We start from the raw sequence: 144,179 nt of genomic DNA, 5'->3' as shown, positions 1-144,179 counted from the left end.
CTCTTAAAGGACAAGTCCACCTTCATATACATGTGGATTGGGTGAAGGCAACAATATTAGTAGAACACATCAGTGAAAGTTTGGGGATAATCGGACAATCCGTTCAAACGTTATGATTTTTTTGTTAAGTATCTGTGCAGTCACTGCTACATGAGAAGTCTACTACAATTTATGATGTCACATGCGTACAACAATAAAAGGAAAATATACAGGGAATTTCACAAAATTTTATTTTTTTGAAAAGAGTGCACATTTCTGCAACTTGTCACTGATGTATGTTAAGGTTTATATTATTCCCCTTGCCTTCTGAAAGTGTTTTTTATTATGCGAGAAAAGTGAAAATATGTTGAATTTTCTTTGTATTCCTTAAACCGTTGTACACATGTGACATCACAAACTGTAGTAGTCTTCTCATCCAGCAATGACTAAGCTGAAACTTCAAAAATTCATAACTTTTGAACTGATTGTCCAATTTTCCCCAAACTTTCACTGATGTGTTCCATTGAAATTGCTGCATTCACTAACTCCACATGTCTATGAAGGTGGACTTGTCCTTTAAATTTTCATTTCTGCATCAAGGTCCTCTTGCTGAGCTTGGGCATATATTATATCCATGTATATTTCAGGGCTCCATGAAGTGAAAGAAGTTGGTCTATGTATATAGATATGAGAAACTACAGATGTATGAACACTGATTCATTTCTTGCATTTTACTTTTGTTGATTCTGTATTTCCAGAGAGGTCATAATCATACATGCCTTTTCTCTTTTTTTTTCAGTCGCTTCCCTGGCTATGTACGTGGGAATGCGTATAACACGCGGGTCTAGCTTGAATGCATGTCCATGCCAATATCCATTGGAAAAAGTTTCGCAATGGATATTGCATTGCCTACAGAAAGTAAATTTGACTTGGCTAATGACTTTGGCAATGACCCACTAATTGGTGCTTCTCTTTGTTCGTAAGTTTTCTCCTTTGTAAAGAGTGAAACTGTATTTTCGTCAGGACATCTTAATGGAATTTGAGCAGACATGAGCTACATTATTATTTTTTTTTGTACTGTATACGCCAGGTTGTATACTGCATATACGGCCTAATACCAATGTGTGTGCATGTTTTTTATGTTGTTGTTGTTGTTGTTTTTGGTTTTTTTTTTTTGCTTTTGTAAAAGCGTATGCATATTTGCTTGTAATGCGTAGAATCACAAACTGGTTTTGCAAGGTATAGGGCCTATCTACATAACTGAGACTGATCGCAGCCCATACACTCTGGTGCGTCACATTTTGATTTTATGTTTATTAGTCATCTCTATAAATCGTATAAACTTCAACTTATATAATTCTATAGATGTAACATTTTTTTTTTAAATCAAGGAATACTATCACGACTATGTCTTGATGCTACATTGTAAATGCATGTGTGTCTGTCCCGCATTATATACAAAGTTTCTCACGTATCACAATAGGCCTACAAGCGAAAACTAAAATAATATCTACCTACAAAAACTGTTGCTGCTTAAACCACATGCAGGTGTTATGCACAGCAGGTGAAATTCAATGTTACTACTCTATGGCTGAAATACGACCCTGTTAAAGCGTTAATGAATACAGATCATAAGTTTCAGCGCAATTTTCTGGTGCCACTAAAGCCCCCTTTATTTTGTTTCTTTCTATTTCTTGCATCTATTTTTTCTTTACATGTATATACAAACGAATCTTTAAAGGCATAATTTGCCATTTGCAGATAAAACAAAAACCCAGCAGTAATGCTAATACTTAATGCGAGTTAGGAGTTAGGGATAGAAACAAACACTTTAAAAATTTGAATCCGTATAATCGATGTTAAATATGGTCAAATACACAAAATGTGAACAATAGTTATGATAAAAATGTTCCCGGATTAATTCATCTAAAGTTAGGGTTTATTGAGAAAAATACTGATATCTTCTTATATTTTAGGCTTTATTGCACAAAAAAAAAAAGATTATATGGTAGGATGTTTTGTGATAACAGACCTACACATATCCATCAAATGTGATATCTGGAACATTTTTTTTTTTAATCACTGCTCCCAAAGGTAAACAGGACTGTAAGAAGTGAGCGCGCAAAACTCAACGATGAATGCATACTCGTATCGGGAATGTCAAGAGAACGATGCGCTAGTGCAAATGTGGAGCTATTCATATTTCAGTTACCTTTTCTTGAACAAGACTATAAAGCTGTCCAAATCCACCAGACCACTTCTTGGAGAGTTGTAGTTTCGACCTATGTTTCGTTAGAGGTCAGTTGCAGAGGCACAAACTAGTGAACATTTCGAGTCGAAACCACGTCATGAATTATATACCCATCAAGTTTCAAAATAGCTATCGATGCCCTCTCAGTTCCGCGACAGCGGATTGTCTGTTGGCTCTTCGCGTTCTACATGACATGTACACCCGTGTATACATACACTTATGTCTCAGGAAAGTCTGACGAGGAAGTATTGTACTGATTACCCAGTTCTCATTTCTTGGCTTCCACACAGTCCCTCGAATTATAGGACATAAACCGGAGGTCCCGTGTGAGAAGGGGTCACTACTCATGCACTTGAAAGATCCCTCTTCGCTCATTCATACTTCGTAAAGAGGATAGTGCATAACCGGACACCCGGTCAAGTGGTCCCGCCTCACATCCAACTAGACCCCATGGAAGACCAGCTAGTGCAGCTGAATATAGGCTCTAAAGCCATCTAGTTCTCAGATGGAAAATGAAACCAACCAACTGACAAACAAACACAGAGCGGAAATTCCCACGTTTGGTTTCTACTAGTGTTAAATTTCTCTATATAGAAAGCATCCAGGCGAACACCCATCTTCACTTATCAAGTTTATAAGAACTGTAGAAGATTTTAAACGGTTGTCATGCCGGCAGTGACTGACAAGTTTCATGAAAGACTGCCCACGATGTCTCTCACGCATGTTTTACTCTTCTATGTCCTCTCTAGATACATTCTTACGCTAAACCAAAGAAAAGATAAGTTTTAATTGTCTACGACAGCATAAACCCCTCTGCAGGAATTCAGACGGTTTCCCTCTATGGACAGATGGATATGGCATCCAATCAGCTTTGAAGATTTTCCCGGTTACTGTACTGGTACTTTGGCCGCTAAAATTTGGGCAACAGACAATATCGCAGGTCCCTTCACGAAACTGATTACAGATACAGCTGTATATATAAACTCTTCAGCACACTCGATATCATCATTAAAATTAAGTCATCATTAAAATTAAGTCATCATCATCCAAAAGTCAGTATGTATCAACCCACACGCATAATACGTGCACACACACATATACACACGTGACGCACACAAAGACAAACACACACACAAAATACATTTAACATAAACACGCGCATGTCCACAACCATGTAATATATTCTCACATGTTTTAATTGATTTATAGTAATAATAAAAGCACATTTCACTGCACTTGATGTACTTTATTCACTACTCTGCACATTTTGCTTTTGCTTTTTCTTTTTTTCCCCCACCTGGCAACCCCTTGCGAACGTCACAAAATTAGCACAAAACATTTCAATGGGAAAGTGCCCATTTTGTATATGTATTGTGTTTCTTATTTCCTTTTTGAGATTCTGAGGCTGCCATCACTATCAAGCATATGCTTTAAGACGGCAGGCTCCTGCGTGTTTTTTTTTTTCTTCCTCTTATTTCTGAAACAAGTGTATCCTCGATTTATTTGATCTCATTATGTTTATACCTTAAAGATTGTCATTATGATGCTATGAATGTGCTTTTTTTTTTCTTATTCTGTTGTCAGATACACGTGCTATGTTGTCGTTTTTTCAATATAGGATTTCCTTTTAAAAAAATGGAGAAATAAAATCGAACTGAACTGAACTGAACTGAAAAGAAATGGGCTGATTGAGAAAACTAACGGTGTAGGCCTACTGCAGAAAAGAAATTCAACGTTGCAAGCATTTATTATGTTTGTTATTCAAGCAAACATCAACAATTGATGATCAAATAACCTATACAGCGATCGAAACAGAAACATTAAAGACAAACAGACATCATAAACTCGTATATACACACATATTATACAAATATATATTACATCTTTATACATGTTTGTACTGTTTGTGGATATGGGTGTGTCATTATGTGTGTGTGTGAGGGGGGGGGGGGAGATGAATATGTTTACGTACAGCCGAAAAGAGCAATATGTGGACAGTACTATGAAACTACACGCATAAACATTGTATATTGTAGATCGCAGATAGTTTCCTGCCTACCTTTCCACATCAATAATCCATGGCTTGTCAGACTCTTTTCATGTCTTCGTGTAAATGACTTACATACAGTATAGACCTATTCGGTTTCCCAACACTGTAATTTATGTCGGCCATATAACTAAAAAAAGAAGAAGAAGATAGATGATTCAGTATTATAGTCTACGCAATGAGTCAGGTGCAGTGATATATGTCAGTGCATAAATAAACTACCACTACTGAAGCCCCTCCCCATTATATACAATGCAAATGCATACATATAGGCCCTACATGCATTCATGTGGCCTATATCATATAAAATTCCTTATTAGTCTGTCATGCTTGTTTACCATGACGGCAAACTCAAAGAGGAAATACAGAAATAGATGCAAAAACTGAGAGTGACGAGTTAACGACACAATTAAGGGATACTCATGTTCCAAAGCTTGACTGGTTTTCTATAACAAAGAATAATCACAAATCAGAATGCACATTACATGTATATGTCATTTATGAAAAAAGACTAGAGATGTACTAAGCATTCATTGCGTAACTCGCAAAAGACATTCAAACTTATCCAATATTCTCCTCATTCCAGTGACCTTTTAAGCTTTATTACGCAAAAGAATTCCACTCAAGCAATACTAAGTACACACATCATTGAACAGACATTTCATACTAGAACACAGTGGAAATTATATTTTGCAAACTTATTTGACGATAGAGAAACACATAGTTATAAAGATATGTATATAGGTTGAAGAGCGGTTGTATAACTATTACAGTCTTGTGCAACTTCAGTTGATCAGTTCAAACCGGTGTGTAAATGCAAGGCTAAAATCTATTGTTCACAGCAAAATAAAGCCAGCAGGTGAACAAGTAATTATCATCTCACATGTTACTTCGCATCATTCAGGAGAGGCTATTATGGACACTTTTTTAAAGATAAAAACATTCATCTGAAATGAATCTCAATTATCTCATTTACAGCGTGGCTCAAACCTAAAATGACACAGAGTAAAAGAAATGTAACCTACTAGTATATACATACCTGCACAGAGGCTTTCAACGCTGAGGGTTGATTACATCATTACAAATGATTTTTTTTTTTAATTGTTCAATACCAGTCTGAATACAGTACAATTCCTTTTAGCTTGAACCTTGTGCGTTGCAAGATAAATCTATAGAGCAATTAAACTGCTGTTCAAGATCGACTGGGATACCTCATACAATCACGTGATCACTATGATTATTATCTGCCACACCGTGCGACACTGTCATTACCCATTTAACAATTCTCAGGTCAGAAAATGACGAAGTTACAGAGTTGGACAAGTAACTTGTGCACGTCTTTAAGACATCGGTCAGAGTGTAAATCACCCCACCCTATGTCGTATCTTATACTCACTACATCATCCAAGCCTCCATGTCCATGGCATGTGTCAATTAATTCTCAGATTTGATGAAGAAAAAATGCAAGAAGCTACAGTATATCTAGCTCAGAAAACTAGACAATGAGCAGCGGTGTAAACGTGCCTTTCCCTCAACATACCCTAATTCAATTCAATTCAATTCAAAATGATTTCCTTTCCATATAAAGTAATACAAAGTCATACACATAACGCTTACATGAGTACATAACATCAAAAGGAACTTTGAATCACGTAATTTCAACAAAACATGAATACAATTATTATAATGTTATTAACTATGGTTTGTATAAATAAACAAGTAAGCAATACAATCTTCATTTAATAACTATACATGGAAAAGAGGAATTCACAAGAAAAGCATAGCTTGTAAAATTTGTGAATTACTCTAGAAGGTGAGGGCAAAGACATGTACGACTAATTCGTTCACATTGCTATTCAGCTTCTTCATCAAAACACGATGAATATCAGTCTGCCGTGCGCTACAATAATCATAAAGGGAACCATGAGCAGACATGTCCCATGTCATTGGAAAGCTTAAGATACTTTCAATTGTATATGACAATACCATTTAGAGCATACTGGCCTACGTGTCGTGCAGTGATTGGCTTTTCATCAATCGCTTATGATCTTCGAAAGAAGCAGCACCTCTCTACACGAATCAAGATATAAATTGGCACGAAAATAATTCTACAAACTCGCCCAAGATCGACTGGTAATGCCCCAAGCAGCTGGACTAACTGGTCGGATTCTCAGGCGTAAGCATTTCACTCATTTGATATTTCTAAATCACTTGACTAAAAGAATGCGATATTGTTAAAGTAACTATCAGAAGCATTGATCATTATTTCCATTCTCATGTATTTATTGACCTCTACTGCACACTGTTCCACTTTAAACCATATCAGTCATAGACTTGTCTGTAAATCAATGACAAATGACAAGTACGAACCCAATAATTTACTGCATGTGTTTAATATTCTATTACGTAACGTTATCATATTTGAACTTCAACCCACTCAAACGTATGGGGCAAGTGTGGGGTATATGCCTGACAACATGTTAGGATTTTTTGTGTCATTTATATTCTACTTTCAATTGGCCAAGCTCCTCGGCATTTGCTCATATTCGCTGAGCAGTGGAATTTTCCAGTGTATAGGAATTCGTGTTGAATGAATGCCGAAAAAAAATACCCTTGAAAATCTACGTGTTTATAATATGAATGACCCTGTACTGCACGTGTTATCTTATTATTTATCGCTATCATATTTGAACTTCAACCCATCTAAAAGTATGGGGCAAGTGTGGGGTATATGCCTGACGTTAATGATATCATGTTAGTACTTTTTTTGTGTTATTTATATTCCACTTTCAATTGGCCTAGCTCCTTAGGCATTCTGTTCATCCTCGCTGGGCAATGGAATTTTCTAGTGTAGTGGGGACTCATATTGAATGAAGGCAAAAAAAAATAAAAAATACCCGTGAAAATCAATCGTGTCTATATGAATGATCCGATACTGCATGTGTTATCCCATTAGCATTAATATCGCTATTACTGGAACTTAAACCCATTCAAAAGTCGGGGCCAAACCTGGGACATATGCCTGACAATCATGATATCATGTTGGTATTTTTGTGTGTGTGTGTGTGTCCTTTAAACTCCACTTTTAATTGGCCTAGTCCCTGGGCATTTTGCTCATCCACGCTGGGCAGTTGAATTTTTTAGTCTAGTAGGGATTCGTGTTGCATGAATGCCGTAAAAATACCCTAGATTATCAGTCTTGCTTTTATATACTATACTGCATGTGTTATCGTTTATTACTTTTCGCTATCATACTGGAATTTCAACCCATCCAAAAGTCTGGAGCAAGCCTGGGGTATATGCCTGACGATAATGATATCATATTAGTATTTTGTGTCACAAATGTTCCACATTCGATTGGCCTAGCCCCTAGGCATCTTGCTCATCCTAGCAGGGCAATGGAATTTTCCAGCATGTCTAGTGTATAGTAGGGATATACGTGCCGAATGAATGCCGAACAAAAAAAAAAAAAAAAACTTCGAAAATCTATCGTGTTTCTATGAATGACCCTATACTGCTTGTGTTACCCGAGTACTTATCTCTATCATATTGGAACTCCAACCCATTCAAAAGTCTAGAGAAAGCCTGGGGTAAATGCCTTACAATCATCATGTTAGTATTTTCTGTGTCATTTATATTCTACTTTCAATTGGCCAAGCCCCTTGGCAATTTGCTCATCCTCGCTGGGCAGTGGAATTTTCCAGTGAAGTAGGGATTCGTGTTGAATGAAAGTCGGAAAAATACCCTTGAAAATCCACCGTGTTTATAATATGAATGACCCTATAATACTGCATGTGTTATTCTATTACTTATCGCTGTCATATTGGATCTTCAACCCATCCAAAAGTATGGGGCAAGTGTGGGGTATATGACTGACAATTGCCATGTCAGTATTTTTTGTGTGTCACATATTATGTTCAACTTTAAATTGGCCTAGCCCCTAGACATTTTGCTCATCCTCGCTGGACAGCGGAATTTTCCAGTGTAGTTATAGTAGGGATACGACTTGAATGAATGTCAAAAAAAAAAACAAACTTGAAAATCCATCGTGTTTATATGAATGACCCTACATTGCATGTGTTTTCCGATTACTGATCGCAATGTCGGAACCTCAACCCGTCCAAAAGTTCGGCGCAAGCCTGATGTATATGCCTGACAATATTGTCATGTTAGTATTTTTGTGTCATTTATATTCCTATTTCAATTGGCCTAGCCCCCCTGGCATTTTGCTCATCCACGCTGGGCAATAGAATTTTCCAGTGTAGAGATAAAGATTAGTATTTAATGAATTACAAAAAAAAATACCCTTGAAAATCCATGTGTTTGTAATATGAATGACCCTAAACTTCATGTGTTATCCTATTAGTAACTGATCGCTATCATTATTGGAACTTCAACCCATTCAAAAGTATGGGGCAAGCGTGGGGTATATGCCTGACGATAATGATATCATCTTAGAATTTTTTCTGTCACAAATGTTCCACTTTCTATTGGCCTAGCCCCTAGGCATCTCGCTCATCCTCGTAGAGCAATGGAATTGTCCAGTGTAGTTACGATACGTCTTGAATGGATGCCGAAAAAAAAAATACCCTTGAAAATCCATCCTGTCAGTTTGAATGACCTATACTGTATGTGTTATCCTATCGCTTATCGCTATCATACTGGAACTTCAACCCATCCAAAACTATGGGCCAAGCCTGGGGTATTTGCCTAATAATGCGGATATCAAAGGGCCCTAGTAGTATTTAGTGTCATTTATATAATACTTTCAATTGGCCTAGCCCCTAGGCATATTACTTTTTTAAAGCGCTCTCTAATGATGCCACCTTATGCTGTAGCTTTGATCACCTTTTTTCTTCTTTCAAACACTTTAAAAATAATCGCTGTTCAGGACCTTACCTGCCACGGATCTAATCTCACAAATAACTTTGACCAGAGACCGGTGAACCAGCCCCTCAACTCACTAAGAATCAGACTTTTCTTCTCTTTTTTTTTGTGAGAATATTGTCGCTTTTCCCGTTTTGTTCTCTCGGTACGTTGACATGGTATCTCATTAATTAATATACAATTTATTATTGTATACGATCAAGTACAGTATACAATACTTAGGCACTTGAGTGTAATGGATTGCTTTAAATTATAATGATTAGCTAAATTTATAACTTTGCTTTTTTCTATTTTTCTTTTGTTGACGATAACAAATATGAACATAGTACAAAATGACTGAAAATTTTATATTCTCTTTTGAGCAAGTTAACTTCGTATAGTGTTAGCAATTCATTGACACAGTATGATCCAAGTTGTTTATGATGTTTATGAACGTTGAATATTTAATTTTATTTTGAATTATTTGGACGAATATGAGTATCCATGAATCTATGCTGGTGGTTTATCAAAGTAGGCCTATTCCATAATATGACTATTATGATTTAATACGTAAACCTGTATAAATTTTAGCGTGTCGGCATGTACTACTAGTATATCAGTACGTATGCCAGTGTTGTCAATACGAGCATACAATATGCATCATATGCATATACAGATGTATGTGTTAACGTGTACGGTACTTTATAGTGCTTTTGCATTCTTCGCAGCTAAACACTAAGATTCAGAGCGTTATGTACGAGCAACAGTGTGAAGCTCTATGTTTTGTATAAGTGTAATTTAAGATCAGCTGTTGCCTGTGAATTTGGTCAGGGTACTTGGCTCCGTTCATGCTACCGATTTTATTCGGTGTAGTTTAATGTCATTACGGATTCCAACAGCTCTCTTTGCGACCAATTATTTTCAGAATGTTGAGCTGTCTCGGATGTAAATTAATGTATTCTCCATTTGTTTTTAAACATTGCTCTGGTTTCCCTTACGGGATTCTTATCATTGATTTGTTATTTTGGTGGTGAGCCAATCCCTAAGTATTTGTCGTCCCCTCGTCTCTTTGTTGGTTGCTGATATAGTTTTTTTTTTTTTTTTCTCGTTCGAAATAGGCTCGTTACTAGCATATGATTACGTCTATGTAATTCAAAAATCATACGTCATATGGTAATTTCTGTGAAATTCCACACAGATTTATAACACATGAGGGATCTCGTGAGCCAAACTTGTTTATCAGCATGTACCCTGTTAAGTCCGACATAGTTTGGATTTTCTACATTTGTTGTTGTTATTATTTCGGAAGCCCACTGAGTCCTTCGATGTATCTTTGTGCGCTCGTTGTATGTGTTCCATGTTTGTCTTCTTCAACGTTACTGTGTTTTCTTGTCTCCCTTCTCTTTTCCGTTTTCCGTTCTACTCCGCAGCGTTACTCTGCTAGTTCTGATTCTGACGCCATTCATGTTCGTCAATTATTACCGTACTATGCCACATTCCGTTGGCTGGTCTTGTTATCTTGTGTATTGATTCATGCTATTCTAGTTTTATACGCAAAGCTGATTCTCATTGATACACATACATCCCATATTTCCAATGGCTGAGAACATGAATGCGCCGTTTCATTCCGTTTCAAATGATGACTTCTTTGAACTATTTAGACATATGTCAGAAATTGATACATTGAATGGGACAGATAGTGCACGAATTACCCCATATGATAGTCTTGTTGTTGATAATTTGAATTCATCCACAAATGAATTGCCTCATGATTTCAGTCCTGACTTAACTCAGAATGTTTTGTGTAATTATATCACTGTGAACCATTGTAAAGACATGTGTAATAATTTTCCTAAAGATACCTTTTCTTTGTTGCATCTGAACATAAGGACCATAAACAAACATTTTGAGGACTTTAAATTTCTGCTGGAATCTGATACAAATCAACCATTTTTAGTTATGGGATTATGTGAAACCTGGTTAACTTCTTATTCTGGAAATTCTTTTGCAATAGATGGGTATAACATGTTTTTCAACAACAGGCCAGATAATAGGAGTGATGGAGGTGTAGCGTTGTATGTATCACGTACTTTTGAATGTACTGTTCTTGATGATATTTCTAGAATGAATAGTTTTGTTGAATCTCTTTTTCTTGAAATTTGTATTCCAGGAAATAGAAATATCGTGGTCGGCATATTGTACAGACCACCAAATTCAAGCTTCAAAGATTTTTGTATTTATCTTTCAGACTTGACACAATCCCCGGTTTTTCAAAATAAGGACTGTCTTTTACTTAGTGACTTTAATATTGATCTGTTGAAATTGGACAATGATAATATCTCAAGCGAGTTTCTTCAAACATGTTTGTCTTCTTCCTTTCTTCCGCTTATTTCAAAACCCACACGTGTTACAGATCACTCTGCTACCCTTATTGACAACTTCTTTTGTAATGTTTTACCCCTCCCAGATTCTTTTATAATTCTGTCAGATATGACTGATCATTTTCCAATTATGACTCATTTTCCTCTTAAGACAATAGCTAATATTGTCAAACCTTCTGTATTTCCCTTATTTAGTCGCAGAGTGTCGCCTGAAAAGCTTGCTAGTCTGGACGCGGCCCTGGATAATACTGACTGGTCGAGAGTTTTAGAAAGTGATGATATTAATTTGTCTTTTAACAATTTTACGGAAATTTTTAATCACCATTTGGATGAAATAATTCCAAAAACAAAAGAATAAATCAGATTATAAAAAGACACCCAGATTACCGTGGATCTCAAAATCCATTCTCCCTTCTATTAACAGGAAAAATCGGTTATACTATAAATACAAAATGGAAAGGAATTAATTATCTAAGAATAAATATACATCTTATGAAAATACTTTAACAATGATTCTACGATCTGAAAAGAAAAGATATTATTCAAAGTTATTATTGAAATATAAGTTTGATATAAAAAGTACTTGGAAGGTTTTAAAACAGGCCATGAATGTTGCAAGTAAAAATTCAGATATTGATAACATTAAGATGAATGATGAAATAATTCATGATTCTGTTCACATTGCAAATGCTTTTAACTCCTTCTTTTCAGAAATTGGTGAAACAATTGCCCAAAATATTCCTGCTACTCAGAACCATTTCACCGAATTCTTAGGTCAGTTTAATCCCAACTCTATATTTTTTTACTCCTACTAATGGATATGAATTAATCGACATGGCATTTTCTTTAAAGAAGAAGTTCTGGTTATGATGAGATTGATAATGTTATTTTAAAAGGTGTTATATCTTCGATCGCTGATCCTCTTGCTCATATATTTAATTTGTCAATATCCCAGGGTGTATTCCCTGAAAAAATGAAATTGGCAAAAGTAAATCCAATATTAAAAAAAAGGTGATAAACTTGATACCAGTAATTATCGTCCAATTTCATTATTATCTTCTTTGTCTAAAGTTCTGGAAAAACTTATTTTATAAGAGAGTGACTAATTTTCTGAAACAATATAATATATTTTCAAATTCTCAGTTTGGTTTTCGTGAGAAGCACAGTACCAGTCATGCTCTCTTAAGTTTTGTTGAACGAGTGGCTCGTGCAATTGATGACCACTCTCATTTGATTAGCATTTTCTTGGACTTCTCCAAGGCCTTCGATACAATTAATCATGATATATTGCTTTACAAGTTATCACATTATGGAATACGTGGGAAGGCCTTGGAGTGGTTCAAGAGCTATTTATCCAATAGAAGACAGTTTGTTACAATAAAAAATGATAACTCGGTGATCAGAGAAGTTAAATGTGGGGTTCCTCAGGGAAGTCCGTTAGGGCCATTGTTATTCATTATTTATATCAATGATTTTTGTCAAGTATCTGAAGCTCTTTCTTTTATTCATTTTGCTGACGATACTAATGTATTTCTAGTTCATAGTGATATTGATGTTCTTGTACGAAAAGTTAATAGCGAGTTGAAGAAAGTAACAAATTGGGTCAGAGCTAATAAGCTCTCCTTGAATGTTCAGAAAACGAAATATATGCTTTTTAGTAATACTGTTGGCACTTTAAGTACTGACATAGTTTTGGATGACACTCCTTTGGAAAGAATTTCACATTTTAAATTCCTTGGGGTTATTTTAGATGAGAAACTTTCTTGGAAATTGCATATCGATTATATTTGTTATATAATTTCACGTAATATAGGCGTTATTAATAGACTAAAATTGTGTTTACCTAAAAAATCATTACTTATGTTCTACTCCTCACTGATATTGCCTTACCTAATTATGGACTTTTAGTCTGGGGCAACACGCACCAAAATCTGTTGGATAGAGTGTTCCTTTTGCAAAAGAAAGCTCTTCGTGTCATTTGTTATTCTCCCATACGTTCTCATACAGATGCACCGTTTGCCTCTAATAAGTTGTTAAAATTTAGAGATTTGTTTTTATTCAATTTATGTCAATTTATGTATATGTACAACAACAACCTTCTTCCTGATGTTTTCCATTCCATGTTCCTAAAAAATCAGTCATTTCATGAATATCCAACTCGACGCTCTAACGAATATCATTTACCTCTTTTCCGTACGATTTTAGCAAAGAACACATTTGTTTATACTGCCCGAGCTATTGGAATTCCATGCATCGCGGTCTCTGTAGAACATTTTTGTCTGTTCTGTTCTTTTCTATTATGTTAGCTTTGCCTCATTTTGTCTCGTCTCATAGTCAATTCTTTATTGTATTGTTACTCCTACTCCAGTCTCATTTCATGTTTATTTGTTTGTATATCTGTCTGCTTTTGTTGATCTTTCTGGTGGGCTTCCAGACTATTACTTTTTTTCTCAACTGATATTTTTCCTCTGAGGGGACCACAATCTACAAGCTTTGTCTTCTTAGTGGGTCCCTCCATTTTTCGAATTTTGCATACTGTATAATTACTTCTAATCACTTGAGTTATATGATAGTGTATAATCATTATAAGGTGGTACAATCATTGTATATACATTCTTTCATGTTATACTTTACGCACCTTAATTTCTGTTATCAAAAAAGTGATGTTCATATTTCTTTTGGGCGAAAAATGAAATTAAACATTGAATTGAATTGAATCGAATAAAGTTCACTCGTGTAATCATGCTTTGTTTTGCGAAGTTTTGCAGACACATATCGGTACGTGATCTACTGAGTGAAGGGTTGATTATCACACGTGACCCACCATTTCTTCGAAACACAGGTAGCAGTTTGACCAGCAAAACGGTAAAGTGATGGTACCTGAAGCAGAAGCTGACAAAATACCTTTAAAATGGTCGCAGAGTGCAGACAATCAATAGGAAGTGGTAAAATTGGTCGGGGGTGTCACAAAATTTAGGATATAACTTGGAACAGCACAAAAATTCGTGATTTATGGTCATGTTGATCAACAATGTAAAGGAAACAACAAACATATTAAACCAAACAAATACAACAACATCAACGAAGTGGCGAACCCACTGAAGAATTTACAAAGCTTGTCTTCGAACGTGCACATAATACCATTGCACCCACACATAAGATCATCAAAGACCAGTAGTTTTTGATGTTCGGATGTGTTGTGAGTGTGTAGTACTGAAATACATGTACTACTCTACCCGCAAACACACTAGTATCTGGCTACCTAGATTACCATCAATCTTAACAGCCATACATGGCATTGAAAATATGCGGAAATATGCAACAAAAACGACCTACACGTTCATTGACCATCATCCCCTTTCCTCTGTGTAGGGGAAATCCCTGCCATAAACTTCGCCAGCTGATCGTCGCTCCCTTCGAAGAGCTCGAGATGGTCAGCCGTTAGTCGGCCTGCCATCATCACCAGAGAGGTGTCTTCGAAGATTGTGGGATGAAGTGGTTTCAAGTCCTCTATCTCCTTTTTGTATCCTTTGCTCGTCTCCAACTCCTTCATGTCCTCGTAGGGCATATCATGCACTATCAAACCAATGTTGCTCTTGCCTTGTAAAAGAAGAAATAATAAAACATAGTTCCGACAAATTCCCAAGGGAGCAAAACAGCAACACGCAATTCTGCCCGAGTATTGGGAGTTCAACTCAAAGGACATGTTCGCTCCCATAAACATGTGGGTTGAGTGAATTCAACAATATATACCAATTCAATGGGAGTTTGAGGAAAATCGGACAATCCGTTCAAAAGTTATGAATTTTTTGAAGTTTCTGCCCAGTCACGGCCGGATGAGAAGTCTATAGCTTGTGATGTCACATTTGTACAACGATATAAGGAAAGAATAAAGAAAATTCAACACTTTTTCACTTTTCTCACATAACAAAAGAACACTTTACTTCTCTCCTTCAGAAAGCAGGGGGGATTAATATTACCCCTAACATATATGTCAGTAACAAGTTGAAGAAATGTGCACCTTATTCAAAAAGTAAAGTTCAGTGAAATTCTCTTCATTTTCCTTATCTCGTTGTACTCATGTCACATCATACACTGTAGTAGTCTTCTCATCCAGCAGTGAATGCGCAGATACACTGTAATTTAAAAATTCACAATTTTTGAACGGATTGTTGGATTTTCACCGAGCTTCCACTGGTGTTTTCTACTAATATTGCTGCATTCACTCAATCTACATGTGTATGAAGGTGGACTTGTCCTTTTTATGAGGTTCCAAAGGAACTGTTATTGAATTATTACAATGATCAGTCATTCACTTTTACTTTGAAGTTCCGTAAACTTGCAAACACGATCGGATAAAGAGGCAGTAAGTCAGGAGTGTACAAACCCCTTATTTACGATCTGGGAAAGTAGCGTTCGCATGAAGTAATGTCTTCAAGAGAATCCTCAAAAATTCATATGATGGTCCACACTCCTGAGGCATCTCGAAATCCCAGGATTGTGTAGACTAATCATACTTCTCTCCTGACAAAGGTATATTGAAGACATACATAGATTGTGAACCCCAGTGGGTCTAAATTACGAAGGCAGATCATCTTTCTTTGTTTTGATGTTTCCACTAGAAAAAAAAAAAGGAATGGAGATTTCTGTTAGACATATTCAACAAACCATCCATATTTAAGAACTTATGGTTCCACAGGATGACACGTTACATCACATTCTGTATTCATTATGGCGGAGGCCTACTTTTACGCAACATTGACATGGCTTTCTGTTGGTGATAGCCCATAAAGAACACCATACTCATCATGCGCTATGACAGATTTTCATCGGTTGTCTCCCTCTGTACAATATGTATTCGTAAGTTCGCAACTGTTGACTGACGTTTTTAACATAAATCATATGATCATAAATCATAGATCAACAGTAACTATCTTACAGATACATTTGTACAGAGGGAGACGACTTATCAAAATCTGTCATAGCACATCTTGGTCCCTTCTGCTTTGATAATCTGCTTTCATCATGTGATACTACTGGACCTTTTTGCCTGAAACTGATGGTATCCATGCAGTAGTATCCATCCAACCGATACTCCATGAACGATAAAAAGCAATACAGGCACATTAGATTAAAAGAGAGGGGGAAAAGGAATATAACTTACCAAGAACCTGTTTGGCATTTGAGAGAAACTTTTCATAGAGGACCTTTGTCTCGTCGCTGACTGTCATTCCACCGTCTTTAACGGAGTGGCACAGGATCACCGCGTCCACGGGGCGATCTCGGAAGGAAAACTTGCTCACGTCGTTACTTTCCACTTGACAGAATTCAACGGTGCTGGCGAGGGGGCCGAACTTTTTTTTAAAATGGTCAAAGAATCCTTGCAGGTTTCTCTCTTCGCCGGACGTGCAGATAAAAATCCTGGGCTTCCCGTCCTAGAGATCGGCACGGACAAAAGAGAGTAGAATTTATACTGGCAGTATATCGTCATAGACAGGTTAGATGAAGTTGACATTCTTGTGAAACAAGAATGTATACGTCACAGCTTAAGGGTAAGAAAAAAAAATCCATGATCGTCTGGCCATAGGGGAAGGAGCTGCGCAGCACATGAATACTATGTTGCCATATGCACATCGATATTGTATACATGTTCCGAATTCTCTCTCCTGCATATTTACACAGCAGCAGCACAATTTGTTGTCAAGGAGATCTTGTCGTTGGAACATTACACAAAGGAATGAACAATGTATCATCCAAAAAAGAGCAGTCTTGTTCATGATTTTCCACACTCTAAATTGTTGTCAAAACAGTACGGATTCACCACTTAAATACAACTTTTGTTTACATCCCCTTGAAAATTTTCGTTACGTTACAGTCATTACATTCGTGTTTTTTTTTTTCTCTACATCGCGACGAGTTTGATACAGTGTACATGGTGTATACCATACTCTCATTTACGAGCAGAAATCTAGCATGGGCCATATTAGAATAATTTAACACATGATCAATTCGTACTTAGCATGCTTAGTATAGCAAGGGACTTCAGAAAGATCTCAATTTTCTTTGAGAGAGTATACGATGCAGAATTGTGCATGAAAAGAGGTCGTTGTGCCCTCACCTCTTATTTGCGTGCGACCCAAAGTCTTAAAATCTAATCGCTTTCACACGATACCATCACTCAGCACTAAAACTTAACTGTTTATGTGCATTGGTATTACTTTATATGGCCATCCCATGATTCTCTGCTACTATCTTATCATGAACGCAAGATGTTTGATTTCGGTTGATATCAATATACATTGCCTGTTGTTTTCTTCCTCTTACATAAATATTCATAATCATGACGATCATCTTCGGAAGTTACTAGACGGCAATGGCAATCTTGTCGCTCGACACCTCAGTAATAGTGCTGACCAATACGGGCATTGCAACAAGGGGGATACTGCCAAATGCCTCCTTGTTGGACACTTATATAAGCACCCCATCTGTCAATTGGTATAGATACCACATGACAAGAATTTGCAACCAAGAAGCAGAATAGTATATAAGCCTTTTATTTTATGGGAAGTGTGTACATTCCTCTCATCATGGGGATAATTCCGTACCGGTCTTTGGACGGAAGTTCCTTTCATGAATTTCTCCAGTTGGATGGTGGTGTCTCCGAAGAGCTCGGGACGGCTGGGGGCTAGTTGACCTGCCATCGCCACGAGAGAGGCGCAGTCGAAAGTTGTCGGTTGAGTGATCTTCAAAAACTCGATTTGTTGTTTGTATTTTTCGTTCGTGTCCAACTTCTTCGAGGGCATATCGTGCACTATCACAGCGATGTTGTTCTTGCCTTGAAAAAAACAAATCATGATTAGACATTTTATAATGACATGTCTCTGGGGACTAATTTGGAGCTGTCATTGTTGCCTTGATAGATCACTGTTTTACTTTTATTTCAATTCCACTTAAGATATGAAGTCAAACATTAGCATTTCTGAATATTTAACACTTTTAAAAGCCGGATTCATCACGCTTAACAGTCTCTATTTTGCCAATCAGTGAAACTGCATGTTATAGGATCGACATTTCTGTGCTAAAATACGTATGGCCTTTGTGCTAACTGGAGAATCGATTGATAGATGAATGAATAAATAAACAAGGAGCGTGAGACTCACCAAGAAACTGTGCAGCATTTGACAAAAATCTGTCGTAAAGGGCGTCTGTCACATCGGTGATGGCCATTCTCCTGTTGTGTATGGAGTGACACAGGATCACGGCATCCACTGGGCGATCTCGGAACGAAAAATCGCTCACATCGTTATAAGGCAGTTGGTAGAACTTAAAGTTTCTGGCGAGGTGGCCGAACTCTCGAGTGATATAGTCGATAAATCCTTGCACGTTGCTTTGCAGGCTGGATGTGCAGACTAAGACCCTGGGCTTCTTATTCTCCTGTAAATCGACAGTAACACGTACCCGTAGAAGGTTGAAGAAAGATATTGTGAATAAAAAGCGCAATCATGGCTGAGAACAAAAATCAAGTCTACGTAACACCAATATTACACATGTTCCCATACATCAGTCGCTTTTGCGCATTAGACCGTGTCATTGTGGTACCCTTCCTTGGGCGAATCGTGTAAAATCACACGTCGAAAATTTTTCAAATCCAAAAACGGACTATTCGTACAGTCAACCTAGCTGTTTTTATCCCCATACTACCGATTTTATTTTTTTTTCGCCTCACAAGCCTTACATATTAGTCAATGTATGTAGGTCCTAGCCTACATCAATTCAAAGTGCATACAATATGTGAACTGATGACCACTTCAATGAAGTAATGCCTTGTGCTGTATTGTATTACTATTCCTCATAACAGATAATATACAAATAAATATTGTGTTTACTTGATATATACCGGAGGGATGATCCTATACTCACTTCTAGTTAATATCAAAACAGCGCTGCGTAATAGAGGGGTCTTTTAGATGAAAGATATAAACAAAAATGTATATATTTACCAGAAAAAAAAATGCTAATTGGTTTAACCATTCCCCCCCCCCCCCCCCCCAACCTTCGCACGCCATAAACAATACGCCACTGGCGATGCATATCTCACAATACAGTGCAGGCCTATATCCCAGAATTGCTAGTGTCTGTCCCATCATACTTTGTCTCCACTCGTATAAAACGATTACCACACGTGCATTCACTGAGGAAACGAAAATTGAAGCTAGAATACTCCCGTAGCAGCTACAGCCTAGGCCTCTTGCATTTACCTAACACACACTAAGACGTAATTTCTGGCGTGTATGCCCTATCAGGTTATGGCTCCATCATGTATTCTTATAATTCGTTAAGATTTCAAGTGAAAATTAGAATCATCGCGTCCAAACATGGCTTTTGTTGTTGTTGTTGTTGTTGTTGTTGTTGTTGTTGTTGTTGTTGTTGCTGTTGTTGTTGTTGTTGCTTTGGCATCATAACAGTCAGTCATGCATAGTAACTTTATTTTTTTTCTACCGTAACCAACAATCCATAAATCATAGAGTGCTACTTTCAGTCAATTAGTACTTGCAAAAAGGTACAACTAACTACAACCTATAGGCCTAATCAACTTGAAGTCCCCGCAGTCATTATAGTACTTACAAATTATAGAACTGTCAACATACATAATCATGATCATTGCAATAAACACACACTAATTCGTTGAAGCAAAAATTAAATTGATGGTCTGAATATAGTATACAAAACTGTGTATTTTGTATTCCATTTAAGATAAAACGAACTTTACCATACGTATATGTGTCAAGAAGTGTCTAAATAAAAGAAAGACAAACCTGACGTTGGAAAAGTGGGAAAACATATCGATGTATGATACATTGCATTGCATTATATCATATCATATTATATATTATGTTATCATTGTTATCATTAGTAGTAGTAGTAGTAGTAGTAGTACAATGTAGTAGTAATTTCTTTCATAAGTTATCTATTTATTCATTTATTCTCTATTTTTTAAATCTAAATCTTCAATAAGGAGTGGATGTTGTGGGGACCACAGAGAATTGGTAGGGCCTACGGTACCGTGGGTTGCTGACGACCGGAGGGTATCAGATGTAATATCTGGGAGGTCATTTATTCTGGTAATCGCATTTCACTCCATGAACACACTTTTGTATTTACCTCAGTGTTGGTACCTGGCACTTCACTGAGGGATGCCCTATTAGTACCGTTCGACATTGTGCTCTTAACGGCAGAGTAGAAACTTCACGGTGACTCCGGGTGGCAGTGCGTGTATCAACTCTTTCGGGTTTTTTTTTCGGCAGAAACATGTTTTCCAAATGGCTTCCAGGGATTTTTTTTTTCTTTTTTTTTTTTAGATGATAAACGCAAAGCTGTTATGAATTTGGGGTTCGGAAAGCCTTTTTGAAAACCGCAAATTTGTGCTTTCCGAAACAGGTTTCAGCCAGAAACGTGTTTCTAATGAAACAACTTTGTACTGCGCGCACCGTATATGACCCCTTTTCATCGGGTCAAACGGCGCAATGCAGCTGCGCAGTGAGAAGGCCAGTTTTCGTGTAGGCGATGTGTTGATAAACGTATCTTATTTTTGGAAGACGTTTGTAAAGGAATTTGGAAGCAGATTTTGATAGTGGGTATGGAAAGCCGTTTCAAACTGGGGAAAGGTGATAAACGCAGCCTGCACAGTATCTGCAAGGAAATAGCAACGTATGAGTAGGGAGGTTTAGAGAGGAATAGGCCTACATTACTGAAAGTGTCGGTGGCACCATAGCAAGCAGGCCTATGAATGCCTATGGGTCAAGTACCCATGACGTGTGACCATCAGCTGTCTGCTCATAGGGGGGGGGGGGTACAAACTCACCGATTTCTCTGGCTCCGCCATTTAACTGCGTGGGGTGAGCCCAGTTTAATACTCGCGCGTAGGTCCAACCTCACAGCCAGTCAACGATGCATACTACAGGTCATGACAAAAACGGTTTATAAATGTCGGCTACTGGCGGGGATTCCCCGTCGCACATAGCCGTAGCGGGCGTGTTTTATAGCCTCTCTCCTGTGTTTAATACGTCTATCGGGCCCTGGCCAGGGCCAGGGAGGTGGAAGAGTGTCAACTGTCTCTCTCCCACCTCCCTGATTATTCTCATGTGTTATTCTCTTGTGTGTGAGCACAGAACGCCATGTGTTGCAAAATTCGGGGGGGGGGGGGGGAGGGGACAGTAATCAGAGGTTTTTAGTCAATACGTAAGTGACCGAAAATGCTAATAAACTCCGTACAAAACAGCCCCAAACTAAGTGTTATGTTTTCACCTAATGATCAGTTCTTTGTAGTTATACAAGCACAGCGCGAACCCTCAACCACTGTCAGGATTGTAGTTGTTTTTGGTTGTTTGTTTGCCGACTTGATTTATTTGTTCTTTTTTATTTTGTTGTTATTATTATTATCATTATTGTTATTAGTAGTAGTAGTAGTAGTATGAGTGTTTTTTTTTTTCAATGTAAGATGTAGTTACATGTTTTTTTCTGTATTGTCCTTTGTCTTTGCCTTGTGCGTCCTGTACAATCCAGGTGACATCCTAGGCCTTTCATGTTACATTAGCCGGGTTCACACGTACAAAATTAATAGCGGGATGACGATCGCGATCCACATCTCGAGTTTTTTTGCGAGCGTCCACACGTACAAAATTAGCGGGATAGCGATCGCGATCGGTATCCCGCTAATTTGGCGAGCGTCCACACGTACCGAATTATTCCGCGAATTGCCGATAGAGATAACAGCAAAGCCTGCAAACTGGGTCACACAGCGCCCTTCTCTATCACTACCTGCGCGCACTTCCCTTTGTCCTTCGCAGAGGCCTCGCTGTTGTGATGTGCGCATTGCATGATGGGATATAAAAACTCGAGATTCTAATCCCGACCGTTCACACGTACCAGCGCGGGGCCAATTATCCCGCTAATTGATGAACCAGCGCAAGATTTCTTAGGATTAGCATCGCGATGCTTATCCCGCTAATTTTCGGTTTTTTTCTGTCCACACGTGCAAAAAACTCGGGATGACGATCGCGATGCAAATCTCGAGATTTGTATCCCGCTATTGGTGTACGTGTGAACCCGGCTATTGTTTATTGATACAAAAGAATACTGAACAACAATTGTTTTGCTATATAACAAATTACTATGTATACTCTTACCGCGCTATTATGCACTACGTGTTATTCCGTTACACTATTTATCCGTATCTAGATTCACAGAATTTTATGTCGATTCCTTCCGATTACGACCTTGTGTATACTTTTGAGGGAGTATGGATAAGTAGTTCAACTTGATTTCATCTAATTTTTCACGCTCCGTGTTTTATGTTATTGCAGGTTGATCTTTCTTCTCTTTTTTTTTTCGCGTTCAGCGTGTTATCTACCTATGATACCATACACGTGTGCATATGCCATCTGTTGATAGGATAAGGAGGCGTTTGTTCCTATGTAGGAAAGAGATCATCACTTCAATGACGTTGACGTTGGGCACTGCTCATACAATCAGATCTCCATTTACTGACCTATCCCCGCACTCTGATACGGAAGCCCGAATGACGGTACTGTATCTCTGTGGTATAGTACAGTCTACACTTTTATAACAATGCATCAATTTCAATACCTTGTCTTTTGGGGCTTTTTAAAACTGTATCAGGCATATTATTATGCAATAAAACGTCGGAATCAGCTCTGAGGACATTATTTATTGAGAAACTGAAATCATTGCAACTGCCTATTCAGCAAACCTTCCCCCACCAACTCTCTAATACAGTCTTTTTCTTTTCTTTTTTTAAAGAAAAGACATAATCCGAAAGGAATGATAATAGCTAGGCAAGTGAAAAAAAAAAATCCAGCATACTTACGGTGCACGGTATAACCATTTGATACTAACTAGAAGTATCACTAAAGGTGATTAATACCCCAGCTCCCGCAGCCCAGATTCCTATGAAAAAGAATTGCCCAGACTTTGATAAAAGGTGTGTGTGTGTGTGTGTGTGTGTGTGTGTGTGTGTGTGTGTATTTGTGTGTGTGTGTACGTGTACCTTGTGAGCATCTTGTGAGTTGAGTCTGCTTCACAATTGTGGAAGTAGTTCACTCGGCAAGATTTTCAAGAAAATATGCAGTTACCATGGCAACACACAAAGAGTATCTTGCAAAACTACACCTATAGATCATTATATGACCTAGATACCAAATTTGAAATAGATTGCTTAAACACTGTGGAAGTAGTTCGCTCCACAAGGTTTCAGGGAAACCAGAAGCGGATCTAGAGGGGGGGGGGGGGTTGCAACCCCCCCCCCCCCAAAAAAAAAAAAAAAAAATCCGAGGACCAATTTTTTTTTAAAATCTTATCTTTTTTTTTAAACTTGTAATTTTATTTTTTTCTATTTATGTATTGCACATGACAATGACCTCTATACCAAAACTAGTGGTGTTTTAGATGCAAGAAAACGCCATTTTCACACACAGATTTTCACAAATTCTCCCTACTGTAAGAAGTTTTGCAAGTTAGAGGACTATGCATCGATTTAATATATTACACGCCTTTGACGTACACACTGTTTTAAACATGACTTTGATCATTCATGATACATTATCAAGTTTATTCCATATGAAGGTTACAAAATACAATGATCAATGATGAAGAAAGAGGTTACTGACATACAAAATTCTCTCTCTAATCCTTCATTAATATTTTGAACATATTAAATCGCAATTCATGCAGAATATTGTACGCAAAAGGATACAAATATGAATAATTATCATCACAAGCATTTTGACGACATAGAAATTTAGTGTTGTACATGCAGATGTAAAATGATAGTCATTACTTTTATGTGGTATTGATAGGAAGGTATGCTCTACTATGGATCTACACTTTATAGACAAGTGGTTAGACTCAACGGGCGTTTTTACAGCAGACCCATTCGTAATATCCGTAACTATTTAGAGTTTAGTGCAAGGGTACTGGGTATGGGGTGCTATTCGTTATTCCGAAGGTTCGTTATTCCGGAGATTCATTAATCCAAAAACGAAATTCGGAATAACGAACCTTCGGAATAACTAATCTTCGGACAAAAGAGCCTTCGGAATAACGAACCTTCGGAAAAACGAGCTGTAACCACAGCAGGGTAACACACGCATGACATTTATGTAGTTTGTTCGTTCCTTGGCGTCGGTGAGGCTAGACTATAATAAGGACTGGTGTTTTGTTGTTGTTTATTCATCACAACATCATTGCTTTGAAATAGACGTTATGTATAGTTAAAAAAAAATCAAGTGACAAATCAGAAATAGTAAAAACTTTTTTGAATATAATATACAATAATTTCTTCATGTAACTTACTATATAGTCATACATACCAGCTGTGAAACAGACGTCAAAAAGTGGCATAATGTGTGTATATATAATATGCTTTAGTTTACATCCCCCCCAAAAAAAGAAAAAAAGAAAAAAAGTAAACACTTCGATGACTAGGGCTTTATGTCAGTTGTAATCGCAACAATACAGTCACGGACTTAAAACAAAATAGAATAAAACAAGATACTGTCACTCGTTTGATAACACTCAGTAGAATTGCAGATCAGGTCATTCCAAGCATTTTTTTTTTTCACTCTCCCCATTGCCTTCCTATCACTGCAATCAAATCATTGGGTCCATGATTCTGCCTCGGAATAAAACAACACTCTCACTATAAAAGAGTGTGATCCTCCCATAGAAGCCTTCGATCATCATTAATATAATACTGGGCCGCTAATATAGTGTGTCTATATAACACAGTAATTGTAACTCTGGGGGACGGACTTCTACCACATGTTGAAACATCTTTGGAATTGACTACCTGCCTTCACAGATAAGAGTACATAATTTGAGCATTCAAATGAAGTTTGAAATCATGTGAACTTTGTTATGATTACCTTACAATCAAGTAAACTATTTTTGTTCCACCTTTTTGTCTTCGCTTATATACACTTTTTTATACAGTTAAACTCGCATAAGTCGATCTTCTCGGGACTGAGCAAAACACATCGACTTGGGCGAGTTTCGACTTGTACGTAAGTCGAAAAAAAAATCGACTTAAAGTTACACCACACGTACATATGTATAATGTACATGTATGTTGTCTACTCTGAAGCCGAGAGCTGGAGCGGTGTGCCCGATATTTGCCCTTCAGCAAGACACTTTATCCACATTGATGCAGGCCAGGGCTCCACACTAACTTTTATTTTGGTGGCCCCAAAATGATTGATTTTTATTTTTTGGTGGCCCGAACAAAAAAAAACAAAAAAAAAAAAAAAAAAAAACAAGCAAAACTAAATCGGTCCTACGTTCGGTCCGAAAGTTACCGTTATTTATTTCTGATTGTAAAAGCAATCATCCACCATTTACAAGTATTTTAACACCTTCCGGAGCCGAATGTTGCCGTTAATCATTTTCAAATGTAAAAACAAGCAACCGACATTCATTCTAGGATCTTACGGAGCTGAATATCATCCTTATTCATTTCCGAACGTGAAAGCAAACATCCGCTTTTTATTTCATCATCTAAATGAGCCGATTGATACCGTTAATCATTTCCAAATGTAAAAGAAACAATCTGTTACTTATTTTAGCATCGTACGGAGCAGAATATTACCGTTATTCGATCTCCAAATTCAAAAGCAAACACCCGACATTTATTTTATGATCGTAAGGAGCCGAATGTTACTGCTGTCCACTTCCGAAAGTGAAATGAATCATCTGACATTTATTTTGGTATCTTCAGGAGTCGAATGTTACATGCTATTTACTTTCGAACGTAAAAGCGAACTTTCGGCAATTATTTCATCATCGCACTGAGTTGAATACTATAGTTATTCATTTCCGAACGCCAAAGCAAACATTCAACATTTATTTTAGCATCTTCCGGAGCTGAATGTTACTGCTATTTACTTTCGAACATAAAAGCAAACATAAGACATTCATTTTATCATCGGACGGAGTTGAATATTATTGTTATTCATTTCCGAACGTTAAAGCAAATATCAAACATTAACTTTACCATCAAACGCAGCTAAATGTTACTGTTATTCATTTCGAAATTTAAAAGCACACATCCGACAGTTATTTAGCATCGTATGGAGAAGAATATTACTGCTATTCACTTACGAACGTAAAAACAATCATCTGACATTTATTTTAGCATCTTCTGGAGCCGAATGTTATTGCTATTTACTTTCGAAAGTAAAAGCAAACACCCGACATTTTATCTCATCGTCGTACAAAGTTGATTATTATTGTTATTCATTTCCGAACGTCAAAGGGATAATTCGACATTTACTTTAGCATCTTCCGGAGCTGAATGTAATTGTTATTTACTTTCGAACGTAAAAGTAAACATCCGGCATTTATTTTATCATCGTATGGAGTTGAATATCATTATTTTTCATATCCGAACGTCAAAGCAAACATTCGACATTTATTTCAGCATCTTCCGGATACTTTTTTTTTTTACCCTTATTCATTTCCGAACGCAAAATCAAATCTCTGACATTCCAAAAGTATAAGCAAACATCCGACATTTATTTTAGTATTATACGGAATCGAATATTACCGTTATTCATTTCCAAAATTAAAAGAGCAAACATCTGACATTTATTCAGCATCTTATGGAACCGATGGTTACCGCTTCATTTCCAAAACTGAAGGCAAACATTCGGCTTTTTTGGTGGCCCGGCGTGCGTTTTTGGTGACCCCGGTCGCAAATTAACCATTCGCGAAATCGTGATTCGATTCGTGAAAAGACTCCGCTAAATATAAGGCATGGATCGCTACACTCGGCAGGGGCTACGTCGTCCTTTCACCAGGTCTCGTTACAAAACCAAAATCTCACTTGAGTTCTTGCGTTACCTATCGTTAATGTTAACGAAACATCGTTAATTTGCGCTAGGGATCGTTACTCATCGTTGCTACAAACGTTAATTTTCCCGATCGTTAGTTTGCGTTACTAACGATTCAGGTGAAACCGCTTGCGTTAATGAACGTTAATGTTTATTTACGCAGTTTCTTTTGGTATATACTGTATGTAAACAAAAACTGGCGTCTCGTGATTTTGACAGTGATTTATTACACAATAAAATCTTATTCGACTTAGGCACAGTGAATTCAATGGTTTTTCCGTGAAAGTGTTCTTGGAATTTCATCGACTTAAGCGAGTATTCGACTTAAAAAATTCGACTTATGAGTGAATTAATACACGTAAGTCAATGGGGAAAAATCGGGACTTTTTAAAATTATCGACTTGCGCGATTATTCGACATATGCGATGTCGACTTAGGCGAGTTTAACTGTATTAGGTTTTTTGCACTCTTAATTGACACTGCGCTTTGAGCACTTTGTCAAGGTTTATACAACGCTTAACAAAACGTTAATTGTGTTCATTGATACAACACTTGCTCCGCCAAAAAAAAAAAAAATGACATACGCATGATAATATTGTCTTGTAGCTGCAATGTATCACAATGAGACATTATATATAGCTATACATTGTACAAAGGTACATACTGAGCTAAAATGTAAAACATGATTCTCGGTACATAAGTTCGGCAATACACTTCAAATGCGTTATACAGTTGAATATACAACGATGCAAAGAAAACCAATATCAAAAATACACATGAAAATGAGAGAAATTTAAAATCAAGTCTCCACCATAACCAGGCCATCTTTTTGACACATGCAGGAGAGAATGAGGGACTGAAAAGCCAGTTTGATCCTTACAAAAAAGAACCCCGCCCACTACACGCAATGACAGGCATAAAGTTGGATTTAACACATTTACCACATACACACAATAAAGTTTTGCCCCTTTAATGTTTAAGTATTGATCAAAAGCGGTAATTTTTGCTTTGTGGAAATGATTACAATATGCTTACGGAACATTCTGCAATAATCTATGTGCTCAAAAACAAACGCGGGTGTTGGAGAGCTGTGAATACTAGTACTTTGATCACTCCCCCTCTCCCCTCCCCTTGCCATATCCCTCCTGGAAAGGACACAATATCCCAAAGTGTGAAACACAATATGAAACACAGTGCAAGCAATTTGTAAATACAGTGTGAAATACAATTTTATCTAAATTCATACTGTTAAATTCGAGCGTTTAAACATTAATCCAGATTGCATTAACTGATAATCCCGTGGATACATACATCTCATGGATCTCCTCAGGCTCAGGATTAAATCCTTTGAATGGCCCTCTACAAGTTTTCAACTTACTGGGCGTCATCGTAGGTAATTCAGGTAATGAATACAATGTGAATCATCCATTCACAGTGTGAAACAGAACTTTATTAAGCTAATTCTCTGTGAAAAACCACACCAGTGTTATCATCTTCACACTCTTTAATTCGAGCGCTTCAACATATCACCAACTATGTGAACGCATTGTAAACATACTATTACTACTATGGAATGCACCAAAGGGGGCGGAACAGCAAAATTTCAGAACTGGCTCATTCCCATTTCTCTCACACTAATAAACCAGGTATCAATGACTATACATGTATCCTGTTATTTCTGAAGACAGTAACATATACGCAATGAAGTGTATAAAAATTTTTCATGCTACCGCACAGTGTTAATCATTTATACAAAGGGTGTAGTTCCATGTACAGGTATAGAGCACAATAGGCCTACACTGTAAAGGCATCTGCTGTAAACTGTAACCACCACACACAAAGGATTTTTTGTCCATGCCACGGCTACATAGTAGGCTCTAGCTTCGCAAGACTTTCAATGCTTTACAAGACTTGTAATTTAAAGACGTTTCGGTAGATCAACTGTATATTCAATGAAAATTGCCCAGCCATCCAGCTTTAGATTGTATAGATTACCATTGCTTAATTCAAATGATTTTATTTTCATATAATTATAAAGAAATTCAAAGCAATATACCTAACGCTTACATGAATCCATAATATTGTAAGGAACTTTGAATCACATAAGTTTCAACAAAACTTGCTCGATAAAGGGACTGTATACTTTACTCTAATATCAATATGTTGATAGATAGGCCTGCATGCGCATCATGGTGAAAGTGTCCCAAAATTTCCTAACACACTATATCAAACCATATCTTAATGCTCAAAGGCCTTTGTCCAAGTACAGCGATTTCGATAACGTTTTTCTCCTGATATCATTGAATAGACAGTATGTACGTATTTACCATTAGCGTGATTAATGAGTATTAGGGTTTATATCTTCATGTGAAAATGTTTGATTTTGTCATACTAATTTCTTTCATACATGTGGAGAAATAAAACAAATTGCAAAAAAGAAGTGAACTGAATGTCCAATACCGCTTTGGCTCCCATATACGCCAGACGTGATTGGCAGCACCAAAGAAGCTAGAAGTCTGAACTTTCTCACCTATTTCCAACCTGATACACGTATTTGATTGATTGAACAGGCTTTATTGAAATCATTTCTGGCAGACAAAGACTTAATTGCACATGTTTACCATCATGATCATAAAAATAGATATTACAGTACTCTTAATTAACAACGATAAAAAGAAAATACAAGTGCTTCAAACAAATTTAACTTTCTTATTGGTAAAGCTAAAAAGTAAAAACAAAGAAATAATATACACACACAATTGGCATAACTAAAACTATCAAAGTGATTAATACCCCCACCCTCATCTGTGAAAATTACCTCAATCCTCAATATTTTAGACAAAGATGGTGATGAGTATACCATGGCAGTGCATCCTTCAACGCCGATGCGAGATTCGTTTTGGTCATGTACACACGTGCCAAATTTCAGGCCAACTACTCAAACATTATAGAGGGAACCAGCCCAATCCACAACATTCCTGCATGCTTTGTTTAAAAAAAAATAAAAAAGATAGAATAATGATACACTTGAGAAGGCCCGTTAGAAGGAATAGTTATTCTAAAATGTTACAGTTTTAGTGGAGGTTTGGGCCTATGGGTTCCGAAGGGGCAGAACTATGCCCACATGGGGGGGGGGGGGGGTACGATCTGTTTTCAGAATGGGAGTGAGTGAGGGAGGGGGTTTCCATTTTCAGAATTGAAATTTTGATTCAAAATTTCCTTCAAAATTTTGAAAGAAGCAAAACAACTTAAACAAACTTTCCATTTTTTGGCTGACTCCCACCCCCCTCCCCGCCCCCCCCCCCCCCCGTATCCGTCCTAATCACATCAAACAAATAGATGGGTTAAATAGACCCGTAAATACGCAGGAGGCCCTAAATGTCCTATGAATTTACTAAAGAATAGCTAAGCTCCATGATAATTTCAAAAGGCAGGAAGAACCTGGTCCAAAATGTGATCGTGAACCATAGGCTTATACGATGGAATTGAAAGCAAATTTTAAAAAAGCTATATAAAAAAGAGGTGATGTAAATGGGCTGGGAAAATCCACATAAGCCTAAAGTATGAATAGCAGGTTTTATGGTCAAATTGCGAGTTTAATTTTCATCATTTTCTTGAGGATGTACACATATTCTCAAGATTTGAAATTGGATGAAAACATTTTGTGGCATATTAAGCTGCCTTTCCGGTTTATGTGATAAAGGCGTTTCATAATAACAGAAAAATGGCAGAGTCACTTCGATATTCGTAATCTTCCATTAAGTTAGTAACAAGCCTACGATCCCATCTGCTGTATGATCATGGTATTTTTACCCAGCATGCGCAGGGCCTCTCCTCCTCTCTCCTCTTTTCTCTTCTCTTCTCTTATCCCCCTCCCCCTCTTCCTCCCCTTCCCACTTTTCATTTTCAATTCTCTTTTCTTCTCCCTCCCTCTCTCCCTCCTGTTTCTCCTTCTCCCCTTCCCACTCCACCTTTTCATTTCTCTTTTCTTCTATCTCCTCTCTCTCCTCTGCCCCTCTCTCTACGCTGGAATCAGGTGGTATGGTCAATTTCATAATCATACCTTCCATATTAGCAGCTCTGTCTGACCTGCTCTGAGGAACATGAGACCCGACTTCAACTGCCGTCGAGTTGGAGTTGGGATTTGTTTCTTCTACAATCACAGCCACTATTGCAGCAATGATTAACATCAGGCAAACGGCGCCCACAATACCAAGGATGACCGTCTTGTTATTCACCGTCCAAGTTGGCGTGGCAACACCAGAGTCTCTTGCAGCCACTCTTCTTGGAGAAGTTCCTCTAAGAAATTGCTCTATCTGGACGAGACTGTCGCCGAAGAGCTCGGGAGAGTTGGGCCCCAGTTTCCCTGCCATCGCCACCAGAGAGGCGCAGGCGAAAGTTGTCGGTTGAGTGGTCTTCAAAAACCCGATTTGTTGTTCGTATTTGTCGCTCGTGTCCATCTTCTCTGATGGCATATCGTGCACAATCACACCAATGTTGTTCTTGCCTTTAAGAAATGAAAACAGTTAATTCCAAGTAAACAAAATATGTATTAAAATCAGGAGATATTACGGTTTCGACTCGTTGATATGAATGCAACATTATGGCTGATAACGGGAAGGGGCGTATCTAACAAGAGTATTTAACTATTCTCCAATATTCATAATCATGTACACAATTATTTTTTTATCTATTTATTGCAAGTGTTGCGACTAACGTTACATTTAATGGAACGATACGAACATAAAATGTTCAGTCCGTGTTTCCTACACATATCCATCTACTGTTTCTGAATTTTTTTCACATTTGATAGAAAAAGCAATTTCCGACGTCGGATAACAAGAATCGAAGCATGAAAGTTGACTTCAAAAGAAAGCCATGCCATTTTGCTTCTGCTTTTTTAACGGCGGACCGTTTTATCCCTCACCAAGAAGATGCGCAACCCTTGGCAGAAATTTGTCGTAGAGGGCGTCTGTGACATTGGTGATGGCCATTCTCCTGTTGTGAATGGAGTGACACAGGATCACGGCATCCACTGGGCGATCTCGGAACGAAAACTCGCTCACATCGTTATAAGGCAGTTGGCAGAACTGAATGTCTCTGCTGAGGTGGCCGAACTCTCGAGTGATATAGTCAATGAATCCTTGGACACTGCTCTGCAGGCTGGATGTGCAGACTAAGACCCTGGGCTTCCGGTCCATCTACAAAGTGACATTGACACGTCTAAAGTTGAAGGATTTGTGAAAGTACACTCAGGTGGACGCAAATACCTTAGAAGTGAAGCTCTCTTGCGTAACCATCCCCACCCCCCCCCTTTTTTTTTATTAACTGCAAAGTGTTTATGTCTTGTAGGTTGATCCCATTAAGTGTAGGATATCACGGAAGAATCGGATACGAATGGACAGAGTTAAAAAAAAAGAATAATAAATAGCAAAAACAAACAGTCATAGGCCGCGGTCACACTGGCAAAAAATCGCAAAGTTAAAGATAGTATATTTTGCCACTTTGACCACGGTTATTGTGACATAAACTAAAATCACGTCAAAATGTCAGTATGAATAAGAGGAACAAAAAAAAATATATTTGCAGATACAACACAATATGCTAAATAATAGAACAGCCACACGTAAGATTCAGAACACACTGCCCACAGAAGTATGAATATTAAGGTTAGGCAAATAAAACACGTACATCGTATATGATTATGAACATTTACTGGCAGAAATTTTGGATTTAATCGGTAAACTTAAGGAGTCTATGAACCTCGTGAACCAAATATCTTCTTAATTCAACAAAATAAACTTTGAATTGCAAATTCTAAACACACATACACACATGCACAAACATACATTTCAAGGTGCAACACATTTCTCAATATGCTTGAATTGACTTTAAAGGAATAAAACAAAATCAACCAAATAGTGTAAAAATGCGTCAAAATTGCAAAAAAAAAATCGTCAAAAAGAAAGCTTCCTAATTCATTGTTTCTGATACGGTTTGTTACACATTCACATTCCCTTAATTCTTGCTAAAAACTGACGTGGATATCTAGAAGGAACTGCAAAGTCAAGAATAGAGTTGTGTTTTGTTTTGTTTGTTTGTTTGTTTGCGTGGTCCGACACGGCTTCTTTGGCATACTCCGGAACTTTTTGGGAATACGTACAACCAGAGAGGCCCTGCATGCTGTGTCAAGAATAATGTTTTATTCCCCTGCTTTCTGAAAGAGGTAAGTTATGTGCTCTTTCAGTAATAGTTATTGGAATGTTAACTTTTTTAGTTGAATTCTCTTATATCTATGATATCACTATTTACATTTTTCTTATCGTTGTCCATGCTTGACAGTACATGAGTGTGACAAACACTTAACAAATAATTTATAACCTGTAAACGAATTTTTCTATTTTCCTCAAACTTTTGCTAATGTAACTGTATATCAAATTTCTGAATTCACTGAATCATTTAGAATAATTTTCAAGATGCTCCACGCCCTTTCAATAATTAATACGTCGGGTCTACGATGGAGCTATTAATATGGGCTGTTTGTTTGCTTGTTTGTTTTTTATTTGCAGAGAAAAAACAAATCAAATTGCACCTAACTTCTAATAAACTCTAGTAATTACCTTGATGAAGGTCTTTTACATGACTGTTAGTTTCTAATATTGTCAGATGTGAAAATTCCAAGAAAGATTTTCAAATGGAGCAGATAAGGTGAGGATGTATGCCTATTAATGCTCATAAGAACCTCTCTCTCTCTCTCTCTCTCTCTCGCTTTCTCTCTTGTGTGCAACTGCATTCGGTATAAAACAGAAAAATAATCATTGGATCGGTGTTGTTGTTGTCGTTCCTATAATTAACATTGCTGCTGTTGCTGTGGCTGTGCAATATTGTGTTGCATATAGCACGCAGACACACAGTAAGTGCGCAGGAACATGCGGACACAAGGAATTAAAGGTACCGTTTACCACTGGGAGCCGTGATTTAAAAAATGTTCCAGTTATCACATTTTGACGCATAGGTATGTATAGGTCAGTTGTATGTAGGCCTACAAAACATCAACATAAAAAAATCGCAATAAAGGGGAGTAAAGCCTAAGTAAATCTTATCATAACTGTTGTTCACATTTTTGTATACTAAACAATACTTAACATTGATTATATTGATTAACATTTTTACACTGGCTGTATCTATCCCTAACTCACATTTTAGAACTATTTTGAAGCACTAAAGCTGTTTTTTTTTTTAATCTGCAAATGGTAACTAAACGCTACAAGACGTGCGCATAATAGTGTTGCCCGAACGTTTTGAAAACCATATACCATCCAGGGGCGAATCCAGGAATTCAGTAAAGGGGAGCACCTTAACAAATTCAAAGGGGGAGCACGCACCCCTCCCCCATTTTTTTCCTTTTTATTTCTTTTGTTTCAAATAAAGATAAAGAGGGGGACGCGCGCCCGGTGCGCCCCCTCTGGATCCGCCACTGCCATCAAAACAAAGATTGCTTCCGTTGCTAGCGCAACAAATTAGACGCTATGTCAAATGCATGGCAGAATGCGCAGAACAATGCTTGCGGATGTCAGTGCATTGTGTAATGTACAACACCATGAATGTATGACTTGGAATATTTCCTGCACACAAATAATTTATAGTCAGGCCCTGACCACGTACGGTTGTCATGTGCTTGTCTGAGAACACGAAACATCCATTATACCGACATGGTAGCAGTCAGAAAAAAAAAAACCAACAACAGCCCTTGTGCCCTCTCATCTATTTTGTAGGCCTACGTGGTACAAAGCTTCATGCAAAATGGTTGCAGCTGTCAAAGTTCTAATATACTCTTGCGCCGTGCGCAATCGTCAACATTGTCGTGTACATACCTCACTACCTTGAAATCGCTGGTAGAAGCTAGTCATGATTTCTACAAATCAATTTTTTCCCGTAGCTCTTCTCTTCAAACCTCAGCTCATGTGTTGATCACTGACTAAAATTCTTGATTCGAAGAAAATGCTTGTGTCACTTCCATTGGACATAAGTCAATGGCGATAACTCAAACTTAGCAATCTCATTGTCTTCAACCAAACATAGGCTAAGCTCCGCGGGGAAATCCCCTTAGTGCGCGCGCACGACAAGCGGACGTTTAGAGGGAAAAGCCTGTTCTGCGCACGCCCGAAATAACTTATCAAAATCGATGTCGTGTGGTTTGAGTCCTTAATAACGTCAGTTCTGGACCATTTTTTGCAGCCACTCAAATTCACAACGAAGATCATGAAAATTAGGGCGCCATTTTCCTTTTTATATGCTGTGTCTCCGCGAAATCTAAAGCTACTTCGAAATTTAAACGACACAGGGAGAGAGAGAGCAGAAAGGCCAACGAAATCGTCCCCGTCGCTAATCTGAAGCTCCCTAATGGTGGAAAGCCTCAACATTTGGTGACAAAGGGAGAAAGGAAATCATTATTGACAAAATTAATGATCAAAAGATATGGTGCCTACAGGGGACGCAGAACCGGGGTTGCAGCTATACAAAACGGAGGACGGGAGTATTGACCCTTGGCCCGACCACCCCCCCCCCCCCACCCCCTACACACGTACACGCGCGCACGCACACACACACGCGCGCGCACGCACACACACACACACACACACGCACACACGCACAAACACATACGGATACACACACATACACACGTACGGAGACATACAGGCACACGAACACTAATATTGGCACCCATTACACACACACAAAAAAAACTTGTCTAGCCCTGTAAATATGCATACTTTATAACAGATCGGTAGAAATGCATTCGTGATTATCACATCTTTACAACAGTATTTTATTTTGAACACCAATTCCAAAAATATTGGTACGTCGGGCAAGCTTATGTATCACGCTGCTCTGAAAAACGAGTAAAGTGGCAAACGAACTATTCTCGAACGGAAAGAAAGGTCATTACATGATTCTATGTACTATCTAGGTGTTTCAAAAAAAATCCCACTTTTGATTCTTAATCATTCAAAAACTATATATCAGATAACGCTGTCATTGATACAAGTGATAGCTGAATAGTGTACAATTTTGTTGGAGGTGGTTTAAATATGAAAGCATAACTGGATGAACGTTCGATTTATCACAATAAGTAGATACAGCTGTATTAACTTTGCTTTGTAAGACTTTCGCCAGCTGGATCTGCATGCTTCCTCAGATGGGGCGCTGTGAGAAGGACTTCCCACTAGCCGACATAGTACAGTATACTAGTATCACACAGAGATGGTTTAATTTTCTTTAAATTTAATGATACCATATTTGTTATGATTACCATTTTCATTAGGTGCAGTGCTTACAAGTCAGAATTTAAAAGCTGCGTTATGAGTGAGTTTCCCACTGTTTCTTTGGTATTCATTTACTGTAACATCAGCATTCTTATGGAGTGAAACATGAATGTGTTCAACCAGATAGATAAACAAACACACACACACACACACACACACACACACACACACACACACACATACAAACGATCATGACTCAAACCATTTTATCTCAGGAACCTCGCCACATTAATCACAAAAAAGACATAAAGAAGTGAAATGGCATGGACTTGGTTTTATTGGAGTTTCATCTTTATTTTGTATTGATTTTGAGATATATTTTGTCTTTACTTTATGTTTTCTTTGTCTTTATAATTGTCAATGAACATAATCGGGGGTCAGTATCTGGTGGACTATCCAAGTGCTTGCACCACCGCCTGACACCGTGTCCTCATGCTGTTGACTAGCTTCGTGATTCGCTGCTGAGGAATGGCGTTCCACTCGTCAACAAGTATCTGACGGAGTCCTGCCAATGTCGTTGGATTTATGACCCTCTTCCCCACAGCTCGGCCAAGTTGATCCCAAAGATGTTCTATGGGGTTGAGGACGGGGCTGCATGCAGGCCAGTCCATTCTAGTGATGCCCTCTTTCTCGAGAAAGCTGCGCACAAGTCTCGCTCTATGTGGTCTTGTGTTGTCATCTTTTTGAAGCATCTCAGCTTCAATTTGCCCTATATGGCGCGGGCTTTTTTGAACATTGCTTACACGTGGCATGATGTACAACGATAAAACTTGTTGAACTATCAAAATTGCCTAGCATGGCACCACTGCAACCTTGAATGTAAGGTTAAGATGTCTATTGAAATTTGCCTTCATGGCTGACCAGTTGAGAACAAAAGACATAACACAAAAGAGCATGTTCTCTATTTACTCGTCACGACCATTGTCATTCATAAGGACCGTTCTTAATTGTTCATTTTGCAGCTTTTCAATGCACACCTTATCAGACACTTTTGAGTACAGCCCTCTACTTGACAGCATAATCATAATGAGTAGGATATCATTTCAAAGAGAATTTAATAATCTTTTCATTGATATCACGCATGTATATTGAATAGAGCTAACAAACTGGAGAAATTTACAACTGAAGTCAGATTTCCAAACTGTTTTTTGAGGGGCTTATATATATATATATATATATATATATATATATATATATATATATATATATATATATATATACAGTATATTATACAAATATCGACTGCTGCAGAGGGAGATGGTAAAACTATTTGCACCGAGGTGATTTCTCAACAGTGCTATGTCCCGAGACGAAGTCGAGGGACATGGCACTGTTGAGAAATCACCGAGGTCCAATAGTTTTACCATGGCTAGTAAAACTACACCATGTTCGTGCTCTGTACAATCCTAGGGCAAGAAGCTTTACATGAGGGATATAAATATAATATATATATATATATATATATATATATATATATATATATATATACATACATACATATACAGTATCATACCATACAGATTTGCTATTCACTACGTAACTTTTTTCCTTTGTAACCTCCGTCTTTTGAATAGGAACAATGATGCTAATGCATTTCCTTAATTAATATATTTTTGGACCCCCCCCCCTAATTTCCAAAGCAAAAGAATATAGCTACAAACGGCAGTTTTTTTATGTAAAATGTCAAAATTTTCAAGGTCGCTCTCTTCGCTCGCTCGCATTTAATTGTTATGCATTTCTCCTGATGTTGTTACCAGTAATTTGTCGTTTCACACCGTCATTCCATAATCAATGTGAGAAAATCTGTTAACATGTAAACAAAATTGCGCCGACAAGAAAGATAGGATTTTTTGCACCTGGAACTTAATTTCTTTCGCGAAGATGTTCATTGGGTAAAAATGATTTGTATTCAAGACGCATGAAAAGAGCATGTTTCTTCAGGCGCTGGCTCGCTTTCGCTCGCTCGTACACACAAATAAGTGAAGTAAATGTTGATTCTGGATATGACTTTAGAGGGTATTGTTATAAGGTATTCGCCCCTCCCCCCCCCCCTTATTAATTTCCAAGGCGAAAAAATATCCAGCGTAGGCGAAAGCTCGCCCCCCCCCCCCCCACGATTTCGTAGAAAGCAGAATACATGTATAAAAGAGACCAGAAGTTGAGGACGAAGAGTTCGTGTAGGTTGGTATCGACGGAACAAACGTACAATGTAATCAGGAGCTGTTACCTCAATGACATGATAAACCAGAAGTACCGGTACCTTAAACGTAAAACAGCAGCCAACCAATGAAGACTCTTTTAGGATAGGAGTGATTATGACAGCATTTGCTTGACAAAGCAACGATGCGTGCAGCGGCGTTTTGTAGTTTTTGGAATGGGCAACTTGTTAGTTTAATTTTCAATTATTGAAAAGCAGACCATTACCGAAATCAAGGAGTGAAGAAATAAGTGAATGAATAACTTTTTCTGTTGCGGAGCGAGTCAAAAAATTTCGAATAAAACCAGTCTTGCGCAATTTGATAACGGACTAATTTAGAAATGTTGGTGATTTAATCAGACATAACCATGTGAAAGTCCAACATAACACCCAGATTGCGACTTGACAGAGGGATATCGTTACCTACAATGGGAATGGAATTGATATCCAACTTGTAGAAGTAAGATTTCTAGAACCAAAGAGAATAAATTCACGCTTGCCGTTATGGTTTAAAAGCAATGAGTTAGACCTCATCAAGCATCAAAATGGCAAATTCCTTTGTAAAATGCTCGTTACGTCTTCATATTCAGGACATCTTTTCCCGCCAATTCTGCAATATATTCCTTTATATGTATCTTTTTAAGCATAATCCGAAAGGAATATAGCTGGGCACGTGCCCCCCCCCCCCCCCCCAAAAAAAAAAAAAAAAAAAACAAAACAAACGCACACATGTAGCATATGGTGTACTGCATAATGATTTACTACTAACGAATTAAGTACGTATCTACTACAATTCATTTATCTTTTCACTGATCTGTTTATTTGGGGGTTCATGTTTTCATTCATCTTCAGGGAACATTAAATTAGTCATGTAAGTTCGGAGACTATGTATAGATTAGAGCCTTTGTACACACTGTTTCAAACCCGACTATGATCTTTCGTGATACAATATTGCTGATGAAGGTTACAAATAATCAATAATAAGGAAAGACGGTTACTGACACAAAAGTTCCTTCTCTGCAACGGAATCCTTTATTGATTTTTGAACATTAAGTTTTGAACAGATTAAATTGTTATTCATGCAAAATACTGTATGCGAAAGGATACAAATAGAAATAATTATTATCACAAGTTTTTTGACGACATGAAAATTTAGTGTTGTACATGCAGATGTAAAATGATAGTCATTACTATTATGCTGTATTGATAGGAAGCTGTGCTCTACTATGGATCTACATTTTATAGACAAGTAGTTGGTAGTAGTCTCAACGGGCGGTTTTACAGCAGACCCATTCGTAATAGCCAAAGATAACTACAATATAAGTAGAGTTCAGTCAACGTTTTAGTGCAAGGGTAACTGGGAAACACACGCATGACATTTATGTCGTTTGTCCGACATGTTCCTTGGCGTCGGTGAGGCTAGACTATAAGGACTGGTGTGGGGTTGTTTTGTTTTGTTTTGTTTTTTCATCACAACATCATTACTTTGAAATAGACGTTATGTATATTGAAAAACAAGTGACAAATCAGAAATAGTAAAAACTTTATTGAATATAATGCACAATAAATTTTTCATGTAACTTACTATATAGTCATACATACCAGCTGTGAAACAGACGTCAAAAAGTGGCATACTGTGTGTATATATAATATGCTTTAGTTTACATCCCCCCCCCCAAAAAAAAAAAGTCAACACTTCGATGACTAGGACTTCATGTCAGTTGTAATCGCAACGATACAGTCGAGGACTTAAAAAAAAATAAAATAGAATAAACAAAGATACCGTCACTCGTTTGATAACACTCAGTAGACGTGCAGATCAGGTCATTCCATGCAGTTTTTCACTCTCCCCATTGCCTACCTATCATAAATTATTCATTTAAATCATTGTTGTAGGTCGTTCATTGTGTCATGATTCTGCCTCGGAATAAAATAACACTTAAAAGAGTGTGATTATCCTATAAAAGCCTTCGATCACCACTAATATAATACTGGGCCGCTAATATAGTGTATCCATATAACAGAGTAATTGCAACTCTGGGGGACGGACATGTTGAAACATCTTTGGAATTGACTACCTGCCTTCACAGGTAAAAGTACGTAATTATTTGGAGCATTCAAATGAAGTTTGACATCACGTGGACATTGTTAGAATTATCTTTCAATCAAGCAGACTATCTCTGTTCTACCTTTTTGTCTTCGCTTAGTTTTATATAACGTTGTACACTTTTTTTATATTAGGGGGGGGTTTTTTTACACTCTTAATTGACACTGCGCTTTGAGCACTTTGTCAAGGTTTATACAACGCTTAACAAAATGTTAATTGTGTTCATTATTATAATACAACACTTGCTCCGCAAAAAAAAAAAAAAAAATGACATACGCGTGATAATATTGTCTTGTAGCTGCAATGCAGCATCACTGCAATGAGACATTATATAGCTACCTTGTAAAAGGTATATACTGAGCTAAAATGTAAAACATGATTCTCCGTATGCGAACAATCCAGCAATACACTTCAAATGCGTTATACAATACGATGAACAGCTATACAGCGATGCAAAGTAAACCAATACTGAATATACACACGAAAAATGAGAGAAATTTAGAAACAATTAACACTCCAGCATAGCCAGACCAACTTTTTTACACGTCATGCAGGAGAGAATGAGGGACTGAAAAGCCAGTTTGATCCTTGCAAAAATGAACCCCGCTCGCTACACGCAATGGCAGGCATAAAGTCCGATTTAACACATTATATACATAACTTTTTTTCCTTTAATATTTAAGTATTGATCACAAACTGTAATTTTTGCTTTGTGTAAATGTTTACACCAAGTTTACAAAACCTCCTTCAATAATCTATGTGCTCAAAGACAAACGCGGGTATTGGAGAGCTGTGAATACTAGTATTTTATAATCCCCACCCCCCTCCCTTTGCCATATCCCTCCTGGAAAGAACATAGTATCCCAAAGTGTGAAACACAATGTGAAACACAGTGTGAGCATATTGTAAATACAGTGTGAAATATTTTCATACTGTTAAATTCGAGCGTTATAACATTATGAATACATTGTGAATCATCCATTTACAGTGTGAAAAAGAACGTTACTATGTAAACTCTGTGAAAAAAAAAAACACACCACAGTGCAGTGAAATCATCTTTACACTTTTTGATTCGATCGTTTTCATATAACCAACTATGTGAACTCGTTGTAACTGTGGAATACATCAACGGACAGACATAATGCAACACAGGTATTCTAACTCCCTTTTGTAAAGGCGGAACAGTACAATTTCAGAACTGGCTCATTCCCGTTTCTCTCGCACTACGAAACCAGGTATCAATGACTATAGTATCCTATTATTTCTGAAGACAGTAACATATACGCAATGACGTGCATGCACATTTTTCACGCTACCGTACAATGTAATCATAGTTCCATGTATAGAGCACAATACAATGTACACTGTATAGGCATCTGATTACATGTCCATGCATGCCACAGCTACCTATAGTACGCTCTCGTCTCGCAAGACTTTCAATACTTCACAGGACGTAATTTAAAGACTTCTTGATAGATCAACACTGTAATAATAATTATAACAAAAATTGCCTAGCTATCCAGCTTTAGATTGTACAGATTATTACTGTTGCTCGATAAAGGGACTCTATACTATACTCCTATATCAATGTTTATAGTTAGGCCTGCCAATCATGATGAATGTATCCCCAAATGTCCTTTCGGCATACACTATTGATTACAAACCATAATGCCCAGAGGCCGTTATCCAAGTCAAGCGAATTTGACAAGGTCTTCTCCTTCCATATACATGTACTTTAAGAAATAGCATGGAATATATAGTATGTACATTTACCATTCGAGTGATTAATGAATACTATAGGGTTTATATTTCCATGTGAAAATGTTTGATTTCGTCATACTGACTTCTTTACAAGTGGAGAAATAAAACAAACTGCACAAACTGGATGAACTAAACGTCCAACACCGCTTTGGCTCCCATATACACCAGATGTGATTGGCAACACCAAAGAAGCTATATGTCATTCTGGCGACTTTCTCACCTATTTCCAACCTGACACACATATTGAACAGGCTTTATTGAAATCATTTCTGACAGACAAAGCCTAAATTGCACATTTTTACCATCATAATCATAAAAATAGATATTATAGTACTCTGAATTAACAATCATGCAAAGATATAACAACCGTTTCAAACAAATTTACCTTTCTTATTGGTAAAGCTAAAAAGTAAAAACAAAAGAAATATACATATACACAATTGACATAACTAAAACTATCACTGAATGTGACCAATACCGCCACCCTCATCTGTGAAAATTACCTCAATCCTCAATTTCTTAGACAAAGATGGTGATGAGTATACCATGGTAGTGCATCCTTCAACACCGATGAAAAGATGCATTTGGTCATGTGAACACGTGCCAAATTTCAGGCCAAACTAATGCTCAAACTTCAGAGGGAACCAGTCCAATCCACAACACTCCTCCATGCTTTCTTAAAAAATAATAATGATACACTTGAGAAGGCCCGTTAGAAGGAATAGTTATTCTAAAGTGTTACAGTTTCAGTGCTGGAGGTTTGGACCTATGGGGATCGAAGGGGCAGAACTATACGCCCACGTGGGGGTGGAGGTACGATCTGTTTTCAGAACGGGAGTGAGGAGGGGGTTTCCATTTCCATAACTGAAATCTTTATTTCAAAATTTCCTTCAACATTTTGAGAGAAGCAAAACAACTTAAACAAACTTTCAATTTTTTTTGGCTGCCCCCCCCCCCCCCGTATCCGTCTTAAACACATCAAACAAATAGATGGGTTAAATAGATCCGTAAAAATGCCGGAGGGCCTATTTGTCCTATGAATTAACGACAGAATAGCTAAGCTCCATGAGAATTTCAAAAGGCGGGAAGAACCTTGTCCAAAATGTGATCGTGAACCATACTACAAAGGCTTATACGATGGGATTAAAAGCAAATGATATGGGAAATGTATATAAGAGGTGATGCAAATGGGCTGGAAAAATCCACATTATAAGCCTACACTATGAATAACAGGTTTTATGGTCAGATTACGAGTTACATTTTCATCACTTTCTTGAGGAGGTACACATACACTTAAGATTTGAAATTGGACGAAAACATTTTGTGGCATATTAAGCTGCTTTTTCGGTTTATGTGATAAAGGCGTTTCACAATAACGGAAAAATGGCAGAGTTACTTCGATATTCAATATTCGTGTTCTTCTATTAAGTTTAGTGGCAATCCTACGATCTACCTCTGATCATGATATTTTTACCCAGGGCCTCTCTTCCTCTCTCCCGTTTTCTCTGCTCTTCTCTTATCTCCTTCCCCCTCTTCCGCTCTCTCACTCTCCCCCTGTTCAATTCTCTTTTCTTCTCCCTCTCTCTCTCCCTCCTGTCTCTCCCTCTCCCCTTCCCACTCGATCTTTTCAATTATCTTTTCTTCTCCCTCATCTCTCTTCTCTCCCCCTCTCTCTACGCTAGAATCAGGTGGTATGGTAAATTTCATACCATCCATATTAACAGCTCTGTCTGACCTGTTTTGTGGAGCATGAGACCCGACTTCAACTGCTGTAGAGTTGGAGTTGGGATTTGTTTCTTCTACAGTGACAACCACAATGATAATAATAAGTGCCAGTGCACAAACAGCAATCACAGAACCAAAGATGACTGTCTTGTTCTTGATTGACGTTGGCATAGCAACACCAGAGTTTCTGGCTGCTACTCTTCTTGGAGAAGCTCCTTTGAGAAATTGCTCTATCTGGATGAGAGTGTCGCCGAAGAGCTCGGGAGAGTTGGGCTCCAGTTTCCCTGCCATCTCCACCAGAGAGGCGCAGGCGAAAGTCGTCGGTTGAGTGGTCCTCAAAAACCCGATTTGTTGTTTGTATTTGTCGCTCGTGTCCATCTTCTCTGATGGCATATCGTGCACTATCACACCAATGTTGTTCTTGCCTTTAAGAAATGAAACAATCTGAAAACAGTTAATACCAAATAAACAAAATATGTATTAAAACCAGGAGATAATACGCTTTCGACTCGTTGATATGAATGCAACTTTCTGGGGATAACGGGGAGGGGAGTATTGAACAATAGTACTCGACTACTCTCCAATATTTATAATCATATACAAGATCATTTATTCATTTATTTGTAAGTTTTGCGACTACAGTTAATGGAAAATACGAACATGAATTGTTCAGTCCCTGATTCCTACATTATATCTATCTACTGTTTCTTGAATTTTCCACATTTGACGTAAAAAACAATTTCCGACGTCGAATAACAAGAATCGAAGCATATAAGTGGACTTCTGAAGAAAGCCATGTCATTTTTTTTTTCTTTTTTTAACGGGGACTCCTCCCTCACCAAGAAGATGCTCAGCCCTTGGCAGAAATTTGTCGTAGAGGGCGTCTGTGACATCGGTGATGGCCATTCTCCTGTTATGTATGGAGTGACACAGGATCACGGCATCCACTGGCCGATCTCGGAACGAAAAATCGCTCACATCGTTATAAGGCAGTTGGCAGAACTGAATGTCTCTGGTGAGGTGGCCAAACTCTCGACTGATACAGTCAATGAATCCTTGCACGTTGCTCTGCAGGCTGGATGTGCAGACTAAGACCCTGGGTTTCCAGTCCATCTGCAAAGCGACATTGACACGTTTAGAGTTGAAGGATTTGTGAAAGTACAGATGGATAACAATACCTTAGGAGCGAAGTGAAGCTCTAATCGTGTGTAACCCCTTCCCCCTTTATTAACTTAAGAGTGTTGCAAATTTGTGTCTTGTAGGTTGATCCCAGTAAGTGTTGGATATCACGGAAGAATCGGATACGCATGGAAAAAGTACAAAAAAAAAGAAGAAGAAATAGAAAAAGAAACAGTCATAAGCCGCGGTCACACCGGCAAAAGATCGCGAAGTTAAAGATTGCATATTTTGCCAGTTTGACCACAGTTATGGTGACATAAACTAAAATCACGTCAAAGTGCCAGTATAAATAACAGGAACAAAAAAAAATATTTGCAGACACAACACAATATGTTTAATAATAGAACAGCCACACGTAAGATTCAGAAACTGTGAAGCTTGTAAGCCTTGTGCCTGTTGTGTGTGTGTGTGTGTGTGTGTGTTTGTCTTTTCACTTGTCATCCTATTAACCCCGAAGGTGGCAAAAGAATAATATTAAGCCCTGTGCGGTTTTTTTGTTGTAGTTGTTTTGTTTTGTTTGCTTTTTTGTTGGTGTGGTTTGGTTTTAGTTTGTTTGATTGTTTGATTGTTTTATTTTGTTTTGTTTTTTGCTTGTCTGCCGATTGATCCCGGAAGTGACACCACAAAATGTTAAGCCAGCCTATTTTAGGACACAATATAACTGTCATCAAAGTGTCTTCTTCTCTCAATCCTCAAAATGTATCGACGTCCCCTTCTCCCATAAAAATTACTATTTACATCTTTCTTTTTATCGTAGTCCATGCTTGACATTACATGAATTTAACAAAATAATTTTCACATCATTTATAACCTTTAAACGAATTGTATTTTCCTCAAACTTTTGCTAATGTAACTGTATTAAATTTCTGTATTCGCTGAATCATTTAGGACAATTTCCAAGGGGCTCCATGCCATTTCAATGATGAATGCGTCGGGTCTACGACGGAGTTGTTAATGTGGGCTGTCTGTTTGTTTGCTTGTTTGTTTGTTTTTTATTTGCAGAGAAAAAAAAATCAAATTGCACTTAACTTTTGATAAACTCTATTAATTACCTTCATGAAGGTCTTTTACAGGACTGTTGGCTTCTAATATTGTCAGGTGTGAAAATTCCAAGAAAGATTTCCATATGGAGCAGATGAGGTGAGGATATATGCCTATTTAATGCTCATAAGAATCTCTCTCTCTCTCTCTCTCTCTCTTTCTCTCTTGTGCGCTACTGCATTCGGTGTAAAACAGAAAAATAATAATTGGATCGTTGTTGTTGTTGTCGTTCCTATAGTTGTTGCTGCTGTTGCTGTGGCTGTGCAATAATTACGTTGCATATAGCACGCAGACACACAGTCAGCGCACAGGAACATGCAGACACAAGGAATTAAAGGTACCGTCGGTTTACCACTGGGAGCAGTGATTTTAAAAATGTTCCAGTTATCACATTTTGACGCATATATGTGTAGGTCAGTTGTTTGTAGGCCAACAAAACATCCTACCACATAAAAAATCGCAATAAAGGGGAATAAAGCCTAAAATACATGGAGATGTCACTATATTTTCAACAGACCAACTGTAGATGGTGTTTTCTAGAGGCAAATCGACTTATTATAACTGTTGTTCACATTTTTACACTGGTTGTTTCTATCCTTAACTCACATTTTAGAACTTTTTTGAAGCACTAAAGCTGGGTTTTTGTTTCATCTGCAAATGGTAACTAATGCATGGCTACAAGACGTGCGCATAATTAGTGTTGCCCGAGCGTTTTGAAAACCATATACCATCCAGGGGCGGATCCAGGAATTCAGTAAAGGGGAGCGCCTTTGCAAAATTAAAGGGGGGGGGGGCACATGCACCACTCAACCAATTTTTTTCCTTTTATTTCTTTTGTTTCAAATAAAAATAAAGAGGGGGACGCGCGCCCGGTGCGCCCCCTCTGGATCCGCCACTGCCATCAAAACAAAGATTGCTACCGTTGCTAGCGCAACAAATTAAACGCTATGTCAAATGCATGGCAGAATGCCCAGAACAGTGCTTGCGGATGTCAGTGCAATGTGTAACACAACTTTGACAACACCATGAATGTATAACTTGGAATATTTCCTGCACACAAATAATTTATAATCAGGCCCTGACCACATACGATGGCCATGTGCTTGTCTGAGAACACGAAACATCCATATAATACCGACATTGTAGCAGTCACAAAAAAAAAAAACAGCTCTCATCTATTCTGTACCTGATACAAAGTTTCATGCAAAATGGTCGCAACTGCCAAAATACTACTCTTGCGCTGTGCACAATGCGTCACTTTTCGTGTACATACCTCACTACCTTGAAATCGCTCGTAGGAGCTAGTCATGATTTCTGAGGGATTAATTTTCCCGCAGCTCTTCTCTTCAAACCTCAGCTCATGTGTTGATCACTGACTAAAATTCTTGATTAGAAGAAAATGCTTGTTCCACCGGACATTAGTCAATGACGATAACTCAATCTTAGCGATCTCTGTTGTCTAAACACCAATCATAATATCATTAAGGTTTCGCTCAGCGGGGAATCCCCTTATTGCGCGCGCACGACAAGCGGAACATGTAGAGGAAAAAGTCTGTTCTGGGCCATTTTTGCAGCCGCTCAAATTCACAACGTAGAGAGCTACTTGATGCGCTGATCATAAAATGGGGCGCCATTTTACTTTTTATATGCTGCGTCTTCGCGAAATCTAAAGCTACTTCGAAATTTAAACGACACAGGGAGAGACAGGAGAACAGCCAACGCAATCGTCATCTTAACGTCCGCGTCACAAATCTAAAGCATCCTAATGGTGGAAAGCCACAACATTTGGTGACAAAGGGAGAAAGGAAATCATTATTGACAAAATTAATGATCACAAGATATGGTGCCTACAGGGGACGCAGAACCGGGGTTGCAGCTCCAAAAGGGAGGAAGGGAGTATATAATTATATTGACCCTTGGCCCGACCAATAACCATCCCGCCCCCCATACACACACACACATACAATGTACACACACGCACGCACACACATACGGACACACACACATGCGTCACGCACGCTCACATACGGAGAGATACAGGCACACGAACATTATTATTGGCACCGTCTTCAAAAACTTGTCTAGCCCTGCAAGTATGCATACTTTATAACAAATCGGTAGAAAAGCAATTGTGATTATTACATCTTTACAGTGTTTTATTTTGAACATGAACCCCAAAATTATTGGTACGTTCGGCAAGCTTATGTATCACGCTGCTCTGAAAACGAGTAAAGTGGCAAACGAACTGAAAGGAAAGGAAGGTCATTACATGGCTTACGCCTCCATCACACACATAAGACCCGTTTACAACACTGCGACTCAGTATAACATTCAGGATTGAATTGACCGTGTATCAGCGCTATCCGAGGGTACCAGAAAGAACGAATTCAAAAGAAACAGGTCGTCTCATGTTAGTAACTCAGTACCACTGTGAACGAAGTATGAATACGCATTGTCATCATGTAGTTTGATATCAACATGCTCGTATAGATAGGATCTGTGTCTGGCTTTCGCACATGAACTACGTGTACTGTATGATTCGTCTTCATTTATGCGCTGGCTCCCTCACACAAGAACAATGACTCACAATAGAGTCCAGAAGTGGTGATGTCACAGTCTTTTGTTATAGCTTGGGTTGGAACCTGGGCCCTGTTTTACGAAGAGTCAAACTTGATTATAAAGTTGATTTCAACTGTAGGTCTATGGAAGACTGTGTAGTAAGAAAATTTTAAATCGATTTTATCTTTTGATAAAAAGGGGAGCATGGTCAGTGACGATAGTGTTCACAGATACAATGTATTCGGTCAAGGTGGGGCTGCTTAGATCGCCAGTTTCCAAGACGATGAATAAGTATGACGTCACACATGACATGACACATGACATAAGGGCTTTTTACACTTGTAAATTTTTGCTTAGTCCCGTACCAACGGTGGGGCTAAGGGGGGGGGGGCCTTAGCCCCACCGTTGGTACGGGACTATCCTTAGCCCACTTTCTGTTTACACTCGTTTTTGCCAAAGTGGGCTAGCCCCACCGATAATCCCGTACTATCTGGCCCTGCAAAATAGCAGGGTTAGCACCGCAATTGCGGTGCCAAGCAAGTGAGTGTAAACAGAACCAAGAATCCGGGGCTAAGCGGCGGAGACGAAGTCCGACCCCCACTGACCAATCAGAAACGAGGTAATCAAGTGCTGCCGGTGCGTGCGTGTACGTGTACAGTGCACAGCGTAATCATGAATATTCATCTGGTTTGGAAAGTCCGGGGCTAAGAAATACGAGTGTAAAAAGGTCACTTTTCTCCTTAGCCCCGGACAAGAGATAGTACGGGACTAATTGGCCAGTGTAAAAAGCTGAAAAAAATTGGTACGGGACTAACGATAGTCCTGGGTCAGAGAAAGTCCGGGGTTAAGAAACACAAGTGTAAAAAGGGCTATAGGAAATATTCGACTGGTTAAGCTATATATTTTGCGTGTAATGCGTATTTGTTCCATCAGTAAAAATAGAGATAACTGTAACAAGACCCAGTCATAATCTCCAGAGGCCGTTATCCACAGTCAAGCTATTTGCTTATCGATAACGGTCTCCTATCCAGACATGTTTATTTTAAAATATACCATGGAACTATGTACGTATTCTTATAATTTAATATTTGAAATGAGCACTCATGTGTAGGATTATTTTCATGTGAACATTGTCTGTTCTGTCACATCGATTTCCTTTATACAAGCATGACAAGTGGAGAAATAAAACTTACTGAAACTGTAACATATAATCAAATTCATGCACACCTTTTAAAGAGAGGTTGTTCCTGACAACTTGAAAGCTTGTCTTAGGCTTGTCTGACATAGCAACAATACACACGTATGCAAACTGGATTCCAGCTATAGAATAAAGCTCGTCTTAATGTTCCCGGGAATGAAACATCCATAAATTTGAATTTATTACGAAAATGGCGTTATTGGTGGGATTTATGCTCCAAATTTGCGAAACAGACATAAACTGAAGTACAGTTGTATTTTGTAAAACTGATAGGCATAGAAACAGCTCTGTTTCGTTTCTTTTAGGCTCTTGAAGTCAACAGTGCAATTATTGATTGACTTTCTAAAATGAGGCACGCGAATGTTTAACTAAATAATTTCAATCTTTTCTTTTAATATTTGGTAAGTTCAAGTTAGAAATATGACATTTTTTGTTTGCCCTGGTTTTATGCATGCAAGTATGCATGACATATACACGTAATTATGATTCGTATTGCTTCAAAATGTTTATTCATTGCAACTGCATGATTGACAAGTTGCCCTCATCAACGTAAAATATAACAACCTTTATTCTGTACTGGAGTAATAGCCATATACATGATGAATAATCATGGGCATTCATACTTGGGTGGCACTCCAACCCACGGCCTCCCGAGTCCTGAGTACTAGACCGGGGTGTCAAACCATATCGAGCTTTCGCTGATATAGTTGATGGTATAATTCTTATCCCTGTGCCTGTAGGTGTATAGTCGCAGCGGGTAGACCTACTGATATTCATGCAAATTAATGATTCCTTAATTGCACTGAGTTTCTTTTTTTTCTTCTTCTTAATTGCAGGTGACTGACAAATTGTCCTCATCTACTTTCATATTTTCAACTTCGGGTATTTATGTATTAATTTTGTTACCTCGTAAATATGAAGTGTACACTAACAAAAACCAAGTAGATATTCGTATCATTGGTTGGAAGTAATAAATCAAAATTCAGAATCATACATTCAATCTCAGATCCAAAATCCACCGTGTAAATTACACTCTGATTTTCTGATTAGTCTCCGCACTGGATTCTTAATTAGCATTTGAGTAAATGTCAAGAATTTCTTCATCGTTTTAAACCTGCTAATCACGTTACCACTTCATTAATCTATAGACCGTGTGGTCACTTGGTCTGTGAAGGTTCATTATTTGTTTGAATATGAATTCCATGTTATGTTGGGTAATCATGTGTACTATGCCGCTTTGAAAACCTCAGTCAAAAACAAAAAACAAAACAAAACAAAACAAAACAAAAAAGTTCCATCGTTTGGGAGATGTGCACATGAGCAAATTACGAACTGGCTTGTATGGCAACTTCGTAGTTCCACTTTGCACATGAGCAGAAATAAGTGTCATTAATTTGATCACAGGCATGTTGGCTTTAAATTAATGGAGATAAGCACTGTGGGGGTAATTCTAATTCATGTAATCATTATATAAAAGTTGCATGCCAGCGCATCCACCTGACAGAATAAAAGTATTCATTAAAGCTTATAGTATATTCATCAATGATAATGATAAAAATGCTAACATACTCAATGAAAATCAATGAAATGAATGGTTTCATTTCTGGTCTGGGTCTGAAGCGCAAATTCATTTTTTGTTTCGACATAATTCTATAAATTTGCTACGTCGGCCTTGCAAAACGAGTGAAGTGCCTACAAGTAAAGGAGGTTCAAGGGATGGAGTTCCAACTTGTTTTGATTATTCAAACAGCTATCAATTATTTTCAGTAGAGTTCCAAAAGAATTCCACAGATCCACGCATGTGTGTGCATTGATGATGGGGTTCGATGCCGTCCATGTTTCTGAGCAATCTGAAGTTTCATTTTGAACTCTTAAGATAATTTCGGGTGTATTCTGATTTTTTATTTGACAAAAATGAAATGAAACTTCACCTGATGATAACGTATGTAAAATGATAGTCAATTCCGTCCGGAAATAATGTGCGAAAGTGAATCTGAGGTGTATGTTGTGGAAGTGTATGAAATTGTACCCATTGGGAAGCCGACTTTATCACTTCTCGATCCGCGTAATTCTGACTATTAAAGGACAAGTTCACCTTCATGAACATAAGGATTGAGAAAATGCAACAATATTAGTAGAACACATCAGTGAAAGTTTGAGGAAAATTGGACAATCGATGCAAAAGTTATGATTTTTTTTTTTTAATTTTTGTGTTGGAACCGCTGGATGAGGAGACTACTACAGCTTGTGAGTCATATGCGTACAACAGTATAAAGAAAATGTTAAAGAAAATTCAACGTATTTTCACTTTTTTTCGCATAATAAAAGAGCACTTGACTTGCCTCTTTCTAAAGGCAGGGAGAATAATATTACCCATAACATGTGTCGGTAACGAGTCAGGGGAATGTGTATTTTTTTCAAAAGATGGAATTTTGTGAAATTCTCTTTATATTTTCCTTATATTGTTGTACGCATGTGACATCTAAGTTATTCATACACTGCAGTAGTCTTCTCATCCAGCGGGTACTGCACAAAAACTTCAAAAATTCATAACTTTTGAACGGATTGTCTGATTTTCCTCAAACTTTCAATGATGTGTTCTACTAATATTGCTACATTCTCTCAATCCTTATGTTTATGAAGGTGAACTTGTCCTTTAAATGAAGCTGATTCGGTGTAGCCATGGTATAGTGCTTTACAAAGTGATATGCCATTAGTGTCCAATATGTCCACTCGGTTTAAGTTGATGTTTATTTCAGCAATTTTTGCGCAAATTTCTATTCGCGCGTCCCCGCGTCTTTACTCCCATGTATCGCTCGTATACCCCCGTCACACTAATTCGGAATCAGCCCGAATCAAGCAGAACCAGCCGGAATTAAGGATTTTCAAAATTCGTGCCACATTCGGGAGAAAAATTCAAATTCCAACAGCTTGGTAGGCAATGCTGTTCGAATACTTGGAATGCACTTCGAACCCTTCTCGAATCATTCTTTCACATTCCAAATGAATCAGCTCTCGAATGCTGCTCGAATGTACTTGGAACGCTAATATTCAGAATGATGTTAGAATGCTGTCAGAATTGTTAAAGGCACTTCGAATGCCGCACAAGCGCGGTTCGATTATGCCCGAAGTCTGATGGTCGGAAAGCGCCTCGAATGCAGTACAAACTCATTTCGAATGCGGTCAGAACGTTCCCGGAATGGCTACCAATATACTTTGAATGTTCACGAATTCACACACAATGCAGCCCGAAAAATTAGAATACACTTAGAATGTACTTAGAATGCAACAAGAATGTCCCGTTTGTGAATGCCGCCGGAATGGTCTCTGATAGCATAATAATAGCGATTTTCACCAGTCTCAACCCGATCATCCTTGGACCATGTTGCTTTGCTACAGATTGCTTTCCTCCAGCAAAACCTCTTTGAAAGAGAATGTCAAGGCCAATTATCCCTGGGCAATTACCCCAGACCCTTCCCATGACCCTATTAAACCCTAACTCCTAATCCTGAACTTAATCCTAACACTAACCCAAACTCTAACTCCAAACCTAACCCTAACTCTAACTTTTACTCTAACCTTTTCACTAACCAATATTCAACTGCTATGGGAGTAATTGTATGAGAATTTCAGCATTTGAGATATTTTGGCAGAAATTGAGGTGCAACACCATTCCGATACTCCCTCAAATGAGTTCAGATTGTTTCAAATGCTGTTAGAATGCTGTAGGAATAATTTAATGCCGTAGGAATATTAGAATACAATCAGAGTCCAATTTACAGAATTACCCTTCGAATGCAGATCGATATTTCTCCACTTCAAATGCTCCTCGAATGTTTTAAGCATGGGTAAGACATTCGGACTGGCCACGGCACAAGAATGGGCCCGAATGTCTGGAACGCACTCAGAATATTGTCAGAATTTTTAGAGTTCACCTCGAATATGCAGGAATGTAGGAAGGATTTTCATTCCAACGGCATTCCGGCTCATTCCGCCTCTAGTGTGACGGGGGTGTCATCTTTTATAAGTAGGGATGGCGAAAAGTAAATACCAGGGCCGGCGCAGCCGTGGGGGCCATGGGGGCTCGGGCCCCCACACTTTTTGTGCACCATACATAGAAATACATAAGGTGTCATCACTTTGGGCTCCCACACTTTTTTCAACCTGGAAGTACGTAAGTGGCACTAAAATAGAAATAGAGATCTTGAAGTATGGCGGCGGTAAGGTTATGTGTTTTAAGAGAATGAGCTGAGGCCCTTTTTATTTTTTGCTTGTTAGCTCATGGAACCCGGAAGTGGGCCCCCACACTTTTGAAACACTGCGCCGGCCCTGAATACCATCATAAAGACATATCTTCCATGGAGATTGGCTTCGTGCAATGAAACATGCATCTATTGTCTTCCTATCTGAGGGGCATATTATGCTTGGCACAATACTTCAAATTATTTAGTGACGTCATCTAACAGCAAAGAGAATAGAACTGCTGTGACTCCATCTCTTGAACCTTCTTGCTACAAGGAGGTTCAAGAGATGGTGACGTTACGGACCTGCATGCTCTTCAATTTATCTCGTTGCATAACAATAATTATTGGTGTTCTCACTGCATTATTATTGCCTGTGCTAATATTTCTAGTCGATGCTTTCATGCATTTGTATAAAACAACTCATGCGTTAGGTTGAAAGGTCTTACCAAAGAAAATGACAAATTGTCATGATTCATTTGAATGTGTTTACCTGTCCGGCACCTGCAGCGTCACTGCTCGATTGGCTGGGGAGAGAGCCGTATGACATTGTGCACCTGGCAGGGGAGAAACCTCTTTCTGCGCAAGATATGCCACTAGCGAATGCAAAATCTGCGAAGTAAAAGCACCGTGTACATGTAATGAAAAGGGAAGTACACTGTGTATAAGGCAAATTAATGACTTGATGTTTCCATGATAATGGGCATGCATGCATGTAAAGTACCCTGTCATAAATCTCCCGCACTATCACTATTTTCATTAATGGGAAAAATGTTTAGTTGTAGTCTTACCGATTTCACTGGTGTAAATGCGGTGGCGGTATAATAGAGTGGCAGAAGGTAATTCGTGCTGTCACAGTATTGAGTCTTGCCTGCACTCGCCCAAGCACGGTAAGTATTATTGTACTACACAGTCTCTGCCATGTCTGCTGTACAATGTGTCGGCTAGACATACTGGCGGGGATTCCCCACTGAGGAGACTACATGCACACTCTGGGTAGACGAACATGCAATGCATGACCTTCGCACTGGTCGTATCACGTGCTCGAGTCAGACTACAGTAATGCACTGCTATCATATAAATAGACTAAGCTACCGAGCAATGTAAAATAATAATAATAATAATTAATTAAAAAGAAGACAACGAAGTGGCAATTATCATGCACAAGTATATATACTATGCAATTAGCTATAAATAATTGACAAAAATAACTAGTACAGTGCATCGGAAGAAAGAAAAATAAAAAGTTTCAAACTATAATAACTTATGCAAATCAAAGACTATTGATCAGGTAATCATTTGTAATAGACTATCTGTTCACCACTTGTATATAATTTAGTAATTGCAATGTTATTTAATTTGCCATAGTGTCCATAATGCAATGGGGTTGAATAATTCTGCTGCCAACTGTAAGTGATAAGAATAAGTTGGTTGGTGACTGTTGTTTCAAATTTGATATTGGCAGATTGGGGGATGGGCGGGGGAGGGGCTTAAACTGGGATCATTACTTTTCACATTTTCATCTTCTTGAAAACGCATAGTCTGATTTTCATCAGACGGGATTATCGCTAGGGTGATAGAACATGGCAGATTAGGGGATGAGATGGGGTACCAAATTGGGACCAATTTTCAAATTTTCATTTTCTTGAAAACGCATAGTCTGATTTTCCCGACGCAAAATTGGCAGGGATTATAGCTAAGGCGATATCTGTGCAAATGCTGGGCATCATTCTTCACTATGAGACCCCCAGTTATTGCAAGGGTCACAATGCGGGGGAGGGGAGGCCATGAATTTATGGAATCTTTGGAAGTCTTCTTCTATAGAATCAGGACAGATAGGCTCAGTTAGTGCAATGAGTATGTATATTAGTGACTGTATAGTTTCCAAGTTTGTTCATGGCAGATCCAGGAATTGGGGGGGGGGAGTCAAGTTGGGGCCCAATTTCTCATATTTCCATCTCCTTGAAAGTACAAGAATAAAAGGTAAGATTTTCAACAAACTTGACAGGTTATTTAAATTCATGAAAATTCTTCCGTCGAGATGTTTTCATTGCAACTGATTGACAAATTGCCCTACATCAACGTAAATTTTTTATCATGGCTACTATTAAAACACTGATCAATTCAGTGCATATTTACGTCGATGTAGGGCAATTTGTCAATCAGTTGCAAACTTGACAGGTGTTATAGCCAAAGATTGTAGGAAATTATATAAGTACAAATGGGAACAATTTTCCACATGTGGGGTAGCCTCGGAGGCACAATGCCACATGGAGTGGGGGGAGGGGAGAAAATAATCCCCCAAATAAGGAAGTGTTTATAAATCTTCTTCTCTAGAACGAGGAGTTAATGCTATGAGTAAATATAATGGTGACTGCAGTTTTAATTAAATATATCAATTGCAGTTCCAGGGATAGGCTCTCTGTGTGAGAGTGGGGGGCCTATGGCCATATGTACTGTGCCCTAATTTTCACATTTCCCTCCTTTTCTCGCAAAATTACACAAGGTCAAATTTGCCACAGAGCTCGACAGGCATTATCACTGTATGGAGTCACAGTGTACATCAAAAAGGTCCAGTTTACATCTGAAAGCAGCCTTTCAAAAATGTTGAAATTGAGATATCACATTTGATGCATTTGTGTAGGTCTGTTATACGACAAAACATCCTACCATATAAAACTTCTGCAATAAAACCTAAAATATTAGGCGATATCAGTGTTTTCCCCAATAAACCGTAACTGTAGACGGTTTAGGCTGGAAACATTTATATCATTGTGTTATTATTTTACATTTTGTGTATTTATTAACACTTAACATCGATTATACGGCTTCAAGTTTTTACAGTGGTCGTTTCTATCCCTAACTCACATTTTAGAACTCTTTTGAAGCACTAATGCTGGGTTTTTGTTTCATCTGCAAAATGGTAAATTAGGCCTTTTATACACGAACCCCAGAACTCCCAATAAGGGAATCTATACTTAATATACAATCAAAAAAAGAAAATCTTGCTTAGATGAAAAATACTCTCTTAGTTCATTGCCGCATGTACTTCCAAGGATTAGTTACGGTAGATCCAGGCGGGGACTGAAAGAGGACCAGTTTTTATATTTTGATCTTTATTTTTCTTTAAACTGCATAATCAAGTTTTCTAGGTACAATGTTCTTTGCAGGTCTCTTTACCAATGTAATAGAATAAATGGATACCATACCCCATGTGAGCGGGAGACTCCCAGGCCTTTTTTTCCCCCTTCTTTTTTTCTGTTTTTTTTTAACTAGGTCATCATCAAATTGACAAAGAAAATGAAAAGAAAAAAAAAAGAAAAGTGCACTTCGTCTGTTGAGAATGAGAAGGGCGTTAAGTTGTCTTGAACACTATGGGTTTAGTGACAACTAAACGCCCTTATCATTCTCAACGGACGACTTATTATACAAGAAATTTAAGATATCAAAATCATCACGTGTACATATTTCATGTAATAATTTTCTTTATTTTTCATCAGATTCAATCTCCCATACCGCAATTGATGAAATGTCAGGGAAATTACCCCCCCCCCCCCCGCTATATACTGGTACATGTAAGTGATAAGGGTTAGAGTAAAGATTAGATTTAAGGTTAGGTCTAGGTTCAGGATGAGGATTATGGTTAGGGTCAGGGAAAGACATATAAAACTCATGTTGAGAAATTATATATGTTACAAAAGCGTGCAATAAGATTGATTTCTAAGAGCAATTCTCGCAGTTCAAGTTTACCAATCTTTGTCAAGTTTAAAATTCTACCCATTCATGAACTTGTTCGATTTAATATACTAGTGTTTATGTTCATGTATCATAAAGGTATTCTCCCAATTTTATTTCATGATATGTTTAAATGTAATTTGTGTTTTCATGATTATTCTACTCGGGAAAGATATAGCCTGAGAATGCCATTAGCCCGTTTAACAGTTAGAACCCATTCAATTCGTTTTACAGGTGTAAATGAATGGAATTCAATTAGTCCAGATCTCAAGTCCAGCACTACACTTTCTCGCTTCAGAACATTATTCAAACAACATACTTTTAGGAAACTGTTATCCATGTCTGAGTAGACTACTTGCTACCGAATTTCTTCTATTCTTCACTTCTTTGATCTTGACATTGCTACTGAATGAGTGTGTTGGGTGTGCGCGGCATGTGTGTGTGATAAGAATGTGGTGTGTGTGTATGCATAGTGTAGGGCTAATAATTTTGTGTGTGTGTGTGTATGTGTTTTCCTCATTTTCATTTTTGCACAATATGCTATTTAGCAACTGTATTTTGTATAATTTGTTTTGGGCCCCAACAACAAGCACCAGATTCTTCAAAGGGGTCCCGGCATCAATTTCCATCATATGTGCATGTATGTTTATACACATTGCTTTTGTTTTTATTGTGTACATGATGCATTTTGAGTTATTTTGTGCCGAATAAATTGAATTGAATTGAATTGAATTGAATTGAATTGAATTGAAAGGGTCTGGGGTAATTGGCCAGGGGGTAATTGCCCTAGACTGATTTTTTAAATTAATTTATTTATCTATTTATTTATTCACTTTTTGCATTTACACTCTTCATATGTGTATATATATTTTCAATTCAATTCAATTCAAAGTTTATTTCATTTTTCGACAAAACATATAAGTTACACTTCTTTTGACAACAGAGAATAAGGTAAACAAAACATTATGTATCGAAAAGAATATGAAACAGTTGAGGAGGACCTTATAGTAATTATACATTGTAGTAAAAAAAACCAGAAGTGATCGAAATAAGGTACATGTATAACTTTGCTTAAAGTGCGAAAAATGGAGAGACCCACTAAAAAGACAGAGCTTGTAGAATGTGGGCCCCTCTAACTTGTAGAATGTGGGGCCCTCTAGCTTGTAGAATGTGGGCCCCTCTAGCTTGTAGAATGTGGGCCCCTCTGAGTGGGCCCCTCTGAGTGTATATATGTGTATACACTCAGCAAAAAAAGAAAGTAAATACTTTTTCAAGTTCATCTTTCTCATGGATTATTTGGCTAATAATGGTGTTTTATATATCATATTAAAGGTAATTTAATTGGCTATAAACCCAGTAGGTCAATAAAAAGGGAAACTTTACGCATGAGTGAACACATCCGTTTTTCTCTTCCCAGTCAAAAATGTAGAAATTGTAAAAATGGACAAGTTGTTATTCAAACGTGTATGCTGTTCCATATAACAATGAAAACAAGACAAATTCAACACAATAAGAATGCAAATCAATTTGCAAAACTCAACCGATGATCTCTACAATGTCTCTGTAACCCTCCAAAGATAAAGAAAGACAAAAAATGATGGAAGAAATTGAAGAATCTTCTGTCAAATCCATAGTCAAAAGACATAAGAGAAAAAGTAATGGCAACAAAGTTTAAATTTGAAGCGTTATTCCAAATTAAGAAAATTTGAAATAATATTTGGTTCCAAAATTTGTTTCATGCATTCTTAAATTCCTTAAGTAACAGGTGAAAAGAAGAAATTCTGTCGATTTTATCACCTTTGCAGCTTACTCCCTATATCATTTAAAGCTTGAATTGATAGAAAATTCTTATGTTCCACCTTTAGTTTCCCCACTATACTTTCGTTTTAGAATATAAAGAGAAACGAGGGAATGGAAACGTATTTCTGCTATTTCATTCATGTCTCTCATTGCGTGAAATTGGTATTTTGTTACTATTCCTATCTTGGAGGGCATTTGCAAGTGAATTTCAATATGTCAGTTTTTGCAATTTTACTTTTCTGCCTTGGAGGACAAAAATGAATGTGTTTACTCATGCGTAAAGTTTCCCTTTGTATAGACCTACTGGCTCGATAGCCAATCAAATAATCTTTAATATGATATATAACACAATGGTTATCATCAGATCTTCTATGGAAAATATTAATTGGAAAAAGCGTTTACTTTCTTTTTTTTTGCTGAGTGTGTATATATATATATATATATATATATATATATATTCCAAAATGGAGGAACAGTAAGAGGAATAATGATGTCAAAAGCTACATACTGATCTCTCCTTCCTTTCTCATATCTAGTATATATATATACATTGTGTATATAATATACATATATTATATATATATATATATATATACTGTATATATATATATATATATATATATATATATATATATATATATCATAAATATATATATAAAGATAGATATCTCATACCAGACACATTTGCTATTCACTACGTTCAAAGTTTTCAATACAATTATACAGTATATCATTTGTTTCTGGTCAGTTTTCCCTTTCTTTGTTTCAATATATATTACAAAAATTGAAAAAGGCTGGATTGCTTCGGCAATCCCTCACATTGACAACTATCCCAAAGTTGATTTACATCCTTTGGGTTTATGTCAGGTTAATGTGTGTGTGGCACACATACACACATTATAGCTTCTGACCACACGAGCAAAGAGAATTAAGGGTTCTGGGACGACAGCACTAGGGCTTTCAATAGCTCAGTCCGTAGAGCATCAGTCTAGTAATCCGGAGGTCTCGGGGTCGAATCCCGATGAAACCCATTTTCTTTGCTCAAAGTTTTCACTATAGATATATATACAATCAAAACAAAAAGGATTGTTGAACAAATCCACACTTGACAAGGGGTAGATATTATTTACACAAGAGGGGACTGTTTTTATTAAAATATACGCCACGTACACATGTTAAACGGGTTAAAAACAGTGCTATGTTATATAGTTTTGCATAGTGAATATAGAAAAAATGGTGACAAGATAGAACAATTGCCACATGTAGACATGAAAGCCCAGACTAGATTTCTGCCATTGTAACGGATGGCAGACACATGATCCCTTCGACTAAAATGATGGTATATATCCTCATTAACTCAGGTATATATAAATAAAATCATTGGGACAGTGTTTGTAAGTGTTCACTGGACATAATAGCTTTGCCAAATGTGGCAGCACAGTATATTTGAAATGATCTGATCACACACAATGCGAGCTGCACTGTGTGTTTTCCTTTTCAAAGCACAAACTGTGCACTACTGGGGTGTGGTCAACATTACAATGTACATACCCACCAGTACAAATATTATTGTATAAATAGATATATTTCAAGGACGTCAATGACGTGGTTTTTTTTTAATATATATCTCAAACAGATAAGAAATAGGATGCTGTACTGAAAGTTATCACATGAGAAGCAATGTATCTATGGAGTTTGGTTCAAGAAGCATCACCTGAATACTAGAGCATCATATGATTTGCAAAATGAGTTTATTTTTTCCTCCTCTTTGACTTGAGCTCACTTTAATCTTGTTCATATAAATCTGTGAGTGTGTCTTTGCATTCTGTGGTGTATATGGGAAACCACAGGAAGAGACATCTAGAAAATACCTGTCAAATCGATAACCTACATGCTAAATTCAAACATAAATAGAAAACACAAATATAAACAAGTAAGTAAACAAAAGCTACATTAAAACTTATGAAGCACCCAATCATATTCATACCAAATAATACATAAAAGTACAAATAGAGTCATCTGGCTTTTTTGAACATGATGTCATTGTGTTCCTAAGAGGATTAAACAGAGCTATACACAAAAAAAATGGACAAATGAATGTAGCATTTACCTACAGATTAAATAAATTTTGTCAAATTGTATACATAGCAGTGCAACATTCATTTATGATATGCATGGACACTATTAAACTGCTTGATGAAGTAAATTAGAACATTAATATAATACTTGTGGGTTTCTACTTCAAGAAAACTGTACTAGTAATTAACAACCATCAAACAAAACTGCTTGACTCAGATTCTATGTAGTCTGGCTCAATATGCATCTTAATTTTCAAATAACTGAACATAATACTCGGGGGAAGTCATCAACAAGTATTTGATCTCAACTCAAGCATAAGAAGCAAACATATAATCATTACCATCTTTGCAATGAATGTGCTTTAAATAGTCTTAAATATCTCTGCAGTGCATGACACACTGAGTTGTGTGAAAAAACACTTGTTTATGAAAAGAAAAAAGTTTTTCATATTGAAGAAAAAAAAGCATATAATCTTATGAAGTCAGCACCATCATGAAATAATTTACAGCCTTAAAAATTGTTGTTCCAAGCTTCATGAATTCCTATACAGCTGAAAGAGCAGCCAACAATCTTAACCATGTAAGGCTGTATCACATTCAAATATGGCGAAGTGCCAGATTGATATAAAAATACAAAGTCTTGTATAAAATAGTGCAAACTGTACAACTTAGCCTCTTGCCATAAGACATGATGAGTACGTTGTCTGTGGAAGGTAAAGGCACCAAGCTGCAATGCATAGCACACTTAAATATGTGCCACGGACCTGCCCTCAATACAAAACCGATGGACGAAGCTTTTCACTAGGCAGCTGAAAGCCGAATGCTTATCTTAAAGCATGTCTTAAAGAGTGAAGCACCATGGAATACACAAAGTAGCAGACTATTGTGAGAACAACTTTAAAAGCTTCTGAAAGATTGAGTTGAACTGGGTGGTATCCCAACATCCATACACATCATCATCTCTGAACGTGTGCTTTAAAGAGTAACCGAATGCAGCTCCTTGATCGTTCCTCACACTCTTTAAATCTTAAAAGCCACTTGAAAAAATCCCCTGAAGAGTAATGTCTGATGACAGATGCATACTGTTAAGTATGTCGTGTCATGTCAGATTTCAAGTCCACGTTGAGAGACCCCCCGTTTGTAAAATTGATTTTCACAGATACGCTATCTACATAGACATTTCTGGTGACTATAAACAATACCTACCCCAATTGTTTCAGACAATCCTTCTGTTCTTTATCATTTTTCTTTCTCTCTCTCTTTTCTAGTGGAGATTGTTGCTAAGGTACCTGGAAATTCCTCTTGAGCAAATCTAATTAAGGAGCTGCAACTGGCTGTTCTTTACAGGTCCTGTACTCTACAGCCTTGGTTTGTATATCTTCTAAAATCTGCATCATTTTCATATTCAGTGCATTGATTTCGCCCGTCAGATTCTGCAGCGTAACGCCGTTGGTGTTGAATGTGTTTTGCAGACCTGTAGAGTGAAGAAAGAAACATATCATACATTTAACAAAAAGATATGGTCTCAAAATATGAGAAATTTCCTTCAGGTCAGGGTGCAGAAATATAATTCTGCAAAGGAACGGAAGAGGACGCCAAGCATTTTTGTTTCCAGTGTTCCACGTCTTACAAGCTTGGCTACTGGATAGTGGAACACTGTTTTCCGTCGTTCTGATTACTCACTTGTTTTTGTAACCAAGACAAAGTGTGCACTGTTTCTCTTTTTTTTTAAAAATGACATCATTTGTGCATATACTTTATATTGTATTCCACAAAAAAAAAACTGTTCTTATCAGATGAATGAAAGACAAATCGAGAACTTGCACCGCTTTGAATCATGTTTTCTCTATTTCTTTTTCTTTTCTTTGTTTGATGATGGAAATAAACAAACTATTGAACTGAATTGAACTCAAAAGAATCTGTATATCCCCTCCCCTCCCCCTCTAGACAGAATGAATGCATCTTTTCACAGACTTTTCCTTTAGATATTCATCCGTATTCATCCTCCCTCATTTTTTGAGAATCTCTGAGACAAACGTCATCAGCAAAATATGGTACAATATATCCTCCTATATATGAATTATCTATGTCAAGAAAAATTACAACTCAAAATTTACTACATTTTTTTCTATACAGTGTACTCCCAATATAATTAACATGTTTATCATAAAATTCTTATTACAACGAAGTATAAATTCAGGTCCAAAAGTTATCGTCTAAATATCTTTGCATACTTTACTGTTTGGAAATAACAACAACAAAAATAATAATAAATCAATATCATGACAAGAACCGCTGGTCCCGAGGAATTGTTATAGCAGGAATGTACTGTACTACAAAGATACCACTGGCATCATGCACCCATGTCCATGACCAATCCAGTTTCTTGCCTGGAAAATTACCACACATCTCTGGTAAAGAGTGGTTTCTTTGTGGCATATACAATGTACCAAGCAAAAATCATATTGTTATTTTGGTCACTGGATCAGCAGAGACTAGTTTTACAGAGTTAAAGAAACAGAGAGCAGTTCAATATGGAATACTGAGAAGAAAAAAAACAAAAAAAAACAGAGATGTCTCCATTAATCATCCATGGCACAGGTGTACAAACGGGAGTCATCTAAACGATTCCAAGCAGCTAACTGGCAACTAACATTTGTACAGTTCTCCTGCATAAATGAGAAGTCCCTCTGCGACACAAATCATTGCTTGAAAATATTTACTGAATGCTTGGAACTTCTGTGGTTAGAGTTTGATGGGACTACTTGGGCAGCAGACTGAGAGTCATTCTTTAATTTGTCTCAGCTTCGCATGCTTGACTTGTTTTTCTATGTAAATGTGCTCATACAACTATATACTTGACGTTTTCAAACATTTATGTATGTCTTAAAAGGGGCATTATTTTGCAAATGCAGAAGCGGCTTCCTTGCATAGACAGACTATTGATATGTGCAGTTAAGCAATCTTACCCTCAAGTTCATTGACATCCCTCGTAATCTGCCGCTCCAATTCAGCCACCTGGTCACGAAGTGTGGCGGCCCTGTCCCGAGCACCATCTACCTCGGCGACCTTCAGCTTGACCAGCTCAGCCGTCTGGTTGAATTCCTCCTCTGTGGCGTCCACGTTCTGCATTTCACAGCAGCCAGACAGGAAAGAGGATGCTTTACGTGGCCATACCACTCATTCATTCAATTTTCATTCATTCATTTATGTTTTCCATTTCGCACAGAAACATACATGTATACATATTTTACAGAAATTAGATACGTAAATTTCATGATACATAATAAACAAACACCGTGTACAAATCCTACACTATGTCACTGTCATGCAGATATACATTATGTCGCTGCCATGCACTACACACTTCCTTACGAGGAATATGTGTTGCAGACATTGCGTCTAAATTTCCCCAGTATAAAATGGCCAGCGGCCACCGAATCTATCTCCAGAGGGCACTATTTCACAGTAAACAGTGGCCACAGACAGTGGGTTCTAATCTGTCGGTCAACATAATAATTGGTTGGTATAATTTCAACTAAACTTTCTGTATCTCACATAATGGTCTTTTGTTCTACCTGCGCAGCCCTTGAACTGCTCACTGAGATTGAAGCAAACAGATGCACCCACTACATTTTTTTAACTTGCCCAATTCTGTGATATTTACAAGCATCCTAAATACTTTCATATGTGCAAAGGAACACATGCACATGGTATTTCTTGATACATAAAATATAATGTAACCAATTTGGCTGTTAACCTGTCCATAGAGGCCATGTTTCCCTTGTTATGGCAAGCAGGTTTTGATGTATGAGACTACAGAGGGCAGCAGACTGTCATCTGTAAAACATCTTTATCTTCATCCATAGGTCCACTTCTTATATATGTTTAAGTTGATATCATACACGTGATAATGAACTATTATTTGCTCTTACCATGCCTCATGACATCCCTTCCCTTTATCTAAAGTCTGTTACACTATTGCCTTCATTAAAGTGATGCATGTTGGAGATTTGAAGTTGAGTAATTCAAATTTGTTCTCTTTTTATTCCCTGCTAGAAGGTTTTATGGGAGCCTTAATTCTCACCTGAGCAGCTTCCTGGGCCTGTTGTTCAGCCATCTGGGCCAAGTTTACGGCTTCCCGAACCTTGTCCCTGTTGCCTGTGACCTTAATCTGCACATCACCAAGCTGCCGCCTCATGTCCTCAATCTTGTTGAGGGCGCTCTCCGACTTCTCCATGGCGTCATCTGCCTCAGACTCGATCTGAACAGGGGAATACAGTTGACAACCGTTAATCAATGCTGCACACTGGCACTGGTCTGACTGTCCCTAACCAGTAAAAATCACTGTCAGACAAGTAACTTTTTCAGGAATTTACCAGTAAAACATGGAAAAATTGGTACCTACTGGTCCTACAGACAAGTCGGATCAGTTGAAAAAATGGGTTAATGTACAGCCCTGGATTAATAACAAAGTCCTTGGAACTGGCAATTTTCTTCCATCATACCAAAATTTTGTTTTAACCAAACAAATGAAGCGTGAAAAAGATATATGGATAATAACCTGCGGACTTGAATTCTAACTTGGTTGTAACAAGAATTTTGTTATAACAGTGTCCTTTATAATGACAGTGCACTGCTATACATTAGAATGATGTGGAGTCCACTTTCTATTTTTTCTTCACGCACTCTTTTCTTACTTGGAAAAATACACCATAAGGCAGACTTCTATGCTGGTGCATCTACTGAAAAGTAATTTGTTGCTTTGCTCCACAGAAAACACGGCCTTGGAGGTATTCATCTCAACTCTAACAACATGAACATTAACCCACTTAGCCCAGAGGGAAGATTTTTTTATATAACTTGTGGTGATCATCCACTTCCACATGTGAAATGTAAACAAAGCTGCTCTTCTCTTTACAGGAAGACAGTACAAAGACACTCCGCTTCTTATCAATAACAATTTCAATTCAATTCACACATCACATCCAACACAGACATTAATAATACACTCAAGTCATATGTCACAGGATGAAAAAAAAAAATGTTGCTTTTCTTCACTAAGTTATCCACAACATTGTGACTAGCATAAGATTAACAATTTTCAATTCATTCAATTCAATTCAAATTTTATCTAATTTTTCAAAAATAACATATATATTTCACTTTCTTTGGTAACAGAGAATAAGGTTGCATAGGCAAAACAAAGTAAACTGAGAAGAATATAATTGTGGAACCTTGTAGTAATAATACGTTGTCATGAGAATTGAAGTGATAAAGACGAAACAACACTGCGCAAACTTCAAAAAATGGAGGGACCCACTAAAAAGACAAAGCTTTTGTAGAATGTGGGCCCTTCATGTACAGTACTGCGTATGTCAAAATAGAAAAATAAGCTGATGCACAAATGGAAAAAAAGTCTTGGAAAAAAGGCTGAAAAAATGGTCATTTTTACAGCTAGGCCATTCTATATTTTGTCTGCATGTCACTGTACACTTGCAAAGCTGATCATCGCCTTCATATTAAATGACTACAGTAATGTCAGCCATGTTGAATCAAACTTAATCACTGAGCAAGTGGCCTTTCTCACCATGCATGTGATAAAAGTGACTTACCTGCACCAAAGCCTCATCTGCCTCTCTGATGTCCTGCTTGGCCGCATCAATGGCCTGACCAGCAGTGTCCTGGGCATCCTCGGCTTGTTGTAGGGCTCTGGACACACTTTCTGCCGAATCTAGCACTGATTCAGCAAATGCCCTGCAGCAAGACAAATAATAATAATAACAATAATAATAATAATAACAATAATAATGATAATAATAACAATAATAATAATAATAATAATAATAATAATAATAATAATAATAATAATAATAATAATGATAATAACAATAATAATAATAATAATAATAATAATAATAATAATAATAATAATAATAATAATGATAATAATAATAATAATAATAATAATAATAATAATAATAATAATGATAATAATAATAATAATAATAATAATGATAATAATAATAATAATAATAATAATAATAATAATAATAATAATAATAAAAATAATAATGATAATGATAATAATAATAAACAATAATGATATAAAAAATAAATAAACCTTACAAGATATCAATGCATATCCAAAATGCCCATAAGATTCTATCCAAAGAGTGATAAAGTTAGGCACATTTCTATTTGCATAATCTCCTTTGAAAAATTAAAAGCATTTTTGATTCACTAGACATCCCCCAAATTGACAACTTCAATATTCATTACGCTGTTATCTTTCCTATTGAAAACAGATGTCTGCCTATCAGAGGGTAGGTAGTCACACCTTCATCTAGTCTTACCTGGCCCGGTCAGCTCGGTCCTTGAGGTCGTTGACCCTTTGTAGGTCATCACGCGTAGCATTGATGATCTCGTCAATGTTCAGCAAAGTTCTGATGATCTCCTCAATTTGTCGAGACAGGTCTGAAGAGACAGCAAGTGATAACGATCATCATATGACTTTGATAAATAACAAAAACACCAAGGAGACCTTGTGGAGATGAGAAAAGCTTTTAGGACACATGTAAGGTCCATCCTCTTGAGGAATAAAAATAAAGACAACAAGAAAAAAACACACAGTCATGGACTTCAACTATTGTCATTTGATTGGCAGAAGGAATGTCTTTTTTGCAGATCATTTTGCTATTGTTCTTGTGCTCTGAGAAAGGTTAGACATTTCACACACAATCTGACAGTCATGAAAGGTTAATAAAAAAAGATGATTTTTGACCAGGAATCATGTCAAATTAACAATTCTACTGAGTCTTGATACTCTTTTCTTTTTCTCTACGACCATATACTTGATAATGTTAGCACCAATCAGTTGCCTTTTTTTTCAACCTGCCATTAACATTTACAGCATTTCAGACACATGAGAGCCAACAGTTGGTTTAAAGTTATTCGAGAAGCACTGTAAAGCCATACCTGTGATTTCAAAATTAGCAGGCAAATTGTGTAGGATGTCAGGTTTTTGGAATTCAACTTAGCAGGTAAGGATACAGGGCTGAAATCATTCACACGTCTAAATGAGGGCAGAATGCATTCTAGTATTCTCTTGTGAGGATATGGAAGAGATAGTTCATTTTGCATGGAGTCGCCATCAGTCAGAATCAGTGAAATTCAAATTTGAAAGATGATGTCATATCTCACTTCTGCTACTTCATTTTGCAAGGTGCCTCATATGGTTGTTGGTGTTTATAAAAAAAAAGGCCCTATTTAAAATACTATGCCCCAGATAACATTGACATCAAAACAGATGATATCATAAACAGCTGAAGCATTATTTATTTATTCATGTATTGTTATTATCATTAATAATTATTAATACTAGTAGTAGTAGTAGTAGTAGTAGTAGTAGTAGTAGTAGTAGTAGTAGTAGTAGTAGTAGTAGTAGTAGTAGTAGTAGTGGTAGTATTATCATCATCATTACCATTATCATTATCATTATCATTATCATTATTACATGGTCATGTACTGTCTCATGTACAATCAGGGAAATGGCAAATTTTAAAGTTGATATCATATCTTACTGCCGGTAGCCAACTTAAACACCACTCACTTGCAATTTCCTCAGGAGAGAGGGATATCTTGGTGTTGAGTGTCTGGTTGACAAGGAGACGAACGCTGTCGGGCTCCGCCCTGGCCCGCCCCAGGAAGTATGTGATGTTGTTGATGAGGTCCTTGAGGTCGGTCTGGCCTCCCTCGGCCTCCTGCTTGGCCATGAGGGCAGCATCATACGCCCTCTGGGCATCGTCCAGGGCAGCACCAGTCTGGTCCTTGGCTTGCATCATCTGGAGAGGACACCATTTACTACAATCAGCAGGAGTTGGGATAATTTACCACTCTGACAACACTGACAAGGCAAGCTCAATATACATGTAAAGAAATTATTATTGTTCTGTTTTTGTTTTGTTTTTTGATTTCCTCCTTCCACCACAGTTCACTGATCAAAGTGATACAAGGTTGCATGAAAGATGGAATTTTCTGCACCCTGCAAAGTGCTCCTCAGAGTAATCACTTCATTCGTACACAGATGAAGAGTCAGTGAAAATGCTTATGGTCCAGAAAAAACAGCAGTCTGCATCCTTGCTTCACTGTGTATAATATCTATAAATTCATGAAGACATAAGAAGTCATTCACGTATGTGGCATACTCTCATTGATGTTCACATTACTTCATCAAAATAGAGAAAAAAAGAAAATATGAAAATACGCTGCGCAACTTGCAACATATGTATGTTTTTACAATTTACTCACATACACTGTACTCCGCAAATTTGTGCTTTTTGTATTCATCAGTGTTTATAATGTCATATTACATTTTGAGTAAAGTTGAGAGGTGAAGGCTGCTGTAATTTTGGCTCCTATGGTAATGATGTGAAATGTATTGTCTTGTTCATGCTGCAGTATGACACTTTTGAAAAATGGTTTATGTTTTGGGAGTATTTCGATATCAAAAGTGTGATGACATTTTGATCACTTGCATACGACCTTCATTCCTGAAGTGAATTCCCCATTTACTCATAGATAGGTAGAATGCTTTGTGATGATCGATTGTGACTGAGCAGTCATATTTTCTAACATGATGCATGCAATGCACTCCAGCACAGAAGATCGGTGGATAATGCCTGGCCCAATTTGTTGATTATTAAAAAATTGGTGGCACATTGTAGCAACCAAGATCATGTATGCTTTGAGACTGTCATACTGTTGAAATTTTCGCACATTTCGCGCAATCAGAAACTAGCACAAAATTAAAAGCAAGCGAACATTATTGCTTGCCATATATTCCCGTAACTACTGTCTGGATTCCGCGGAATCAAAAACATGCATAACTTTTCTTACCGGGCAATGCACGAAAAATTAGTTGTGCGAAAATATCCCCTTTTACAGTATTTCACCTTTTCATTGTTACATGACTGAAATTGTGTTATTATGGTGTTCTTTTACACATTCATCATGCATAAATCTACATATTAAAGACAGACCATCCCATTTTCATGCAAATTTTTGAAAATTTGGAGAGAACACTTAGGTATTGAAGAAAACACTATTTGGAAACCTCCTGTAAATTTTGAACTCAAGAGGGTCTTTATTTGTTGAGTTAAATTTACCGTTAACACTGGAATAATTTTTTCGTACTACGAAATAATTTCAAATCTAAACTACTATTCTAGTTTTACAGACCTGTATGATGCACCTATGTACAACGTAGTTCATGTAAGTGGTGTGTTGTTATTTGCCATAAATAACAAAGTAAAAGATACTAGTGAATTCTTCCTTTCTGACAGCTTTAACATGCACATCTTTTGTTCGAAGTATAAGTATCATATTACAATCACAGGAGGATTAATGTATGCAGCTGTGCCTAGTACACAGAATACATTACAGTGAGCATTTGGTGCATTATTTGAATTTTAATGGCTAACAACCTTCAAATTTCACAGAAATGTTATGGCTTTACAATAATCTGCTCATTCTGGTGGAATATATCATGTTCTGTGCTATTTGGGAAGGAATGCAAAAGGGATGGTCTATCTTTAAAGCAAAAGTTGACGGTTCTGCAGGCAGAGAAGGACTAAGTTTGCAATTGAACTTTGTACCTCTTCCAGCAAGCTGTCGGCCTCTTCCTTCTTGTTGTCCAGCTTTCCATCTGCCTCTGACGCCCTCCTGAGGGCCTCCTCCGCCTTCTGCACAGCGCCATCACAGCTCAGTCCACCACACTGTCCGCAGCCAGCCCCTCCACAGATATCGCAAGAGTCCCCTGGGGAACCACACACCTGGCAGGATGGACAGAGAGTGAGAGTGAAAGAGCATGCCTACACATACATTGTAGTATTTACCCCTTGACCGTCCAATTATGGTAAAGCCTTGTGCAATGTTTCCCATACTGCTTCACCAGAGTTTCATTCATTCATTCAAGAATATGGCACAATGTGCCTGGTTGATACCATTTGTTGACTACTGCTGGTCACCTTGGTCAGACCATGAGGGGTCAGCATCACTCGCCCACTCATCAGTGTAATAAACAATATTAATAATGCATGGTAGTGAGTCTATTCATGACCAAATAAATAATGCACAATGTGGCTCACGATATTATGCATGAGGCCCACATCTTAACTGACCTTTGAACCCTCTATGCAGAAAGGAAGTATTTTACTTTTTTTTGCTCTTTTAATTATTACCATTATTTTTCCTATTTCACTCATTTTCTTTCATTCACTACAATTCATGATATTAATATCTAGCTTACCTAGTGGAATTCATGGCCAGGAGTGGCATTTCAACTTATTTTCTTAAGACGTCTGACCTTAACCTGTGGCCTTACATCCCTGATTCTTCTACATTGCTAGCACAGTATAATATTCCTTTAAAAAAGATGTTTCTTGGTATCACATGAAGTTTTGGAGCATTGCCATCTTTGTATACAGGTGAGCTTTTGGAACTTGTGAACCTCTGGAGCTATGAAGTTTCAAAAAGTGGATTTGGTGATGAATGCCTTAAGCTCTCGAGTGGGAATGTGAAGAGGAAAGGAAATTATCATAATATCTATGTCACCTGCTCATTGATGGTAGCCAGTTGGCCCTCTAGCCCCAGGAGCTGATTTTCCACATTGTCCAGTCTGTTGAGGTAGGCATCGCGTTCCTGCTGCAGCGCCGCATTGCGCTGGCCAATCAGGTCCTCCACCTGCTGCCGGATAGCTTCTGATTGGTCCACCACACCGTCAGCCGCGTCCGCCTGGCTCTGGGCCTCACGCGACCTGTTCTGGCTCTGCAGGATGCTGTTGAAGGCACCTGGGTGAGGAACGGAGATGGAACTAAGGTAACTGCTATCTAGTGGACATGCACTGTAAAACCAGGTAATTTGCATGAGCAGGAAACTTTTGCATGATTTCAAAATGAGCCAAGATTTGTGAAAGTATTCATTTATACAATGCCTTGCATGCCAGTGGTGATTTGCTATAAAGGCTGTCAGCTCCAATTTGCGGAAGTTTCTAGTCATGAACGTTTCTTGTTTTAGAGTGCCTTCAGTTCACTGATACTTCAGTGCGTGTCCTATAAACATGCCATCCACCGTTACTTACTATCAAAGTAGTCCATGTGGTATTGAGAGAGGTTTTCCTCATATAAAACAAACAGGATTCAACTCTGCCTGTGTAAAGCAGGAAAGGTCCATCACAAACAAATAGAATTTGCTCTTTAAGGCATAATTTACCATTTGCAGATGAAACAAAAACCAAGCATTAGTGCTTTAAAGTAGTTCTAAAATGTGAGTTAGGGACAGAAACAACCACTGTAAAAATTTGAATCCATATAATTGATGCTAAGTACTGTTAAATACACAAAATGTGAACAATAGTTATGATAAGAATGCTTCAAGACTAAACCGTCTATAGTTATGGTTTATTGAAAAAATACTGATATCTCCTTATATTTAGGCTTTTATATTTCGAAAATTTTATATGGCAGGATGTTTTGTGATACAAGAGACTTACACATATGCATTAAAGGGGATATCTTGAACATTTTTGAAATCACTGCTCCCAAAAGGTAAACTGGACCTTTAAAGCTAAAAAGAAAGCTTGCACTGCATGATATTTTTTTTTTTTTTAATAGTCATTGAGGCAATGTAGCACTTGACATTTACATCTGTCATCCTGTCTACAATTATCAACAGCTCACTGACTGAATGACTACTGTATTCTGAAATGACATTTTGGCAATGGTCGGAGGTTGTGCATACAATCATTTATTCTTTACGATATAAAGAAGTGACGCACCCTCCACATTTGCTGCCTCCAAATCAAATATCTCATTCTCCAGTCTCTCAGCATCTGCGCGGAGTTCCTGAGATTCCCTCTCGAGCTCGTCCAGCGCGCGGTGGGCGCGATTGATTTGGCCGCGGGTGCGGGTCTGGTCGCCGTCCAGGGTGCGTATCTTGTTGGCATAATCATTAAGAGTTGCCCTGCAAGTGATGGTAAGCATCAATGATTACGAGCCCACTTATACATGATGGAGACAGCCCCTGGCTACATGTATGTCCCACTGACAGACATCACGCATGAATATAATGGAAATCCTGCTGACATTTTATCACTAGCCAAACCTATAAGATGGAATAAAAGTATTCTTTAAAAACGAAGGCCACAGAGCAGATCATTAAAAAGTCTAGGAATAATAATGAAATTGGATCAATAATTAGTTGAATTCAAAAACTGGAAAACAAACTCACTGTTGCGACGTTTCGCCAATTACTAATTGGCTTCTTTGGGCAAATGATGCTCCCGATAATGGAATGGCCCTTAAATAGTGCGAGATTGTGCAGAGCGAAAGACGGCTTGGGATCTTGCGAACGGCCCGGTCCCATGTGTGTGATAAATTGAAACGGACGGAGACCTCATTTCTTGTTAAGTGTGGGTCTCTCCACTCGTTCCCAGATGGCTTCCTTAATGCCCCTCTCAAACCATTTGGATTCTCTATCCAGGATGATCACCTCATTGGTGTTGACAGAGTGTTTGCTAGAGTTGATGTGTATGTATACTGCCAGTGCGCTCTGCACAATCTCTCACTATTTAAGGGCCATTCCATCATCAGGAGCATCATTCGCCCGAAGAAGCCAATTGATAATTGGCGAAACGTCGCAACAGTGAATTTGTTTTCCAGTTTTTTTTTATTCAACTAATTATTGATCTTGTGCTTTGACTGGGTGAATGAGAAGAATTTACATCAGTCAATAAGGAAATTGGTTTGCTCGGTGATTTGGTAAAGGACAGTGTGGACAAAAATCTGTGGACACAACTGTGTGAAATTTCACCACTTCTAAGAAAGCATTTACTTTGTAGCACCTTGATCAAAGGAATGACAGTTAAGTCTGTATCCTTTACCTGATGTCATCAAGTTCCCTCTGAATGTTGTCGACGTCGTCCTCTGTAACCGACGGCATTCCAATGAGGGTTTCTGCATACATTACCCTGGCTTCCAGGCGTTCAAATTCCTCATCATAAGCGCTGGTCGATCCATTGACTTTGATCTTGCGAGCGAGCTCGATGAGAGAGTCAGTTTGATCTACAAGAGAAAAAAAAAGACAAACAATGTGATCTAATTAAGCTTCTTTTTTTTCTAGTCCAACATGGCCAAATACACACATCCTGGCTTTAGTTTGTCTTCAAGTGTACACTAGATGACTGTGAAGTGTAATCTGTAGTCATATGTGTTAAACCTATCATAGAATGGTGATATGGATCCTAATAAAATGACTAGCTGAGAGCTATTACATGACCACAAACACTCTTTTATTTTTTACTGAAAGCCTTGCTTTACTCTTCACTGGGTGCTAGTATACTAATGACCGATACTAACTGCCACTCATCTGCACCCATGCAGTTACATTGCTTGTGCATTACAAAAGCATTGCATTCATTTCTGTGTGCAGATCAGTTAGATTGGAGCTGGTACATACTGGCTTAGGAATGTCACAAGAACCAAATATTACCATTTCATAAAACAAATAATGCACATTACTTGGTTGATCATTAACCCGTGAGGACGGTTTGATTTTGCTACAACACGCATTTCCCATAGACGCTTGCCCGAGTATACTCGGGACTCGTCCTCAACGGGTTAATGAATATATCCACCCTCCTTAACTTTTGCACAGTCCAACACACATTGTTCTAAACTACTATTGGGTAGATGATTCTCACTAATGCCCTCAGTAATGTGCAAAATTTGTATACCAATAACTAATGAGGTGGTATCAAAGAATGTGATATGAGGTTACATGACTCATTATTTCACAAAAAAAAAAACATACAGAAAAAGACACACAAATCACAAGCAGAAATAGAGGGAAAAACTTGAAATCATGTCCAATACCAGAGCTAGGCATAATCATATGAGAAAGTTGACTCACTCCTGAGATTTTGGACTGTCCTGTCCCAGTCATCGAAGCACTCCCCACAGGGCTCACAGCGGGGCAGCTCTCCCGTCGTGCCACGGGCACACTGGTCGCAGCGGTAGCCAGTAACTCCGGGCAGACAGACGCACTGGCCCGTGGCCCGCTCACATTGGGAAGTGGCCGATCCCTGCGCGTCACAGTCACACTCTGCGAGAGCAGACATAGAACAATTAAATTTACTGCTTACCACATCAACACAGGTGCAATAAACTATGAGCTTTGATTTTCATCACAGCATATTTCACACAATAGAAATATATACAAGCTTTCAAACATTTGTTGTTGCATTTCTTTTTTAAAAACTGGCATTTTCAGAGCACAGACGATTATGCCTTGATATTAAAATGAAAACAATTGAAATCATTTCAGAATGGAAAGTACAATGGGATATGCCCATCTTATATGCTAGACTGGGTGAAAAGCCCTAATGTGGACATATATAAAGTACATTTGCAAAAACAACCAGGAAAAATATTGATAGAGAACTACAGGTGATAGTGCTACAGGAATTTGAATATTGAAGCAGACAAATTTAAACACAGCAAGATATGAAATGCATCTAGGCTGTAATATCAACAAAAAAAATGAATATATATACATATATATACATACATACATATATACAGGTAAGCAAATACAACAGATATAGAAATCAAAACAAAGACAACTAAACTGAGTGAACATTTCATTGACAACCACATCATGTCAGGGATACAAAACTATGAAATTTTGATGGCCTGCTACAGAAACATACCTGTGCAACCGACACGTGGGTCACCCCAGTAGTTAGCCTCGCAGTCACAGCACTCTTTTCCACCAAAGCCTGGTAGACAGGAACACTGACCAGTGTACTGAAAGCACAATCATAGGTTTGCCCTAAAATTATCTCCTTCTTTTATACAGGAATGGTTAAAGCTTGTACAAGGATGGACAAATCTTATTGAGAGCATAAAATGCAAGCTATATTGCACTGGGACTGCAATTTGTCTACAAAGAGTATTGAAGGAGCCTATTATGTGCATGGTGTACAATCCGAACCATGAAAAAGTGAGGCACATGATATATGTGATGGAGCTTTGGAGTTGTTTTGCTTGGACAAGCCCTCAGCATGACTCCAACTCCCGATGTGTTTTGGGATGGCTGATGTTAGGGGTGAACTGAGTGCCTGTCATCTTGAAGGTGATGCGTTTCTATAAAAGATGACTGTACACAAATCTTTAGAGACTGCAAGTATACCAGAATAAAACTTCAACTATTCATCGCAACAGCACGACCATCCCCTATATCTCTCACAGTGAGGAGAATGATTTTCTCCACAAAACACATAAAACTGGCCAAAACTTGGAAAACAGTCATCACTGGTTCCTAATCTAGCAGGTCAGCAGCTTTTCTATAAGACAAAATATTTCAATCATCTTTTCACTCAGTAGTTGTTGATTGTTGGTGTGCTCTCCTGAGTAGTGATGAATGAAGTTGGCTGGCCTAGTAGGGGAATATCCTGAAAAAATAACTTCATTACATAGTTTTATGGGCACAGTTTCCAACTACACAACTAGAAAAGCACTCTGAGAGCGCAGACCTCCGCCAAGTACCACTACCAACACTATTCGCGATGCTTTGACAGTGAAAACGCCGTCCTTACACCGTGATTTAGTCGTCCTATGGTTGTGCTTTCGTCGTGAAAAAGTCGTGGTTTTATTGTGATATCGCTGTGAAATCGATGAGGTAGATAATGAGATAGCCCCTTTGTCATGTTAATAGATCTTTGTTCGCCCTCTTTAGAAAATGTAACAATCGGAACAAAAGCACAGTTCTGGCGAGGGTGTCTTGATCGGACTCTCGAAAGCTTTTGTTATAGCGCAGCAAGCCGTCCGCAAATTTCTATAGTCGCATGGATTAGATTACTACCATGGCTTACCGTTATTGTTTGAATTCCCTCAGTTCATCGCGCTTTGCCGCCCGGGCACACAATAATCGCTTCGACTGCGAAGTGCACATTTAGTGAGGACGGAAAAAAAAAAGATATAAACTTTAGCGAAAGTGCATGATCAGACTCTAGGTATATTCTGAAAACATGCATCTAATCGATCGCTTATTTTCCGTCGCAAATTACATGGTAAAATGTGCAACAAAATCATTTGTATTTTACGTAAAAACGTTTTATAAGACCTCCGTGAACGCAATGTCAACGCAAAGCGTGAACTCAGTAAAATCGGAGAAACAGTATAAACACCCTGCCTCACTCAAAACATCTGTAAACTCTCCCTTTCTGCATCGATTTCCACTCCAAATTTCACTTCGATGGAGTTTGTAATCCGTTCCTGTCGCCGTAACGAAAATGTCTAGATCATCAATGGTACTGAAAATGACTTTCCGAATATTCCGATGTATCAAGGCAGGGCTTGACACTAACGGTGGCCCGGTGGTCCAAAATTTCAGAAATGAAGATTTTGATGGCCCGATCGGGCCACCAAAAAAAGGTCGGATGTTTGCCTTTACTTTTGGAAATGAACAGCGGTAACAATCGGCTCCGTAAGATGCTAAAATAAATGTCAGATGTTTGCTTTATTTTTGGCAATGAATAACGGTAATATTCGACTCCGTATGATACAATAATGAATGTCGGATCTTTGCTCATTCATTGTACTTTTGGAAATGAATAACGGTAAGATTCAGCTCCGTACGGTGCTGAAATTAACGTCAGATACTAGTATTTGATTTTGCGTTCGGAAATGAATAAGGATAACATTCGGCTCCGGAAGATGCTGAAATAAAATAATGTCGAATATTTGCTTTGACTTTCGGAAATAAATAACGATAATTTTCAACTCCGTACGATGACAAAATAAATGTCGGATATTTGCTTTTACGTTCGAAAGTCAATAACAATAACATTCAGCTCCGGAAGATGCTGAAATAAATGTCAGATGTTTGCTTTCAATTTTGGCAATGAATAACGGTAATATTCGACTCCGTATGATACAAAAATGAATGTCGGATCTTTGCTCATACTTTTGAAAATGAATAACGGTAAGATTCAGCTCCGTACGGTGCTGAAATTAATGTCAGATACTAGTATTTGATTTTGCGTTCGGAAATGAATAAGATAACATTCGGCTCCGGAAGATGCTGAAATAAAATAATGTCGAATGGTTGCTTTGACTTTCGGTAAGGGATAATGATAACTTTCAACTCCGTACGATGATAAAATAAATGCCGGATATAATATTTGCCTTTACGTTCGAAAGTAAATAACAATAACATTCAGCTCCGGATGATGCTAAAGTAAATGTCGAATGATTACTTTCACGTTCGGAGATGAAAAACCAATATTCAACTCCGTACGATGATTAAAATGTCGGATGCTTGCTTTTACTTTCGAAAGTAGATAGCAATAACATTCGGCTCCGGAAGATGTTAAAATAAAATAATGTCATGATGATTGCTTTTACGTTGGAAAGTGAATAGCAGTAATATTCTGCTCCGTACGAAGCTAAGATAACTTTCGGATGTTTGCTTTTAAATTTCGAAATGAATAACAGTAACATTTAGATGCATTCGATGGTAAAAATTAACGTTTCATATTTAATTGCTTTGACGTACGGAATGAATAACAATATAGTATTCAACTCCGTACGATGATAAAATATATGCCGGATGTTTGCTTTTCCGTTCGAAATTAAATAGCAATAACACTCAGCTCCGGAAGATGCTAAAAGAAATGTCGAATGATCCCTTTGACGTTTGGAAATGAATAACAATAATATTCAACTCCGTACGATGATCAAATAGATTACAGCTCGTTATTCCGAAGGTTCGTTGAAGGCTCTTCGGTCCGAAGATTCGTTATTCCCAAGGTTCCCGGCGTTGTTCCGAATTTCATTTTCTGATTAACTATTCTTCGGAATAACGAACCTTCGGAATAACGCCACAATTAATGTCCAGATTAAAGAACCCTTTTTCATTTTCGGATTAACGAACCTCTAGGTATCATCTAGGGAGACTTTGTGTGTTTTGGATTAACGAACCTTCGGAATAGCGAACCATCGGAATAACGAACAGCACCCATAAACTAAATGTCTGATGTTTGCTTTTATGTTCGAAAGTAAATTGCAATAACATTCATAATAATCTATAAGCCTATTTGCTAAATCTTAGAACTCAGAATAACAGTAAGATGATTGAATGTTCTATTCATTGATTTTCGACATGACGCACTTCAGTAATATTTGATATTTTGTTTTTCTTTGTAGTAGGACCGATGTAGTTTTTCTTAAGTTTTTCTTGATTTTTCTTTCGGGCCACCAGAAAGTTAGTGTGGAGCCCTGATCAAGGTCATTGGCATGTTAGCCCGATCGGACGCCGTGTTTTTACGAAAGAGTATAGAAGCGCACGAATGTGATATTTACTACGGCTGTGTATATAGTTAAGCCACTTGATAAATGTTGATGTACAGCGAGAGTTATCAACATTTAAATTATGTAGAAAGCGTGATCGTTCGTATTTTGTCATGAGGGTATTTAAAATTCAGATAAACATCTCATTTCTCCCATGCCGTGTGGCGGAATCCGAATGACTGTCACAAACTACTTACGAGTAAACCTCCATCAATGTACCCTACCACGCCACACTACATACATTGTAGCTAACACGAGTCCATGAGAGTAATGCGTTGCCATGCATCCACGTGCGTCCGCACTACCAGTGAGCGGTCAGTGCAGGTGCGCAGAGCACTTGTACAAAGTGATGCGTGCACCTGATACTCTGGCGTGAACCATGCAGGGCCGTATAAAGAGAGTGGCCATCTCGCTTTTTGGCTTATGTGTTTTGAAGCCTGTGATTGGTCAAAAGCTGGTCCCATGATCTACAGGCGCCATGTCGTTACTAAAGTGCGCTCATAATGCAGTGCCCACTGTTTACGACCACAGAACTCTGTGTTTACGATCCCTTTGGCTTGGTTATTTTGTTACGTCTGAGCGTGCACGCTAACCCTGTTACGTGTAATACGCGCGGTAACGACATGGCGTCCAAATTAGCAGTTGGCCAGACTCTCTTTATATACGGCACTGGCGTGAACCTTAAACTCCTTCCACATGGATGAGAAGACCGGACGAGATCGACGCGACGGGTAACTTAGTGTCGATCACAAATCATTTAAAAGATGACTACAGTAGTATTCACACTGATTATGCCTGCATGGATAAGAATTTCAGCACAGCCTTTTTATTCACTTCCAATATGGGGTCTGTAAGCCTATATTTCCGAAGTATACTTTCTCTCATGAGTCGATGGAATACTAGTACAAACTTACATTTCGTTTCTCTTGTCAGGCACAAAGAGAAAGAGGGAGAGAGAGGGGGTGGGAAACAAACAATCAGAATACTGTTAGCGTTCGTTTAATACATTGTAGTTTAATACATTCTTAACTTGAAGCTATAATTTCTCGAATATTAATTCATTGCCTTTCCCACGGCCCTCAGAAACTGAAGTTCATGAACTTGCGGTGTGTCTTGTTTATCATGTTTGGCACGTAAGGAATGCGCGCATACTACTAGACAGGGCGTGTATTCTTCTGCCATTTCTTTCTTCGAAGTCTGAAATGTAATAACCGTCGAGTAGGTTTATTTGATGTGCTTCACATGTTAATCATGATGCATGCATGCCTGAGAGCGTTCGTTCGTCGTGAACCTTCAAAACTTGCTCTATACTCAGACAATAATTTCGGGAATTTCCAAGGCAACTGAGTAATATTTCTTTTTTAAAACCATTTATAAGAACAAATGTAACCTGCTAATTGCTTATCGATAAATCGATAAAGTTTAAACTATCGTTCTTGTGCCTCACAGTGGTGTGGAGCGTATGCCGTTGAAACGTTCTTTTTAATGATGGAATAGAAAACAAGAACGCAGTTTGGTCGACCGTTCACAAGTCACCGCGGGGCAGCAAGATTTCTTGGGTTTATCATGCTGTTCGCGCCAATATTTGTGTCGTGTGTCTTTCTTACGTGCGAAAAAGTTTGCTAGCGGATTACAATCTCCCGAGTTTTGTAACCTGCTAATTTGTATGCGTGTATAAGAAGACATTGTAGGCTTCCTGCCAACCTCTTCAGAATATTAAACATCGTTAGAAAATATTTCAAATATTCCACCAAGTGTCTATACCAGATTGTTGTATTTCATTTCTAAAAATGCAAAAGCTCCCCCGTGTGAGAGGGGGACACCCCCTTCTTCACACATTATAGACTTCTCTTCACTCACATAAAGTTGGTTACAGTGAAAGACGCACACGTCCATCAGAAGGTGGTTGTAGCCATTCTCATTGCTCCCCGATCGATCAGTACACATTTTCTTTTTCTTGTTTTTTTTTTTGTTGTTGAAAAAGAATAAAAATATTGTAACAAAGTGTGAATTAGATCGTTGAAATTCAGATCTCGATACAAACTTTCCTCGCACCTTTGATCATCAAAGTTCTTACACAGTGACAGACGCGCACGGGACTCACGAGGTGACAGAAAAATCACGATTTTATAGCCATGCCCACTGTCCCAGAGTATTAAATTTCTTACATTTTCTTTAAAAAAGAATGTGTACATAATGAATTCCATAAAAATGGTGTTGAATATCATATCTAAAATACAAATGCACCCGTGATGGTCTGTCACAAGCTCTGTGCTCTCTATTGATATGCTCCAGCTCTCCCTCGATTACGTGCTCTTCCCCTCCCGCACACGTAAATATGGATATAGTGCCTATACCTGTTACATGTATCTTTGGACACTGTTTCATACGAGGGTATGATTAACCCCCACCCCCCACCCAAAAAAAAAAAATAATGCAATCGTTACATGGAGTTTCCGCCAGATGTTGCTTACGCTATATGAATAAAAAACCGCGTAGATAAGTAACAATTACCATAGGTACTCTCTTAAATTAAGCTCTTACCATAGAGGTCACATCAGTCGGGTCACTAATAAAAAGAACTGTTCATAGATAATCGGGCCAACCCCGATTTGTAAAGCCTGATGTTCTTTTTTTCTATTTTGTTTGCATTTAATTACAAACGTATACAAACTGTTTCTTGACATAAAGCCAAGGTGCTCCCTGCCCTATCGTAGGTTGTTTAACAATGACCCGGATATTCATTAACTCCTTGCGACTGGAAGCTTTTGTGCTTGATGATGATATCAAAAGGTGGAACGGCATTGAGTCGCTGAGCTGCGCATGCATGACCAACGATGACCGAGCTGTGCCGATATAATGGGTCGGTTTGGAGATGGATCTTTTCCACCTCCCTGGTTCGATGTAAGGTAACATGGACATTATAGTACACTTCGTCGTCAGAAAACGACTAACAGTTATTTACTGTTGATCACCAAATCCTCGAAGTAGTATTCAGAGTAATTTCACAATTCAAAATTTAACTCCCTTTAATCTCGTAAGCAGTTTATTACATGCAATTCGGTAAAACGTGAGATCGTATGGGTTTTGCATTGTCATGATCATGTTGTTTATATTACTCGAAAATATCAATAAATGAAATTCTTGCCTCGTATTGTTTTCATTACAACTGCATGATTGAAAATTTGTTTTATATCGACGTAAACTTTGAATTCGTGAATACAACTTGAATGAAAATTACTTGACTGGACATGCATGGGCACTTAAAATCTGATCTATCCACAAAGAATAATATACACGAAGATTATCCCGTATTAATTCTATCAAATTTTGTTAAGGACAGAATTGCATTATTGTTGATAACGGAATTCATGATGCCGTAATTACGATAATTTACCTTGCACTGAATCGTAATATTGCTGTTAATGATACGGAATGTTGCTATAATCACTAACGAGTGCCGCTTAGTTATTTCCGCGTGCAGTATATTATGTCGTATATGTTGTTTGTAACAATACTCCGTCATATTTTGAACAGGCCAAGACACAATCACTCGCCCTGCGTATTATACTGTACATAATTATGACATAGTTCACGATATCCCGCTCGATAAAATGATTGGATGAAATGAGCGGCAACTTCTTAGCACTTCTGATTCTTGAGCAGATATATAATTTTCTTTAAGAGAATATCCATATCAGCGTTTTAAGCTTCATGATTTAAACTACGGAAATTGTTCTGTCTGTAGGCTGTGTTATCAACAAGGTTCTATATCTGAAAGAGAAATTGCAAGAGACTTTCAGTTTGCCACTGCTCTGCGTGAAAGTTTCGTCCGCATTTGCACGCTGTATAGGGGCCGAATATATCACTGTCATTATCGTAACACCTCGTCTTCATCATTATCACAAGCGCCCTCGATCCATCATTATCATCATCAAAAGCATTAAAAAAAAATTTTCAACGTCATAGGGCTCGACACTAACGGTGGCCCGGGGCCACCAAAAACACACGTAGGGCCCCTAAAATTTCAGAAATTAAGATTTTGGTGGCCCGATCGGGCCACTAAAAAAAGTCGGATGTTTGCCTATACTTTTGAAAATGAACAGCGGTAACAATCAGCTCCGTAAGATGCTAAAAAAAAAAATGTCAGATGTTTGCTTTTAACTTTGGAAATGAATAACGGGAATATTCGACTCCGTATGATACTAAAACAAATGTTGGATGTTTGCTTATACTTTTTGAAATGAATAACGGTAAGATTCGGCCCCGTACGGTGGTAAAATTAATGTCAGATATTTGATTTTGCGTTCAGAAATGAAAAGGATTCTTAACATTCGGCTTCGGAAGATGCTGAAATAAATGTCGAATGTTTGCGTTGCCGTTCGGAAATAAATAAGAATGATATTCAACTCCGGATACGATGATGAAATAGATGCCGGATGTTTGCTTTTATACGTTCGAAAGTAAATAGCAATAACATTCAGCTCCGGAAGATGCTAAAGTAAATGTCGAATGATCCCTTTGACGTTCGGAAATGAATAACAATATTTAAATATTAAACTCCGTATGATGATAAAATAAATGCCGGATGCTTACTTCTACGTTCGAAAGTAAATAACAATAACATTCAGCTCCGGAAGATGCTAGAATAAATATCGAAAATCCCTTTAACGTTCGGAAATGCATACCAATAATATTCAACTCCGTACAATGATTAAATAAATGTCGGGTGTTTGCTTTTACTTTCGAAAGTAAAGAGCAATAACATTCGCTCCGGAAGATGCCAAAATAAATATCAGATGATTGCTTTTAGGCCTACATTCGTTTGGAAGTGAATAGCAGTAACATTCTGCAACATACGATGCTGAAATAAATGTCAGATATTTTGCTATAGCATTTCGAAATGAATAACAGTAACATTTAGTTGCGTTGCATGGGAAAATAATGTCTGATGTTTACTTTGACGTTCAAAAATGAAAACAGTAACATTCGGCTCCGTATATACGATGCTAAACAATTGTCAGATTATTCATTTCACTTTCGGAAGTGGACAGCAATAGCATTCGGCTCCATGCGATAATGAAATAAATGTTGGATGTTTGCTCTTAAATCTGGAAATGAATAACGGTAATATTCTGCTCCGTACGATGCTAAAATAAATAGCACATTGTTGTTTTTACATTTGGAAATGATTAACGGTATCTATCGGCTCAGTTAGGTGCTAACATAAATAGCGGATGTTTACTTTCACGTTCGGAAATGAATAGGGCCTAAGGATAATATTCAGCTCCGTAAGATGCTAAAATGAATGTCGGTTCTTTGCTTTTACACTTGAAAATGATTAACGGCAACATTCGGCTTCGTAAGGTGCTAAAATAATAGTAAAATTGGATGATTGCTTTTAATACAATTTTGTTTGTTTTAGGCTTTCAATACCGATGTAGAAATAAGGACGATACGATAAAATTAGAAGCTGAATGAATATTAAATGACATGTCTCACGTCACGCTCAGGCATTTTAACACGACACGTGGTACGCGCCTGCCGTGATATAACGCATTGAAGAACCTGCATGGTAACGTACATAAACACGCATGCGATTTGTCGTAATTCATGTGGTAGCGAACGCAGGAATTTACGAAGACGAACACAGGGATTTACGAAGACGAATACACATGCTTCGTTGCATGTCTTTTCATGCTATTCTAGGTGCTCGCGTCGATCGACGAAACCATACTATACTGTTACAAACGACATGAACAATGCAAGTAGAGCTTCGTTTGTTGTATCGAAATGGATAAACAAGGTGCTGGAACCAAGATCATCAGCGGATTATCAAACTTTGCAACGCTCCAGAAGCACTGAAACAGCATGATTTGATCGTTCTTCAGCCGTGAACTAGTAGTGAAAAAGTCGTGGTTTTGGAGCCCAAGAGCTGCGGACAAAAGCCGATGTAACAATCGGCGGATTATCACCATGAATAGCATGTGTCTTTTGTTCGATTTTCACGCTGCATAACAAAAGAGTCACTCTAGCCGGCGAGGGGGCGAGGCAGGATGTCGGTGACTGTTCTGCCTGAAAAGCACGACTTTTTCACGACGTAACAACTACTAATCCACGGTAATTTCACATCGATTCCAGCACATTTTCACAACTCGTTCACCACCTAATCACAACGCAATCACGGCAAAACCACGGGGACAATATGTAAGTGCAAAAGCACGACTTTTGCACGACTAAATCACAACGAAACCACAAGTAAAGGACGGCGTTTTCACTGTCAAACATCGCGAATAGTGTTGGTAGTGTACGCAGCTCATTTCCACCACTGATCTTGTTCTTCCATAGAGATATCAGTGATTTCCATCCATACGTACTTATAGCATTGTGTGCTGAAAGTCACCCAATTTCCCAATATAGAAGCCTTTGTTACGTCATAAATCCTCAGCTGCACGGCGCGCCTCGCCCTAGCAGAAACTAGAGCACGCACTTTAGTGCGCGCATGCTAACCTCAAATACGCGCAGCCTGAACTCCCAAGTTCATTGACCCTACCTGCCAAAATATCAAAAATCCCTCATATATTCCCCCAAAATTCTTGGATCACTACCAAAAGTTAATCGTTTGTTACTTGTGTCATTCTCAACCTTTCCTGCAAGTTTCACCCCAATCCGTTAACTACTTTTTGAGTTATTTTGCACACTGCAAAACAAACGAACACACAAACCAACGGTAACGAAAACATAACCTCCTCCCTTGGCAGAGGTAATAAACACACACGTTAGTAAGAACACTTACCTCATCACAACGTGGGGAATAAGAACCATACGAGCAGCAGTTGCACGCCTCACAGCCCGTCCCACTGGCAAGCTTCCAGTGGTTGGGAGCACACTGGTCACATCTCTGTCCGAGGACGTTGGGGAGACAGGGGCACTGTCCAGTCACAGCGTCGCAAACACCGCAGTTGTTGTCCAGGTCACAGATGCTGCGGTCAGTGCCGAGAATGTTACATTCACAATCTTTGGGGAGTGACAAGACCAATGTAAAAAGAGAGAACATAGGTGAACAGAGAATGGAACTAATAGTACAGCGTAAATAATTATAACTTCAAAACAGATATACATGTAGCTCTACCTACAATAAGTGTTACATTAAGTCATTGGGTTTTGCCAGATTGCTATGTTCAGTCTTGTGGACACTATTATCATATTGGCGAGCAGATAAGCCACAGAGAAAAAGGTGTATTCAAGACTTTCAGTCAAAGCTGGCTACATACCATACTTGTCAGAGTAGAAAAATGTATGGTCTAACTGAACTTGAAAACAATACAATCCCTCTATCATGATTTCAGCAAACTAACTCACCTGTCATGAGTGAGAATGCAACCAAAATATTAATTTCTTGATTAAATAAGAAATAAATAACGAACTTGGAATGTTTCAAGAATGTTTAGAAAACGTCTTTGTGTTTTAAGACCTAAAATTCAAGTCAGTTTTGAGACGTACAGTATTATTCACTTCATATTTACGACGTATTAGTGAAATAAAATATACTTTGTTTTGCAACTTATTTACCACGTCATATTAATGACGTGACGTTAAATTTTCGTCAGTTTTGTGACGTCTTTGTGACTTCATATAATAAGGCCTACGAATTATAATTTTATAGAGTTATATCAGTTTGCGACATACTGTCGTCAGAACGACGACAATTTCACGTCAGTCAACTGTCAAAAATAAGATTTTTTTTTTTTGCTCAAATGGAACAGACGCTATTTAGACGTCTCAAACTGACGCCAATAAGTCGTATTGTTGTTTGAAGATATCTAAAACACGTCATATTTGTGACGTCTTTCTGACGCCTGGTTGGTTATACGAAGACGTTGTAAAGACGTGTAGATTACTACTTTAAAGTCTTATAGACGAAAATAAACACAGATACTTGACATCATATAAACGTTTCAAACTGACGTGAATATGTCGTATGATTTTTCAAACTGACGTCAATATGTCGTATTTTTGCTCAAATAAAAGTTGTCCCAAAGATGTCATTGGTGGTCATTAGATTCGTCTAAATGACGTGAAAATCACAATTCTAAAGACAAGATTTACGTCAGAATAACGTCATGAGCACGTCATCTACACGTTAATTCATGCCTTTTTTATGTATATTGGAAAAGAAAAAAGGAAGACGTCTGAAAGACGCCTTTTTCACGAAAACTATGTAAACAAGGAAAATGGACGTGATTTTGACATCATTTTTAGATCGCATGGGCTAGGTCTAATAAAGCGCATGTGAGTACCTCAAAGTACAACCATGATACAAATCTGGGTCCTAGCTGACATTTGGACGTTTCTAAACGTTCTTGAAACGTTCCAAGTTCGTTATTTGGACGTTTTGTCAAAACATTTTCAGAACATCATTTTTCTGGAAGGTTTTCGACGTATTCAAAACGTTTCAATTGGACGTTATGAAAACGTTTTTTTAATCGTTAAGATAACAAGAAACCTTTCTAATTTTTAAGGACCGACAGAAAAACGTTTGGACGTTATAGACATCCAAATAACTTTTGAACAAAAAGCCTTATGGCCCATTTCAGAACCCTGTTTGATTTTTGGATTAACGAACCTTCGAAATAACGAACCCTATTTCATTTTCGAATAAACGAGCCTTTGGAATAGAAACCCTATTTTATTTTCGGACTAACGAACCTTCGGAAAATGTCACAAATATTCGGATTAACGAACCTTTCTTGAATTAAGGGTTAACAAAATTATTGACCAAACCATCACCATTAAAATGACCAATGGTTACCTCTGCAGGTTCGTTGGATGGCATCACCGTAGAATCCAGGCGCACAGGTCTCGCAGTTGAATCCTGCCGTGTTGTACAGACATCGTAGGCAACGGCCTGTGTTGGCATCGCAGTTGCCAGGATTGCTTGTCAGGGTGTTGCCATTGCAGTTGCAGAGGTTGCACGCACCACCCGGCTCGTTGGGGTTTCCAAAGTAGTTGTTGTCGCACTGATCACACCGGATGCCTGCAGTTTGTAGTGACGAGGTTAAATGAGACTTCAGGACGATTTTCAGACTTTTGCAACATTGAAAACTGAACACCTATAAATTGGTTATAGAGTTTCAGAATTTATAGTGTTTGGGATGAGGATTTTGTATGTGGGTTGGTGGGGTTTTGTAGTTCACACCAAGGGCTTGGTAGCGTGGGGATGCCATGGAGTGTAAAGGCTGGACCAGCTCAGATATATTTGAGAATCCCCATAACGAACTGTGCACAGTACAACTTTATCACTGATCTCTGTTAATACACATGCAGCCAAAGAATCTCAACTGCATTAAGGTTGCTCAAGGTTGTTCATGTCTATTAATTACACTAATGCCATTAGTACACACTTACTCAAATAAATGTATTGCAGTTGCGAGGAATAGGCTTAAAATAATGACAATCGTAATATCATGGTTTTGGGGTTGTTGTTTATTTTTTTCAAATGAATGAAAGCTAACAGGTTCCTTTCTTTCTATCACATATTCCACATAAGTACAAATTGATGATAATAACACCTAAAATATGATTATAAAAATCCAATATGATGAAATGATTACTGTAAAAGTGGATATGTTCGCGGGACTAATTTTTCGCGCTAGGCCGGGTCAGAAGAGTTTCGCGTGTTTTTAATTCCGCGGAATCAAGACATCACGCACAGGAACGTATGGCACGCAAAAATATTCGCATGTTTTTATTTTCGCGCTAGTTTCTGGTTGCGCGAAATGCGCGAAAATTTCAACACCGCGAAAATTTCCACTTTTACAGTACTTGCTTTTGCAGTGAGTAGGTAGAAGAATTTATCGCCAAAACCAGACAAAGCAATATCAGTGTTCACTTAATTTCCCAGCCCACCTACCCCCTTCCCCCTCCCCCCTCCCCCTTTCTCCATCCAAGAAATGCTATAAGAGAGGAGGGCTGCACACCTGTGTAGCCATTGAAGCAGTCACACTGTACAGTCTGCGTGCCCTGATCCAGCTGGCAAGTCTCGGCGAACTGGTTGCCGCTACCAGCCCCGCCCGGACACAGGCAGCGCTGGCAGGGCAGGGAGGAGCCGAGAGTAGGATCGCCATAGTAACCTCGCTGACAGCTATGAAAAAGGACAGGGAAGGAGATGGACATCAGATTATTGGCCTCCATTGAGAAGATATGATGTGACAACACATGTCTATCCTACAGGGAGTATGATATCATCATTTTTTTTGTAGGTCCTCATTTAAAAAAAGAGAAATCACAGCAGTCATCTAATATATGAGAGATTAGGAATGTCATTTGTTCCTGTATATAATGGGGGGTTTAAAATTTGATTGAAATTCTACAATACATGATAAAAAAACATCTGAAATTTTTGTAGAAATGATTGAATCACTAATCTTGCAGCAAAAAACACTAATTCATAAAGTGATTGTAATGGTTATTATGCATGTGCATAATCATGAATCAAAGAATTTGACTATGGGAAAATGCTTCATTTCAGTTCCTTTACCTTTCACAATAGAAACCAGCAGTGTTGCTACGACAACCAATGCACTCTCCAGTCCGGGGGTCGCAGATGTCAGCGTGACCGTTACAACGGCAGCGCTGGCAGTTGGGGAAGTTCCAGAATCCTGGCTGACACTCGTTGCACTGCTGACCGTAAGTATTGGGCCGGCACTGGCACTGACCAGATACTTGGTTGCAGAACTCGTTCAGTGAACCCGTGGTGTCGCAGTTGCAAGCTGCGGTGGATTGAGACATAGTGAGTCAACATCAACAGCCACTTCTTACCCTTCCATTCCATCTGTTTCACTTATCACTAAGAGTTCAAAGTTCATGTTGTGACAGAGAAGGCACAAATGGTTATTAGCATGACACTTCATTTTACACTACAAAATGCTAATATCTAGGAAGAATGGATATCACTTTTATTTTACCACAAAAAAAAAAACCTTTGCAACTGTAATCATGTGTCAGAATACCCAGAACTCAAAACTTCTTGTCCTCAGGAATCTCTGACAGGGGAGGTGCCCTCATATCTCTGATGTGTCTATTGTTTAGGGGTTTAGGCTGTCTGCATAGATTACAATTGTATCTCAAACTCAAAGTCATCTACATCACCAATGCACTTAAATGGAAGTACAAAAACATGGAATAGTCGTGAGCCTTACTTCAAAAGGATGAAGTGTAAACTTGTCAAATCTTTCTGTTGCTTTAATGAAAAGTTATTGACAGCAAATAAGTGACTGTAATCTAAATTCTAAAAAGGGGGAAGGCAAGCCTTGCTGCTCTCTTTAAAAAACAAACAAACAAACAAACAAATTAAAACACTTGTATGTGACAAGATATATCTTTTTTCACTGGCAGTGTGAAAATGAAAAACAAAAAGCAGGAAGTTAAAAGGACATTTCTCTTCCAAAAGGCTGCAGGGACAAACTGGGCCATGAAAAAAAAAAAAATTCTGGATGTTTAAATTGCAACAATGGCTTCATTTAATAGATTGTGTCAAATTAACAGAAAGGCTACTGCCTTTACTCTTGACTTACGAGTGCAACCCTCTTGGCCAAAGCCATAGGTTCCTGGCGCACACTGGTTGCAGGTGCGTCCAATCACGTTGGGCTTGCACGGGCACTGTCCACCAGCCTCGTCGCAGATGGCACTGAGTGAGCCCATGAAATCGCATCCACATTCTGCCATTGGAGAAGAGTAAATGAGTGGGATTAGCGGTTGGCAGAGGTTAAATACACAGCACTTGGTATCTTCATTGCAGAGGAATCTCAGCTTCTGAATGAAAGGTATGGCTGTTGAACTAGACATCTTAAAGTTTTGATATAACATAGAGGTCAAGATGACGAAGAACACACTGAAAAGCACCTACATAAATAATCAGCTTGCAGGTATATTTGTCTAAAGCACAGTATTTCTATGGGGAAACTTGGTGTAAATCATGCAACTTTGATATTTAAAATGCTACACTTTTGAAGAAGTCTTCTGGAAATTATTTCTTCTTGAGTGCTATTCTCTCATGAGTATAAGGTAAGTGTATTACAGACCAATCCATCACACATAATCAAACACAGAAAGGGCATACTAAATAAAAAGATTCCTACTTCTAAAGTAAGCGCAACATAGAGAAAATACAGTCATGACTTCCAAACAGAGTGATTACAGTACGTACAAATCAGACACCCACTGACTGCAACAGAAGCTACATAAAATAAACTTCAGAACGAACATTCAAAGAGTTTGCATCTCTAATCGCAAGCTGACAAGCAGACTCCAGTAAACAGGGCTAAAATCTCACCCAGGGCTCCGTCAAATGCCATAGCTGACATGCTGAACATGAGTCCCATGCAGACCTCAGAGAGGGGCGAGTGTACAGCAGACATGTGGGCCTCTCCACACCGGTAGTAGTTCCACTGCTCCAGCCTGTACTGCTCAATGGGGTCTTCCCCTTGGAAGATGGGGTATGTGGTTGCCCTCGGCATCACAACCAGCTAGACGAGACAGAGTAGAGACAGATTAGTTCCATCTTTATTCAAAGATATCACATTAACCCCATTCTGACTGAGGGGGGGTCAATTTGACACCCCCCCCCCCTCGACATTTCGCGCTTCGATTCCGTGACACGCAAAGATTTTGCCGCGTCGTTTCATGACTTTTTTCATTGAAGTCTCCCGCATATTTTGAGACCAAATTTGCGACGTCCGGGTACACAGTTCTAAAGTTACGTAATGTTTTATGTATGCATGTCAACCCGAAAACAGCTAAAATTCATGATATCGTGTGCAAATCCAATGCAAATTGTGTTTTTTTGTTAAATTGATATAGATTAGATTATTTCAACTTTTAACCATTCAAATTGATCAATTTCAATGTAGATAAGCTTGAAAAAATGCAGAGACTCCAACTCTCCCGTTTTCGACAGGAGATCTCCCGCCGAAAACCCATTTTTGCAAAATCTCCCGTTCTTCCGCTTGAGATTTGATTTCTCCCGCCCTGGCTCTGTCTCTCCCTGTGGAAAGGATTTCTTACTTATTGCTATCGTATGTTGAAAAAATAAGCCTTAGATAGCACCAGAGAGCATCTAGAACCCTAAACTTCGCACACATCAACTTGGAGTCTCCCGTTTGCTAGGGGTTTCGGGCGGGAGAATCTCCAGATCAGAAGGTGCTTGGGGTTGGGGTCTCTGAAAATGCCTGCAACAAAGTTTGGCATAATAATAAAAAATGAAAAAAAAAATAATCTTACTATCACAGTCTCTACTTAATCTTAAACTCATTGTGAAGGAAGAACAACAAAATTTGGCCAAAATCCATGGCATTACAATGACAAATCAAGCGTCCAACCCCTATCCAACCTAGAGAAAAAGCAAGCATCCAACCCCTATCCAACCTGGAGCAAAAGCAAATCAGTATAATCATGCAACAATTGCAAATGATAAAATGTTCTACTAGAGTATTTAAAAGCACAACATTTTAGTAAAAATTTATCCTGATGAAAGACAGACTTTTTTAAACATTAGTGCATGAATATTCTTGAGAATGAAGTTTTCTCTACAAAAAAAAAATAGCAAACAAAAGCAAGAGAATTTATGTTGCGGAGAGGGAAACAAACGTGTGGAGTAGCCTGTTTTGAAAACAAACAAACAAATAGTGGACACAATCAAAGCAATTCGTAGGCATGGGAGGGTGGGGGGGGGGGGGGGAGTATTATTACTTGGGTCCCCTGGACTCTACACAGACTGCATACGTGACAATGATAAATCCATAAATAGACAAAACTGTCAAGTTTTTGGTCACCTCCAGCCCAGACAGGTGGAATCATGGTGAGTGTCACAGGAAGTGGTACTTACAGAGTCTAGGAGAATCTGTGGGCTGATCGGCCGATTGTCTGAGCTGTACCGGGTGAAGTCTACCTGGATTGTGTAAGTCTTACCAGTCTCCAAGCACACGGGACTACTGAGGACGACGTGTCTGAAATTTTGGGAAACGTAACAAAATATGTCGTTATCAGTCAGAGGACAGAGATGGGGGGTGTTACCTTCAAGAGTCAGCTACACCCACTGCTGCATAGCAGGTTACTATTTATACAGTCGCTGGGGCGACAAGACCTCGTATCTACAAAATGTCAAATGTTCACAAGAGCCAAAAGCACTATAGCGAATGGGATAGCCTTTCCTTTGACATGCCGTGGTGGCTTTATTTTTGGTTAAGACAGCTAGGATTTCGACAGGACATCACTTAACTGATTATCTGACCATTAATCCAAAAAAAGTAATTTTCATCAAAATTTCAGATACAAGGTCTTGTCATCCCAGCGACGAATGGTACATCTGTAACTTAATTGATCTCCCTGAATTTGTATGGTATATCTACAATGTAAAATGACTTCAAATACTTGTAGGCCTACATCTGCCTGCCAACAATAATTGTGCTACTTCGAAATTTGATTTGATGTTCTAATCTCATATTTTGAGAACACATTTAATACTTGTAACTGAGCAGGTATTCAATAACAACCCTAATCGTGAATTTCTTCTTGGTCCCACTCCATCGAAGAGCACAGTTTCTTTCATGTGTTACATTACAAACTCGAGGAAGATGAAAATACAAAAGAGTACAAATATGTAGATGAGTTTATGAGAAAATCTTTACTTTCATGCTTCAAGCATTATCTAATTGAATGTGTCTAATATACTGATAACAATACACTGCTGTAGTCGTTTCCACTAAAGAGATTACACACAACCAACTCCTGATCAAGTTTGAGATATATAGATATAACCAAATAAAATATATCTACATCTCAAAGCACATCAAGGCAGTCAAGAAGGACACTTGAATTTTTCAAAAGGCTCTGACATACCTACTTTCATGCATTGTCATAAAATTACTATTATGAGCGGTATTCTAGACATCATGATACAAAGAAAGGACAACAGTGTGGCATATACTCATTCATGAGACTTATCACAGTCAATTTGTTTGAAGTTGTTACAGTGTCATTCAGTTATATCACATCATTTCAAACCTCGTATATATGTGACAAACAAAATGTACATCTGCACAATTGCACAAGGGATCAGACACAATCAGGAATTGTGTTTATCTGTCTGGCATTACTCACTTCCTCCTTCCACAAATTACTGCTAAATGAGGATGCATTTAACCACAACATACACCCACTGGATGGCACTAAACATCCTTTAGAGGAGACAGAACAAAAAGTTCTAACATCTGTAGTTGGTCTGCTGTCTCATAACAGTAACCAACTGATAGCCAGCGAATATTTGTCAATTACACATGACATTGTAGATACAATGTATTTAACAGTGACACTAGATATACTGTAAAGAGGATCATTTCTGAACATCCATCTTTTAAACTATGGATTTTCCAATTATTTTCTGGCAGAAAGAATGAATAGTACCTCGCAGGGTGGGTATGTGGGCACAGGAATTGGGGAGGTTGAAGTTTCAAATGCTGAAATCTTTGTGAACTTGAGAGAAATGTGCCATACACATAACTGTGATGTGTCTTCACAATCATTTCCCATTTTTTCAGTGATATACTGTTTTTGGTATTACACTCACCACATGATCATGACTTGAATATCTTGTCAAACACACTGTTTTTCTCTGATACCTGCAATGTTATCTTGGTATGTGATTCAATTTTCTTATGAAAACATGAAGAGATATGAAAAGATATTCATGAAGGGTACCAACCTCCTCTCCGAGGGAATTGTGGTAACCAGTATGTCATCCATTGGGATGGTGTTGCCACAGATACTCCAGTTCGGAATTTCCCCAGGACGATTGATGGTGACTCGCACATCCTCCCATGCTCCCGGGAGCTACAATGTCCAAGCAAACAAATGGAACTTGGATTCAACCAGTTTTTACAGTTTGTTTTCTTTCAATTTTGAAGTGTCAGATACAATTTACAAATGCACAGATATTAAAATTGTGAATCCAAAATGTACTACCATGAACATTAGCAGAGCAAATACCTAACTATTACCAATCCATCAAGTTTAATATATCATACTCAATCAATAAAGAATGTAAAATGAGGCATCGATTGTGGACAGGGTACATCAAGAGAGAAGAAAAACATGAAGAATAACTTTACAAATGATATGTACAGAAAAATGGGGACATTCCACAAAAAATATGGACACAACATACAGCAGGAATAACTGGAAAATGGAAATATGTCATGTTCACAATCTGAAGTCTATCACGGAATTAAAATATACATAACAGGAAGAATAATAAAAGTTATTTTTATTATAAATCAATGTGGAAAGTTGATCAGATAGCAAAAGTGATCATGCTTCACATAGGTGTAATATTACTTCCATCCAACAGATCTTTATTTATCCACATTTCTACAACCCAAAATTTCTTGACATGCAGGTACATAACAAGAGAGTAAATATCCCTGATCTCCTCTTCAGAGAGAAGTAAACAACAACAACAACAACAACAACAACAACAACAACAATGACAATCAAAGTGCGTAAGAAAGGACAACTCACCAGTGGCTCATATCTGAGAATGATATCATAGTCTCCAGACATGGGTAGATTGCCGACTGTGAAAAGTATTTGCCCACCCTCGTGGATCCTCATAAAGCCTGGACCAGTCCACCCGATGTAGTCATCATCTCGCATTCTGGGGTAGTAGTCCACAAGCTGTGTGTGCACGACAAGAGAGGAAGGGGTGCACCCAAATTACACAGCAATTTCTCAACCCATGTCACTTGCGTATCATTCATGGCTCACTTGAATTACTCAAGATTCCAATATACCAGATACAGAATTAACGAGTCCTACCAGGCCTAGTTCAGATCTTCCAGTATCATTTCAAGAAGACTGCAAAATTGTGAAAAAGTTTATGAACATACTTCACTTGACATAGAACATCGTACATCATACACCAGTTGGTGAATGATCTACGTACTTGACTTCCACATTGCAGAACTGAAATATATAAATGTCATGCTTGATGTCACAAGAGCAAGTTCTGCAAACAATAAACTGCACTGTCAAGACTTTGTCAAGACTGTAAGTGCAACTCCTTGTAGTCAGCTCATCTCAATTGCAAGGACACTGACATGGTATATGGGCAGTAAAAGTGCATACACTTATACATGGCTATTGCTATGCAATTTAGCCTACCCTCAGGGCAAGGAAAGAAATCTTCACCTTTATACACACTAAAGACAGATGCAGTTCTAGTGTCAGTACAGCACTGAAATGCACACTTCCCTGCTAGAGCAAGACACCTGTGGTGGAGTCACTCACCGATAGTTCCCCAACGGCTTGTGCATACTCTGCCTCATAGGTGTAGTAGTCCATGTTGACATAGTAGTAGCCGGAGTTGACCCGCTTACACTGACGCTCTCCGATGTTACGCCGGCACGGGCACTGGCCTGAGACCTGGTTGCACGAGTTGTTGTAGGAACCGCCGGGATCGCAGTCACACTGCTGGCAGCCGTAAACGTCCTGGCTGAGACCGAAGTAGCCCTCCTGTTAGGGGTCAAAATGGAGGACAAAATTGCACAACTTTCAGCAAAATAGGTGAAAGGCTGCAAGATACAGGTATCTTCTCTCCTCACATAATTGACCTGCCAATTCCTTGCCCAGATCTTGTGCCAAATTCTTGATTTCCTTTGTTGATATTAATTCTTCATTGCATCTTTGGCAACGGTATTATGTTTGTTCCCTTCTTTTTTTTTATTTGTTTGTTTGTTTGTTAAGAAAGCCATGAGAATGACAGTTTTAAGACCCCTCTGAGGATCAAATAAGTAGGATAAAGTACCTTGTCTGTGCACTGGATGTGGGCATTGCCACTGCTGCCGATGGATTTGTAAAACAAGACCATTCCCTCTTAATCTAGACAGCAACAGATAAATGCGCTGGCACTGCTGGCCAATTGTCTAGACAGTTTACTTTCAGATGTTAATTTGCACAAGGATTATCTATGCATATTTAAGCTCATTGTATCTGGAGACAAAAACAGCAGTGATCAGTTACTTAAGTAAGAATTCAGCACTGTAGTTGTTGTCAATGTTATCAAGCTCAACTCAACCACACCAGGTATAAACTTCGTCACCTGATTAAATTACAGTGTACGCACTTAATTGCCTCACTATTACTGCTCTTAGAATTACTAACAAAATGATGAAAGGCACAATCAACAATACAACAAGTAACTGATTCATCAGAAAAATTAAACTCTTGTATAATGACAATTTTTGAAATGTATTTAGAGTCCAATTCAAGATGCTTGAACGTACATCTCATACAAACCAAAAGTGTATTGAATCAAATGTTGGTGACAATAAAGCCCCTTGAAGTCCAGTCAGTCTATGCCTCATCTATGAACTTGACACCTCAGGGTTTATTGCTCTGGGGTAATACTACTACTGCATCACCTCTACTGATAATATTCCCCTATCATGACCCCTCTGCTCCATTCCCTCCCCCTCCTCCACTGCACCTCTACCACTGCTTCCATCACCACCATATGCAACACACATGAACTCTATCCTGAAATGTTTATTCTCTGTAGGCTACAAATTGTATCTATCTCATCACTTTCCATTATTCCAGACATATTGAACATCAAGATATAATCCTATTGGTTGTTTTTTAATCTTTTTTATTTTAAAATGAGTGTCATTTGAGAGATTATATGAAAACTACTCAAAACTACTCAAAAAGGCGCTACATACCATCTACAAACCAGTGCTGAAAAGGAATGAACTCAAAACACCAATCACTTTATCAAATATGTTCGATTCCAATCACAAAATACCTGCAGATACATTTGTACCACTAAAACACCACTGCAACCCTTTTCCTTGACTCAATGTGCATACCCAATAGCCCTGTTCTATTACCCATATTCAATATCTGACCTTATTCTAATAGCATGGTCCCAACAGAATCCCTCTAAAATCTCATATTTGAAAACTGAAATCTTATGTGTGACCTTACATCTGATAGCCATGTCCCAACATAATTCCTCGACACAAAATGAAATGCGAGTAACAGTATGGACATATCCCAGCATGTGTCAATCACTGTACATGGGATGGCATACTAGGGCCTGATTAAGAAGGTGCATGACAGTGTATGTGCTTTGAACCCATCCCTGTCTAAATAACGAATATGACCAAAGAGCACAATTGACTCACATAGCAGCGGTCGCAGTTTTGGCCGGTGACATATCGCTTGCACCTGCAGTTGCCCGTCGTCTTGTCACATCCCATGTTGTTCTCTGATCCGAGTAAGTTGCAAGCACATTCTGGATGGTTCAAGGGAAGACAGGAAACAGAGAAAAATGATACAAAACTTGACTGAATGACTACCACTGCTATGTCCAAAAGAATAAAAAAGATATCTCTGATGGAAATAAATGCGTCAGTGCTCTTTCAAACCTTTTAAACAGACTATGAAAGTCATATGAACTTTATCAAGATATTCAAGTAGTGGCAAGTCATATTCCCATAATGTCATCAAGTTTTCATTGATTTTCAATGATTTAGCATGTGATACAATCCTCTTGTCGAAAGAATGTTATTTAGTTATGTAATCTCATCACCTCTTTAGACATAGTTTTAAACACTACTGACAGCTCAAAAGCAGAATCTTGTTTAACTTTGGAATAATGTCTGGTCTCCAACACGCATTTGTTCTCATTTATGACAGCTCAAAACTGAGAGAAATCGCAACTCTTCCAGAAAAAAAAAGTGGACGTGATCCTAAATGGCTTGCAGTGGTGAGGGTCTTTCACTTGTTACTGCTTGAACATTGACTTTCCTTCAGGTCTGGAATTTACTGAAAGCTGTTTGACAACTCAGGAGAGAAGTATATTAGTAAGAATTATTAAGATGCATTCATGGTACATGTAACATATTGTTATTCATTTAACTCGGCAGAGTGCCACATTACTGATTCAACCATTCACGTACATGTATAGGGTATAATGTGTGTGTTTATGTACATATTACATATCGATATGTAGATCCAAAGACAATGCTCTTGTAAATGGATGAAGAGACAACATATTATCATTCATCTCAAAAAGCAAGCAGTCAAATCATCAAATCACCTTTTGCCAAACCTAACAAAGAAAATTTGATTGCAAACTTCAGACGCATTTGAAATGCATGCCGGTACAAAAACATCTCATCCAGCAGTATGTAACAAGCTAATCTTTTTTTTTTAAGTGGGGTGCAGAAAAGTTCTCTGCAAAGAAGTACAATTTTGTCTGGCAGGCAGGAGCGCAATATTACCTATGCAGCCCTCTGGGTTGTCCTCCCTCAGGTTCCAGTAGCCATCCTGGCAAACGTCGCAGCGCTGCCCCGTCACATAGCGCTTGCACAGACACATACCAGCCACCACATCGTCCACCGTGTGGCTGGCACACTCCCCGCCATTCTCCGAACCCGAGGGGTCACAGTTGCATGCTGGGAGATGAGGGTAGGAGGATGGGGGAGAGAGGACAGGGAGTAAAGGGAGCTTGGTGAAGGCCACTCATATGATTAATGAACACACTCACTCTGCTTCAACACATGCAATTGACTATACCTTCAACAGATGCATCAATGCATCACATCTGACACAGCACTGTCCTACAATACATAATTTTCAAATACTTCCATTTTAGTGTTTGTGCGTCTCTTTTGCATCCCTGAAAATCAGACTCCTTTCATAAGCTGATATAATGTAGAAATTCAGATCTTTCCGCACAATTATGAAACTGGAAATTTCTTTATGATGGAGAGGGAAACAATACTTTAAGTTTCCGATGAATTTATTCACTAAGTTATTCTGAGTTATTCTCTATGCGCAAAGGGCAATGCATTCTCAAGAAACATGGGGCTACATTATCATTTTATGTTGTTGAACTGTGAGGCATACTACTGTAAGATTTCATACAAGATATTGGGAGACACTATTCTTCAACCATGCAACATTTTGTGACATTTGCAAAAGGGATCTCTTCCACCTTTAAGCCTTAATGTAAAATTTCTACGTCAACCTGATTCCCGTTTGATGAAAAGATGTGCTGTTATTGTTATTGTGATAATTGTAGCTACCACAGTAAAGGCTGACAAACTTGCAACTTTCATTGCACTTGTTGCTACCACCAAGCTGAACTGATCTCACATTGCTATCATAGCAAACTGCTTTTTAAATGCATGCCACACATGATATCTCCTTCTCTGTACTTGAACATTTAGTTCCCTGGATTAATTATCACTTTTGGTTTGTTTTACATCTCCCCCCCCCCCCCCCCCGACAAAAGCTGTTCAGCAGGCACTTTATGGAAGACAGAGTAGAAACAGTTCATCCAAGGCTCATGTGAATGAGACGGTGAAATCTTTGAATCGCACCCGTCAGTATGACCTTCTGGCCTTGTGCTGACATTAACTAAACCTAAATGTCATCAGCCTTTATCTAATTACAACTGAAAACAATTCTTCCTGTGACATCTGCAATACAGACAATATTGACTCCAGCTGATTAGCTATCACAAGCAAGATAGGACCATGGACTATTGACCATAAAAGAGATAATTTTCTTTGGCAGACAAGCATGTTTCAGCTAATTTACACAGTTGTCTGTCCCTTGTCTGGTAACTATTCAACTCCGTGTACATTACAATTAAACACATATTCACCGGTACTCTCAATGTTGGTGACATGTACAATGTATTGTATCTATCATATTAATTTGTTTTTCAGATTGATGATTGCATTATGACTGCAACAATAAATAAAAATTTATCCCACTCGCCAATGAAAACACATTAAACAAATCAGGACAATGTAAATACAAACTAGGTTACAGATCAGCTTGAAATTTGTATCTCCTAACTGACTAAAGTATTCATTTATGCAATGCCATGCATTCGGATTCACACATAGGAAGAAAAATGGTTTCCAACTTCATATCATAATTACAACTGAACTGCACATGCAGCTTGGGTGGAACCAAACCGCAAATAAGAGCAGCAAAGCAACGAATAAAATGCTGTAATACAAATATGCTCTTCAAGGGTTGGGATGTGAAACAAACAGAATTAATCAACTTTCACCAGAGTCCTTACATTGCACCCTCTTGATTCATGATCAGGTAATGGTGAAAAACAATCATGATGTTCAAACACCAAAAACATGTTTGAGGTAAAATGCAAGCACCTGAAAATTGAGTTCTTTTCTCTCTTTTACAGTTGGGTTCAGATTTTCCTTTTTCTTTTGCAAAAACACTACCATCTACAGATGAAAAACAAAAGCCCAGCTCAAGTGCTTCAAAATAGTTCTAAAATGTGACGTAGGTATAGAAACAACCAATGTAAAAATAATTCATGTTAAGTATCGTTAAATACTGAACAATAGTTATATTGGAATTGTTTTTAGAATAAGCCATCTACAGTTATGTTTTATTGACAATAATAGTGATACCTCCTTATATTCTAGGCTTTATTGCAAAATTTGTTTATGGTAGGATGTTTTCTGAAACAACTGACCTACACATATGTATCAAGATATGACCACTTGAACATTTTTTAAATCACTGCTCCTAATGGTAAACAGTTGCTTTAATTTCAAGCATTACCTGTGAAAGAGGCCTGTAATACTTTTATTTTTTTCTTTTTAAATAACACTAGAAAAAGATCTGTGATTTGTCGACATTCAGTTTGTAAACTCGTAACAGCATAGCAGAGAGAAAAGGAAGAACAATTAAAGGTACAGTTTACCTTTGGGAACAGTGATTTTAAAAATTTTCAAGTTCTCACATTTGATGCATATACATGTATGTATGTCAGTTGTATCACAAAACATCTGATCATATAAACATTTTGCAATAAAACCTAAAATATAGGGAGATATCCCTGTGTTTCTCATTAAACCATAACTGTAGACGGTTTAGTCTAGAAACAATTTTTATTACAACTATTGTTCACATTTCGTATATTTAACAATACTTATTAAACATTGACTATACTGCTTCAAATTTTTACATTGGTTGTTTCTATCCCTAATGCACATTTAAGAACTATTTTGAAGCACTAAAGCTGGGTTTTTGTTTCATCTGCAAAAGGTAAATTATGCCTTTAATGTTGTTGATCTTTTGATTCACAGTGCAATGGTAATGAACTTGAAGCAGAAAGCAATGCACAAACTGAGAATTCTTAAACAAACATTTGCAAAAGAAAAGAAAAAAGGCAAAAACAAAATGAGAAGAAATAATAATGTAATGACACATGATTTTATATCATCTTTTTTTTTTTTTAAGTGCAATAAAACCCTTCATCAAGTCTTTGGCAAGTATTTCATCCCACATGGAGCATGTTAGGGGATGAGAAAACTCAAGTGGAAAACCACTCAATGACTTACGGACACAGATGTTGGGGTCCCTGATGTCGCGGTCGGGGTGCATGTAAAAGAACGGCTTGCACTGCTCACAGTTGCGGCCCATGGTGTTATGCGTACAGTCATCACACACCCCACCACTGGCCCCATTCGTCAGCTCATACACTGCCGCGTCAAAGTGGCACCGCGAGGCGTGGTCGTTACAATTACACTCTGCACAGTGATTGAGGCAAGTGACATCAAAGACAGGCATTGAGTCCCATATGTTTTTGTGATTACAGGGAATGATTTTCCTGGTATCGCATAGTAATTTGCTATGCATTTTGGTATGACTGCTATACAAAATGTAATTTGCATAGCAGTTTCATTACACAGACTTGTATACCATTTTGTTGAAAATGTATGTCCATCGACAAAAATTGCTATTCAATTTCGAGAAGGAAAATTATTCCCTGAATTACACAAACAACAACAACATACTTAATACTAAAATAACACATGAATTCAGCAGCCGGCCTTACTGCAAATGTACTCATACCTCTTTCGGAGCTGCAACCTGAACATACTGTGACTGTATTTGAAAAATATATATGTGATCATACACAGGAATAGAAAGAGTTGGGGATTGTTGGAGAGGACAAGCAACACATCTTCCAACACACTCACAAGGATCACAATTTACACTGAACTGAACTTAACCCTTTGCCTACCAGATATTGCAATCCCCAATCACACTAACACATGGCACATTTAGTTTCCATAGCGATGGCTTAATTAACAGGGAGATGACACATACTGTATGAAGGAGAAAAAAAAAGAGGAAGGTACAGGTTGAGGGACAGACAAGGCTTTCTGTCTATTTCACTCAATCGTTTACATGCATACAAATATTTTGTAAGTACAGCCAGTTGGAAATTGAGCAAAATCTGAAACCTAACTTCAAAAACAAACACAAATTTGAAAACTGATTTATGATATCATCTCCAAACCATCTGAAAAAAAAGTGCATTATTCAGCTATGAACCATATCATCTTCAGTATTACCTGATGTATTCTTTTTGAGTATTAAAGATCAAAAGTGTGCCATTTTTATCTACACCTATTATAGTACTTCCCCCATCCTTGTCTTAGTTTCATACAAATTGCACAGCTCCTCATCCATGCAATAGCAAAGCTTTTGTGAACTTCTACTGGCAATCACATTGCAAAGTGTTCTGATGGTTGCTGTATAGTAGACATGCCTGCGCTACATGTTTTCCCATTTCACCAGGCTAAAATGTTATAATTCTACATCTGTCAAGTTATGACACATTCATGTCTTCTAAAATAAAGCCATCTAGTCATAGCAAAATTAGACACAGTTCATCCCATCCAGCATCAGATAGATGCAGTCTTTACAAGAAAAAGTTATCGGAGACTCTCATCAGGCAAGTCTGACTTTAAGATAGGATGTAGCACTAAAAGAGTTCTACATGTCATTGACTGGAGTAATGTGGTACAATAAGTCTGGTATAGCTGGCTCAGAATGGGAAAATACCAACATTGGATGCCAGCCTTGGTGTCTCTACTGAGTGCAGAATTAGCCATCAAAAGCTGCACTGCTGCAATTTGCAAAATAAATTGACAAAAGTGAACCTACACCCTCAGGAAGCACAACATCTTGACATGATGTGCATTTAATATGAAAAAAAAAAAAATGCCAAGGATACTACCACTGTTATCGCAGTCATTTCTATATCATCATCTGTATCACAAACATGACCTATTACAATGTACTGATAACCGTTGTCTTTATACTGATAACTGCTGTCTTTTTTTTTTTTACTACGGCTTCATACGAATATCAAAAGTCTATTGTCAAAAATTCTGAAGCTCTTAAAAGTTGAGTTTTATTACCTGGTAAACATAAGTCACAAATTCTGCATGCTTGTGTTAGTCCAGGTCAATCAAATAGGAATGCAAATATACACTCCTAATATTTGTCAAGTCAGCCATTTTTTTTTTTTATTATTATTTTCTCCTTTTTAGGAGCAGGTCAAGTTTCCATCTCACTAAGTACATGTAGCTCAGCTTTTTAAATCAAATATCACTGTGTGTTAAAAGTTGATGTTTATTGATTGAGCTCCAACACCCAAATAACAAAACAGAAGATATTTCATTTAAACTTTGTGTAACCGAAGTTATGAAGTTACAATTTTCTATGAAACAATGATGTCATATGCAAATTAGATGAGATGATGATGTCATATGCAAATTAGATGAGATAATGATGTCATCACCACACAAGTCATTGACCTATACACAAATCTTCCATACATCTTTTTTTTTACATGAAATTAAAAAGGAATTACTTTCATCACTTCAAATTATTGGAGAACTACAATGTCATGACTTTAATACTTTTGAATGTCTTTGTCATTGCCAAACCAGTAACCGAGAACACTTCTTCTTCTTCTTTTTCTTTTTTGTACATACCAGTGAGATGGTTATGAGCCACTGGCAACATCACTTCATCTGATTTGCATTTGAGGTGACAACAATATATCTTTATTCCTGAAAACTTTGGTGACACTTTAACATTTCACGACTTCCTTTAACACATTGAGGACGGTTTGATTTTGCTACAACACACATTTCCCGTAGACGCTTGCCCGAGTATACTCGGGACTCGTCCTCAATGGGTTAATATTTTGTCTCTGATTTTGCTGAACCTTACCCCACTTAGCTAGTATTTACAGTATATCCCCCTTTCCATAAAAAGAAAAGACCAACACCAAAGAGCAGAATAAGTATACATAATACATTTGCCCTAAATCATCCACAGGCTGAAAAGAAAGGGGGACTCTACGTAAACGCCACATGCACAGTTGGAGATACTTACGTTTACACTCATTATTTTCACCCAAGACTCTAGCCGGTCTCCAGGGCTGGTCATTGTAGAAGGGTTTGCACCTCTCACAGTTCTTCCCCTCAGTGTTGTGGATACACTCACACTGGCCATTTACCTGAAATAGTTGCAGATGATGAGGAAAGAATTGCGTCAAATGGAGCACGTCAGAGCCATCACAGTGATTGCAAGTCAAACTAATGTCATTTCAATCCCTTAAACACTTTTGAAATGGCAAAACATAAAACACACACAAATTTAGAAGAAAAACAAAATTAATCTGACCGGAAGGAGTTAGGGTATTTTCTTATACTAGTACACAAATATTTAGGAGTGGTTTTAATACATTGCATTTGGGAAATTTATTGTGTAATGGGCAAGATTTAATAAAAATGTAATAAAGGCTATTCCAGTCAGCTTTAATATGCACAGTGCACCATTTCATGATAGAGTGGTGGCATTTGAATACCAGCTACTATATCGCACAAAAGACATTTATATATGGACATATTCTAACCTTTTGTCAACTAATCTAATGCTAAATGTAAATTGATCAGGTTACAGCACAAACTGGTATTTTAGAGTTTGTGACAATCAGGTCAGAAGGACATACAAAGATCTTTCAATGTCCTTCTGACCCGATTGTCACTAACTCTAAAATGCAATTTTGTGCTGTAATCTTCATATACCAAGGTCACAATCATCTCCAGAACAAAAAAAAAGATGAAGAACAAATACAGCACAGCCATCAAAAACACAACAAAAGGAGATAAAAAAAGATAAAGATATGTTACAAAGAGAAAAGATTAACCTGTCAAAGTACCAGCGATTACAAGGCCCCATCCATTTCAAGCTCAATCGCTCACAATGGTGGTCTCCTGCATTCAATTATCTCTGTTATCTATTGAAAATACTGTATATTTTATCTTATGTTTCCATGTATGTACAAAATGCACTGCTCAATGCAATTACTTATGTGTATCTATTTGTGTAATGTTATCCTTTTATTTCACTGTGAACACACTTGTTATTCTTTGTCTTTCTGCTTCTGAAATTTGTGTTTAGTTTGCGTTTGACTGAACGCGGAAATAAATCAAATCAATTCAAATCAAATCAAATACCCAGAGGACATACACTAGACTAAGACTTCCTAAAGATTTGTGATAATTACAAATTTTGAGTCACAGTTTGACAGAGGGCTCAATGTACAAGCATCTAAAGTGATACACAGCCCTTGACACCTTTGACCTTGAAAAGCTGTTGGTGGTAAGAGCCTACGTAGTAAAGAGGGGACAGGTTGAGATTAGGGTCTCTGGTTACCCCAGTTATACCTGAGGGGAAAGTCCTGTTTAATCTCTGCATTATGATTCACATCATACAGTCAGCCTCAGAGGAAGACATACATTAGGTCTCTGCGGGCACGAAACAATACATCACTACTCCCCGATCGGGTCATGTCATATCAGGCACTAAATCAAATCTGCACGAAATCATCGGCTCCATTGCAACTATTGGTTGGTACAAGGGCAATGACAATGAGAATACCCCCGGCTGACTGCAAGCTGTGGTGGGTATGAACAGTTCAGGACAGGTGTTTCTCTCCAAGGCATGATGCACCAAACATCCCTCGGCTATTTCCACAATAATGTCACGCTATGCCCTAAATCCACTGAGAATCCTACCCAGTAACTCTACATTGGCACAGAGCCACAAAAACCTGGATGTCTGCATAAAACATTTCTTGACATTCATTTTTTGTTATTGTCTGAAAACCATCAGCAGATGGTCAACATTTCCTCGACTTAAAATACAAAAAGGTAACACTGTCAATATTTATAGTTATTGTCAGCTCTGTAAATGTATTATGATCCTTTTTTTTTTTTGCATATTTCAGACCTGTAAAAAAATATAATTTCATACATGTTACACTAATTTGACCTGGAAAAAATTGACTGGGTTAAGTACATTGTTAAAAGTATGATTCCACACAAAGTTCACTTCAATTTGAATGAATAAACAGGGATGGCAGTTTGAATGAAAAAACAGGGTCTGAAATTCATCAACATGAAGCCTCTTTGTACATGAAAAGGCCTGAACTTTGAAACTGCCAGGGCCCGAATTCGGGCTCTTGCCTGAAAACTGGCATCCCTGAATAAAGTGAAATCATTTAAGCAGAATGGCAACAGTTTTATCAGAACAGGACACAAGTTTGACATTATCTTATCCAATAATGATACTGATACTATAAAACAAATTAGCTTAAATGTGATAATGTAAATGACTTCAAACTTTCATTGGGTTTTGCACAAAAACATCTGAAAATGAGTTTTTGGTTGATAAACTCAAAACTACAACACTATCCCATATTCTAAAAGACATTATTGCTTGCTTATTCAGATACAACAAACATCCGCTGCAAAGAAATAGAATTATCTCTTGTGCCAAAAAGAAAAAAAAAAGTCTGTTAATCTTCATCTCATCTTACGTCCAGCATGTACAGTGGTTGCAATCACCACCACCATTTCATGAAAATGTGAAATTTTAGAACTAATTGATTTTGACATAAGGTCAGATACTTGGAAAACCTCTTCTACTCTCTATCACTTTATCCCATAATACAAAATTCAACTTGAACATGGTGTGGGATTCACTTAAAGATACTTTGTGAGGTCTCTGGAGTCAGAGACATACAAGTGTATTGATCATTGAAATATTCTAAACTGCTCACTGCAATATCATGATCTCTTCAGCAAAGACTTTAAAGGGAACCCAAACCCAAAGAGAAATGTGGATGTTAAGAAAATATGTAGGGAATTCCACAAAAATTCATTTTTCATGAAAATTACACATTCTATCAACTTGAAACTGACATACATTGTATGTTAAGGGTAGCAAAACTATTCCCCCTGCTTTCTGAAAGTGGTTAGTCAAGTGCTCTTCATTATGCTAGAAAAGTGAATTTTTGTGGAATTTTCGTAATTAAATATTTTCTTAAAATTGTTGTCCGTTCATACGTCATAACCTCTAGTAGTCTCCTCATCCAGCGGTTCCAACACCAAAACTTTAGAAATTCATAACTTATGCATCGATCGTCCGATTTTCCTCAAACTTTCACTGATGTATTCTACTAATGTTGCTCCTTTCACTCAATCCACATTGCTCTTTGGGTTTGGGTTCCCTTTAAGTAAAAGATAACAGACACTAAAATACACTTAAAAACCTAAGCATCAGTAACTCTTATCAGCAAAGCAGAGAAAAACGTTCAGGCATCTGTATAGTCACTGCATTGATGACTTAACAAACACTCATGGACTCAACTGTCTCTTAGGCCTTTGCAAAGATAAGGTGTTGATGCTACACTGTGTGTACTAATCAAATCTCATTCCTGTATGCATACTGCATGCTAGTTCTGTCATTGCACCTCTCAGATAACCCCATGTACCTCCCCATCCCAAACGTGATACTGTATTTAGGCCCTGTGCCCCATCGCCCATTCTAAATGCATAACTGCGGGCTCTGCACCTTCTCCGGTGTACTGTGTGCCTTGTCAGGGGAGATGGGCTCTTGATTGATTGGGCAATGAAAATGCACTCAATCAAATCGGTACAGCCAAGAAGATACAGTGTACATGGTAGGAGGGTCAGAATTCCTTCTCCATGTGTAATTTACACCAAGCAATTACACCATCCCCACAAGAAGGATCTGCCGGTACTTGGGATCTTACGTGTGTAGGTGATCCTCTTAATGAGCTCAAATCTTCAGTCCCATATAAGCTTACAAATGAATAATACAAGAGGAAGCAAAGTGACAACTTTCATCATTACAATGCATGGCTCAACTCGTGAGTGTAATTGGCTCTCTAAAGTCTTTTGAGTATTATTAAAACAAAAACAACAAGATTGTTTATTACAGCTTGCATCTGATGATTCTTAAGTTTTAGACCATTATCATCTGATTCAGCAAGCAAAGAGAGCAATTTAGTTGCATAGTACTTAGCCCTTTTAACCCTTAACAGAACTTCGCAATCAATTCAAACATACATGTACCTCTGAATATATCATGGGTGCATCCTGCAGTGTTGCACATATCTTGTGAGGTCTGTTACCCAAACAGATGGTCAAGTGAATGTGTGTAGTCCCACCTTAAATTGGTGTTTCAATAACTGTACCCTTCTTCCTTTGCACCATTCTCATGGCTTTGCACTTTACACTTTTCATGGTTTCATAAGTCTGCTTTTAAATTCCCTTCAATAAAATTGTTGCAACTAGATGTACACACACTGCTTGCAGCACTGATATTTTTGAAGTATCAAAGTGTGACTTTGAGTAATTCCCGATAAAACATTCTTATTGAGGTTGTTCCTTCAATCGTTAGCAAGAAATATATACAAAATGCTGCATAACTGTAGAGTGATATGACCTGCTGCAGGGGCCCACCATAGACAAAGAAAATTCAACTTTTTCCAACTTTTCCTTCAGGTTATTTTGCAAAGCATTATATGTGTAACTGCATCATCAACTGAGGATTTGAACAATATTTCTGAATGATAAACACTTATTTTGAATGGGCGTCACTACAGTGCCAGCATACACACACACACAAACAGGCATACACACACACACACAAACACACACACACACATGCACGCACACACAAAACTGATATAATTCACATAATTTTAATAATGTGAAACTGTTAACATATGGCCGATATTTTGACCTCTTTTCTCCCCATCTGCTACTTTCTGTTTCTCCCATGTGTTTCTCAGTGGGTATTTCCCTCTGGGTAGAGGCCTTATGGCCCGCTGCTTGCTATTCCCTGACCAACACCCAGCAAGAATAGACCGATTTGGTTCCTGCAATGCTGAGCTCTTTAGAAGAAAAAAAAAAACACATAAAAACACCGGGGGGCAACAACTTGCTTTAACCTCATTTCAACTGCAAATTTTTACTTTAAAGATTTAATCTCAGAGCAGTCTTGGGAAATGACTGAAATACATCTGGCAGTTTCACTCCAAGAACAAGAAATTCTTCCTCCATGTACACAGAAAGAGCAGCGACATAGCAGCAGGAGAAAAGTATTCTGCATAGTAAGAATATGAATCTGTTGGGTACTTTTTTAAACTTTATGATGACCTTTATCACAAAAAACCTCTGCTCCTGACTACTAGAAGCTGCCCTGTAAAGAAGATGCCCCCAAAATAATAACTACCAACAGAAAATTAGATTAGATGTAACAAAATGTATTCAATATGACAATACAGGTAAACTGACAGTTCAATACTTCATCCTCATGGAAAGAGAAATATCCATAAATCTGAACACATCTATGTATATATACATATACATAGTAAACTGGTTTATTCATATACTTGAAGGCAGTTAAGTGTTATTCCATGCAAGAGGACAGGAAAGGAGTTCAACTGAGGAGTGCCACCAAGAATCTTACTTGCAATCAAAGAATCTTACCATCTGTTCCTTGGTCTCCATCCCATCAGCAGGCAGGCAGCGAGAGGCATGGTTGAAGCAATGGCAGCTGCCCCTAACCACCATCTCATAGAGGGCGTAGTAGTACTTGTTGAAGACCTCCTCCCCGTCGTCGAACAGGTGGTCGCCAAGGAAGTGGAGCTCGGTGAAGTTGATGCGCAGGTTGGTGACCTTGATGAGGTCCTGGACCTCCGGGCTGTAGGGGTTCTGAATGTCGATGTTTGGTGGGAGCACACTGAGGATGACCTGGGGGTGGTGACCAGAGATTAATACAGAATGATGCCAAGTCAAGAAACTGCTGTGGAAAACAACAAATTGTTTTCACACTGGCAGTCAAAAAGCCTTACAGAGGAGTCATGACTGGTATGAGAATAACAAGACCTGCAGAAATGCATAATGCAGCGCACCTCTCGAAGGGTAAGTCATGATGAGGACTATTGAAAAGTCAACATGAAATATTAAAACAAGTTACAGAAAGGTTATGAGGGCTGTGCGGACAGAGATACATGCCATATGAAGTTATGGCAGCAGTATACCCCCTCTCCCATTCCATCTCTTCACCCCCCCCCCCCCCCCCAAAAAAAAAAAAAAAATGTCAAATCCTCCCCTGCTATTTTTGTAGCACAGTAAACAGATCTATGTAATCCTGCTTCACAACAACTCACAGTGAGATAAACATGCACAGGGTCATATTCCAGTAGGCCATTCAATTTTGAATAAAATCAGATGATTAAGTATGCCTTTTACATGCTTTCTTAAATCACTGTTACGAAGTATAGAATTAAAAGTTTCAGAAGACCCATTTTTGACAAGTTTGTGTTCACCATATTCCGCCACTGGGACATGTAAAAATGAGCATGAAGACCGACAGAAACTATAGAGAAAAGTCACTAGATACTTAAATACTTTGGCATAGTCATGAAAAGAATGTTGGTAATAAGTGTACCAAGGTGAAGATTAATCTGATAATCCTTTCACAATGGTTGTCATGGAGATCTAAATCCCCTGTTAGTTCCACACACAGTACAGGCTGACTGGGTGCACTTAAATGGACCCTCAACTTCAAGCTCCCTTTCTGTGAAGTAGCATTCTATATTCATGATATCCATCATTTATTTCAGTGAGTTAGGAACATTCAAGTTTAAGTTACATATCATCATAAAGCTAGGAATTTCCTCTTTCAGAATTCATCAAAAACTTCAAAATCTTAGCAACTTTTTGCGGGTTTATGTGGAGCATGGTCGCATGTATCACTTGATGTATTCCACCAGCAGAAAGTGCCCTTATTCCCAATTGCATTGCCCTAGGCTAAAACGTAAAGTGCTCTTTCAAGCTACTTCTTTCTATTGATCTGATTCCCTTCCTTCCTAACTTGAATACATTTCTTGTAACATACAATGTAGGTATTCAGTCAAGCTACACAGCCTATGTATAGGTACAATCACTGGTGCAATAAAGCTGCTGCCTCTTCACAAAAGAAAATCAATTGCCTCCCAGACGAGGCTGTCTCCAGAATAGCCTACCTCTCCCCCAGTGGAGGGTTCAACAGCCGAGTAGCGGTCTTCACAGATCACCTGGCTGATGTTGCGGATTGGATCTCGGGAGATGTCCGGAAAGCTGCCCTCGCAATCGTAGGCAAAGTACCTGTACGGCTTCCACGTGCGGCCAAAGTCGGATGACCGCTCGATGACCATGGCCTTCGGCCTGAATGACTTGAAGGTCATGATGAGATGGGTGAAGTGGAAGATGGCTTCCAGGTCAAACTGGATGTAAACCTGCTCCAGGCCATTCTGCGATTGCCACCACCTCTCCTTCTTGTTGGAGTTCTCCATCGAGGTGACCACATGCTCGATTTCGTGGTTGCGCTCATTGACGCCTGCCTGCCAGGGTACCCGCGAGTCGCAGTAGAAGATCTCGCGGTTCCGGTTCTCGAGGTGGCTGACGATGTAGAAGGGTTCGTAACCGTCAAGTCCACATGTAGACGATGCATACAGTTTATCTTCGCGGCCAATCAGAAGGTCACCAGCATAACAGCTGTCCCCCTCACAGGCACTGGCTGGGATCACCTGGCTGTAGCTCCCTACAGCTGAAATAAAACAAGCCAAAAGCATCACCAACTTTAATATGGTTAATACACAAAAAGAGAACGACTTCATGTTAGATATCAGTAGTTCTCTGATCAAACAAGTAAACATGAAAAATACTGAGGCATTTATTAGAGAATCACAGGCAAAAAAAAAAGAAAAATTGTCATCTTACAACTATGTAATTCTCAGATAATCATTAAAAAGATGATGGGTCTCTGCCTGTATAATGAATGGAAACTTGAAATGAAAATCCACAGCTAATGAGTGCTCACAATACTTTTAAGGGGCAAATGAATTCCTGGAGAGCTAAGGACAACTCTGATGGGTAAATGAGATCATCTAATTTCAACAGCTACAATAAACAATAGGATTTATGTTAATAGCTACATCCCGAAATGACTACAGACCAGTTTCAAATTTCACCTAATATAATGCAGACATTGACAAACAAAACAACATACACAAGGACTACATAGCAAATCATTACCAAGCCTTCCAGCTGTTTGTCATACACTGATTTCCCAAACAAGATTGTGACTTCTCACGAAGAATGAAGTAATACATATAAAACGGCATGTGTTACACTCTAGCTGATTCACTGCATTTCATTTCAGCACACTAATTCAACAATATCCCACAGGGAACGTCTTCCACTCTGAAGCTAGGGAGGGGTGATGGGCAGGGAGGGCTACTGGGCAATATTCACCTCTCAATTACCCTCATTACTTGCACCTCAGGCCCCTTCAGCATGGGGTCACTTACTGGGCCCCAATTAACATTTTCAAACTTCCTGACCACGCAAACAACGCTATTACTGTTTCAATATGAATGAATATCCAAGAGGTTGTACGGTTGGTGTGGTACATGGCATCTTTTTTCACAGAGAGCCCATAGGAGCTCTTTTCAAGGGTCTTACTACACTTTTTTTTTTCCATATTGATGACAAGTGATGAAAACTTCACAATGTTTGAGGCAGACATGGAAAAGCCTTTGAAAGTCATGTTTTTTGTTTTGTTTTGTGTGTGTGTGTGTGTGTGTGAGTGTGTGTGTGTTGGTATGGGTGGGATGTTGCATTTCCTTCCCATAAATCGATATCCACCATAAAATTACATTTAGATGCTTACTTGTTATTTACTTTGCCTTCAAAATAAGTATGTTAAAATCATTCTGGAAAACAGGAAAAGGAAAACCTTGTCTAAAGCGATTCAAGGTATCCACAATATCTACGGGGGCAAACGTGGGTAAAGTGAATATATTAAAAATACTGTGTCATGGGTAGCCCATATTTCTCTTGGTTGCATATAGGCCTATGTACCACATGTAATCAAGTCAAAGAAATCATAAAAATGACCCTATTGAATGTGACTACAAGTCAAATGTATATTAAGCAAATACACGTACTGGTATACATGTACTGTAGCTGTGCTGCTTGCAAAATGTAACTTCAATGCTTGCAAAAGTCATCCTACGTGATTCACAAACCACTACAATGTATTTATATAGTATGCATACAGTAGACAGTGAAGATCATTTCCCTGGTTCTCTTGTGCAACTGGGAATATCTGACTGCCTGGTTACATCTACTGCCCAGTAATACACAGAACCCCACACTTTACATAAAACTTTAAAGCTTCTTTCCTTGATCCATCTGCAGGAAGGATGCTATACAAAGTGCCCACCTTTCAATCAAAGTAATGAGTCAGCCATGGGACAATAGCATGCACCCTTGTTGTGGCTTTTGTTGGGGACATCATGCATAACAGCATTTTCTAGGCAGACAGGAGATCAGATGTAAGCAGGTAAAGGGGCCTTTAGTCCCTACAAACAACACTCGCACGGTCGCACCTCAGATGGTTATGCATGTACATGTAATACCCCTTCACGGAGATGGGGGAAGGCAGCTTTTCTCCGGGGGTCATTCATGGGTCTACTCAAGGGAAACAGGTTTCCCATCAAAGAAGAGGACAAAAGTTACATCCCCGGTTAAGTACTACCTGGACAAAGGTGGTTAGCAGTTGACAAATACTCCCCTCCCCCCCCCCCCCCCCCAACACCAAACAAACCTTCACTCTGAAGGACTATTGCATACATTTATCCACCAAATACATGTACTGTCTGCATCCTTTAAAGAAGGGTAAAAATTTGCCTTGGTACAATTTGTAAGATAAGCCATGATAATTGAGCAATGAAAGGTATTTCAATTTTCTTTTAATAACTAAATTGTGCAACTATCTAAAAGCATCAAAATGTAGTTTATAAGTTTTAACATCACACTACAGGTTTTTAGTAGAGTTCTAAAACATTAGCAAGTATCAAACTCTGTCATAATTTTGTGGAAGCAATTCTTTCATATATTTTAATAGTTTTTATGCTTTTGAATCCTCACTAATTTCCCTGTATTGAGATGCTATCTCTTTAAATTCTCTAGTGCCCAGTATGCATGAAGCATATAATCATGGCAAATTCCATTCTTTCACTAATTAAGTGACTAATACAAATGCAGGCCATAACTTTCTAAAGATACAAATGTAGCAGCAACTACAGTAGTTCGATTCAAAAAGATTCCAAATGACAATCAAGCTTTCCCTCCGTATTAAAAAAAATCATTGAACATATTACATAATTTGAATAGTCGCTAGGGAAACCCCTGAACTCTGCTTTATCCCAACTCTTGATGTCAATCGTCCCTAAACTTTCTGAGGTTACATAAAGGCCACTCTGTGTCAGTGATACATCAATATATCATCTGTATTTCTGTAACCTACTTTGATCCTATTTTCTAGCTTTTATCCCTCGCCTGATCCATCACTACATGACTGCTTCATGCACAAGCACAATACTGGCTGATAAAATACTCAATATATCTGTCAAGCCCAGCACACACTCACTTCTACTGGCACAGAAAACCAGTGCAAAATGACTGATCCCGGGTCTGAAGACACAAAAGTAGCCATTATGCTTGATTTCCGACACTAATGCTCTTTTCTGGTGCAGGGACAACAAAGGCTGAGCTCTCATGCAGAGCATCACACTCTACAGGCTCCTACCATACGGTACTTGGTAACCCAAGCATCACAAGTAACCATCTTTACAGGGATTACAGTGTTTGATAGTTTCATTACAAGCAGAAATATATATTTGCATATATATATATTATATCAAAAAACTTATGAAAATGTATATATGCTTGAAAGTACCTGTATATCAACATGATGAAACATCACAAGACTTTCTTCAAGGTTGCACAAGACACACCAGTGTACAGCAGTAATTGTTATTAACTCAGCCAAGGAGATTGCTAGTATGTTTTCGTTGGTATTGGTTTGTTGGTTTGTTTGTTTGTTTCTGTCTGTCTGCCTGTTTGCAAAATAGTTCAAACAGTTGCAAACAGATTTGGATTAAACTTCCAAGAAAAGTTGACAATGACGCAAGGAACAGGTGATTAAAATTTGGTAGTGATCCAGACCACTTTCTGGATCCAGGACTTTTAAAACAAAGGTTTTCATTGGCAAATGGGGCAGGCATCAAACGATGAAGTTCAAACTGTGCATATTTGAGGTGTGCATACAAATACATGCACTGAGTGCACGCTAGAGGCACAGTGTGCAGTAAGCTGAGGTCAATCATGAGAATACATATGTGTGCCTAAAAGTTACAGGAGTCGACTGTGAGCAGCAGAGATTTTTCTCACAAGCGCTTTGACTCTGAGACAATCATCATGGGGAAATACGGGTGATTTTCAGCATGCGTGTATGGAAATATAAGTTTCTTGGTGAAGGTCTGCGCTCTGCGAGTGCTTTTCTAATATTATGACTGTGATGTACTTGTAGGTACACTTGTACTTCTCGTCATCAAACAAAAAATGGATTACATACCAAATTTTGCTTTCATGTCACTCTCGCAGTATGTACAATCCAGATCAAGCAAATTCTGTATTATTCCTCATGATGAAAGGATTATAATGTACTTCCAAGCAAAATTGTAGGCCTATAAGTTGCAGAGTGTGGAGACAGTATTTCTGTGCCATGAAATCAGATTGTAAATTCATGTGGTACTACTATATCTAAAACAATGCTTGTTCACTTGCCCATACAGTATTTAGCACTCAATATTACTGTGACTTTGATTCTTTTTTTCCCTGTATGTACGAGGCCTGTAATAATCTGCCTAACCAGTCTCAATTAACACTACCTATTCTCATGCACTGTAGCAATATGCAAATTAAAGTATGCAAATGCCTGTTCTTTTAAGTTTGACTACTTCATGAGTTGAATAGCCAGTACCATGTGTGTGAACCAGAGATACCAAAGTACTTGATATCAAACAAGGCCTCTGAAAAACAAAGGTCAACTAATATTTAGAGGTCTCGGAAGGGATGGGTGGTCGATATTTGATGAAGTTCAGGGATTGTACGTAGATTAACAGGTCTCATGGAGGGTAGGAGACCTGTTCCTAAAACAAATATTTGGGAGGATGTGTACTTTGTCAAGACCAGACACAAGTTCCTGTTCCCTTTTTAAACCCTAATGCAAGACATGTTTTGCAGAGACCAGCCTCTTTGCAGGTTGCTATGATTCCATGTGCCTATTTATGTGAGGAGATTTTCATTTAGAAAAACAAAAAAACAAAACAAAAAAAAAACCATGTGCATTTTTCCCCTAACAAGCATAATTCTAAGAGTTGAATGAGAAGACAACTTTTGGGTTTCTTTATGAAACAAGTGTATATCATCACATGAAAACTACATTGTACCTAAAAAAAAGTTTGTGTAATGTGCACTGCAGATCTCTCTTGTGTGAATAGCGTGTCATACTGGCTAAAGATTTTGACAGTTTTTGATATATTTCTCAATTAGAAAGAGAAGTTGTATATTTTCATCTACATTAATACAGCAAACAGTGTCTCCATAATGTGAACCATATACTTCCATGAGATGAATGATAGCTATCAGATGGAATCCAAAGCACACTAACCTACAATCAGACCGTCTCACAGGATAGTTGCGCAGGAGATAATTACTGGAGGCACGCTTGCCCACATGACCTATACACCCTGCATGCTATGTAAGGTATGCAATGTGTTCTGCTATCAGCTGGATACTTACGGCCCTCCCCCACCACATAACATGCATTAGTTTGCCAATGTTTATGTCACTGTATTGGACTCAGATGAGATGTGAACTACCAGTATAGACCATTGCGGCAATACACTGCAGACAGCAAATGTTCCTGTTATTGTTAAACAGGAACAGGAACGGCGAGAACATGTGGTGGGGAAGAAAATGATGTACCGCTTTGGTAGTATGTGACAACCTTAAATGATTGGTATAAGCATGATAAGCTTGCTTGAAATTTATTACATACAAGGTTTGTACAATTTTCTCTGTCTGCATAATCAATGTGTAGGTACATACATTGTATTCTGATATTCAGATTATTATTCAGAGGTAGTGATCCATCCAGTCCAAGTCAAGTGATTTGCTGTAACATTGATAATGGTCTCCTCCACCTGTATACTTTAAAAAATTGTCATTACTCACATGATTATGTAACATTTGTAATAAGAACTCTTGTTAATATTCTAATGACTTGTGGATATGTTTGACATTGTCTATTTATTTTTCTTTTAAACAAGTGAAGAAATAAAACCCACAAAAACTGAAACAAAAACAAACAAACAGACAGACACACACACAAACACAAAAACTGTACAGAATACATCTTTGCAATGAGTGCATAGTGCAACTGAAATGCAATATCTATAATGAAATGTTGATTACAATTGTATCTCCAGCTGAAAATACTTCAAGACCCGGACTAACTAGCCGAATCCCATGCAATCTCTCTGATAAAGTGTATGCTCTGTGCCGTGGGGTGGTTTGGTGCCATGGGGAGGTTTTGCAGCCATACTTACAATGACTGTACTTGGACAGTACTCTCTAAAAAAAATCAAGTGAAAATTTTCACTCTTGAAGGAGTGAATACAAAAAAGAGTGAATTTAGAGTGAAATTGGAGTGAATTTCGAGTGAAAATGTTCATTTTCACTCATTTTGCAGTGACGTCAGGAATCACTTAAGAGTGAATTTAGAGTGAAATTGGAGTGAATTTCGAGTGAAAATGTTCATTTTCACTCATTTTGCAGTGACGTCAGGGATCACTTTTGAGTGATCCCTGACGTCACTGTAAAATGAGTGAAAATGAACATTTTCACTCGAAATTCACTCCAATTTCACTCTAAATTCACTCTTTTTTGTATTCACTCCTTTAAGAGTGAATATTTTCACTCAATTTTTTTTTAGAGAGTACCATATGTTAGCTAAAAACTGTGAGACACAACATACACAACTTAAGGTCACCACACTTCACAATCCATGCTTCTAAACTCACTGACTGCATCTCATCAAGTGACGGTTATACTGTACATAATCAATAACACACGTTGCAGAACCTACAGTAACTCACTCTCTCCCTTATACTAAAGAAACAATTCTGTTAGAAAATTAAGCAGTTTGCAGAAGAGTACATTCACATTATGACAGGTTTAATAACCCTACCACATGGATCTGCACAATCTATACAAATCCACTAACCTTGTAAAAGCTTCTTCTACAATGCTTGTAACACCAAGGAGGTACTAGCTCGCCTAGTACCTCCTTGGTAACACCTAAGTCGCTTCTCCTTTTTACACAGTTAAAGTTCGTAACCCTGTATCATAATGTGCAGCTAACCTTGCCCTGCAAACAGGGCAGCTGTGTTTAGGATAGGCAACCTACCTAACGATCAAGTTACAACAAAGTCACCTAGCCAAAGTTTCTAAACCATCTGATCCATCCTGCAATAACCCCTCCCCCTCCCCCCCCCCCCCCCCCAGCTTTCCACATCTTTTCCTATTAGTTTTCCCATCTTTTTTTCAGGCTGATTCTCTGGGAAGACATCTCACATATTTAGGTTGAGGGGGAGTTATCACAGCACTGGATTTGACCCCACATGACCTCCGTGAGGGCTGGGCCATCCCATTGATGGGAGCGGACAGTGAGAGCTATGCTTCATCCCAGGAGGTAGGTGAGTAGAGAGAGACACCGTGCCAGTGAGGTGAGAGGCAAAAGCCACAGAGCCATTTGGGTGGGTAGGTCTTGTGTCACAAAGTATTATTTTCCTTCTGCATAAAATAGCCTTTGTACAACCCCCCCCCCCAAAAAAAAAAAAAAAAAAAAATTCATTTAACCCAGTCCTCTACCCCTCCACTCCCCAATCCCCCTCCCTATACCCCTAGGCCTACATGTATACACTCCTTTGTATAGTTTTCCCAATCAGTGTAGAAAATCCACTCATGCACTTTCACTTCTCAAGACATTAATGAAGACAAAATAAAATATAGTGGATACAACTTGTAGAGTTGTAACTATTCCCACTGAATCAAATTCATTCAGATGTTACATTGCCTTTTGAAGATGACACTATGCGACAAACAATACTATCTTTCAGGTAGTTCTCTTCTCTCCGTCATCTAGTTTCTTGTCATCACAAGCTCGATGATTATTGTGTCCACACGGAGCGAAACTACGAGTGGGGACCCCCCGTGGTTCGTGGAGAGAGCGTAAATCCTAAGATGTCTCCTGGTACTAATCATCGACTAAACTTTAAGATTGCTAACTTTCGAGTGCGTCTACACGGTGCTAAACTACAAGCTAATCATCGAGACTTAAGTTTTCGATGTAAACTTAAAGTTTACTATTAGCTAAAAACTGTGAGACACAACATACACAACTTAAGGTCACCACACTTCACAATCCATGCTTCTAAACTCACTGACTGCATCTCATCAAGTGACGGTTATACTGTACATAATCAATAACACACGTTGCAGAACCTACAGTAACTCACTCTCTCCCTTATACTAAAGAAACAATTCTGTTAGAAAATTAAGCAGTTTGCAGAAGAGTACATTCACATTATGACAGGTTTAATAACCCTACCACATGGATCTGCACAATCTATACAAATCCACTAACCTTGTAAAAGCTTCTTCTACAATGCTTGTAACACCAAGGAGGTACTAGCTCGCCTAGTACCTCCTTGGTAACACCTAAGTCGCTTCTCCTTTTTACACAGTTAAAGTTCGTAACCCTGTATCATAATGTGCAGCTAACCTTGCCCTGCAAACAGGGCAGCTGTGTTTAGGATAGGCAACCTACCTAACGATCAAGTTACAACAAAGTCACCTAGCCAAAGTTTCTAAACCATCTGATCCATCCTGCAATAACCCCTCCCCCTCCCCCCCCCCCCAGCTTTCCACATCTTTTCCTATTAGTTTTCCCATCTTTTTTTCAGGCTGATTCTCTGGGAAGACATCTCACATATTTAGGTTGAGGGGGAGTTATCACAGCACTGGATTTGACCCCACATGACCTCCGTGAGGGCTGGGCCATCCCATTGATGGGAGCGGACAGTGAGAGCTATGCTTCATCCCAGGAGGTAGGTGAGTAGAGAGAGACACCGTGCCAGTGAGGTGAGAGGCAAAAGCCACAGAGCCATTTGGGTGGGTAGGTCTTGTGTCACAAAGTATTATTTTCCTTCTGCATAAAATAGCCTTTGTACAACCCCCCCCCCCAAAAAAAAAAAAAAAAAAATTCATTTAACCCAGTCCTCTACCCCTCCACTCCCCAATCCCCCTCCCTATACCCCTAGGCCTACATGTATACACTCCTTTGTATAGTTTTCCCAATCAGTGTAGAAAATCCACTCATGCACTTTCACTTCTCAAGACATTAATGAAGACAAAATAAAATATAGTGGATACAACTTGTAGAGTTGTAACTATTCCCACTGAATCAAATTCATTCAGATGTTACATTGCCTTTTGAAGATGACACTATGCGACAAACAATACTATCTTTCAGGTAGTTCTCTTCTCTCCGTCATCTAGTTTCTTGTCATCACAAGCTCGATGATTATTGTGTCCACACGGAGCGAAACTACGAGTGGGGACCCCCCGTGGTTCGTGGAGAGAGCGTAAATCCTAAGATGTCTCCTGGTACTAATCATCGACTAAACTTTAAGATTGCTAACTTTCGAGTGCGTCTACACGGTGCTAAACTACAAGCTAATCATCGAGACTTAAGTTTTCGATGTAAACTTAAAGTTTAGAAACAGCGTGTGACTATCAACTACAAATGTAACTTCTGACAGCAAAGAATCTTGTGCACAATGCACAATACAGCATAGTGCATGCTGTAGGTACTGTAGGTCCTATTGTAGGGCCATTACATTCGCTAACAAACAACAACATAGGAAAAGTCACTGCAGTGTATATCATATCATTGGGGGGGGGGCGGGAGAGATGTGTCACTCCGTCTGCAGTGACCTTTCTAGTGCTCCACTTTGAGAGACCTCACTTCTGGTCCATATTGTCGACACCTGAAATTTGTAAACTATTGTACGGCTGTACACACCCCAGACAGCAGTAGAAACCATAGTCTGTAGTGAGAGGTTCAAACACCTGCTGTAGTTTTGTGGTCAGGTCAAAAGGGAAAGATTGAAAGCTTTATGGTCCTGCAAGATTTACTACTTGGTGGCAGAAGAAAAACTTGGCTGTGGCATCGATACATCAGGTACAATATGGGTACACAGCTCAAAATGCCCATATGATTTGTGTTTTGAACCACCTAGATGTGTACCATGAATGATGATGCATACATGCAGGATAAAAGGAAGACAATCCCATACTCCACTGGAAAGTCGTGAAAAGAGTGAGAAATACACCTTGTAATTGCGCTTGGAAAGAAATGTTATGTATAGGCCTATGTGAGATATTGAGGGGCATGTCAACTAGAAAATTAAGACTAGAAATGAAAAGAACACAAAAAAAAATACCCTTCCCATGTTACCTAATTTTCATTATTTGGTGATTACAACTTTGTTAGTGCCAAATACTAGCTTCACTGATTTACGCACTTCCTTTCTGGTTTCTCCCGTATATGCTGTACCCACTTGATGCCTCCATTAAGAGTTTTTTTTTTTACATGTATATTAGTGAAACTGTAGCAACAGTCTCATCAGTCAAATGTGAATGTCAAAATGTACAGTAAACCCCAAACATATGGCAGCTTTACCATTATATCATTTGAGTACATCTAATATTCATGAATGTTACTGCACTATCATGACTACTGAAAGTGAAAATTTTCGTGATGTCAAAATGTTCCAACATTTCGCACGATGTGCACCTAGTGCAAAAATGATACATGCAAAGATCTTTGCTTCCTGTGAATAATACACTACATGTATGATTCTGAGGAATTAAAAACGTGTGAAGTTCACCTTAGCATGAAAAATTACTCAAGCGAAAATATCTAGTTTTACAGTACTCCTATGTTCTGACAAAGAAGTCTATTCAAGGCAAACCTATTTCAAGCTCTGATTCTTACTGCAAGGTAAGGTATCAATGAGCTGTTTACAAAACAAAATTTACATCAAAATCATGCTTATAGCTGAGTAAAGCTATACTTCAAATAAGATATGAACAATGGGTCATTCAACAATGGGCACATCTACATCAACAGCTACAGGAAAACATATACTCCACAGGCATATATTCTGTGAATATGGAATATGATGTTTGTTGCCTCTTGACTAAATTGGACTAGAATGGTTTACCTATCTTAATCTTTTCCAACAATAGGAAAATGCACCCTACTTGCTTTATTTGTATAAAGTATGGTCAGATTGTATGACACTGGTTTTGGTAATCTCTCAGGGTGAGATCATATTTTGTGTTAAACGATCACTTCCTGACGTGTTTGACATCCCCACACAGTCTGTCCAAACCTTCGGCCCAAACCCAGGCTCTGGATAAACAACATTTGAAAGGTGATTCATACCAGGTAACTCCCCTTCTGACAGGTTCATCTAATAGGCCTACATGTCTGTATACATTGTGAGTACATTGTATTCAATGAACCTGTAATGCACAGCACCCGTACTAGCAGATGTGATTGGAATATAGGCCTATATGAAAGCATCGTATAAAGATTCATTCATTTGACAGATTTTCAGTTTACTGTAAAATAGGGAATGTTCGCATGCATTTTAATTTTGCAAATTTCGCGAGCGCCAAGATTTGCGAAATTAAAATGCACACTAAATTTCTTGTCTACATAGTAAACACTGAACGCCAGTGGCAATTCGTGAAAATTTCATGCCACGATAAAGGCCGTCAGCTCAAATTTGCGAAAATTTCGTACCGTGAATATATCATTTTATTAAACAGTAGTAGGCACCCTGTACTGGGGTGCTTCCTTCATTTGATTTTTTCTCCCTCCATCTCTCCCTCTCTCTCTCCCATTATCTGTCTTCTCTACATTTGAAATGACACTGATTCCTTCCTTTTTTTTTGGTTACAATGTTTATGATATTTCACTTAAAGAACAAGTTCACCTTCATTAACATAAGGATTAAGAGAATGCAGCAATATTAGTAGAACACATCAGTGAAAGTTTGAGGAAAATTGGACAATCGATGCAAAAGTTATGAATTTTTAAAACTTTTGTGTTGGAACCGCTGGATGAGGAGACTACTAAGGCTCGTGATGTCATATGAGTACAACAGTATAAAGAAAATGTAAAGAAAATTCAACGTATTTTCACTTTTTTCGCATAATAAAAGAGCACTTGACTTGCCTCTTTCTAAAGGCAATGGGAATAATATTACCCATAACATATGTCAGTAACGAGTCAAGGGAATGTGTACTTTTTTCAAAAGATGAAATTTTGTGAAATTCTTCTTTATATTTTCCTTATATTGTTGTACGCATGTGACGTCACACACTGCAGTAGTCTTCTCATCCAGCGGTGACTGCACAAAAACTTCAAAAATTCATAACTTTTGAACAGATTGTCCGATTTTCCTCAAACTTTCAATGATGTGTTCTACTAATATTGCTACATTCTCTCAATCCTTATGTTAATGAAGGTGAACTTGTCCTTTAAATTCTCAAAATATTCCCACATGAGAAAATGAAGGAGAGGGGAAAAATCTCTCTTTGATACCAAAGGTAGTTTGACACATATTATCAAAGGAAAATTACCAACAACAGAAAAATTTCAAAATATCGCAAGATCAAGAAGCCCTCAACTAATGTTGAACATATCAAAATAGACTCATAATATATCAATATATCAAAAATACAAAAATAACAAATACAATACACATGAGTTGCATAGGCCTATATAGGGCTTTTTACACTTGTAAAATTTTGCTTAGCCCCGGACCAACGGTGGGGCTAAGGGGGGGCCTTAGCCCCACCGTTGGTACGGGACTATCCTTAGCCCACTTTCTGTTTACACTCGTTTTTGCCAAAGTGGGCTAGCCCCACCGATAGTACGGTACTATCTGGCCCTGCAAAATAGCAGGGGTTAGCACCGCAATTGCGGTGCCAAGCAAGTGAGTGTAAACAGAACGAAAAAATAATCCTGGGCTAAGCGACGGAGACGAAGTCCGACCCTCACTGACCAATCAGAAACGAGGTAGTCAAGTGCTGCCGGTGCATGCGTGTACGTGTACAGTACACAGCGTAATTATGAATATTCATGTGGTTTGGAAAGTCCGGGGCTAAGAAATACGAGTGTAAAAAGGTCAGTTTTCTCCTTAGCCCCGGACAAGAGATAGTACGGGACTAATTGGCAAGTGTAAAAAGCTGAAAAAATTGGTACGGGACTAACGATAGTCCTGGGTCAGAGAAAGTCCGGGGTTAAGAAACACAAGTGTAAAAAGCCCTCAAGCCTACCAGTATACAAACATTAAATCAAGCATACAATCTACAAACACATACACTGCACACACAAACACACAAATGCAAAAGCATACTGTGTGCACGCTGAATACTACATCTATAGCCCTTTTTACACTTGTGTTTCTTAACCCCGGACTTTCTCTGACCCAGGACTATCGTTAGTCCCGTACCAATTTTTTCAGCTTTTTACACTGGCCAATTAGTCCTGTACTATCTCTTGTCCGGGGCTAAGGAGAAAACTGGCCTTTTTACACTCGTATTTCTTAGCCCCGGACTTTCCAAACCACATGAATATTCATGATTACGCTGTGCACTGTACACGTACATGCACACACTGGCAGCACTTGATTACCTCGTTTCTGATTGGTCAGTGGGGGTCGAACTTCGTCTCTGTCGCTTAGCCCCGGATTATTTTTTCGTTCTGTTTACACTCACTTGCTTGGCACCGTAATTGCGGTGCTAGCACCACAATTGCGGTGCTAACCCTGCTATTTTGCAGGGCCAGATAGTACGAGATTATCGGTGGGGCTAGCCCACTTTGGCAAAAACGAGTGTAAACAGAAAGTGGGCTAAGGATAGTCCCGTACCAACGGTGGGGCTAAGGCCCCCCCCCCCCCCTTAGCCCCACCGTTGGTACGGGACTAAGCAAAAATTTACAAGTGTAAAAAGCCCTTATAGGTTCCATTGATGATAAACAAATTGGTAATAACAAGGCACCCCTATGAGAGGCTGCGACGTTGGAAGCCCCCCCCCCCCCCAAACACAAACACACACCAACTGCCACCATCACCACCAACATCACCCACCCCTATGAGATAAATGAAAAGTATCTTGATCAGCTACATGTACGTAAAATGACAAAGTTGGCTTTCAAGGTGTTGATAGAATAAGTACTGTACATCACACTATAAAGGCACACGCCGAACAAAGTCTCTCAGACTAATAAAACGAAAAGTAATTTCCAACACTGTCACAAATATGGGAGGGGGGGGGGAATCTGGTTTAGATTGAGTGTAATCCAAGAGGAAGCAAAACTAACAGCATATTGGTTCTCCATAAGCATAAAAAATCCATTAAACTGCAAGTTTCCTTTCCACGGAAATTGCCCTTTTGTCATCAGGTGCAGTTGTGCAAGGTGACATCACAGTACACAGGTTGAGGATAAACCAGAGTGTATGGCACACTGTATGTGTGCTGAGGTGGATAATAGCACCTACAGTATTATCTCATCATAGTAAAATATTTTGTACATCTACAGCTGTAACGATATTATCTGTAGGATGATGGAAGGCAATAAAACTTTTACAGTCTACTTTTAAAAAGTGGGAAATTATATTAGAAAAAGGAACCCATCTGAAAAATAAAAACACAACCTATAAATTCTCTAATATTTCAACTTCATTGGGTGGGCTGACTCTCTGGAAGTCTAGCATTTTATACAAATATGCTGTAAAGCCACTCTGGATAGGCTGAAAAGTTCCAAAGAAGTACATTGTATCAAATGGAGTTTGATTGTATTGTACAGTAATACATTACATCATGCATTATACCAAGGAGCTATTGAATAGCTCCTTGATTATACACATAGGGCCTACTGCTTTTGCAAGCCCTAAGTGCCCCCACCCAAAAAAAAAATAAATAAAAAATAATAATAATAATAATAATAATCATTCATTCATTCATTCATTCATTCATTCATTCATTCATTCATTCATTCATTCAATCAATCAATCAATCAATCAATCAATCAATCAATCAATCAATCATTGATCCGTACTTGTTGTGGTCATTAGCACTTCTTTACCATCCCGTTTATCACTAATTGCTATCAAACATGATGTTATCAGTAGGCCTACTTGGATTTCTTTCTGAATTGGTTGTTCCACATGAGTTTGTTGAATACTTACCCCATGTTACTGGGCAATGCTACTAAAGAGCCTTTCATACATGCGCTGGGCATCAATAGGGGACAGGAATTCATGCTCGTGCAACTATACAACCTTCACGTCATATCATTTCATAATTGACTTCCATCCTGTGCATACATCCTATAACCTTGCTGGGACCAGAGATGAACACTGGGTTTAAACAAAAAATAAAAAATAAATAATAAAAGGCCTAAATAAAAATAAAAATACATGAATATCAAGATAATGTCCAGTTTCTCCAAACCAAGACTTGTGATCATATTGCTTCTTCTAGTGCAGTATGAAAGAAAGATCGCTGTGCCCACTTATAAACAAACATACATGTATACATGTGTAAACAAACAATATACAAAAAAAAAAGACTGCAGATGTGTCACTTAATATGACTGCTGTCAGCATCTTGGTAATGAAATACCTTAACCTATTCAGAGACTCAATTTGTCCCTAGATCAGGATCGAAAGGGAGGAAATTGTTGAAATCACAACGACATGTGATCATTTCCTCCCAGCAGACCAAGAGTTCAGACAGCACTTTCACAACTGTCAGATAAAATCAAGCCAAATAGCATATCTACATTCACTTTCTCTCTTTTTTTTTTCAAAAGTGTGCTTTAATATCTCCTCCCATCCTTCAAATACATCTTTAATTTTTGCTCCTAATGTAGTCGGTCCTTTTATAGTACATTGTATTTACCTTAGGGAGCAGTGATTTAAAAAATTTTCCAAGATATGACATTTAATACCTGTTCATATACATATTTTGTAACATACACACATACATACACATGTTGTACACAACTTTGTAACAAATTGTATCAGAAGTCAATCAAAAATGTGGATTGATTTTTGCTTTATATTGTACATGCTTTTAAACATGACCCCAATTCACACAGACCGAGACGGTACAGTTTTCCTGCAGCAATGTTCAAACTATTTTTCATTCACACCCAATCTTGTATACCAGTCTCTATCGTACAGCCGGCTCACACTTAAATTACCAACCACCAGCCCACATATTGTATTCCCTATTATCTCTTCCCACGCACAAGGGGCTGGAAGAGAGAGAGGGGGGGGGGGGGATAGAAGTCATCTATCACCTAGCCATCAGTCAGGAAACCAAAACAGAGTTTCCCATGTCTTTGTTTAAAACTGGCAATGGCATTTGTTTGTAGGAAGTGTGTGCCTCCTGTGTCTGTCTGAATTGAAGGTAACACTTGTACAGAAATACTAGCACCCATCTACAGCATCTCTATGGCATCAATGCCCACACAGCCATACCAATGGCCTTGTCCCCCACATATAGCTCAGTTGAGAACTTTGCTATAAAATAAACCAACGGCATTCTTTCAAGCCTGCCCATGAAAACAAACAAAAAGTTACACATAGACACAACATTTAGTGTTCATGGCTTTCTAACATACTGTTTCATCACCTTCGTGAATGTCATTACACTCTTCTGCTTATTTGCCACTGCAATGTACAGAATTTATAGGGAAACTTACATTTTGTAATGATCCTGACTATAAAAAGTAAGAAGAACTTGGTACTTTATATGGAAGCCAGAAACTGTACATTTGTTTTCTTTCCCAATCTTCTACTTACTGTATTTCATGCAAGAGCAAACTGGCTATCAAATACTGAAATACACTGGAGTGTAAATACAGTTTCCACTTCAGTATAAAAGTGGTAACCTTTTAAATGGGGTATTTTATTTCTCTTACATTGTATCTACGGTATTTTACCCCATAAAATCTACATAATTTTCAGAATAATGCAGGAAGTGTTGAAAACAGGCAAATGAACACAACCTGTAATATTAAGACCTTTCTCTGCAATCAAAAATATAGCAGAGATTTCCTGGTTTTCATGTAGGTGCATCATTAGGAAAATATAGCTCAACCTTAAACCACTCCTTACAAATCATGTAGAGTGGGTGGGAGATCACTCTTGGTGAGAGCCTCAAGAATATCCCAAATATGAATGTAGCTCACTCCTGGGCCATAGTCATGTTTCAGAGTACATGTATGTCATGGGAAATACTCCTTTCTCAGAGGGGATGAAAGAAGAGCCTTTGGTTGAATTCCACACACTTTTTGCCACTTCTCTCATCAGGACGAGGATGCTCAATCGATCAAGAGTAAACGATGTAGCATGAAAGTACCATCAGGCCATGTCGGAGTCTTGTACCTCACTTTGCAGGGGCTGTTCCCAGACATGGGCACAAATAGCTCTTTGACATTATACCACATGGTCGAGCACAATACGCAATCTGTGTCCACTCGGACAAGGCTTTCGGATCGGCTGAGCGCATTACCGCATCGCCATGGAATGTCTGCATCCTCAGGGGGGATTCATAAAGTCAGGTGCTGGGGGGCACGTTTCCACTCTCAACTTTAATTCAGAAACCATGGTGACTTTGTGACATCAGCGGTGCAGTGTCAAACTTTCTAGGGCTTTGCTGTTGTTGTTTTTGCTATCAAGTTCTTTTTTTGTTAATAGGAGAGATCAGTTCAATGTCTCATGCAAAATGCCATTTGCACACTACATTTTACCATGATATGAGATTTCATGGAACATGTGGATTACTGGCACTGTTAGTGGTAGGACCAACACTATGTATGACATTAAATCATTTAATGATACCTGTATCACAATATGCCACTGTAAGGTTTTGTATACTGCATTTAATCAAGAATATTTGAAATTTTGTCCTGTTACTGTCAATAGTTAGTGCTATCAAAGATATTTCAGTGACATACTACAAAAAAAAAAAAAACTATTCAAGCGTTCAAGGGGAAAAGAACACATCTCATGGGGATTTTTACCATCATTTTCATAGCAAAGAATTTCTCTTGATAAATTTACAACGTGAGGCCCAAAGGACTTTGATATTGATAAAGCATTATTAACAGTCTTTGACACTTGTCCCAATCTGCCCCTAAAATAAAAATATTTTGCAAAAAATACTTTACCATAATACATAATGTATGATACATGTACATGTATACATAGAGAGTCAAATGCATGGTCTTAAATGCTGGAGAAACACATTATTACAATATAATTCCAACAGATATCTGATCTGGCCCTGCTTTTTTATTTAAAAAAATAAACAAAACAAACAAAAAGCACTGCTCTTTGTTTCTAGGTCAGACAGCGTTAACTTCATTCCAGGGAGGTCTCCTGCTTCATACTCAGCAATTGTGAACATGTATTGGAATTGATCAAAACAAATGAAAAACAAAATTGTAAAAATAACTGGAAATATTAAAAAGTTTGGGTGACAGTGAGTATCTACGTTTGTATTTGTTGGGCCCTGCACAGTGCAAACATATCTCTGTCATGACTCATTTTCCTTGCTTAAACCGCATTGTTATGTACACACTTGTTTTCATTCAATTAACAAACAGCATGTCCTCCCACTCTTTGCCATTCCTCTCCCCTCTCTTTTTCTCTCTCATTCTCTTACTCCCTCTGCCGTTTTCCTCTCGGTTCCCAGATGAAAAAGAACTGGAAGGACCAAACAATCATGGGCACATAGTGAAATACATCACTGTCTGAGACAAGACACTGTTCATCATGCAGTTATACATGTAGCATTGCAGTATGTAGGCCTACTTGTTCATACCATTTGTTTCGCATCTATTTCGCAGAAAGATGCCTAAAAAGTAATGGGTGTGGGGATGCAATGAGCACAAAATATTAGATAGTGTGTTTATGAAATAATTTTCAAGTGATTAAATTGCAAATTTCAATATATTTGGTGCACAATGTCGTGCACAAAGGCCATGCTGAAATCAAGCTGCATCTGGACTAATTAGGTTTGTGTCATGGAAACAATCAAAGTAGCGCAGTGCCTATGAGGTCCACTGCACTTTGCACTAAGAGATGTCGTAATTTACTATATTTCATATTGTCATGTTATCAGAGAGGTTTCTGACAGTCCTTCTCAATGTTTATCACCTTTGTTTGACCTGTATCTGATCTGTCTCCATGGAACTTTTGCCACTGATCTACACTATTTACAGCAACATACTGAGTAATACTTCACCTGGACTGTAGATGTCTACCTTCAACACTGTCATACAACAAACTGTAGTACTCACATTCAATTCAATACTTTGTGTTTTCTACTACACACGTACTATTTTTCTTTCCTAGTCATAATTGATCTCTTCAACTATAATGCTGAACAAACAGCACCATATGATTTGACCTTTGACATCTGCACTCACACATGAATGTAAAGTTCAAGTTTTCTGAGAGTAGAGGTACCATCCTGTCGTATCATTTCTATACTAAACATTTTTGCAATTTGGTACATTTTGCCATTTTAACAGTACAGAATTGTCAATTTCAAACATGACCTTCATATCTGACTTACAGTTTATGGAGGTCATACTTTACCGAATAACCAGCCAAGTTAACTGTAAAACAGATTAATTAGATCAGCTATAAAAGCCTTCCTTGTTCAAATTCCATTCATTTTTTCATGTTTTGACAAAGTATATAGTGCTCGAAAAATTAAATGAACATCAAAAAAAGTTTCATTCTTACGAATTAAAAAGTACAGTAGCAGTTACAAAAACGATTATGTGACAACTACTGGTACAGTATCTTGGTATGATGTTCAATACTGGATATATACAGAACGCTGCACAGTGGCACTGGTCCGACGGTCTCTGACCAGTAGAAATCACTGTCGGCCCAGAAACTTTTTCAGGAATGGACCAGTGAAAAACTGAGAAACTGGGTACCTACTGGTGCAACAGACACTTTTATTCACTGTACATGTCACGTAGCAAAGCACAGTACATTCACTATAAAGCATGCACATACAACATAGCCTTGTATGCACCATCTTTAATAGATTTATGTGATAACATTAAGAGGAAACTTTCGTATTTAGGAAGCGTTAAAAATAATGACAAAGCAGCAACACTGAAATAAACATGCACAGTTGTCAAGTTCAACAAGAGGAAAAATTTATTGAAGAGAAGGTATCTGTGGCATGCAGGTCACTTGGGGTGCCCCCCTATGTGTACTTGGGTGTGAAGTTAAAGAACAGCTACACACACATTGCTGATGGTTAACTGTCCGGTGCAAAAAGGACCCAAATTGCAAATGCAATGAGGCGGAGATCCTACCTTTGTGTGACTGAAGCAGGACTGCTCCTTTTATTTGTCATAGGATCACAGAAAACCCTGTCCTTCTATGTTTTTTTCCCTTTTCAACCTCTTTCGATAGAAATACTACAGTTGGGGATTAAAGGAGGGTGGGGTGGTCCTCAAACAGGACTGAAAAGGTGATGTGGTGGAGTGGAAGGGTTGAATAGGAGAGGGGAATCCAATCAGCAGGGCACAATTGAAAGGGATACCTCATCAGAACCACTGTCTGCAGGCATTAACTTGCATGCTTTGCCGCCAATCGTCTGTTGACTCGCACCTCAAACTCTACGCATGCATCAGTAGGTCCAGGATTCTGTGCATCCACAGCTGTGTGTGGCACAGTTTACATGTTGGGTAAGGAGTGTTACATCAGGGAGGTGGGAACACGTCAATTAATGGTTGTACCAGGGAGGTGTATAGTTTTTACATCACAAGTGCTATACCAATGCAAAGACAGGCGATAACACGTCATATTGCACACATTTACTCACCACTCAGCAACAGCAGCAGGCACACGTAATGCAGCATTTTCGTAGAACCCCCTGCAAAAAAAAAAGAAAAAAAGACAATGAACAATAAGTTATTAAACATTCAGAAATCTTCAAGGTACATCAGGTTAACACACAATTTATGCACAATATCCCAGACTTACCTGCTTAATTAAACAGATGTATGGAACATATTCAGACTTGATCTTGCTAGTGTTTTTCAAATATTGCTCACACAATCTTAATTAATTCATATTGCAATATTTACATGAGAGTTCCTACAATGCTTCTCATCTGCCTTTTCCTTTTGACAACTTGATAAATAGAAGTGATGATCTTTCAGGGAAAAAAAAGGCCATGAGATTCAGACAATGAAGATGATTCACACAAGATTAACAATCCTGAAAAAAAAACAAACAAACAAACACACTCAAAATAAATGATACAATAGGAACTCCCTAGATAATGCAAAGGTATTTGTGTCAACGTCTAGAAGCATGAAAGTACTCTTAACTTCATCTCAAGATAATCAGTGTTGATATTTTGCTTGTCACATCCTTTATTAAAATCCTAAGGGAGAGATCATCTTTTCCAAGCTTTCTACATATAGAAATGTACCTGAATATTTCATTTGAATGTCAAATTTCAGCTCAAATTTTCTATGGGCTGAGCTGTGAAAAGTTTTCTTCACTATTCATTTGAATTTCTTTCCCTTTTGTTTTTTTTTTATAGATCTTTGAAGTTCACAGCCAAACAGAATGAAAGGTATAAACACTAACCAGGAAAGCAGTGCAAAAGTGTTTCAAACACTCATTGCATGCAAACCTGTCCACTGCATACAATGTGAGGTTGCACACAAGAATTGCTTGAAAAGCAGACTTTTGAGAATTGTATTTCTGATGGAAATATCGTAATTTTGAACACAGAAAAGAGGGTAATAGTCATGTGAGCTCCTACATGGTACTTTGTCCTGCTCTGTATTTCAGCATGAAAAGTTAATTTACTACATGTAGTTTGCAACCTAGAATGTTGCCCTTTAAAGGTAGGGGATACCTTTTACAGACCTCCCAAAATGCAGCAAAACATTGAATATGAACCTCAGGGGACTTGCTTAGGCCACTGCTTAGAAATTTAAAAGTCAACAGTTATCTAAAATTTGAATAATGCACAAAACTCAACTACTCAGTAGTTCTGTGTGTCAGCCACACTTACGCCTTTTTGTTGCATTCTTCTGTATTTGTGATCTGTAAACACAAATCTAAAAGTACAAGAGCTGATGTAATAACATATAGAGTGTGTGGCAAGAATGTATATAGAAATGTTTGTAAGTGTTGATGAACTTTCTTCACAAAATATACATGATGGACACACATGCAGTACATGGGTCTGCAAAGGTAGCCTAGTAATATACTGGAATTTACGGTGAGCCCCGAAAACAATTCAATTCAAAATCTAACGGTCAAAAAAATGTACTAAATGTTACCTTCCACTTTCAATACTTTATGGGAGTTTCTAAAATGATACTCTCTTCAACATGCCACTGTATTTATACAACCCTTCATTTAAGGCGTGCAAATGGGATTCCCTACCTTTAAATGAGAGAGAAAAAAAAAGTTCTCTCCTCTGGTACCGACACTCATAATAAAGAATAGAGTACTAGAATTCCATATAGAGTACTAGAGTTCCATACAATACAATTTTCAATTGTCCACAGAAACTAGAGACATACATTTTATATGCAAACTAAGCAAGAAACCCTTGCATTGTACAATTTTAGTGCTGTACATGTTCCGTTCAATTGCATTTGAAGCTACAGAGTCAGTTTGCAAACAAAATTATACTCAAATTCTTTTTCTCAAGTTAATTTGTTTCTATTTCCCACGATTGCATTACAGAATATAGGACTGGTGTTAAAAAAACCAGATTGGTTAATACTAACCTTGAGAGCATGTAAAAACCTAAACCTACAGTAGACTTCACCCACTGACCTTCAGCAGATGGTATAAAATGCACTTTTTTGTCCGTGCCAGTTGTCGTGCCGATTACCTGTTTACCTTCATCAACAAATCATCACAGCTTTTAATTACTGAACAATTGTTGTGAATGGGAAGCTATTTCACACAGGGCACTTGGACACTTCCTTTCCTGCCGAGAATTGTGGTTTTGGTGGCATCAGAGTTTGACTCTTGCCTGACGGGTGGTGGGGTTTCACGAGCAGACGGAAAACGGCAAGACTTGTCTAGACAATAATGATATACTGAGGAAACCACCTATTTTGACTAGAATGAGGCAATGTAATGCCACCCGTTCTGTTTGTCTTACGTCCCACTGGTCTGAAATTTTGTTTATTTTTCACAAGCATCTACTGTAGCAAGGAACTGCAGGCAACCTTTGGGTCATTTTTAACTGTCCTAAATTTGAATATATTGGTAAATTAACAGATTAAAAATATAGGAGAATCGAGATACTACATATTATGTCATTGGTGTGAAGTCATTCTACAAACGGTACTGACTTTCAAAACATGGGTTTAATACATCTCATTCACTTTAAAGGTTGAATGCTTGGCAAAGATCTTTAAGTGGTTTGCTTGAAAATATTGATGTTTTTCTAGGGGATGGATTATAAATCAAATACAACCTGACAGTGAACAAACAGAACCCTGACAGACAGTTGTAAATGATAATTTGAATAAGCCCTTCTCTTATCGTTCTAAATATCTACCTTGGTCAAGTGACTGTGAAGTCTCCTATGCAAGTACAACTAGCCTTCAACTTGATTTGTACCATACATGAAATCAGGGTGCTACATACAGCTGTAAACGCTTGCCTGATTGCCCAGGGCAAGTGAAAATCAAAGTCGGGCAAATGTTTTGGAACAATTAGAAAAAATGCTTACCCAAATTGGGCAAGCAAAAAGTTTTGAAGCCACTTATTTTTTTTTTTTCGCTTCCCTCCCCGCCTACAAACCCATGAAGTCAGGGTATAGAAGCCCAAAGATAATGACATGCACAATTTACAACTTTAATACCAAAAACAAAGATTTAATGCATCGTCTGCACAATGCAGATCACATTTCTCCACACGGTTGATCGCGCTGCACTTTTCAAAAGATCACGCTACGGAGGTACACTCATGTAGCAAGCGCCAATGATCTATGAGATCAGTGGCGCACACACAGAAACAATCGCTGCACATCTACAGAGCACTTTCGATAAAGGCATGCACACAACCTTGCATCATTCAAAGCTGGCATCTTGAATTGTGCAGCGATGGTCAGGATTAGGTTGTGTTTAAAGACTGAAATTTTGCTTTGTGGGAAAAGTGAGGGCTGACTATGGATTTAAGCATTCTACCATACTTTTGTCCAAGCATTTTATTCCGTGTGAGTGTAACGTAAAATTTGTGGTAGAATGTAGAAATTTTCAATAGTTTTGATAGCGGTGTCGAGGGGTGTTCCTAAAAGTGTAAGCAGGCATGTCAGATGCCGTGCGCATGGTTCTGGGCCAGATAAATACACACAACAGTTCTTAAACTATAGCTTCTGATCATTCGAGCATTAGGGTTTCTGGGATGAACACTAAACTGAAACCAGTGCAAAAGTAAAATATGCGTATATATTTTTGCACATGACTCATCAGTTCCACACACATTATTATGTCTTGATTCCGCGTCAACATGCAAATATCATCTTACCTAACCCCGGGGCGCAACTTCACATGGTTTAACACACTCGTGTTCCAGCTGGTCGCAGTTAATTCTTACCAAGCTGAGCATATGAAAATAACCACTTTTACCGGTTCTTCAGTACCTGGTAGGCCCTATTCTGTGTCCTAATCTAACAATAGTCAGCACAGATTTTTTTTTCAGGTTCTAACATTAGATAGACCTATAGATAGACCTATAGATCTATCTAGAATTCTATTGCAGTAGATAAGGGGGTTAAAGGGATCATATAAGTTTTGGTTGAGACCTAATTTCAGGTTTCTAATATTTTTTGGTGAGATAATGAGAAACCTCATGAAATATGAAAGAGCATGTAATTCCATGAGGAATTCAACATTTATTTGATGAAAATTGCTATTGAAATGGCTGAGAGTGAGATATCCAAAACAGAGCAATCGATTCTAATAAGTGTGCGGGACCCACACTTTATTACGATCGCTTTGTTTTACTTTGTTTTTGGATGTTTCGTCATTCCAAACCCGATTCTCATCAAATTAACTTTGAATTCCTCTTAAAATGGTACATTGTATGCTCTGTACTATTTCGTAAGTGTTTTCTTGGTATCTCACAAAACGTTGAAAGCCCAATTCTCATCTCCACCAATGCTGTACCATAGCATTAGATCTGACATAAAGATCAGTGAAAATACACACACACACACACACACACCAGTGGCAGATCGGATCCAGAGGGGGGCGCACCGGGCACACACCCATAGAAAATTGCTAACGTTACATCTATTCATTTTTTTGTTAAAACAGAAGAATACAAAAAAAAAAAAAAATGGGGGCGCATGCACCCCCCCCTTCAATTTTGTAAACGTGCCTCCCCTTTATAAATTCCTGCTGGATCTACCCCTGCACACACAAAAACAAACAAATATTTTGATCTAGACAGCCTACATGTAACAAGTGTTAATGGATTTATGGATGTATAGACTAGGCCGAGATCTAGCGATCTCTAACCGTTAACGTTAATAATAGATCTATATCACCTAGAACTCTAAGTTCTGATCTACCGTCCACAATTTTCTTATTGTTTTGAATTGGTCGAGTTTTGCACTCAAGTCATAATCATAATCTGCCCAACAAGCCAAGGCAATTGTGCCCTTTGTACGGCCCTAACATCAAGCCAACACTCGGTTCGAGATGGATAGCGCGGCGGAGGTCGTCTGGGATCGGGAGGACAGGGTATGCTCAACTCGAGTAAAATTAGAGTTACGACATACCCCGGCGAGCCGAATGAACAAGTCGTCAGTCACCCGCAGGGTCCCAATACACCACAGCAAAAATGATAATAAAGACAATACTTACGAGGTAGATCTGCCCTAGCTCAGGAGAAAAGGAAAGCACCTCAGCTCTGCAAATCTGGGAACGATCCTGTCCTCACCGGCTGGAGAAATATAGGGAATATCGTGGGTGAATTTACCTCGCCCACTGCTCCCCTGACGTCAGGTAGCGTTCACAGATCCCTCCACTGATCTTCACAACGCCGAGAGTTGCGCTAAATGCATAACCATGCACTAGTACCAGTATACCTCTCTACGGACGACTGTATGGCTAAATTACAACGAACAGGTACACAGCTTTCGGTCCGCTGGATTCGGGGCAAGTTTCGGCCCTGAGAACTTTTTGTTACCCGTCACTCCTTTCGAGCCGTAAACCTCTCAACCCGTTGGTACAATATAATCGATTCATTAGAAGTAGGGAAGGGTTTTTAGATTCGTCTAAAGTTTTGTAGGGGGTTTCAAAATGCATTTCACACAGAGGGGCTGACAATGCAAGAGCTAATAACGCATATTTTGACTCAGATGGCGCTATTTAGATTTTTGCACTCGGTCGTATTAAACAACATACTGTACAGTGTCTTGCTTACTCCCAGCCGCAGTGGTTCGTGGTTTTGCCAACAGGTCCATTTGGTGTTAGTGATATGTAGAGGGCATAGAGCTCTATTATACGTCGCGATATATAAATACAGCTCTATGGTAGAGGGTAATCTTCCTGGGAGCATTTAAGGGAGTAGTTATGTTTTATCGGATGACTATAGTTCCCTTGTAATTACCTTTATTTTGCATAGAAATCCAACAATGTATTTTGAAAAGAAATTTACAGTCTGGGTTAAAAAAAAAAAAAACATGTAATAATAATGCATGTCATTCTCCCAGGGCTGTATCAACATACACATACATGTACTTGCATTCATAAAACGCTGATTTGAACTAAAATCGACAGGCAGTTTGTTCCAAATGAAAAAAAAAAGAGTAATACTTTAATCCAACACTGTATGGTTACAATTACTCTACACTGAAATCAAACACTAAAATAATATTAATGAGAATTTTTTAATGAGATGCGGGAAATAATTATGGTTATGAATACTGAAAATGTATTACAATACTTCAAAAGAAATTGAATGTTACAAAGAAATTGAAAGTTATGAAATAATTATGAATGCCTGAAAAGATCATTTAAGACAGTCAAGGACAAGCAAATTGATTAGAAATTGCAATAGTAAACCAATGATGTAAGCTAATTATCTATCAGAGGTTTTATGGAATTAAACCAAAGTTCATGCATGAAGATAATATAATAAACTCTCCGAAATATAACAAAATGTAAAAAGGAGTTGTAGGAGACGATAAACAATATTGAAGTCTAAAATGATTTGTTATTAAGGCTTACAAGAGTGCAACTCATATAAGTTTTTTTTTAATTTGTAGGTAAAGATATTAAAGCTTAAAACTTTTGTTATACATTGTACTACTATCAAGAGAATTTCAAAATGTTGGTCCACAATAAAAGAGATAACAGATTTGGCCAAAATAGTCTTGGTCAAAGGTAAGTGAAATTCATTGGTTAGCCAGGGAGAATGAATATGGACAGTTTTCGTTTTTGATAAACATGGAATCAAATACAGGAGGGAGAGAATAATTGCTGATGAGTTTGTATATCTGACTGAATGGCTTATCTTTTAATAACGTAGGCCTACATAGATTATTACACTGCATCCAAACATATAAGATGTACGGTAACCGTCTCTCAATGCTGAAGCATTGGGATGAAGACATGTAAATTGCGGTCGTTCGTGTCCACTGCAGACTCGAGAGCAACAGCAACGCTTAAGTTTACCCAGGTCTTATTTTGAAGCACGCCACCTATATGTGTTTAGTCACTCCAATTATGGGTACTGCTCTGCTACGTCATTATTGCAGGGGAGTGTGCAAGTCGTCTGTTTATAGAATAATAATGACAATCAACTACGAAATTCCGGAACCTCATCCGATTGTATCGATTCAAGTGACTTTCTGCAGTTGATATCTGTCAGCTTGGGTACATTTTCTTTAATTCTTTCTTTCTTTCTTTCTTTCTTTCTTTCTTTCTTTCTTTCTTTCTTTCTTTTCTTTCTTTCTTTCGTGTGGCACATTGCAGGTGAAACCTTCATTATAGAATGCTTCTAGTCTTCTGGGAATTAAACTTTTAAAAAGCTTGAAAACGGAATTTTGTCCACATTGTCGTCCATTTTATTTTCTCTTTCTTTTGTCGGGTTTTCCTTGCATGGTAAATTTTACTGTCATAGATTTCAATTGCAACTTTCAGTTAATTCATCGCTACTATAGTCCGACAAGTTTAAAGGTTAAACGGTTAATGAATTTTATTAGGAAAAACTCTGTACACATGGTATTGTGGTGTACTCTCAACAATTTTGCAGTTTAGAGCTATATATGGTTACTGATAACATAAAGTACATCATCAAAAAACTTTTACATTTTAAGTTTTAATCTGGGTGAAGTCCGATAAGGTTACAGTTTGAATTGTTAATAAATTTGAAGTTTACAATGTTATGATAATATTAAGGCCTATGTAGTATGATTGTGAAATGTCAATATCAGTATACAAATAGTGAATGGTCATGAGTGCGATTGTACAAGATTTCGCACGAGGTGAAAGATAGAAGCGCTCTATTCAATCTATCTATTCTTTCTACCGATCTCTCTATCTATCTAACGGATGTCTATATACGAGAATAGGGTGAGATGATCGTTCCTAGAGCCCCTTTTACACTTTCGCTTTCCACCTTCACTGATCGCATCATCACGAATCGTCGTTCCGGGATCATCCGTACCGTTTCCGGCATGACCGTGTTGACTCCGCGAAGTCATCCAGCATTCTACCCTTGATCATCCGGCATGTCCGTGGAAAAAAACAAACAAACAAACAACCAATTGATCTTGCTTAATTTTTCATCCTGGAGATTATAGATGAAAATCAGTCCGTACTTTTCCATGTATATAGGCACCATGTACTCCTTGTAGCCTCAGTATTCATTCTAGGAGACAGGAGATGTCCTTATTAGTATCGGTATATATCTGGGATTGAAATTCCTTGTATTTTGCCAATACGAACCAATAGTTGAGGATAATTTGCCGTGTGACGGACACATATGTACATATAGGTATTATTTTGAAGACAGCACATGTACCATTTTGACTTGAAACTTTCAGACACTCCTTTCGCCTCTTCCGCGGTGCTCGACGGGCCGTAGATCATTACTTCTGTTGAAAATCCATCTATGATAGCTTGACAGAATTCAGTAACGAAAATTGAGGTGATACTATAAGATACCCTATAAAGCCAAATTGTAGAGATGCATAAATGCACATTGCCAAGTAGCGCAGGGTTATACATCAAGAAGCTATCTATAGCTCACTGGTTATAGCGAGTTTTACCCTTTGCTCAAGGGCTTTCCTGGAAAAAAAAAATGTATCCATGTCCTCAATCTCTGGCCCAGTTCTAGCGAGGATTTCATGGAATGTTTCAAGGTTCACTCTCGTAAAGTTCTTGAAATTGCTCCGTCTTCCCCCATCAGTTTAGTCATCAACTTCTTATATGGTTGTACTGTCCTAAAAGGGTGTGTACAGTTCTGATCGAGGTAAGGATTTAGCTTTTAACGTTTTGCGAGATATTCAGAAACCACTCTATGAGATATCAAAGAGCATGCACTTCTAAGGGGTATCAAAAGTTTATTTGATGAAAATCGGTTTTGAAATGGCCGAGATATCCAAAAACAAGGTGAAACAAAGAGATCCTAATAAAGTTGTGGCATGTCGCCTTTTATTATTAGCACTTTTTTGGATATCTCAGCCATATGAAAACCAATTTTCATCAAATAAACGTTGAATCCTTCTTAAAATTACATGCTCTTTCATATTTCATAAGAGGCTTTTCATTATCTCACTTAGGAATGTTCAAAACATGAATCTCCATCTCAACCAGTACTGTACAGTCCCTTTAAGAGGAAGCCAAAGTTTGACCCACACACTCAGTTTCCTCGCTGTTTTTGTTTGTTTGTTTGTTTTTATTCATGCCATGATATTGCTGCATAATAAGAGCTTCTGCAACAAGGAC

At 38.2% G+C, this 144,179-nt stretch overlaps 4 protein-coding genes across 4 annotated transcripts; all 4 read right to left on the bottom strand.

Moving 5' to 3' along the window:
• Positions 1–17,474: 17,474 nt before the first annotated feature.
• LOC140230217 (uncharacterized) lies at positions 17,475–20,743 on the bottom strand. The gene is made up of 4 exons (XM_072310396.1): positions 20,687–20,743; positions 18,685–18,958; positions 18,130–18,359; positions 17,475–17,492 (listed from the first exon to the last, which is right to left on the bottom strand). The coding sequence occupies exons 1-4, from the start codon at positions 20,741–20,743 to the stop codon at positions 17,475–17,477; spliced, it is 579 nt and encodes a 192-aa protein (XP_072166497.1).
• A 10,495-nt stretch (positions 20,744–31,238) lies between these two features.
• Positions 31,239–35,339, bottom strand: LOC140230216 (uncharacterized). Its single transcript, XM_072310395.1, has 3 exons — positions 35,304–35,339; positions 32,357–32,630; positions 31,239–31,936 (listed from the first exon to the last, which is right to left on the bottom strand). The coding sequence occupies exons 1-3, from the start codon at positions 35,337–35,339 to the stop codon at positions 31,239–31,241; spliced, it is 1,008 nt and encodes a 335-aa protein (XP_072166496.1).
• An 8,481-nt stretch (positions 35,340–43,820) lies between these two features.
• LOC140229934 (uncharacterized) lies at positions 43,821–48,175 on the bottom strand. Its single transcript, XM_072310134.1, has 3 exons — positions 48,039–48,175; positions 45,385–45,658; positions 43,821–44,970 (listed from the first exon to the last, which is right to left on the bottom strand). The coding sequence occupies exons 1-3, from the start codon at positions 48,072–48,074 to the stop codon at positions 44,291–44,293; spliced, it is 990 nt and encodes a 329-aa protein (XP_072166235.1). The 5' UTR covers positions 48,075–48,175; the 3' UTR covers positions 43,821–44,290.
• Positions 48,176–61,433: 13,258 nt separating this feature from the next.
• On the bottom strand, positions 61,434–140,241 carry LOC140229420 (laminin subunit beta-1-like). The gene is made up of 30 exons (XM_072309672.1): positions 140,088–140,241; positions 135,053–135,103; positions 114,112–114,674; positions 112,571–112,834; positions 107,097–107,220; positions 104,240–104,428; positions 101,129–101,302; positions 100,028–100,137; positions 98,130–98,354; positions 97,362–97,517; positions 96,547–96,674; positions 94,672–94,792; positions 93,121–93,313; positions 92,363–92,506; positions 91,327–91,558; positions 90,767–90,930; positions 89,599–89,823; positions 87,583–87,803; positions 77,144–77,240; positions 76,345–76,536; positions 75,317–75,497; positions 74,213–74,397; positions 72,991–73,226; positions 72,033–72,209; positions 69,989–70,220; positions 68,733–68,853; positions 67,992–68,133; positions 66,464–66,640; positions 65,346–65,502; positions 61,434–63,850 (listed from the first exon to the last, which is right to left on the bottom strand). The coding sequence occupies exons 2-30, from the start codon at positions 135,087–135,089 to the stop codon at positions 63,693–63,695; spliced, it is 5,325 nt and encodes a 1,774-aa protein (XP_072165773.1). The 5' UTR covers positions 135,090–135,103; positions 140,088–140,241; the 3' UTR covers positions 61,434–63,692.
• Between the last annotated feature and the right edge of the window lie 3,938 nt (positions 140,242–144,179).

Source organism: Diadema setosum, chromosome 6 (assembly GCF_964275005.1).
Source record: "Diadema setosum chromosome 6, eeDiaSeto1, whole genome shotgun sequence".
Classification (NCBI taxonomy): Eukaryota; Metazoa; Echinodermata; class Echinoidea; order Diadematoida; family Diadematidae; genus Diadema; species Diadema setosum.
Note: the sequence above shows the minus strand (reverse complement) of the source record. Positions and strands in the feature narration are given on the sequence as shown.

What these genes read in the sequence shown, in the direction of transcription:
- LOC140230217 (XM_072310396.1), bottom strand. Translation starts at nt 20,743, where the DNA reads ATGTCGAACGGTACTAATAGGGCATCCCTCAGTGAAGTGCCAGGTACC. An exon ending in TGCCAGGTACCAACACTGAG is followed by an intron (nt 18,959 to 20,686) that starts GTAAATACAAAA and finishes GTCGATTTACAG; the next exon opens with GAGAATAAGAAGCCCAGGGT. An exon ending in AAATGCTGCACAGTTTCTTG is followed by an intron (nt 18,360 to 18,684) that starts GTGAGTCTCACG and finishes GTTTTTTTCAAG; the next exon opens with GCAAGAACAACATCGCTGTG.
- LOC140229934 (XM_072310134.1), bottom strand. Translation starts at nt 48,074, where the DNA reads ATGACTAGCTCCTACGAGCGATTTCAAGGTAGTGAG. An exon ending in AGCGATTTCAAGGTAGTGAG is followed by an intron (nt 45,659 to 48,038) that starts GTATGTACACGA and finishes GTCGCTTTGCAG; the next exon opens with ATGGACTGGAAACCCAGGGT. An exon ending in AAGGGCTGAGCATCTTCTTG is followed by an intron (nt 44,971 to 45,384) that starts GTGAGGGAGGAG and finishes CATTTCTTAAAG; the next exon opens with GCAAGAACAACATTGGTGTG.
- LOC140229420 (XM_072309672.1), bottom strand. Translation starts at nt 135,089, where the DNA reads ATGCTGCATTACGTGTGCCTGCTGCTGTTGCTGAGTG. An exon ending in AACCCTCCACTGGGGGAGAG is followed by an intron (nt 112,835 to 114,111) that starts GTAGGCTATTCT and finishes CACCACCCCCAG; the next exon opens with GTCATCCTCAGTGTGCTCCC. An exon ending in AGGCCCAGGAAGCTGCTCAG is followed by an intron (nt 65,503 to 66,463) that starts GTGAGAATTAAG and finishes TGTGAAATGCAG; the next exon opens with AACGTGGACGCCACAGAGGA.
- LOC140230216 (XM_072310395.1), bottom strand. Translation starts at nt 35,339, where the DNA reads ATGACTAGCTTCTACCAGCGATTTCAAGGTAGTGAG. An exon ending in AGCGATTTCAAGGTAGTGAG is followed by an intron (nt 32,631 to 35,303) that starts GTATGTACACGA and finishes GTCACTTTGTAG; the next exon opens with ATGGACCGGAAGCCCAGGGT. An exon ending in AAGGGTTGCGCATCTTCTTG is followed by an intron (nt 31,937 to 32,356) that starts GTGAGGGATAAA and finishes CATTTCTTAAAG; the next exon opens with GCAAGAACAACATTGGTGTG.